General features: G+C 39.6%; 3 protein-coding genes and 1 long non-coding RNA gene across 8 annotated transcripts; 1 reads left to right on the top strand and 3 right to left on the bottom strand.

Annotated features, from left to right (window-relative positions):
- Window positions 1-37,713: 37,713 nt before the first annotated feature.
- Window positions 37,714-49,346, bottom strand: fgf24 (fibroblast growth factor 24). Of its 3 annotated transcripts, none has more exons than XM_078260077.1 (5): window positions 48,690-49,346; window positions 48,479-48,515; window positions 43,461-43,638; window positions 40,051-40,157; window positions 37,714-38,022 (listed from the first exon to the last, which is right to left on the bottom strand). In XM_078260077.1, exons 1-5 carry the CDS (start codon window positions 48,719-48,721, stop codon window positions 37,744-37,746), a joined length of 633 nt encoding a protein of 210 aa, XP_078116203.1. In that variant the 5' UTR covers window positions 48,722-49,346; the 3' UTR covers window positions 37,714-37,743. The 3 variants fall into 3 exon arrangements, with proteins under 3 accessions (XP_078116203.1, XP_078116204.1, XP_078116206.1); XM_078260078.1 differs by having other exon boundaries at window positions 43,470-43,638; XM_078260080.1 differs by lacking the exons at window positions 48,479-48,515; window positions 48,690-49,346 and adding an exon at window positions 43,723-45,144 and having other exon boundaries at window positions 43,461-43,688.
- Window positions 49,347-67,276: 17,930 nt separating this feature from the next.
- npm1b (nucleophosmin 1b) lies at window positions 67,277-87,066 on the bottom strand. The gene is made up of 11 exons (XM_078260076.1): window positions 86,970-87,066; window positions 86,576-86,658; window positions 85,563-85,682; window positions 85,118-85,211; window positions 83,799-83,890; window positions 82,945-83,003; window positions 82,680-82,752; window positions 75,587-75,685; window positions 70,620-70,715; window positions 70,454-70,528; window positions 67,277-69,245 (listed from the first exon to the last, which is right to left on the bottom strand). The coding sequence occupies exons 1-11, from the start codon at window positions 87,016-87,018 to the stop codon at window positions 69,192-69,194; spliced, it is 894 nt and encodes a 297-aa protein (XP_078116202.1). The 5' UTR covers window positions 87,019-87,066; the 3' UTR covers window positions 67,277-69,191.
- Window positions 87,067-93,082: 6,016 nt separating this feature from the next.
- Window positions 93,083-106,176, bottom strand: tlx2 (T cell leukemia homeobox 2). 3 transcript variants are annotated; one of them, XM_078260074.1, is made up of 5 exons: window positions 105,162-106,176; window positions 98,056-98,268; window positions 97,085-97,322; window positions 94,021-94,201; window positions 93,083-93,443 (listed from the first exon to the last, which is right to left on the bottom strand). In XM_078260074.1, the coding sequence occupies exons 1-5, from the start codon at window positions 105,667-105,669 to the stop codon at window positions 93,432-93,434; spliced, it is 1,152 nt and encodes a 383-aa protein (XP_078116200.1). In that variant the 5' UTR covers window positions 105,670-106,176; the 3' UTR covers window positions 93,083-93,431. The 3 variants fall into 3 exon arrangements, with proteins under 3 accessions (XP_078116200.1, XP_078116199.1, XP_078116201.1); XM_078260073.1 differs by lacking the exon at window positions 93,083-93,443 and having other exon boundaries at window positions 93,970-94,201; XM_078260075.1 differs by lacking the exons at window positions 93,083-93,443; window positions 98,056-98,268 and having other exon boundaries at window positions 93,970-94,201.
- A 7,929-nt stretch (window positions 106,177-114,105) lies between these two features.
- Window positions 114,106-117,557, top strand: LOC144524812 (uncharacterized). Its single transcript, XR_013502644.1, has 2 exons — window positions 114,106-114,730; window positions 115,712-117,557. It is a non-coding gene; the product is annotated as an uncharacterized LOC144524812 (long non-coding RNA).
- Window positions 117,558-144,179: the final 26,622 nt, after the last annotated feature.

Genomic DNA, 144,179 nt, shown 5'->3' with positions numbered 1-144,179 from the left:
TTTGTATGTTTGTTCAGTGTTGAGATGTGGAAACTGACATGTTCCTGTCTATCAACTGGCTGCAGTGGCTGCAGTGGCTGCACGACTGGCTGCACGATTTGCATCGGTGCAATGCACATGAAAAAGGAGCAGTCGATAATTGGGATGTTAGCATTAAACTGTAATGTGTCTGATCTAATCTGAAATACTCAAATTCGATCGTAATCTCTTTTTCCTTCTCTTTTTATGCTTTCTAGTTTGGGATGCATGCATTTTCCAGAATCTAAGACCGTTTACAGAGAAAATCGAAAGCATCAGTTGTTTCAGCAAATGCTCACTAACGAGTTATCTTTATGTTCAGGTGACAAAGACCTTTTGTTCGTCGGGAGCATAGAAGGAAGTAGTGTGACATTATAGTGCCAAAAAGTCCACTGAAATAGGAGGTCGTGTTGGGAGGTTCCTTGTCACGCAAGACCATGGTTCACTTTTGTTTTAAACTGACAGTAAAGGGCTCCTTAATCTTGAAAAAGCAGCAATCTAAACCTCAATCATGATCTTTCCATAACCCTAACCAAGTGGTTTTACTACTTACATGCACTTGGGTTACCTGTGGTTAATTTGGACATGGATAACATGTTGTGCAGTCCACATGGATACAGTTTCACCAGAGTTACATTATCACTTAAGATGTGCCATTAAGTTAGAGTAGTTAACCAAATATGCAGTTTTTGTATAGAGTCAAAATGTCCAACTGGAATTTGTTCAAGTTTTTTCTCTTTCTATCAGTTTGACTGTAACTAAGAAGTACAGTACATCAGGTGGTAAGCTAACCATTATACTATCCTTTCATAGAAGTCACAATTACCTTTTACCTTTGTGTCTTGTTGAAGTGTCTTTAAGCCCTGGGGGACTTGGATCTTTGCCACGTCATTCCCATCTCTTATCTGTCTCTGAGAGCAGAAATTCCATAAAAAACATCTTAAAAAGAACACGTTGTCTTAAATGCAACCATATAATCACAACATCCTGTGTTCAGATCTAGTCTCTGATCCTTGTTGCATGTCATCTGTGTCTCTTTAAATGATCAAATAAACTCTTTCCTTTATTTGATATAAAACTGTGTTCGTCACAGAATGATACAGAGATCAAAAGACATCTGATTTGAACCAAGCCTCTGACCTGGAGTCAGACTTAGCGTACCTATTGTCTGGTCGTATTCCTTCGCTTTAAGGCTTGGCCACAGATGGTAATTGTGGAGGTTTGGCGAGGACAACCAGTCCAGTGCACACATTTCCCAACTAATGGAGAATTTGTGAGTGAGAGCCTTTAATTTTCCGATTGGTGGGTGGATCAAAGATATGATATGATTAAAGAAGAACAAACGCACGCTGATCCATGTGAAATGAGTGGACAAGGGATTTTTTCAGAAGCATTACTTGTTTTGTTGTATGTACTCACCCTCTGTGAGGACTGGCTCATATTGAGACAAGTGAGATTATAACAAAAAGGGCTTTTCTCAATGGTTTTGAGTTATTGAAATGTATTTTAATCTATTTTTATATAAACATCATTGTATTCTGTTGTTAATAGAGCTAAAAAAAACATGATTCCTGAGACAGTGACAGCTATTTGGGTGTAATAAGATCATTAGGCAATTAACTAATGTTACATCAAGCTATCAGAAATACTGTAATTACTGTAGTTGCCAGTTTTTAGGCCAGTGGGTCTCCACCTTTTTGGCTTGTGAAACTAAAGTGAATTAATGCTTAATTGTGACAATCACAGATTATTGCGATAGTGTGGACATGATTGGTGAGCAGTTTAACCAAAGACTGATTTTTCTTTCTTACAGCCATAGTGCATAGTTTCTGTCTCCCCCATGAGGAATTCTACCGCTGTCCTGCCATACCATGCATATGTTTTTAGTTTTTTTATCAGTGAATATTGACATGCACTGTCACATGTGAATCTGCTCCTCAGAAAGTGAGCAGGACATCTTGTGATCCCACAAAATACTCACTTAAATGAAACTCACGCTACAGTTACTGTACTCATTTTTGTATGTGAGTTTCGAGTGAAATGTTGATGATGCCATGCGTATAAATCATAGTTCCCTGGTTTCATGCCTTATGATTAAGCATTTATCTCTGATTTCTAGCATTGGGTAGTTGGTCGTATTCCAAATTACGAGTCTTTACAGACAACAAGAATGATACATTAACTCATCCTTTATCACTAAACTTAAATCATGTTACATTCCTATTTAATAAGATCCATAATCAGCACTTCTGCTGCCAGAACTTTGATAAGACCAGCCAGTTCGCTGAGTAAATCTCCTCGACTGGGCGCTGAATCATCTGTAGGTGGTCTATTCATGTCAGCTCTTCACCAAGACTCATCTTCACTGGCATTTCTTTTTCATGGTGAATTCACTTGAGTCTGTGAAACACACAAACACACACATCCCACATATGTGGTGGTGCTGACCCAAGAAGACAAATCAGAAAAGCCTTGGGGCTCGGCCTGCCCGACCAAAGAGATGAGGTCATCCGACAGAACCAAATTTTCCCTCAAATTGCACCTCTGATCAGCGCGGTGTTTCCTGCAACAATTACACTGACCCCAAGTCCTCATTAGCAAATAGTGTGGAGGGGGGAAAAAAAAGACCACTTGGTTTGTGAAGAGCAGGATGTTTAGTTCAGAGAGAGTTTTTCTATCCCTTGTCTTTATCTCGCATCATGTCTTGAGGCTTCTTCTCAACATCCCCGTCTGATTAGTAAGTCTTGGGTTCTGCAACATGTGCTGGACGTCTGACGATGAGAGTGCTTACAGTAAAGTGGGGGTCATGGTGCCACATCCCTCACAAGAAGCCAGTTTGAGCTTTTGACAAATAGACTGATTCCAAAAAAGATTTCTGGCATTTAAAAAAAAAAAAACACCCACCATTAGGAATCGATTTGCAGACATGAAAGTCAAGCTTTTTTAAAGTAGTGCATTTAGGTTCTTAGCTATTTTGGGGTCTAAACTTCTAAGAGTTATACTTCTAATCGCCTACTGCATATTTCTTTCTTTCTTTCTTTCTTTCTTTCTTTCTTTCTTTCTTAGATTCCTTCAAAATTAGGGACTTGCTGAAATGTTACCTCATATTGCAATGAATCTACAACTCTGAAAACATGCTCTGAAAGCATCCAATTAGGAGGCTCGTATTTCTCCTTAACTTGGTGCGCATACACTCACACACAAAGACAAACACAAACACACACACATGCAGACTCTTTTAAAAGACAGTATGCACCTGGCATCTTGGAGGTCAGATACAGGACAACTACGCCATTGTGTGTTTCTTATCTTTAAGCCGAGTTGGTGCAAACCTTCATATCCACCACAGGATAAACTGTAATAACTTTGGTAATCCCTAAATTAAATTCTAGTGCTATCATCATCTTAACATTTCAATTTCATGCTGCCTTTTGGTGGCATTAATTAAAACAAAACAATATTTTCAGACAGAGAAATTAAGAATAATGTACAAAATTGCTTAAATCACAATATCCGTCAGTATTGTCATCTTAAAATAGTGATCACTCCGTTTTTGTCATACTGAAACAAAATTAATGAGCAAGTGTTACTACAGCCACGTCTTGTTTGCAGAAATATATGATTTTAGAGCTGACTACAAGGTGATTTGCTAAGATGGACAGTTTGGCGATGTAGGAACTTGATTCATCCCCAAAACACAGGGGCCCTCCAAGCTAGAGCTGGAAATTGTTATAATTCATCCGTGCTGCTCCAGGCCAAAAGCTCCCACTTGAGTCAGTATGATCTACGAGTGTCCATGAGCCCCAGACACATGTAAATGTACACCAAACTAATTGGTGCCGCAACAGTCAGGGGTTTTAAATCAACAGTTATATCACCTGTTGTTTCAAACAGGAGAAGGGAGAGAAGAAAAACACCTTCTGAGATTATTTTATGATTTATTTCAATTTCTCAGTTTTATATGTATTTGACTGTGTGCCCTGTTTGATCTTTGATCTGTGTTTTTCCAGGTATTTCAAAGTGGAGATATATACACCGTATTTTTAAGTCAATATCCTCTTGAATTATGAGCTTTTAAAAAGGTTATTGTAGAGTAGATGAAAGGAAAGACAATGATATACTCATGGCTTGTCCTTGCCCACTAGCCTGGATGCCAGCCAAACTTAGCCCACAACATTTGAGGTCGGGAAGTTCGGTCTGGACTTGATCCGTTGTGGAGCAACTATGCTCGAATCAGAGCTGTTTGGACCAATCAAATTGTCAGGGCGGGCTTTATACGATGATGGACAGATGATCAACAGTAACGTAATCAACCACGTCACCAAAGAGCGCTTGGGTTGTATTTGTTTACAGCATAGATGGCTTCCGCTGGAGAATTGAGATGTGTAGATTCCGTCTGTTATAGAAGATATCGACAGCGCATTCATTTTAAAAGAGGAACAGAGAACCGCGATCACGTATGTATACACTTTGCCACACACGTCCGCGCGACACGGAAACTGCCGCCTCTGCCTTTGCTCTGTGGAAGCCTGCCTTTAACTTGCAGCTTCTGTGACGTCTGTCTCCGTTGCTCTGATTGGTTGGAGGTCTATCCAATTGAGTGTAGAGGCATTTTCTTTCCTGGTTCGGTTGAAACACGCCCCATAATCACAGCCCAATGGAGCAGCATCAGACTCAGATTCTGACTAGAATTTGAGTATGATGAGGGCTAGCCTATGATATCAGGCTACTTACCCACAACAAAAACACAATTAATGTCTCCAAACAAATGTTTATATAGTTTTATTAATTCAAACTCCATAGCCGTGGGGGTGCATGAGGTTTTAGGTGGTTAAGAAAGACATTTTAAATAGCAACACAACAACAAAGACAAAAGCAATTGCTGGAAATGTTGTGGCTCTCAGCGTCGGATACCGAAGCAAAAATCACCCTTCTGTGTCTATATGGAACGCACCGGGCAGAGCAGCAGCTCGACCGTGGCGCTGTAAGATGATGTAGTATTAAGAGAGATAACGGTCGCGAGCAGTATGAAAGACCGAAATGCAGCGTAAGGAGGTTGGTTGGGGGGGTGGATAGGTCTAACAACACAGGACTGTCACCCAGGAGACCTAGTCTGGCTCCGCCCTCCTACATACTTCCGCTCAATTTTCATTTTCCTTCAGTACACCGTCTGGGATGCGGTCCAATCAGCGAACAGAGGGAGTGACTGAGAATGATGACGTTGAGGTCATGCGCTAGTTTGAGTTGTAGTTCCGTAATGGCGGCGGAGAAAGATGCGAGCGAAGCCATTCGGTCCGTTGTGGCAACGCTGCTGAATATCCAAAAGTTAAAGCCCGAGCAAGAACAATCTTTGCTGAGTTTTGTTGGTGGCCATGATGTTGTGGCCCTCCTCCCCACGGGGTTCGGGAAAAGTTTGATTTTCCAGCTCGCTCCGTTAGTGGTGAAGGAGATGGCTAAGGCTAACGCTAGCGATGCTAAGCCGATAGTTGTTGTCGTCTCCCCTCTTGTTAGCCTGGTCCTACCAGACAGTACATAGGAGGGTGGAGCCAGGCTACCAGAGTGGCTCTGGTCAGATCCAATAGTTTTAAACTTCAACAGAGTACCCGCCTTCAAGGACGTTAACACTTGTCATTAGAGAGTGGCCAGACTCTCTGTACAAATGAAATGTACGAGAGTCTGGTAGGACCAGGCTACAGGAGGCCTGGGTTTGTGTCCCGTTCTTGTCCCGTGTGTTAAAGAAATATATATTTTATAACCCCCACCCTCCTAAACTTAACTCTCCTATTCTTGTGCCACGGCTACCAGTATGCAGGGAAGGACTGTGATGCACATGCTCTATGAACACAATAACGCAGAAGCCTTATTGGGCAACTTTTATTGTATTGAATGAGGTGCCATATTTGAAGATAGCTTCTCTGAATACATCCACCGTTCTAACAAACACAAGACAGAATGGGAAATGTCTCAACCTGATAACTCTCCACCTCTTGTTGGTCTTCTCATTCTTCTACTCTTCTTTTTCCCGTCGTCAGCTGGTTCTTTTTATTCTTAACCACAGCAAATTTACTCTAACTCATAATTCAGAATCATTCATTGCAGCAACCCACCATCAAGCACTGATAAAACAGTTTTGACATTCAAAATATTTTGTCCTTCTCATTACTGCCTCATTGTTCGTCTCTTACAGCGTCATTGTATCAAAACTGTCCTCTGACAGAATTTGACCCAACAAAGTAAAAGCCTGTCAAACATAGTATGCTTTCATTTATCTTTACTGTGCAAACTTGACACCATACCTCAACTGTCATATAAAAAATGGGTGGGGATAGATTAAATATTTGACCTTTGCTAAAGAAAATATTAAAATATTTCTGTCTGTGGCTGTTATGCTCATCAGAGAAAAATAGAAACTCTCAGTTTGTTTGGATGACGTTGAATCTAATGTCCTCGCGGTGCTCTTTGATGTCAAAAGTTTGTGTTAGCGTGCAGAGACAGCTAATGCAGCCCATACCTGAACTTTACCTGAATGAAAAAACATGTTGGAGAAGTTGTCTGCACAGAAATGATCAATAAAGTATTATAAAAGGCAGACACTGACAAGGGATTGTAGACTGCATGAGCTCTGTGTTTAACTCAGCTGCTCTTAGTTGATATGCACAGTGAACTCTCAACTTTACCTTCATTCTCCACTTCAAAACACTGAGTCGCATATTGAGAAGAGATCCCTCAGTTAATCATCCTTAACTAAGTTAGCTCTTAGTTAAGGATAGTGGTGATGGCGCAGTGAATAAGACACACGCTTTTAGTGTGGGAGATATAGCAATTGTAAGTCACTTTTGATAAAAACGTCAGCTAAATGACATGTAATGTACTGTAATGTAACTAGAATCAGCATCATATATTGCAGTCTCACATTTCCAGACAACTATAAAGTTCTAGTTTACAAATGTTTTGTGACTTAACATTACTGCCAACTATTTTCCAAATCATACATTGATTTAGGATTTTTTTTTTTTTTTTTTGCTTCATCAGACATCATACGTTTGCATTCATTTCAATACAGTATGGACATAAATAAGTCTTGGAATGCAGTTTTTGCAAGGTTATGTTACTGCTCCATGATAATGCAGTGCAGTATGTCAAAACATTACTGTGCAAAAGCAGGAGCAATGACTCATTTTGTACTCAGGCCAAATACAAATAATATTGATAATTTTGGGGCAATTCAGACAATCTTTCCCCTCTTATAAAACCCCAAATCTGTTATTGCTGAAATAACCTGCTTACTAGCAGCATCAATATGGGTCAAATGGGTGTGGTATTTGCCAGTTGGCAACAACGTCGGAAACATTGTCATTTTTTCACATCTGCAAAGGCTAAAACATACATCCTGATCCCCAGCATGAACACATTTTCCTCATCTTCTTTGTCCTCCGTCTTGTCTTTAAGTAAGGGTGATGGAGATCCTCATTGGCTTATGTCAGTTACCATTTTGCAGTTTTTGGCCAGCCTAAAACAGGCCTTTCAAACCAAGTCTCTCCAAAAGTCAAGTCACACGCCAATATGTAGCCAGGATTTCATGCAGAAACACAACTATGAATGAGAATTATGATCTCACAGTTATTTCATGTCACTTACAAAGAAATAAAAGATAGACAAAGTAGTTAAAGTTTATTATGTCTGAGGCCCTGAACTCTTCTGTTACTCACTGTGTTTTTGTAAGCACTTCTCCTTGGTGAAATATACCTGGCTCCTACCAAACAAATGCTGGCAAATGTTTGACAATTCTCAGTAAGTTTTCTGTTCCTGCATTGCTTTTTGACAGTACAAATGTTCTCTGACACAAACAATACAAATTTCCAAATGAGTTGTCACAGTCAAATGCATATGCCATGTTTCAGTCAATCATCTTGTCCAACGTGTAACCTTACTCCTACGTGGCAAGCTGACACCACTTTTGCGTTCTTTCAAATTGTTTTATCCTTTTCTGTACAACTGACACATCAGTTGACTGGTACGCTGATCAGGTATCTTTGCACATGCTCATGCTTGCTCCCTGACACACGTTGAAGCCGACTTGCCAGCAGAGACAGTGGTGCTGTCACTGCAGACACCTGATTAAAAAATGTTGCAAATAGTTTGCAAGCAGATATGTGCTGGCTCGTTGGCAGAGTCGCAGGGCTTTTGTGGGTCAACAAGAGGCAACTGAATCCAGGGAGTGTGGAGACGCAGGGAGAGTGAAAGGCTTCCATGCAAAGGTAGACTGAGAAATGTGTGCACAAGAAAATATGTACACAAATACATGTGCGTGTCTGAGACATCTCATGATTCTTAACAGAAAAGGAGGATATTAAATGTCTTTATTGTATAAAGAAGAATTCCGCACTTTTATTCATTCATTTCAAACACTTTCTCATTATTTTTAATGACAGAGGGTAGGAACAAAAACACATTTTTGTATTATTACAAAAGGTTGAAATGCATGCTTTTGTAGGTGTACAGCAATACAATGTATTTTCTCGCTCCTTTCATTTAATACAAATGGAAACTGGTGATTGAGTGCTTTACTTGATTGATTCAGATTTTGAATTATGTATTTAATTAAATAATTTGGGGAAGTCTACTCGTTTTATTTCTTAGCTGTGTCCAGCTTTGTCTGTTACACAAATTAAATAGCTGACCCAACAATGTCATAATTAAATAAGTTAAGTAAGTTCTGTCTTCTAATTAAACGCTACAAGACGATGAAGAACTGTTTCCCAGCTCTGTTGTGACTACAGCCGCCCTGTTGTTCTCCGCTCAGATGGGGGAAGAAAATCAGTTGTCTGTTTTGGGGGAATCACACTCCTGCAACCTGGCAAAGCCAAACGAAGGGTAACGGTCTCGCGTCTCCATCGTCATCCCAGAGAACAAACATTTGTACAACGCCTGGGAAGATGATATCCAATGCCACCCAAGGACTTAACAAATGACTCAATAATTCTGAGCATCAAAGCCGCAGTGTGCAATGTGGCGTCTGACCTGCGAGGTCGCTGGACTCCATGACATCAGACCCAGTATCACGTCATGGTCAACCTCAGCCCCTGAGTGCTAATTAAAACCAGACAGAAGGATCATGGACAAAGCTCAGGGCATTACCATTCATCACTGAGCAGCTTAGTTTGTTTATTTGCAGATGTAGAAGAGAGAATAATAACAGATTGTGCAAATTAGAGGAAAGAAAACCCAAGGGATATACAAATTAACAAATAAAAAGGTGGGTAAACTTAGTGTAGGAGGTTTCACCGTCTGCTACATCCCAGTATCCCTTCCACAGTCTCCTCAGCTGATTACATTGCAGCGCTGCACTCCAGGCTCCTCTCTCATGTGACCCAGCGGTCCGTGAAGTGTCATCAACCTTTATGAGAAGAGAACAGAGGCCTAAAAGCTTGTACATAAAAGAGAGCATGTTTGCTTTGCTGCCTTTAAATGGACCCAGCACAGAGCAGTGGAGAGAAGAAGAAATGAAGGAAGAGAAATGGAGTAAAACAGATGCAACTGATTCGTGGAAGATCAACAATAAGCAACAAGTCCTCCCTGTGCTTTTAAACATGAATTAATGTAGATTCCAAGCGTATTTTAAGTCTGTCTGTGACGCCTCGACTCACCGGCGTGGTGGAATTTCGTAGGGGTGTGAGAATCTTGCTGTAATGGGCATTCCAGCGCAGCAACATTACCACTATTTCCCAACAATCAATCATGTCAGTGTGCTTCAGGGGGAGAAAGAGTAAAAAGAAGCTGAAGGAGTCTGTCTTCTGTGTAACGTGTTACTATAGGTGGTATTTAAAAAGAAAAACTGTTTATCTCATGTAAAGTAAGTTGTCAGTGATATCAATCTTTATAGATATGTATCGCTCCCCAGTTGCTTAAACTAAATGCTATTTAAGGCAAGTCTGAGAGGTGTAACCATGAAGGATAAATACATATTTTTACACAAGATAACCAGTCTAATACCTACAGTACACCCTTATACCCTAAGAAGTTATCTTAAGCTGTGTGACACACATAAATCAACGAGAGGGAGCATAACACTGCCAAGATTAGGAGTTTAACTCCTTCTGTGGCCACCCCTTTAAAAGAATGTACGCAACCATGGTGCTGCAGTGTGTTCTGGATCCAAAACTGCAAAGTAAAGCTTTTCTAAAGATAATGCCAGTGACGAGAACTAATAAAGGTTTGCAGAGAGCAGCAGTCTTCCTGTGTGACACGTCTATGTGACATAAAGGCTACTTTACTGTTTGTGTCATGCAGAAACCATCCTAAACTGTGACAACTATTACAGTTTTAAATGGATACAGATAGAGGACAATAAAAAGCATAACTTTGACTTTATGCATAACTTGCTTTTGATGACCACCACCCATTTGGACACACAATATGTACACACCCTCCTGTTGTATATCAGAGAATTGCTACACTATGAGCAGAGCTGAAAACGATATGAATTTTCCCCATGCTTAGATAAACATGTAGCAATGCCCTGTTTATATCATTTCTCCTGCTCATCATCATAACAGCCAGCCACTAATAATGTGTAATTTCATGTAATTTGCTGTAAATGACTTGCATGTTCAAAAAAGAAATTGCTCTATACCCTGCATTCAAAATCTGAAAACCAGTCACATGCAATACTTCCAACTGTTAACAGCCAGATTTTGTTTGTTAGTTCTTTTCATCCAGCTTATTTTTTTTTTATTATATTTTATCATTGCATATCATCTTATCTCGTTTTACTTCATGAAAGCCATTCATTTTTCATTTATTCATTTGTTTTTTGTCTATTTGGTGTTCTAATCTAAATCAGCTTAAGCAAAAGTACTATAGAAACATACGTAAGGGTTACTGCACTTGAGATATTTCTTCCTCCAAATTTCTTTTCTAAAAGCAGAACCGTCTGAGACCAGTGAGGATATGTCATGATCCCAACAAAGCAAATACACTAAACTAGGGAGGACGAAGCTACTCAGATGTTTTGGTGTGACCTATTTAGTTTTCTCCAGGAGGTTTCAATAAGGCGGAACATTATGCAACTCCTAAAAAGACTAACCTTCTGGCAGACTCCTTCTGTTGAAACAGATAATTACATGACAAACTTTCATTGACCCTTTGCTGTTTGAAAAAAAGATCATCATCTGTAAGTGTGTGTTTGAGGGCGGTTGCAGAGTGGAAGCATTGAGCTGCTGGGCAGCTCCTGACTATTTGACAGTGACACTGCACATATGCCCATTTTGACATCGCTGACGGCCGGCACATGTGCTCCACTTGCCGTCAGATCACGTTCGATCTAGACTTGGAAGGGAGGTGGATGATGTTGTGAAGCAAAACAAAAGGGCGTTCACTGCCGTGTTCCACACATTCTCAGCTAATCAGGAACTGCCCTGCTTGGAGACACAGTGTCCACTGAATAACACCATGCAGTAATAAGGTCACCAAATTAACTAAAGCTGGAATGAAGAAACTGAAGCCTTTTCTTATCCGTGACCAACAAGATTAGAGGGCTTCCACTCAACATACAGTTTGGGTCACTGGAGGAATCACTCAGGGGCCTTAGCTGTTGGACACAAAGAGGTTTTTGAAAATTTGCTCCAAAATTAAACCATGCCTGCTGGCGAATGTACGTCCATGCGTACATTATCCATGCACTTATCCTCACGTATGTTATTCATGTAAAAAATTACAAAATTAGTAGTTACGTCTTCACTACGCCCACGTGCGCATAGTGATGACCTAAGGTGGGTCGCTGGCCACTACTTTATGACGTCATGTACTGCCTACTGTCATTTTCTCCATCAAATACAATAAGAATACAATAGATTTTTTTTAGCATGCACCTATCCTCTTAGTTAGTTCATTTATATCATCCCTGGCACAAATAACACCCCTTAAATGCTATTGTCATGAAAGCACCTGGTACACAAAGTCACTCAACGATCTATGAAACTGTTTACATTTTTACATTGTGTGTGCATGTAGGTGGTTTACTTTGAAAGGACCAATTTGAGTTTAAGAGTGAAGAAACTTAAGAAAGCCCATCCTCGCTTCTTCATAGGTTTGTGATGATTTTAAAGGTGAACTGAGATCAGTTTTTATGGAAATCCAGAAATCTGAAACATGCAGTGTTCTTCGTACAGCAAAGAGCACAAAGAGCCAGTGAAAAGTCTTTGTGTCTGGTAATGGCTGTGAAATATGCAAAACAAGTCTGTGTCTTTTCCCAAAGCGAAGGCAGCCTTGTTTCTGAAAAGGTTCCATACATGAGGTAGCGAGGAGAATGCCACATAGGCTAAAAAGACGAACTGGGGAGAGGAGAGAATACACTTTCTCCCTTTCTCTCCTTGCTCAGTGATCTAGCACAGTGAACACAAAAGATACTGTTTGCCAGTGTGCCGAGGAATTCAACCAGTTACCTCAATGACAGAAATAATGCTTCCCATAGAAAACATGGGCCTGTAAACAACACAATGGATTAAAACTCAGGAAGATATGACTCAATGGAAAGTGAGATATGTAATTAGAAAAAAAGGAAGCAATAATAAAACTATAGACAAACCAACCACTTATGGATCTGACTAGGTACCATATGATTTAGCAAAATGAATGTCAAGGCATCACTTAAAATCTCATTACAATTACATGGTCAGTGTCTTAAACCTGATGCCCAGGAAATGTATGTTGACACTTTTCCTACAGTTTTTCACTGTTATCGTAATAACCATTTCACATACTCACATGATATTATGAAGGTATACCTCCAACTACATCTCTTTTTGCAAGAAGTCAGCATCAAATGTCACTCTCTTTGAGACCAAAACATCTACAAGTTCTCCCACCTAAACAGTTTTTCATTATATGAGCAATTGCAGTCAACCCAGCCCAGATTTCTTCCCTCAGGTCTTCAGGTCCTTTATGTCTGTTGAGAACCACCCGCAATCCATGATAAATCCTCAATGCTTTATGCTGCTTTTAGAGGGGCATAATTCTTGCAGACTGAGTTTTTTAAATATATTTTTTATCACCCAGTGTTTATCCTGCGAACACATCCCTTCTTGACAAATTTCACAAAGAAATATGGGATGACATATATCTTCATCAGAAAGAAATCTCTCTACAGCTTTGTGCCTTTTAACAGTACTTACCACTTAAACGGAATAAATCAGTCTGAGGAAAAAGAAGCACTTACAAATGAGAATTAAATGATCAGTCGGATAAGATCTGATGATGTGGTTTACAAGTACCACCGCATTCATAAAGTTCTTTTCTATCAACACAGTTTAGTGTTGCAGCACACACCTTGTCAAGGTTTGATGGGTGAGATTACGGGGTTTTAGTATAGATTTGGCTTGCTATGTTACAATGCATGTATTTCAACAAGGAAAAAAAATAAGAGATGAAGTGATTAGTTCTTAATGGCATTGAGAAACTAATATCAATGTTCAAATCACCATATTTTTTTGAGAATAGCTGACTTCAGGCTTTGAATACTTTCACAGATTGGATCTTGCCTATTTTAGAGACTATGAATAATGAAATTCATATAATGAATTTTTGCTTTCATCTACAAAAATAGATATGACATTTAAGAAATGCACTTCAGTTTATTTTGTTTTTCACCTGAAGCAACTGTCTCTCCTGTGTTTTATTTAGACCTGCATTCCAACTGGCCCACATTTAGAGGAAAGTTTATCATACCTGTCATTCTTTTAGAGTCATTTCCCTCCCTTATGAAGCCTAATAAGCTCAGTCACATTCTCAGGATGAGACCACACAGCTTTTTATACAACAGATAGTTGCAGCCAAGCCACCTGATTGGTCATTGATGCGTTCCAGCCGTGCCGGTAATCCCACAATGCACTGGCTAGATGTTATGAAAAATGGAAATGGTTTCGATACTAACTCATGTTAACGAGGGAGCTCGAAGACAATCCGTCTTGCTTCACACTGCTTCAGTCTCATATTTGTAATTTATTTACACTGACTGTTTTAAAGAAATGGTACGAAACCACGTCATTGTTGAACACAACATCATGTTAAAGAAGCCTCTCTTGGATTTTATTGCTATAATAAAGAATGTGTGCTTAACCTTCACTGGGACTTTCAGCACTCCGCTCAAATAGGCTTTTTCCACTGGACTATTTTGTTATCCTGTACACATGTTCTCCCTGCACAATATGTTTTCCTTTTTATTTATTTATTTTTGTTTCAGTGCACTTTATGTATAATAAAGTTCTTCTCTTTTGAGTTATTGTCTGTCAGGACCAGAGGCGAAAGTAGCATGTTGTTATTACCTCTGCAAAACCTCTTAGAGAGAGGCCAAGGTGGATGGATTTGACTCTGACATGGCAGACTGCTCGTTGCATCTTGTCTCCTACCAATGTCCAGTGTTGATTTTCTTCAATAAAGATGTTTTCCCTTAACCTAAAAAAGTTGTTTTAATGTCTAAACCTACCACTGAAACCATCATTTGTAACGGTTTTGGAAGGCACTGACAAACAATTTCATTCTGGGGTGCCTGGTCAAAAAACCCTTATGGTTAATTTAGGCTATGACATTTTAGAGGACTTGTTGGCAAAGTTATACTCATGTATCCCCGCAAGCAGGTTCAGTAAGTCACAAATAAGCCAATATATTTGCTTATCACGATTTCAGACACATTTTATTTAATTAGAGGAAGAAAACATAGCCACATATTAGAAAACAACAAGAAAACTATCCATACAAATAGACATCAGAGAAATACACTTGTTTACAAAATGGCCCCTCAAAAAGTGCTAAATTATCCTTATTTCTGAAATGGTATTTTATATTTACTAATAATTGAGTCCCCAAGTACTGGCCAATTTTACATTTGCAAAGTGATGTTAACTTTGTACAACACAGCCACCAAGATAGAGCCCAGTTCCTACACATCCACACATTAATGTTTTAATGCTTTCAGGGTATTTTTTCAAAATTGTACCATAAAACCAAAGGGCATTGGCCGGTGCCATTCTGTTCCAAACCATGCAGACTCAGCACAGGCAGCCCAGCTGTCTCCTAAAAATGACATTCCCATGCAACTAAACTGCATTCTCAATTACGTTCTGAGGAAAACACATTTTCTCTCCAATTCAACACGTCCCAGTACCAGCGACACGTTACAAACATACTTATTTTAACCCAAACCATCATCTTTTCTTAAAGTCTACCAAAGTGGTTTTGTTTCAATTCACAACATTAACCATGTGTTTAAAACTGAGACCAATTAACAACATGCGCCTGTCGCTGGTACAAGGATGTGTTGAGAAAATAAGTTTCCCTCAAAATTGATTGACAATTGCAGTTTAGTTGTTTGTTTAGGAGACAGGGCTGGCACAGGAGCAATTAGAAACACCATACAGTATGATTTATCAATCTCAGTTAAATACATAGTGGACTTAGATGTAATGATTATGTTATACAGATGGGCCTGGATTTAATGGCAGTTAAACATGACTTTTTCACAAACCAATCCAGCAACAGAAAGCTGAAGACCAGCTCAACAATGTGCCTTACATTTTAGATCACAGCATCCTGCTTATCAAAATATTTTGCACCGCCTCTTATCAAAATACCTCAGTAACCCTGGAATCAGTTAAAACATTTCGGATGCATTGAGTTTACCTGACAGCGTCCAAATCCATCCAAACAGATAAATATTCCAACATCACAGATTAGTGGGTGTTTTGTTAAACAAAGGCGGGTTTGATTCTGAGCAGAGCTCAGCACTCCACCTCAACTTGGCACCATCCGCCTGTAACAACGCTCCATGAGCGTGCCTGTCATTATTTTGGAGGGATGTTCTTGAGATTTTCATTAACGTCAAGCAGTTGTGGAAGAAGAATCAAGAAAATGTAGCAATACCACCATGTAAAAACAATTAAAAACAAAATGTAAACAATGTAAAAAGCAAGTATGCATTCAAAATGTGCTGGGAATTGTGTTTGCAGTAGTTGTTTTAGTAGTAGTGATGATTGTAGTTGTACTTCTACATCCTGTTGTTTCTGAGTCTGGCTCCCCTTTTTACTCCTGCCTGCTGAGACTTGCTGTACGGCAGGTACAGGCAGTACACTTGTACCATATTCATGATACTGTATGCTCAAATCTCTCTCATCCTATTTATTTTGTGTCTTACTTTTCCTCTGACATCCTCTCACATCTCTCCTCCTGTCACTTATTTAATCACAGATCAACACGCTGCTCTGCTGAATCAAATCATATCAAAATATCATCGCTGTCACCGGTCCTAGTGTTGTTAAGAGTGATGGCACTCTCGTCCGCACTCTTTGCATATTTTTGATGGAGCTTAGCCAAGTGAAGTAGCTATAGTCATATCACTTAACATTGTTTTTAGTCACCCATGCACTTGTAACTGCCACTCTGAATATGTAAAATATCAAGCACAGCACAGGAATGCAGTTTTAAAGATTGCGAGACACAAAATGGAGGACAAAAAGATTGAAAATCAAACCACACACATGAAGTTGCCAAGTATTTACCAGCCTAAACACCCGGCTGACATGCTCCTCCACACAGAAAAAGTACAAGTCACGACTACAAGTGCTATTAAAGTATCACATGGTGAACACAAGAGCTATGATTGGGTGGCTTGGACGGCTTTGTGATTTTTTCCTGTATGATTCCAATGCAAGTATTTGTTAATATGACAACACTGAGCAAGTTGAAAACTGTGATTCTCTCGTTTTGAGTTTTGTATTTTTTTATCTAGAAATGCCTTTACAAGTGGAAAGTACGGCCTGTAGGGAATTAAAAACGACAAGATTACTTAAGCCATTTAGTGATTGCATGGCTCAACATTTTTTTCTATAGTTTGTATTTTGGCACCTTGCACTACAAGACAATTATACCATCTCCTTGTGGCGACTGTCTCTTTATTATATGTATTGAACAGGAGAATACAAGCATGATCATTTTTAAAACAGCAACTGTTTCACAATGTGCTGTGGCTGCTGGAAAATATGTTTCTCTCTTGACGTAACTGAGAATGCAGTTTCGTTGTATCAAAATTAGGGCTGTCAAACGATACATTTTTTAATCGCGACTTAATCGCTGAATTTCTATAGTTAATCGCGATTAATCACATATTTTATCACATAATTAAAATTATATTATTTTGCTTTTCAGAACAGTTTTTAAGTACATATTAACAATCGAAAGCAATTCTTACCAGTGTATCTTGATTGGGAATCAAATGAATGCAAAGAAAGTTACTTTTTGAACTTGATTTTTAGATTTGTAATTATTTATTCACTGTAAAAAAAAAAGAAAAATGTGTGAATCTGTCATTATTGCACAATTCCTCCAAGTATCTAACCAAAAAACTAAAAATCCCTATCCTTACTAGAGTCAATATAGTGTTTAGTAACTCCTAAATAATGTTGATTACTCACTGACGTCCAGTGATCACCAGTTAATGAGACAGCGTTTGCAGCACCTTGCAGCAGTTCCAGTGTGGCTGCTTTCTCCGTGTGGTACAGGCTGTGTATGGTAAAACTACTGTCCCCCTCGATGGCAACGAGACAGGTCAGAACATGCCAACCGTAGTACGTCTTTAAGACCCGAGTCCTGGCAGGTCTGCAGTTAGTTGCCATTCGTTTCGCAAGAGCTGTAGTAATTTTTGGGGATTTGGTTTCATCCACAGGTCGGCAAGTAGCACTCTCCAAAATAGTGCTTTGCCTGAGTAGGTAGCATGCTAGCGGGTAGCAACACGTTAACTGTACTACTATGCTTAGCTCCGTAGGTGGTAGCTCAAGCTTGACGTGCTTCGGTGATATTTTAATTCGGCTTTACACAATGTGCATATGGCTTTCGACGTGTCTACGAGCCGTGAGGGAGTTTTAGAAAATAAAAAGCGCCATTCAGGATTTCATTGCTGCTGTCTTTCTCCATCATGCCTGCAGCCTGCAGCAGCAGGATGTGTTACGAGGAAGTGGCAGCTTGATGATAAGTAACGGTGCTGCAAAGGGTCAAAATAGTAGCCTGTTAGGCACGACACAAAGCCGAGTGAAGTGTAAAATAAATTAATAAATGGCGGCATGCGATTAATGCAATTTAAAAAAATTAATCGCATCGCGTCGGCCCTTAATCGCATCGCGATTAACACGTTAACGCTGACAGCCCTAATAAAAATGTAATCTTTTAAGAAAACAGGGTTGGAGTATGTGTATCTGTACTTGTATCAATCACACTGTAGGGACATACCAGTTTACACACATTGTGGGGGCTGAAGCCTGTGATAAAGCCAGAAAGCTCATTGTGAAAGAGGCGGTCTTGATTAATTATAACAGATACATTTTTTTCAAGTTCATAACATAAAAACAGCAAGAGATTTGTGCAATTTGCTAAGCACGCCAGATAAAAAAAGATCGAAGAGTAAAAAACATGGGTGGTCCCCTCGTTGATGTGCATCACATGCAAGTGTCTCAGAGTATGTGCGTATTGACAGATGCAAAAATCTTTCTGTGGATTGCCCTATCAAACTTTCACAGAATGAATGCAAGTCAATGCAATGTCCTTCAAAAGCCGCCTACACGTGATCCACGGTAAAACTGCTCTGCGCTGGCCGTTTCATTGTTTTCTTATGGGGAGAGTGGTGCAGAATTATTTCAACTTTGACCTTGTTGCCGCTGGCCTTTTAAGGCGCAACCAATTCCAGAACCTTCCTGAGCTGCACTTTGCCTCTCTGCTCTGCGCCTAACCTTGCGGTTTTGCCGCGGATCATGTGTAGGCGGCTTTAGTGACCATAACAATTGTGTGTGTTTGTGATTGAAGCATCTGAAGATTCCACAGATACTTACCTTTCACAAAAGAACTCTTGTTTGATTAAACAATGTATGATCAGCATGTACAAGGACCAGAAGGTTGAGTGTTTTCATTTGTGGTTACCTTATATCTGAACTACCTACAATTATTTGTCTCAGTACCTCTAACTGCAGACATATCTGGGTTTAATTCAGCTCAGTTTAGCTGAGGCCAGGTTTGGTTAAGTGGTTACCATGCTCCATTAACCCCACTGTCAGCGACCGAAGATCCATCCTAGCTCAAATCAAGGCCTCAGCTGGGCGGATCGCCCCGCCCACCATCCCGCTCGGTGACAGACCGATCATTGTCTCTCCACCTCTGCAGCAGCCAAGGATTCTTTGGGGATTGAATAAACGCAGGTGAGTTACTGCTTTGACAGGAGATGTGAAATATTCCTATATTGTATAAACATTGCATCACCCACCCTATAAGCTGTAACTGGCAATTGTCCACAAGTTATTAGATGGAGGAATCCAATGGTTTGTCTCTGGGGTCTCAGTGTTCCCCTTTGTGGCTCTTTAACGGAAAGCAAAGGACGAACTCCAATGGGACTTTTAGATTGATCTCTTAATGATTGTGGTAGTACAAAATGACTACATGTAGCAATACTTTCAAAAATGTGTGCTGAAGAAAATTGTTTATGAACTTACAAAAGTTGAACACACTGCTGTACTGTAACTTTATTGTGTTTTCCTCTAAATCAAATCAGTACGCTAACTTTAGTGGAACACATCATGCCAACACGTTCTATAAATTAAATGACAAGTTTTAGGTATTAGGTTTTAGTGACTTTAAATTGGATAAGCTTATCCTGAGCGATACCTGGGGGCAAGTGCTGAATGAGAACACCACTTCACTTCGAATGGAGCTTCATTGTCAGTAGACACTCAGCACCACAACTCTACTGGGGCTGATGACAGACCAATTTTATTATCATCTACAGGATAAGTTTTGTTTAAGACCAAGCCATTTTCTTTTATTACTTCTTGGCACTTTTAAAACATTCCACTTGTTTTGTCCTTCCTCCTTTCATCCATAAAAATCTGATAAAATAACCAGACCAAAACATTTTGGAAGCAACTAAATATCTTTCTTTTTTTGGTCACACAGTGTATGCCTCTTTATTTTGACATGTGTGGTGCACGCTTCAATGTAAACCAGACACTTCACATGCAAAGATCTGTGGGAAAAAGAAAGGGTCACAAATCTGTGAAGGCATTTATATTATATTTTCCCTCACCAGACAGAAGGAGTTGACACATGCACACATCTGCAGTGCTTTTCTGACACTATCAAGTGATACTTTTTAAACATTGTTATGGTTATGCTTATATTTATGCTTGAGAATCTGTGAGAAAGTATTTCAACATGCATTCTCAAGATAGGAGGATACATGTTACCATGATTTTATATTATGGATAAGATAGAGTAAAATGTACGAGTGACTTTAGTACATTGTCTTTCCATCCGTCTAAAGAAAATGTTGTTTTTTATAAAAAGTCAGTATTTCAGGATATCTCGGCCACATCGTCATCGCCATTTTTAATTCTATTGGAGGTTGTCAGCCTACATATCTATTAACAATAATTTCACACTACATGGAGTCATTTGATTCAGTGTTAAACTTTTAAATTCTTCTTCACTTCGACTGTTCATATAAGGATATATTATGAGAACTGGATACCAGACTACATGCATTTTTCACTGCCCAAAAGTATTAGTATCTACTTTCCTGCCCCTGTCTTGCGATGGCAGTCTACAGGGAAGATGCTGTTTTTGCACCAGGTTTTTGTGCAGTACCACAGTTAGTCACTGTGACAAACTGCAAGGCTCTCACCACTCTGTCTGCAGCTCCCTATACAGTATGTAATATAATTATGTTTTGAGTAATACATCCATGCTTAGTGTGCTATAAGCATTGTTGTTTTCCCGCAGTGCATTGTGGTCACTGCTAACTCCTATTGTTGCACTGTTGGTGAAGGTGTAGATAGCTACGTCATTTCTCCGATGCGCATGTAGTTGCCAGCCAGTAGTTGTTCAATTTGGGTCACATTATAGTAAGAAGCTGACTAAGAATCATTTCAAAGGGGCTTAAACATTTAGTCGACACCCCATGATAGTATAAAAAAAACACTGTGGTAGACAACTGTGATTTCAACTCTGAGATGACACATACACTGCATCAATTTCCACAGCAACTGTTTAATTTTTCTCCAAACAAAACTGGCAGGAAAATAATTTTAATTATTCTATAACCCTTGTTACAAGTTGGCTCCTTCTTACAAAAAAGAGACGCTCACACAAACGTCAATTAAAAGGGCTTTATTCAGCCAAACTACAAATTAATATAAACATCAAGGAAAACATGGAAATCAATATTAGTAGTGCCATTTGAAAGTAAAAGTCAAAATATAATGGATATAGGAAGTGCTGGAATGTCCCCGGGGTGGTGCATGGTGAAGAGAGAAAAGAGCATGGTCTGCAGCCATCTTAAATACAGGTGAGCTAGGTCATACAGGTGTGCCACATCTCCTCTGACAACCCTGGACTTGACTCCGCCTACAGCCACACACAAGTAAAAGGCACACACACACACACACACACACACACACACACACACACACACACACACACACCAAAACAGAACAGCAAAGAGAAAACCACAGGGTTGTCACACCATGTGACATTGTACAGATAGTGTTTTTAATAAAACTAACTGCAAAATTGCATCTGGATACACTCAGGAACTGAGTCAAATAATTACTTTTAAAAGCAAAGATCCTATTTATTACTATTTATTTCTACTGCAGTCATTCATCATTTTCCTCACAACTTGCTCAAATCATCCTGGACTGAGGCAGTCTGGTCTCCCATATATAACAGCTGATAGGTCAGCTGGAGCTGCTGTAATCTGATCATAGATAATATGTGGGATCATACATCACAGCTGTATGAAAACAGTCTCCTCCAACTTTTAGTACAACTGTGCAAACTAAAACCCTTTGACGGGTAATCCGTCACTATCTGTGCAACCTATACATGACAAAGCAACAACATGCCTTTGAATTGCTTGTTACGGGTGAAATACCAGCTTCAGGGGTGAGTTTTTCTCCACCTCTCGCAAAGCAATGAATCATAAAAATGTGACAAATATGGTTTGACATTGCTTTATGGGGCTGATTAATGAGTGTAGCTATAGTCATGGTGGAAAGTCCCACATAGACAGGTTTGGAGATTTCTGTTTAGCACTGGAGCAGTAAAGAAAAGCCTCTTCATGTGTGTCCTGGCGTTAAACACAGGTTGGCTGGGTGACATGCAAACAGGCTGTTCCCTTATGTGAACCTAAAAATTAACTTAAAAACTGTTCCTATAGCAGCAACAACATGCTCAATTAGTCATCTATATATTGACACTTCCAGTAGGCATACACTATTGTTTCGGAGCTTCACCACACAGAGAGGACCTGTTTTAACGCTCGGTGGATGTTTTACCGTTGAAGAGTTACAGCAGTTAAACATGAAATCATCATCTTCAACTATAAAAAGTCGCTGGTATTTCTGGAGTCGGCGCCTGTGATAGTAACCATGACTTCTTACAGAGCTGTTTGGAAACAACCTCTTCATATTGGCTAAACTCTCACTGGTTTATTTTATTTGTCACCTGTAGCAACATGTTCGTCTGTGTTTTATTTAGACATGCATTCCAACTGGACTACATTTAGTAAAAAGGTTTATCATACCTGTCATACTTTCAGAGCCATTTTCCTCCCGTATGAATCCTAATATGCTCAGTCAGACCACACAGACCACACAGCTTATTATGCAACATCCAACGGTAATTCTCACAATGCACCGGATCACTGTACTTTATCAAAAATTGAACTCAGTAACCAGCTTGCTGTGATAACTTTGAGCAACAACGTTTAAAAGTCAGAAGAAAATGTACAACTCTCCTGGAAAAACATTGCTGCATTAATGATTGCACCCATCAGTAAATAACACTTTCTTGGGGATTTAAAGCATGTGTTGTGTAATGTTCAGGAGTGTATTTAGTACTGTCAAAGCGTAGCTATTGAGTTGGAGGGTTACAATGAAGTCACGTAACAGCTGACATGCCAGCATCCATAAAAAACACAATTTATTTTTTAAACTCCTTGCCTGCAGGATGCAACCATGAGAAATATATATTCATACAAAATGAGTCACACATCAGTGAAGAAAGACTGACAAATAAACAAATGTATCCACAACAGCCATAGCAGGAGTACACCCTGGGTGGTGTGTAGGCCGATGTCAGGTCATATTGAAAACTTCTGTTGTAAAGGAAAATCTACTGCAATTTTTATTCTGATATTCTCATTTTTATTATTGAGGGGAAATTCACAAGGTCTTATGTACTGAGGAAATTCTGTGATCCTCATGGCCTTGTAACCTGTTCAAACGCTGCTGTATTTATTTCAAAAACTCCTGGATGTCAATAACAAAATAAGCATTCTTCTCATTCTTTTCTTTGTGGTTTTTATCCCACAGCTGCAAAATGGCTGTAATAACTCTTGTCCCATTACAACAGACTGTGTGATTTCAGCATTGTTTGGGAATTTCCCAAAGGAATCTTGCAGAATATTTTTAAGCCACAAGACTTTGGCTTTGGTAAAGGTAGAGACAATTTTTTCAGATGATTTAGCTGCTATAGTAATAAACACTGGCGTTCCTTTCTTTATCTCGCTATCTAATGTTTCACATAATCTGCCAAAATGAGCAAGGTGTTTTTTCTTAGGTTATGTATGATTATACACCAGAATATTTGTTACATATCTTGCCAGGACATTGTGCCCTTGACCCTTGCTCTCCGGACAGAAGTTACACTAAAGAATTTGGCTTATGTGTTCATGCACGCAAACTAAATGTTCAAAATGCTTATATTGAAGATTACTGCAAAACATTTAGTCATTACTTTTTAATTTCGCTCATGGCAACTAAAACACAGTAACGATATGATCAAGATAAGGGAACAAAAATCATTTGGATAACCAGTAAGATTTGAGTGATCTGTTGGAGCTTAGATGAGCAGCCTCAAGCTGTGCTGTCACAACCACATGCCCTCACTAATGAGGACTAACACAGGTGATGAATATCGTTAAAAGAAGACCAGGGTTCCATAATTAAGACATCACTGATCTAAATTTAAAATGGGTCTCAAGAAGGATTAATTGTTGTAGATAAAAACCTACACCTACACTGAATGTATATCCTTCTCAGGAAGCTGACTCAGCTGGTAAATACAGTCAGTTCTTGGCCTTTTTCATGGAAGATATTTTGACATGAAGAAACACACAGAGTCATCATTAGTGTTATTAGTAACACTTGTGCTTTTATAAATATTGTCTGTAAATGTTAAAAAGTAGACCCTCCCAAAAAAGAGATCCCTGATCATTAAATACTACACTGATGTAACAAAAGCAGCATTAACTGCTTTCTGTGGCCACTTGAGGGCAGCAGAACAAGCTGTAAACACAACACTGGCATATTATCACCTCATAAAGTTGTTGTGGCTAACTTGTTAGCAAACAGTCTTGGTAAAAATAGCCTTTTTGCACATCCGGCACTTTTCTTTGTAGCTCTTTTTGTCACCACCTAACTCCTGAGGGAAGGGAAATAGATACTAAATATCCCATTATGTTGTAGTTAGCCGCTAACTGTCTGTCTGCTGTTTGGTGCTGGGCAGCTAGCATACCGTTTTTTTGCTGAAAAAGGCGGTCAACTTCAGCTCAAATAAAAAATAAAAAGCTTGAAACCCAAAGTGGGGCTGCAACAAAGAAGACACCCATCTCCATCAGATGAGATGCTGTAGATTCATGCTAGTTTAGCCAAATAAAATCCTTGTTTCCTTGTATGGAGCCACCAAGTTACAGCAGCCAGTGTGCATAAAGTAATTGTACTTGATACACAGCAATATGCACATTTAGACAACACAGCATAAAAAAAAAAAAATTTTCTCAATTCTCAAACACCTTTTTACTCTGGACTGATCACAGTAGATAAATACCTCCTCTGTTGTATTGCTGACGTTCTTCATTCTCACCCTTGCAGGCTTCGTCCAGTCGTGGCGAAGAAGTGCCATTGGCAGTCATTGCTGTGATTGGTGGTGTTGATACGTTTCATTAAGAGGTAACTCTAGCTGCTCCTATCTCTGTTTCATCCTCACAGAGTCTCCGGCGAGCATGCTAGAAAACAAAGGCTGCAGGATACTTTGTGGGGTACACTTAGGACTGGTTCAGTTTACTGTAAACACACTGGCAGGGCCACAGCAGAGGTCACATATGAGTGTTTGGGTTTGGGTGTGGAGCTTTTGTCACGGTGCTTTCATAGAGTTAAGTTGCAGTTGGTGATGGAGGATGAAATGTATTCTTTAAAGTAATATATAATTTCTGATCTTATTTTTAGTATTTTGATATTTGAAAGAAATAGTGATATTTCTAGACTCGACTACTGGACTAGACTAAAATATTATTTGGATTATTTGGGAATTTCCCATTTGTATGAAGTATAGTACATGATTAGACTCTTGTGGAATCGTGTATATATACGATTTATTTATATATATATAAATATATATATATACATACATATAGAAGGACTAATGTCATTCTTTATTTTTCATCAGGGACAAGTTTCTTTGTTACTAATTTAACAATTTTGTAAAAAAAAAAAGAAATTGTTACTAAATTTTGACAATACGTATGGTCAAACACTTGTTTATGGCATCTCTTTTTTCTGATTCAATCTCATTGAATCTGTTTTATCAGATGCTGAAAGACATCTATCATAGTCAGAAAAACACAGGTGAAACTAATTCCTTAAAAAAAGTAGATGTCCCAATAGGCCATGACAGTGAGCCAACATGCACAATACAAGCACCCTGGAACTAGCTCACCTAAATGGAATGCGGTCATTTTAATGTCATCAATTACACCTGTGCTTTTCCTACTATGAAAGTTCAAAATGGCTGCTGTGAATAAGGTCTGTTGCTTCCAGCAGAAACTAAAAAGGCTAACTGCTGTGCTCTACTTTTTTACATTGGAAATGTGTCACTGTATACAGGAGCTGTGCACCTACACGTATAGTCAAGACAGAAGACAGAATTCAACATGCAAGTTTTGTGGCATTTGGAAATGTTGTCATAAAACAACAGTTGTAAAAACACTTGAAACTGTGTGTAAATATTGGTTTCAGATGTATGGTAGTAGTACAAATAGCAATAGGAGAAAAAATTGTTGTCAGCTATAAGTGACCTATCAGGGGAGGCAGGTTAATTGTTGGCTGACTAGTTAGCCGGTGGTCACCTCTGAGAAGATATATTTGGTGTTTGCCATTTGTCACCTTGATCCTCAGCCGTCGTTCCACAAACACTATGAGGTGCAGACTCTGATGAGGCGGTGTGTGTGTGTGTGTGTGTGTGTGTGTGTGTGTGTGTGTGTGTGTGTGTGTGTGTGTGTGTGTGTGTGTGTGTGTGTGTCTGTTTACACTTGTACCTTTTCCGACACAGAGGTCAACCAGTGAACTAGGTGCTGAGGGAACAATTTTTCACAGGCTTTGATTTGTCTGTGAGTAAGTTGGCAAGTATGCTTTCAAAGTCCAGTAGTCTGCGGTCCCAGCAGACCACCACAAAGGAGCTAATCCCCTCTATCACAGCCAGCGCAAACACATTAGCCACACAACATCAACACTGCAGTCAAGAGCCCCATTGACAAATCCTCCCTGCTTTCTCAATGAAATTCAGCCGAGGAGCCACGATGTTCCTTTCCCAGCAAATCAAGGAGCTCAAATTTTGTAATTCAAGATGCTGTGAAGAACGATTTAAGCTACAGTGTGCAGAAGTTTTATCTTAAACAAACAATAACTGAATACGATGCTTATATATCATCAGTCAGTGTGTGTTTTTGATGTTTAAACTCATCATGTGATTGAACTTAGCTTTCTGCTGGTATGACAAGACATAAGATCAAAACAGTAGATAAGACATGTTTAAAAAGGTTCTTTAAGGTTGTGTTGTGCGGTGTCACGTTTGCTGTCTGTCTGCTACCTCTGCTGGCCTCACAGTTGCAGGTTTGCACAGCCTAAGATGTTGTTTAAAAGCCGAACTTGACCGAGGAGGAGTTAGCAATACATTTCCTGCCTCAAGGTCAAAAGCCAAGTTTGTGCCTCCATATTTGTATATGTGTGGCGGAAGAGGAAGGACAGAAAAAGCTGTAAGAAACTGGTTCCTGTAACTTAACTCTTGGCAGCTAAAATTCATCCTACTATTGCAGGTCGAGCCACTGCTCATGCTCACTACAATCATCCTTTTCCTTGTATGACAGTAAACTCTTGGTAGACTTCCCCTCTGGCAGCCAATCACGTTTCAGTACTGCATGATGTCCTGCCTCTCTCTGTGACTGTGTTGGCACCACACCTAGCAATCAGGCCACTGAAAAGTGTCTGAAAAGAATTAGTGTCGAGCTCCTGAGAGGACGTCATCAGAGGCACAATAGGGAGTAGGCAGCGAGCCCTTGGGCCCCCTGTGGGGGTCGCCGGCTCCCGAGTGAGAGCCCTGTGGACTCCCAGCTGTTCCATGCAACATGCTGAACAGTAGGGGGTCACCCTGTGTTTGTTTAAAACTAACAGGAGTTCCATTAAAGCCCTGACTCCCCTCATTTAGGACTGCCATGGGGACACAAAGGACAGCCCTGGGAAGCGGCACGTTGCAAGGGACACCAATTATTGAGGCGAGGACACAGGCCAGCTTGTTCGTGCTCAGGGACATGTCAACTCGTTGGACGACCCCCTCCGTCAAACCCATTGACCAAAGCGCACAGAGAGGCATCTTAATTGGTGTTGGGCAAACAGATTTTGTCACAAAGTTGCAAAGGAAGCTAAGTAGCTGAATGTTCACATTGTCCAACCCCTGACCTGAGCTTCAGGGGCCGTTCCGAGACATCATTATGCTCCATTACTTTGAGTAATCGTCTCAGACTCGTCCTATACCGCAGCAGGGAATCCAGGACAGCAATTAAAAGCAATATTCTGGCAATAACAACAGCGTAAATAAAAAGTGAGCCCTTTTCTTTTTGTACAATGATATGATAGTGGCGAGGGGTAAGATTTGGCACAGGAAGTAGCATGGTGGGGTCTTTGAGCGGCACCATGTTGGGTTTTTTGACAATGTGGTCTCAGGCTTCTTCTTTGCTCCAACCTATCCCCCCTTCCTCCTCTTTAACTCCATCCCCTCACTGAATCCCCAGAGCCCCCGCAATTCCCTCGCTCTCTGCCTCTTTCAATCTGTTTTAAAAGGGATTCTGTGAGAGGGAATCACTTGACATCATTAGTTTTTGAGAGCGGACACCATGGCAGGGTTGCTTGTCTTGGCTCATGAAAACATATGTCAGATTAGCAGCAGAGACCCTGTGTTTCGACCTCAGTGAAAGGTCTACATGAGTGTGTTTTTTCTTCTTTTGCTCTTATTTCCTACTGTTCTTCCTCCTCTCTGTCTGACCCAGAGACCCCCAAATACTTCTTTGCATAGGTTTTGACCCGACTGAAGGACTAAATAGTCTGAGTTTGGCCTGTGGAATGATGCAGTTGTCTCTTCTTTGTCATCTTGCTGTAGGCAGGCCATGCTATGTGTGCTGTTTTCTATCTCTTTGACCTTTGTGCAAACTCGGGGCAAAAATCAAATGAAGGTCCCTGCCAACCTCTTCATGTTTACACCCCCTGTCCTATCCAAGTACCCACTAGAGTACAGTATGCAGCCTATCATATGTTGTTACATACATTGTAATGTGGTATTCATTTTAATACGTCGATTTACAGAGACAAAAAAGGAAGTAAGAAAAAAGCATTTTGACTCTGGTGTGGTCGTCAGTATATCGAGCCTGATCTCTTGACGTGTTCGAAATTGAACACAAACTCCATGCACAAAACCTGAAAGAAAAAAAAGTCGCTCCACTGTGATTACATAGTAGGAAACACACCTGAAAATGAAGTGAAAATAAAACGATTAAATGGATTGCAAGTTTATTAAATTGTGGTTGGTAAACTGGTTGATATGTTTTACCTCATGCAAAAATAATTTTAACATATCAACCTGTCTCATAATTTGACTAATATCACATCTCACCCTTAGCTTTACCGTGGCTGTTTTCATTAAACGTAATAATAAACATTTCAGGAGATGAAGAGCAGAACATGATCCGCCCAAGTTTTAGTATTGTTGCAAAATCCCATTTCTGGTAAATTGAACATGTTTAATGTTTGTTTTATATCCTGCATATGAGTTTATGCTCATTTTACAAAATGTCTCGCCTGTCTGTCAAGATTGAAAAACCTGTGTTCCACATTAAAGGTGAGCAATTGTGTTTAGTTTATAATCATCTGAAATACATAAAAATAGAAGCTTGTATTTTAAGAGGGAAGTTGACTATTTACTAGTTTTTTAACATCTTGCTACTTGTGTTCACCGTTTAAATATTTGACTACATAAGATGCTTTAAAGGACGTTGTAAATGTAACGATGGTATTAAAGATGTGAATGTATTAACTATAAAGGTGTGCTCAGACCTAACATGAAGCACATTTTTTGAGGAGCCCGATTACATACAAAGTCAATGCAAAGATGCAAATTCACTACGGTCATCGCAAATTTACGCATTACGCATCCACCGTGAAATGAGGGAAAAATTTGGGTGACGCTGTGTCGCGAAAGCCTATCAGCGTAGAGATTCTCCTGACGTCACAGAGAATCAGAAATGGAGGACCATCTAATTTACGCCTCGACTGTGGGCACACAGGGCTCTAGGACTCAACGTCAGTACTGTACAGAGACAGAACAACATGGAGAGGGCTTGGAGAAAAGTGAATGAAGGTGACTACATGCTAAGTTCTTAAATATGTATTTGTTACTTCATTCCAGCTATCGGTTGTACTTCACTTCGAACCAAGGTAGCACTAACGTCGTAGCGTAACTAATGTATTATTCAAGTTGGAAAATACTGAAATGGCTTTGCGTTTGGTCTGAACACACCTATACAGAAACCTTGATTCATCATTACCAGGCAGTTCTTTAATCATGATTTACATCCCTTTATTATGAAATGCCTTTTTCTGAGATAGCAGCCTGATAGGACACCTACGTGTCAGCCACGTTTATTTTGGCTCCTTCTGAAACGTATGTGGCAGTGGTGTAGTCTACGTGATACGCAGGTATACGCAGTATACCCACTAAGAAATCTCCATGATTTCCACATACCCACTTAAAAATGTGCAATGATACGCAAACAACATAGTTTTGTGACAGAACTTTCACTTCAGATATTTGTATTCACAAATACGGGGTCCAGTAATGTGACAGCAAACTAAACTAACACTGCAGAACATGCAGAGAGACTTTTCTCATCTTTTATCGACCCGCTGTTCGCTGAGCGCAGTGCGTAGTGTGTGCGTAGCGACCGGGCCCCAAATGCTCCGCCTACACTAACGCCAGTATCCTCCCTTCACTGCACATTTAAGACAAATATAAGTAACCTATTTTATTTTGTACTCGTTGCTTTGGGGTCAACTTTTGTGATCCCGGCTTAGGTCCCTGATGTGAAAGCCTCTTACTGCTTTATATTCCATTACATTTTTGATATGTTTTGAATGACATCTGTTTTCCTTCTCATAGGATAAATAAAGGTATTCCAACCATTAATTGATGCATAAAAGTGTATCAGAATGCAGGAAATAAAGTCTTGACGCTAAAAATAACCATGGGGGAGGACAAACAGACCACACATTTTGATGTGCCCCCCCAAAGGCCTATTCTGAGCGAGGGAAAAACAAACAAAAACTATATATATATAAATGTGTGTGTGGTATAGTATACCCACTACAATATATTAGACCAGTGGTTCCCAACCTGGGGTCCAGGGACCCCTCAGGGGGGTGGCAGAGATCAGAGGGGGTGCGCAAGTCTTTATCTGGTTTGAGATTGAGGTAAAAAAAAATATTTGCACGTTAAACAAATTATGATAATACACTAGAATATATAATGCATACAAAAGTCTGTATAAAAACTATGTATTTTTGTTCTCGCTTAAAGTTGTAGGCAGACTACTTAGTAGGCCAAACCTCCGGGACCTCTTAACCTGGGACCCTTTCTGTCATCAGGTCAGCTGCTAGCTGCTATCATCCTCGTTTTCCTGCTGTCATGGCATCACTATTTTATGAATGAAACATGGAGGAGAAACGTAAAAGTGCTGATAACTGCTCTGTATCAAAAAAGAAAGTAAGGCTCTATCTCGAGAGTTACCTCAACTTCGGTTTCAGAGGAGTGGGGGCTCAGCTTTTCTTAGACATAAGTAGGGGGGGCGCCAAGGAAAAAGGTTGGGAACCTGGGAAAGCTGTGAATGTATTTGTTTTACATTTTGCTTGTCTCTAATTGGTCTTGGTCTCTAATTTTTTTTCTCTTTATTTTGTATTCTATTTGAGCAGTTTTATGTTTTAGTCTTTTGTTTTAATTCCCTCATTGTGGTCGATTTAAAATTTAAAATTGCGTGATTGATCGATTTGGCAGCTCAATGGTATCGACAAATCTACAAATACCCATTTAAATCCTCTACCTCTCTCTTTCATTATTACACACACACACACACACACACACACACACACACACACACACACACACACACACACACACTACATCTTGTTTTCACTGTTCATCTGTTTGGTGCCACAAACAAAATCATTAAAAGTCCTGGTTTGAAAGATTCATAACAGCCTTGTGCTTATGATGGTAACCAATCAAAGATCACAGATTTAAGAAAATAAACAAACTAGCACAGTAACAAAGAGGGTGATGCAGTGTGAGGTGATGGGAAAGATAATGAGAAAGGCGAGGGCATAAAACTATTTATCAACAAATAGAATTATAGTGCACACATAGTGCTATCAGTCAACAAAAATAAAAACTAAGTTAGAGGCCAAATCAAACTAGGCTCTCCATACATCACTAACACATCTGAGCCAAATAGCATTTCTCAGCATTGTTTTAACGTATGTGGACCTCCTCTTGCTAAACTAACGTGATTTGCAAAAACTCCCCAAACCTACTCGCACTTGCTGCTTTGTTTTACGTAAGAGACCCCCTAAATCTGGCACTTATGCAGACTTAAACAAACCATAAAAAGTATTTTCAAATACATCCATCGATGAATTTGTCTTCCTACAAATGTAGCATCTCTTCACAAAAAACATTGTTGTGTCCTGATATTTCCATTACTGGAAAAAGGCATCACAACTTAAATATGTGGCCTTCATAGAATCAAGCAGCTCCTGCCCATTGGTGGGAAAGTGCTGATTAATTGTGTCGTAGCCCTGTGAGAAAGTACGCCCAGCGCAAAGCACTAATTATGGGCCCTGCCTGGCCGAGAGAAAAGGGGGCAAAACTCTCAACAAAGGCCCATCTCATATCTCAAGACAATGAGGAGCCAAAAGAATAGGAGAAAGGAGAAGTTAATGAGCTGTGTCACCTGGCATCTGTTGATGGGACAAGGCCTGACTGGTGTGTCTGTTTGTGTACATGAGAGAGAGAGAGAGAGAGAGAGAGAGAGAGAGAGAGAGAGAGAGAGAGAGAGAGAGAGAGAGAGACACAGAGAGAGAGATGACGTTTTTATGTATGTTTACATGAGGTTTCTGTGGTTCATCAGCAAGTTTGTTTTTTTTGTCCCCATCTTTGGTGCCATATGTGATCATTGTGTTTAAGCACTTAATATTTCAGAATAAAAGAGAAATTAAACTTTCTGAAAAGTTTCTGCTTGTCTTTTCTTTGTCTGTTCAGCCAGTGTCTGTGACTGCCCATAATAAACAAACAATTGTCAATGCTATTTGAAATCAAAAGCGCATCACTTTCTGTGCAACTGAGGTGCATCAAATGCATAAGTAGAAAGGTTTTTATATGTGACCAACATTTTTTCTCTCTTAATGCTTGTCACTTCTTAGTTGTGAAAGGTTTTCATCTAAAGGTGTTTGCAGAATTAAAAAATGTTCCTTTGCTGTAACTTCTGTTACTCCTACTGTAGTTCTGCATTACCAGACCTATCTCCACAGTGCTGCAGAGTACGGTCTGGCTCCTCCACACATACTGTACACTCCTGGATGGGAGAAAAAAACGGTCTGGGTTGTTTGCATTTCTTTAAACCAATCACAATCGTCTTGGGCTGCGCTAAGCTCCGGTCGCAGCGATGATGTATCTGCAAAATGTTCTTGGGAAGGAACTGTTCACACAATACAGTAACGCTGGGAAATTAGCTGGATACATGGTTAAACGTCATTTGCTCTTACCAGTGTATCGCCGTGTGTACTTCGTCCATAGCAATCCTCACCAATCGGTACCAAAACGTCCCAGTATAGAGAGTACAGAGTGTCATAAACATGTTCTTGGTAAATCTTTACAATCATTCCCCAAAAGAACCAAGCGGGCCTGCCTTGTTGCCCGATCCAAATTTTCTTCAAAACTTGCCATTTTCAGCGTGTAGCTTGCTAGCTCGAAGTTTGTTAATGTTTCCCGAAACACACAGAGTTTTGCAAGGCGAGCGACATCCGGCCGAAAATCCGGTGGCGGGGATTATCCAGTAAATAAACCGTCTTCCATCCAGACTACTGCCTCTGCCACTAATAACACTGATCTAACTGTCAGCTGTCATGCATGTGTGTAATTATGATAGGTAGATCACTGCAGATGCAAATTTCTGGTGAAATTCAAAGATAAACTTCCCAAGGTGAACACTTTTTATTCATGTGATCAGACACATTATAGATTGGGGGATTTTTAACCATTGGGTCTAAATAAAAACAACATTATCTTTTTTTACTATTTCACATTGAGTTGAAATAAGATGGAATAAGGCGGAGACACTAAACCTACTGCCCTTTATTTGGACCCTTTTACATAACTCGCTGGCCACATGTTGTTATGAGGAGAACACAGAAGAGGTCTGGCTTTCCAGAAACTGTATGTACAGTAAGCACATTTGTAATCCTGTAAAAACACAACTCAGCCATGTGTTCAAAAATACTTTGTGAAATCCACAAGGGAAACACTCAGTGATTCTCAGTCATAAAAGGCGACCAGTCAAATGTGGTTTAGCGTTTAGCATGAGTTAGAAGGGCGGTAGCAGCAATCCTGTTTTGACAGTAAATGACGTGCCGTGAAACTACATTTAATGGCACAAGGTATATTATAGCTATAACTCTGTTTTGTTTGGCGTTCGTCTTTTGTTTTTCACTGACCATGAGGGACAATTTCAGTAATATTCAGAGAGACAAAACTCGTTTCATGTCTCAAACAGAACAAATTTCTGTTGACAGGGCTGTTTGTTAAGTGTGTGGTTGCTGATCTCGAGGCCAAAGAACCACTTTTGGTCGTTCCACTGAAATTTGTATAACTTACAGAACCACAACGTTTCTCTCTACATTGACACTGCTTTCTGGTCATACTGTATCCATTGTGCAGTTTCAGTGTGCTGAGATTTTCTAATAATAGAATATAAACTACTTGGCAATGAAAGATTCCACCTCCTTTGAAAAGGGGCTGGGCTTTGCAAAAGGGAATTCTATGTTTCATTTTGAAGTTATTGGTCCAGTTCCAAGACCATCTAGCCTCCAATGATCAAAGGTTGAGTCAGAGAAAAGCCTAGCGGGAGGCTTATGCAAAATGTCGTCTCCTTATTGCGAATCGGCCGACACGTTGGAAACCTTCGGCGCTCGTTTAAATGTCAATATACCCCGATGCAGTTTGGCTGTGCTTGGTCAAGTTTGAAGTATGTGGTTAGAAAAAAAAGAAAAGCTTCTTGCTTGCATAAATAGAATTTGGAGGGTTTCGAAAGTCGCATTGATTAAATTCCTAGGCCAAAGCTGATTTGAACTCCCAGTCCTTCACAACACTTAATATCTGTACACTGATGCACAATACAACACTTGCAATTGGCAATTCATATGGGAGAAACAGTGCCTTGAAAGTATTTATTAATCATTTTAAATAGTCACCTTGTTACTAGAACACATGTAATACATATTCTTGTCTGTGATTGCTGCTTGTTGCAGGAAATCGTTTTTTCCCCTCTCAATAATACTATCATACTTACACAGAGGAGATACTAAGCAGTTGAAAGAGATGACAAGATGAACGGACATAAAACATTCCTGGAAATCCCACCCCGTACACCCCCCTCCCCCCCCAGACAAGCAGGATTTTCAGCAATGATCCATTATGTTAATGGAGAATTACTGGGTCACACATCAAGCACTATGTTTCCACCTTTAAAAGCAGGTCAGACGTCCAAAATCCCATGACGGAACGGGGGGACTTCTGGGTCTGTTGGAGGTAACTACCGGAGTGGAGGGGGCTGATAGCATCGCTAGGAATTTAAACAAAAGTATTTTTTTCTCCCTCAAAGCCGCCATCTTTCAGTCTGACGGTTACTGTAAACATCATTCCAGCACACTGCATTATAAGACATGCTACTCCACATTCCTTTAGCACTTTTAAAAGATGGAAAAATGTCTAAAATATTGCATGTTTACTGGTCTGGAGAACGGAGCATTTACATCAAAGGAAGTTGTGTTCAAAAGGTTAGCAAAGGTACATCTCCGATCATTTTCTTGAATCTCAACAAATAATATGAATTTTATCTTTTGGGTTGTGTTTTTATTTTTTTATTTTTGCCACTCACCACAGCTGAGTTGGGTTTATGATTCAACCTTTAATCCAATTCCATTAATACATGTGTATCTTACTTTTTGACACTGAAAAAAAGAACACATACAAAGATAAAACGTGACTTTCTTTGCCAAAAATACTTATTATAATTATGTTATGATATCGATGTTTAAAAAAAGCACCAACCCTGAACTCTTATTGCCCTCCGCAGTGCTATAAAAAGCCTTCAGGGATGTTGCAATAGGCCTTTCTCAATTTAAAAACCAATGACCTTAAAAGCAGTCCTCACACTTTGAGTTTGTATATAAAAATGCATACCTTGGCAGTATGCAGAGAAGGGAATGTACAATCACTACCTGCAGCATTTCTCTTTTAGGCAGCATAATATTCAACGTGCACATCATAAAATTTCAGTCTAAACCAGGACATAAAGGGGCTTTTACCATTATCTACAGTGCAATAAAGACATAAAATAGTTTTTAAATATAGTCATCATTTTATTAACAGAGGCCAAATAAAACTCATCACATTTTATTTACAAAGGGAGGCAATAAATATCTTAATAATAGTCATAAAATTATTTTTGCTTACATTTGTTTAAAAAAAAAAAATCATAAATGTGTCATGTTGTTAGTAGCAACTCATACAAAAACCTGCCAGCAGACAGGTAAATACATACTACTGGTAAAACGAGGCTGGAGTTTGTCGTCAGTGAGAGAAGCAATGATAGAAGCACAAACTTTTCCCTTTAAGTTACAGACACAAACTCTACCACATGTCGCTGAAAACGTTCCCATAATCCTGGACAAGCTGGTCAACTGGGTTTCTGAGGAGAACTCTTAAATTGTCCAATGTGGATTAAGGAAGTGATCAGGGGTGATCAGAGCTACAGTTTCCCTGTCTGTGGATCACAGGTGTGACAAAACAAGCACAGGGATAAGCTTTCCCCAAGACATCCAGTGAGAGTGAAAGGAGCGAAGATGAGCTCACAGTCAAAAGATGTTCTTTTGGACGAGAGAGAAAAAAACGGCGTCTACTGAAAGGTTTTTGAGATTAACTGAATACAGACAGTCATACTAGGTAAAGATAAACAAAAAGAACATGGAGGTAGTGGAAGTCTTCATCACCAGGCCCAAAAATATTAGCTAGCTCACACTCAAAGAATCAAGGCATCTTCTTCTGGAACAACTTAACACACGTGAGGAAGAGCGGTTAAAAAAAAAAAAAAGTGAATCCAAGGGGAGACAAGAGGGATTAACATCCGTCTCCCAAATGTGATGAAGTTGGAAGACTTGGTGGAATTATGAATCACATCATATTTTTTGTTTGTATTGTTTTCTTTTTAGGTGTTTAAACAAGACTAAAGCCACGGCTGGTGCCCGACTAGTCAAAGCATGTCGTGTTTTAGCTGAATCACAGGCTGCATGGAAATGTCAAGGAAATCACACACAGCACTCGGAGGGTTCAGCGCATTCCAGGAGCCACGAGTGGAGCTGAGGTTGAGAGACATATGGAAAAAAAAAAAAAAGAGAGAGAAAGAGAGAGCCCTGTAAAATATTGCACTCAAAGCTACAGTTATCCCGGCAGTACAGAGTCACCTGCGACTGCCACTTCTCTCCGTTTCATCTCCATGGTGTCTGATTCCAGTGGAAAGTATGGGATCCGCATTGTCAGGGGCAACACAAACAAAAACCGACAGGTATTCCAATAAATCTCTAGTTGGCTGATTTTTATAACATTGAGTCAGCTCGGTCTTCAGCCCCCATTGTCAAAAAAAAAAGAAAGTACGTCTTCAGCTTGCAGTTCAAACGTAGCTGAGGACGACAGCGACAGGAATTCTCTCAGAGGTCCTTTAGTTTATCCAGTATAAATAACATGACAGACACGTTAGCACAATGACATCAACCCAGAAGAATCCAAGAGTTAGGAAATAGTCATCCTGAAATACAAAAATAGAACATCTTTGACTTTTTTGTTCTTTTTGTCTGTCTTTCTTTTACAAAAGTGAAGTCTTTAAAGGTGATTTTTAAGACAAGAAGCTTGAGTTTTTAAGTTACAGTTTTGTTTCTCTCCCCCCCCCCCCCCCCCCCGAGGACAATTAGTGCTGTCAAATTGGTCCCATCAGTTCCTCTTGGGGTTGGGTTTTAATCGCCGAGCCCTTCGTGTCCGCTTAGTGACTGTGGTGAAACGAAACTCCTCCAGCGGGTCCGGCCTGCCCTTCGGCTGGCGCTTCATGAAGTGGACTTCCTGTTGCCTCTGCGTGGTCCGCGAGCCTTTCTTGGGCCGCCCCTTCCTGTTAAAGCCGAGGTACCATCCTTTGTACTTGGCCGACACAAGAGCTGTGTAGTTGTTCTCCAGGAATTCCTCGACAAAGACGCACTCCTGCTTCCTTCCATCGGGCTGAAAGAAGGGAAAAGGGGACATTAATGAAATATTAACATATCAGCATGAGCTGTTTTTCAACTAACATTCTGGATTTGCGTCAGTGTGTTTGGGATCAGCATGGTTGTTCTCTTCTGTTGGTGTTTTGTATTTTCCAGTTTGGTGTAAACTAAAATGGAAGGAGTCTCTTTCTGTCTGTACGTCAGTGCAGTGTCGAGTGCGAGATCATGAGATCTACGGGACATATTAGTATTATTATTATATTAGTAGTGCGTTATGTACACACGGTGTAGTACTAACTGTTACACCGCTGAACGGCATGCTGGGTACAGCTCACTCTTCGTGGCTCGCTACAGTCCAGTACATTCATAAACAGATTAAGAAAGAGAGATGTTTTCAGCGATGTAACTTTTGGAACGAACCCTTTTGTTTTAATGGTATAGTCTAAAAACCTGGCTATGTGTTGAGAACATGAATTGTACTTCACTGTGATTATGAGGCAAAGATTTAATTTTCACAAGTTTGCATTTGTTTACACTCTACTGCACTATTGTAATACAACTACATCCTCTCTAGTTGTGCCTTTTCATTCTTTTAGACGTACCACACATACATTACAGTAGTTGTAGTGGTTGTAAAGAAATGGTTTGACATTGTGGGTAATAGGTCTATTGCCAGGTTAGAGAAACTCCATATCAATTCCATGTCTGAGACGGTTAGCTTAGCCTGGTTTAGCATTAGGATTGCCTGTGTAGTTTCATAATTAACAGACGGGTAAAAGAGTGCGCTACCAATGTTCTCATCTAACTCTCAGCAAGAAAGTGAATTTCCCAAAACGTCAATTATTGCTTTAAGATTGCTATATATTCCTGAAAATGAATAAGATTTGGTTTCATATTTTTTCAAAAACATGCTGGTGTGGAGTCAAAGTGATTTAAATAAACACATGTTAAATACTGATTGAAATCTAGAGAATACTGCTCTGTATATGGTCACAGCATTCTATTTGCAATCAAAACCCTTAGATGTGCGATTCTACAACAGACTTTTATTTCGAAGAAAGTAGTTACACTGAAATCTGTTCACAGGCCTGTGGATTATCTGATGTAACAGAAAAACAGTGCTGCTGAACTTTGAAAATAGGGTGGTAGTAAATATCTCAATAGGCCCATTAATTCAACTATCTGCATGTCTTCATAGCAATAGGGGTCAGAAAATGTTTTTTTTTTTTAAATGTATTTATTTTTTTTAATTTGTGTGATAAGGAACTTCAAAAATCTTCCGTCCAATGCTTCTGTGATTTACAGTACAACTTATTTCTATTATTAAGCGAGCTGAAAGCTGCCAGCAATCAATAATTTAAATGTAATTTTATCCGATTGTTAAAATAATCCGTTGGTGGTTTAAAGAGGAAGTCAAAGAACATTTTTTAAACAAATGAGGCCCCAGCTACTAAAACAAAAAAAATGCATGTTTCTAACAGATGACCATGATGAGAGAAAGAAAACGTCTGTGAATTTCTGCAGCCCCACAGATGCTGACAGCATGAGTTATTAATGCGACAAAATCTCACGTGTGCCTCCACAGTGTACGTATTCAAATAATAACTTCTTTTCCATATTGCAGCGGTCGTCCGCAGAGTCACATGCAGTCATCCCCCGCCAGTGTGGCCACCTGGTGTGACTAAGTGATATAATTGCAATGGCATTCCTCCTAAGTGACCATTAGTCTCTCAATGCATTGTGGTGATTGCAGTCCGTAATTGACTGATCGAGTGTCAAAGGAGTAGGCAGATTACGTAATGGAAGAAGGGCTGTGAGTTATCAAAGGGGTTTTGTTAGGGTGTACAAAAACAGCAGGAGAAAGCAGATCTGAGGCTGCGTTCAATTGAGCCTGGATTAAGAGCTCCATCTGAAATATTCGTTTTGATATTAGAACGTGCCGATTTAATCTGGTCAGTGAAAGAAATATTGAGCTTCTACTGAAGGGTCAGTCGTTTTCCTTTTTTTATAATATTCCCAAAATGAAAACCAAAAATGTACTCACCCTTCCGACTATTTTGCCCTTTTCATTCATGCAAATGTAATGTTCGCTCTCTTTTCCTTTTATTCGAATGTGGCTCCCGAAGGTTTCTGTCTCGACAACAAGAAGAGCTGGAAAAGAAAAGAAAAAGAAGACTCTGTTAAGGGCAAGTATACGTCTTTCCACTCACATACACCCTTAAAGATTCCCATACATTTGAACATATGTTTATGTCACTTATGGTTAATAGTGTCTGGGCTCCTGTACTTTTTTTCAATTCTCAAGTCACAAATTTAAGACATAAAAATGATCTTATTTAATTTCCAGTCCTGTAAAGGAACCCTGTAGACTCTACAATCGAGGAGCTAACACAGAGCTTTATCAAGCACTGGGCCTCATAAAGAAAACTTAGATCTCTAGCCTACAATGTGCACGAAAGAAATTGTTTACAGTATTTTGGGGTTATTAAGTTGACATTTCATGAATACATTTTTCATCATATATACCACCACAAAGCAGTCAACCACCATTATTAGTTGTACCAGAGATTACATTCTCTTTAATCAAATCAAGGATTATAGGAAATAATTGATCTTAATAGCTGAAAATCGCAAACCAACTAAATTCTGTAAATGTGTGATTTTGGGCTGTATGTGTGTCGGATCAATTTATACTTGACACACGCTGCAAACATCGCATAAGCATCATTATTTCTGTGAATGTGGAAATGTGTGTGAATGTTTTTTTTGGACAAAGAATAAAAAAAAAAAAAGAGATGAATTATGGTCTCCAGAGCAAATACTTCTTTTAAAAAGGTATATTAAGTGTATAACTTTCTATACACAATGCCATATGTACCAAAGCAACAATGCCACCGCCACTTTAGCCTGACACAGCAGTAATCCACTTTCGAGACGCATCCCGGCGGCTCTTTTATCCCCCCCCCTCTCAAATGTTAACCCCTGCGAGGTCACCTTTGTCTCTGCTCGCCCCTCGACCAGCAAAGAGATCTGCCAAACATTTGTGGAGCGGTTATGTGCCCCTCAGGATTAGGTTTCAAGTTCCCTTTAGTCTGTGCTCACTCAATCAAAAAAGTTAAGATGATCCATTTGTTTAACACACAGAGCCATTCAGTAGCGCTCAAGGGAGCAGAGGAAGAATAGGGGAAGGGGATGGGACGGGCTCGAGGGCAGAAGTAACTCCCCTTCTCCTCCTCCCCCTCACCCTAAAATCCAACATTGGGAGGAAAATGGTAAGAAGGAAACTTGTCTCAAAGGTTAAACTTTAAAGTTATTCCTTGTCTTGGTTTGAGAGATGTGTGTTTGTATGTCTTATTTGGGAGCTAAAGAATATTTCTGGCTTTAAATCGCTGGAAAGATCAATCTGGACCTTTTTGGGGTCCTTGAGAAGGAAAATAAATCCTGGTTTGTACATGTAGTGGATGATGTTTAAAAAGATATTTCAGCTCTGCAAGTCAAATCAGGAGTCAGTTGACAACGCTTTGGCGTCTAACTCTTTTGCATTCAACCTCAGCTATGAAGCCTTAACCCAGAACATCAGATAAAACAATATTTTCCTCCCTACAGTAAGTTATCTTTGTCTGTGACCCCTGATGGCAAAGTAACAAAAATGGAGTAATTATATTTATCGGAACAGCATCCACAAGCAAATATCTTTGAGTCAGTGAGTGGTCACTGTGATGTTGTGTGTATTAACTCTGGATATTACTTTGAACAATTCTCAGGCTCAAGACTCCATTGGAAGCCATAGCTTCCATACAAAAGCGCAAAAATGAAAAATTGGACATAAATGTTTGAATATCGTATCAGTGTTTTAACATTAAATCCCACTTTCAGTGATTTCTTAACCAGAGCAATGTTTTCTTCCTTGGTGCAATAAACAATAAGGGGCCACAGGCATTTTTCTGACCTCAGCATGGGGTCACCTGTCAGAAAAGCTGACAACTCCTGGTTTATTTCCCACATTGCAGCATGCATCAGTTTAAAAGCCTTTGCAGTAACCCACCAACAGGCATCATTTATGACAAATTGTTCTGGAAAAGGATTGTTCTAGTCTCTTAAAAGTAATGAATATGCTACGCTAATACCTAAGAAGACTTATTACACCCGCACTTTGCCTGCTCTGATACAGGCTTAGCGGACATAAAGCTCTACATCAAAGCAATATATTTCTTCTGTGGTGGTTTGTGGCCCTCTGCAGTCACTGAGAGTGGATCAGAGCAAGGAGAGTATCTTCCTGAGCTTTATTAGTGAGTGCAAAGGAGTTCACAGGTGCCAGGTACTGCAGCTGGATGGGGAGGAGGAGGAAGAGGAGGAGGTGGGGGACAGGAGAAGGGGGGGGGGGAGAGGGGCGGAGGGTAGAATAGAATTGGCAAGGCCTCATGGGAAAAATTGGATCTGCTTCCACTCAAGCTCTAACAAGCAGTGAGGAAACTTTGCCTCGGCGCATCTGTGACTGAACACACTCACTCTGAGGCATTCAAGACCAGCAATTTTGGAGCTGTGAGTCAGCTGTTATGAGCAAAATATCTGCAGGAAAGCACAAAACAAGTCCTGTTGCCTTATGTTTGTGCCGCTGCATCAAAGAGCGCTTCACTGACCGTCAATTTACTCATCCGCCACATTTGTTTTGATTCGACATTATAAACAAGTCCACACAGAAAGCAAAGAGGATAGATTTAAGGTTGATAGGATCATATATGAATGTAAAGCTAAATCTGTCAAATGCCTTTTGTCATCTTTACATTTTCAAGTTAAGAAGAAGTACTTGCTGGACTGCTAGCCCATATCCAACAGGTATTGTGACAATGACCATTGCAAACCACTCTGTTGTTAGGAAAATGAAAGATTCTACATTTAGTTTGAATTTTGCCCTTTCAGGTTCAAGGAAAATACAGTTTTAAGATTTTCCCAATTTGCATTCCTCAATACAGTCACAATCCCACTACTCTTGAAAAACACCAACATTCTCTGATAAATTAAGAGACATTAAAGTCAAATAATGCCACATGATTGCATCCTACATGACGTTCAAAGCTCACAACCTAATACTTAAACCAACAGTAAAGAATATTTTGCAGAATGGCAAACAAGTACCACCAAGACTTGCTCTGGATACCCAAATTTTGCAGTAAACATCCATTGAAAAGGTCAGCAATTTAATAATGTTGCCAGCCAACCAAACCAGTAGTTGGTGGCTTACGAAAGTCACCATCGAACTAACTTGGCCAAGCCAAACACAGAGCATTGGAAACAATCTCCAAGCAATGGGTAGTAAACAGCCAAAGCTGCTGGAGGAGTGATAAAAAACCTCAAGAAGCAGCAACATCTGGCTGGTAGGTGGTGATGATTTCTCATCCTGTTAAAACAAACTAGCTAATGTGTCAGGTGAGATGCACAGGAGTTCTCCCATACCATACTTGCCCCCATCATCTCCGTTGGCGTTGACTTTCTTCCCCAAGATCTGGACGTGTTTCCCTGTAGTTCTGCTGTAGAGCTGATAGATCCGGACCTGCTTACGGCTCAGGTCGTCCGGGTTCCTTGTGTGGTTCTCAATGTAAAACCTGAAATCGGCAGAGGTCTGCTGGGATTCCTGCACAGAGGTGTGAGACAGGAGGAAACAGAGAGAGAGAGAGAGAGAGAGAGAGAGAGAGAGAGAGAGAGAGAGAGAGAGAGACAGAAGATGAAGAAACAAAAAGAGGGAAAGACAGACAGTGAGAGAGCGTCACAGCACAGGTGTTGATAGTAATGTGTGCTGTTGGTTTTATGGGCCTTGTGTCAAAAAAATTGTGCTTCAGGGGCTTAAAACTGAGACACCAACTGGGAAATTGTGGCTGCGGCATTTTAGTGTTTCTCTTCTCGCTTTCAACCGGCACAGTTTATATGTATTGCATTTACAAGCTGATAACTATGCTGCAAGATGTGGTAATGAAGTCACCGTTTGAGTAAAAAATCCAACAGAACAAGTGCAAAGCCTATAGTGCAACCTTCTGCTGCTTCTTATTGAGACAGCAGTATACTATGTGCCCCCGGCGATATTGAGAAACCTGTACTCCATTTCCACAAGCAAGCAAGCCACTAGCAATTATACACCTGAAGCATCCAGACCTGTTGCACTATCATCAAACAAATATCTGCCTGCAGGCAAAGTAGGGTCCATAAATTAGGAAATGCAGCAGGCGGAAGACAAGATGGCAAGAGGCACCTTAAACCACAAAAATACTCTTGTAGGAGGACTTTCTGATCAAATTTTCCAAATCCACATTTCAGAATTCACTAGCCGGCTGTTTACGAGTCACCTTAGAACTGACATAAAAAGAGAGGAAATCACAGACTTTGACAGCATGGCAGAAAAGCAACTGTCACCCAACATGTGGAAGAGCGAGAGGAAACGTATACTTTCAGAATCCCTGGAATCTCGCTTCACGCCAAGATCCCATTTCCCCAGCTGCATGGTGTGGTAATTGCACAGTAATGGCTTTTTATGTGGCTGTTCTCAGGTGGCTAATTATATACACATTACATACCCGGAGTCCGTGTTATTCTAACTTCAGTAAATTAATGACAAAGAGCAAACATGATCGGAAATTGTGGCCTCAGAAGAACAAATCTTAAACTCAGAGAGGAAAAATGAAAATCTTCTGAAAGTTGGAGAGGAAATCTTATCAAGGCGTTAAACATAGATTTGTGAACCAGGTGTCATACAAGTTGTGCCCCAATTCAGGCGCCTAATCCTTTACAGAACAATGTCCACAAAGACGGGTCCTTCAGGTTGGACCTACGCCACATCCAAACAAAACAACAAACTAAAACTGATGGTGAGTTTATACGTCAAGACAAGGACTTGGCCTTCAAATGCCCAATAGATTTTAAGATATATAATAAGGTAACATCTCTGGGCCACATTTGGACTTTGGGCTATTGAAATAGAAAGGTTGGCTCATTATGACATATTCAGTCTAGAAATGTGGACCTCGGAGGATCCAGCCCCTGAACTGGGACACGGCTTCTGTATCTTGACATTTAGGAAACACGCCCATAATGTTACTTTTGGCATCAGGCAGTGTTTCGAAAATGGGAGTCTGGATATCAAAATGCATTACCTTCTGATGTAACAAAGTTGTGGTGTTAATGTTGACTTCAAGGCATCAAAACACATGAACTACATACAATGTTGGGGCCGGTATCTCTTGGGAGTAGCAGATTATGCATTTCTCTGATGGATAATTATTTTTTTCTTAAAAGTACCAAAATGAGCTCTGTTGACTACTTTTTAAACCCCTTAGGTTCCAGTCCAGCCACTTTTTCTCGAGAGAGGTGACATTTACTCCAAGTAAGTATTCCAACATGCAACACAGCCTGCATGAAACAGTTTAGCCATGGCAACAATGCAATACATTGTCCTCTAATAAATGTTGTTTTAACACAGTCAACACAACATCACAAAGAAAAATTAATCAAGACCATTCATTTCTGGAGCCTTAAAAATTAAACCCTATCCTATATAGTCAACCAATTCCTTAATTAACTCAACCAGGAACCAAAAGATTTGCAGTTTTCTGCATGATAAGCCAATGCAACCTATTCAATTCAAAACAGGGATTTGTCATTTTTAACACACCTGTGTGAGATGCTTAGTACAATACATGTCTGTGTTACCTTCAATAAACACATATGACAAAATGGAGATTGGAGACCAAGTAACTACAACAACAATGGAGCCAATTACTCGCAGCAGCTTTCATATTTGATGCTCTTAACAGTTGGTGTCTGGTAGGTGTTCACAAGGGAAACTCTGGAAAATGATTAATTTGAGAGCCGAGCAGTTAGCATTAGCAGCGGCAGGCACAATGGCTGAACAAACAAAGACAAAAGTGGCACCTACGGGACTTCTGATCCAAGGAAAAAGACCACTCAAATTGACTAACAAGTGATCTCTGCACTTCACAAAATACAAAGTTTGGAACCAAAAATGTTAGTAAAAAAAGAAAGAAGCTGGATTACCATTAAACACACGCTGGTTTAAAATTAAACATTCATGCAGCAGCAAAGTGTACATCCAGAACTACACACAAAATGATGCAACCATTTCAAAAGCTAAACGCGACTGTTGTCAGCTTTCTCTCAAAATTAACCTCAAAGCTGACGAGGAAGAAGAAAAAAAACGAACACACAACAAAACGTGGCCTAACTAGGCTGCTAAGGGATTTATCCCAAATCTCCCCCCATCTCTAAACAAACATAAAGGTGTGTTTGGTAGACAGTTGCATTTTGCGTCAAGGGGAAAGGCAAGCCTAAGCACATGGCTGAGGTGAACACTAGCGACAACAGCTTTTTATCACGCTGTCTCCTTTCTTCAAAGACACAGCATGAAAACGGATATGGTTGGAACTTCAGAAGTCTGGCACTCATCTTCACCCAGGAAGCTTAGTTGTCGCATCCATCTAAGATACACCTTGCTATCTGCTTGACACACACAGACAGGGTCTCACACACACAAACGGGGAAAGACACACTCTCACATGTTGGCAGTGCATTCAAAGTTTACTTCCAACTGTGGTTGCTTCTGTTGTCTTTCCTCATGAAATCACAACCACATCATGACATGTAAGAGCCATAAGCTGTACGCAGCAGTGCTGAGAAGAAGAATGGGCCAACGACATGGAGAGTTGATGTTAAAGGAGGGCATTAAAGGGCTATTCCTGCATTTTTTTTTTGTTTGATCATTATCCTGAAAGCACTCAGAGAGCCACAATGCATTCCCTTTATTTGCCTTTACCTTATCTGACTTTTTCCTAAACCAAAGAAAACATCATTAAACCAGCAATAAACATAAAACATCATTCCTCAGGGCACCTCATACGTCTGTTGAGACACATTCTGCATGAAGTTCATCCTCTCTTACTTGTGAGGAGTGGTCAGTCGACACTATAGCTTTGTTTGTGCCAGCTCTGTTGGAATAATCAGAGCACATAGACTTATGTAACATTGCAGTTTCTAGTTTTGGGGGTTTCAGGGTTTTATATTTTCTTTCTGAGAAATTCCTGTCCTGGATCAGAAAATTTACTTCAGGAGTTCGTCCTGCTATTTTGTCCCTGAGAGCTATACTGGCTCGCCGACCAGGACAAGGTGTTCCTAGCAGCACTAAATGAAAAAAACAAGAGAATTGTGTAACCAATAAAATGTATTTTATATAGTTTACAAACAAACTTTCCCCCCAGCAGGGTTGTATTTGAGCCAAAGGGTCAAATGTTGACTCCCCATCTTGATTCAGTTTCCTCTGACTTAAATATAAATCCTTTTTGTAATCTGTTAAAGATATAATTACAGATAAAACTACAATCAAAATGTTGCCAATTTATGGGTGAGAAAATGCATTCCAGAAGTGGGTGAGAGATAAAAACCTAACCTGCTCTTTTTTTTCTTCTTTTTATTTTTTATTTTTATTATTATTTTTTTTTTTAATCCTTCAATTCTGTTTTAATATTTAAGATCATAGCACTGAGAGATTAATTTAAAACAACAGCACGTGGATAATTAGGATCAAAAACGTCATAGCAATAAAGTGATCAGATAGCTTTACGAGTGGAGGAGCGTGCTCTCCGCATCTTATCTGAATCACAGCGCGCAATTAGGTGAGTGGGTGCCTGCAAATCATTACTGTTCAAAGTGAGACGGGACTAATAAAAACTGAGGCAACAAGCGCCAAACGAGCCCATCTGTTCAAAGAACAACTTTTAACCCCAGGGATCAAAATATTTATTGCACGATTCTGTTGTAAAATACTGAAACTGCTACTTGAGCCCCAGATTAAAAACAACTGGTTTAAAATATTATTATTTTTGTGTTGCCAGATTGATACTGATTGGACATATTAGATTAGTCCGGGGACAGAACAGCTGATACGTATCAGATGAGAGTTTCCCCAAGTGCCGATTTCCCTCTGATATTTCTTTACCACTACAGGGGGTTATAGTCTTTTTGCTTTAGTCATTGTATTGGGACTATATAGCGATAACTGCATGTGTATCTCGCGATGGTGCTGCTATAATAACAATGCAAATAACTTTACAGTGCGCCATACTGAGTTTGGTTACTTTTTCACACATTTATGGTACTTGTATCATTGTGTATCACTAAAATATAGTTATAATCTCATATCTCTTCAGTTAATGTATTATCCACCCCCCCTTTTTTTTTTTTTGCAATATCCTTTTTGATTTTATTATTTATTTTACGCATATTAAATGCTTTCCTTTTAAACGCGCATGCCGTTTTTTCTCTCTTCAGGACCGTAATTAATATTAATGAATAGTAATTTAATATACGCGTTTGTAGAATATAAATTAAAAATAATCATTATTTATATTAAAAAGATGCACAGTGACATGCAAACACACACAAAAAGGAGATGAACGAGGGAGTAAACATACCTGTAGCTGGAAATAGAGTACCAGAAAATGTAAACACCTATGTGGAGAGAGAAGGGAGGAGGGGAGTGAATCACACAGGCAATTACATAAGGAATAAACGCAGCCTAACCTGGATGAAAGCAATGCGCAAATATGAAGCTTTTAGCGACTTCTATTGGTAAGAATGCATGACCTTCTGTAGAAAATACAAACGGAGATGTGGAACACTTACAGGTATATGAACCTCGAAGGCAGCACAGACATCTTGACTCGCAGAAATACACCTGCTTCCAAAGATTTAGAGCCACAGGAAAGGTTGGCGAAATCGCCCCCCTCTCTATTGCTTTCGCTTCCCTGTACGTCCTTTACGCACACAACTCCGGGGGTAAGTAGGAGATTGAATCCCAATGTAAGGATAGATCACTAGAGAGCAGCAACAGAGTCACGGAGTACAACATTAGATGTTTCCTTGTTGGGGGGGGGGGGGGGGATTATCCAGAAGATTATTTTTTAACTCAGTCTCCTCCGCTCCCCGAAATCCCGCAACGTCTCCCTAAATCGGTGCCAAGAGTGGAACGGATTCAGAATTGAACCTCTCCACAAAAAAAATCCCCTCGCTCAAAAAAAATATCCTTTGAGTTTTGCACACCTATAGCCAAGTTTCCCCACAATCCCAATCCTGTTGCTCCAGAGATCACAGGCTCCTCAACTCCGTCCGTACCTGCGGGGGATTTCTACACCTTGCATGGGTCATTTTATTCTACCAAGTGCTACGGCGGAAAAGGGAAAAGTGGTGAATGATAAAACGCCCGTACACCAACAAAACAACACGCTAAAAGTGAGCAAACAAACGTATCCAGGCATACAAAAAAAGTTATGTTTAAAAAAAAAACAAGTAGTGTGGAAATCGCGGCGGCAGCAGCAGCGGATCCCTGGAGAGGTTTGTGGTCTGATGATGGCGCAGCAGTGCCTGTCAGTGGTGTTTGTGCGTCTGCGGCTTGAGATTTGGGCACAGAGAGGCTTTTTTGTTGTTGGTGGGTGGAAACATGTCAGCGGTTTGCACCTGATAGGGTAATCTTGGAGAGACCATCAGCTTGGAGAGGGTTTTTTTCTCCCTCTCGGTGGGCAAAGCGCTGCGCAGAGGAAAACAAGAAGTACATTTACGGTATTTAAAATTATTAATAGGCCTACAATATTTTGTAAATTTAGGAAATCATTTAATTGGTATTCGGATATGGACAAATATAACATGATTTAAAAGAGCTACGTTTAATTAGAAGCATGGGATAATATGATTTTTTTTTGTGCTTATTTATATGAGTTTTATTAGACCAAGTTTTCATTTAGGCTATCTTAACTTTGACGTCAAACCACATTTTCATTTGCGGTTTTTATTACGTTAAGGCCTATACAATAATAGTGCATACATTATTGTTGTTATTACATTGTTACCGTCAGTGGAAAATAAACAGATTTCCTTTGTGCTACAGAAACTGCTTCTCTCTCGGTTATTCGTGCTTTTTAACCTGCTGCTGGTTTGTGGATTGGCCTCGGCTCTCCCAGACAGCATTCAAATGCAGGTTGTTGTCGACCTCGATTTTTTTCAATAATGTGCTATAACTTATCCCGCATTTAAATGAAAGAGAGGTGTGAATGTGTTTACGAGCTGGCAGCAGTAAAGTGAGCCCACATTCCCTGCTGCCATTAAAAAAAAAACAAAAAAAAAAACCTTTGTGGTTCGCCTTTATTGTCCCATTAAAACTGGATCCTCGGCATTCCTGCTCCATTGATATTCAAAATGAATCTAAATGATTACATACAAAACTTCCCATGTTGGGGATTTCAAAGGGCCTCCTGTTGGGAGTTTAATGGGGAATGAAAAAGAATGGTTAACTCCAGCTGCTGATCAACATTAGGCAAACAGACCGCAAAATAAACAAAAATCAGTTATTTATCTGGAAAAATACGAATTTATGGCGTGTATCTAAGTGTTTGTGATTTATAATGATGTGTTAAATCATGTGTGTTGTGTGCAAGAACAAATGTGGATAAAGTGGATTGATGTGGGTTTACCCTGTGATGCATGGCTGTCTAAGCTTGATCCTGTCAACCACAGTGCTCTTTAATAATCCCTGTAACACAACTCATGTATAATGTCATGTAAAGCATGACTAATTTAGCCTTGTCTGCCTAAGGGAGGGAAATCACAGTAAAAATGGGCAAATAGTAATTATAGAGGAAGATCATTTGATAATTTCTTTACAAATACAAGGCTTTGGTTCCGTTTGATCAAATAAGGCTTACATTAGCTGCTGCTCACCACCGATAAAGATTTCTCTGAAAGTTCAAAATAAAAGCACCTGACAACTGATTTAAAGAAGGCAGGATGATAAACAGCAATTACCACGCTGACTGTGATAGAGCCAGCATTGTGGAGTCACTCATCGCCTCTTAAGCACGTTTGTGACAAACTTCTCGGAGCATGACTGTAAATCCACAACTGAGGGAAGAGAGTGCAGCAGCAGGCTTGATGTGGCCACCTGTGAGTCACAAGAAGAAGAAAAAGTATCTTTGCGTGAGGCAAAAGGGAAGATCCCAGGACGTTTATCGTTTATTAGTCTTAAGAGTATGAGGAAAATAAGTAATGGCTACAAGCCGCATTTTAGAAGGTTCAGCCATGCACTTGTCTGGACAACCAGTCATGTTCACAGCTGGCCCATCAGGAGTCAGATTTATTCTAGAAATGTAAACTAACATGTGGCACAAAAGGAAGCAGAGTGGACAAGGAAACATTGTTCTGCCCTACCTACTCATAATCTGACAAACTGACAAAAAGGGACCCAGAGATAACAACTTGAGCAATTGTTGCATGTGGAGAACAAAGTGATATGAGGACTAATAGGTGCCAGGTATATGTACAATATACCTCATATGTATCTGACACAATGCTTGAAGGGTTGGTTCACACAATTTATAAAAAAAAAAATGTTTTACTTGTCCAGTTGTTTTAAGTATACAATATACAAGTTGTTCCAGTTGTTGACTGTGAATTATCCAGACTGAGTGGGACTCTGTTTTGGCTTTTATGGCTGTGTTGGCTCAAAAAAAAAAAAAAAAATGAATCTGTCAACGCTTTAAGCACCACAAAGTAAATGCCATTTACCACAGTGCCACTGTAATGGTGTGGTGGCTAAAATCAAAACTATCTGCATGGCAAGATGCTGTTTTTTAATTGGGGTGAACTGACCCTTTAAAAAGGATAGACTTCAGATGTGGATTGAAAACCACATTTTCACACCATCAGTCAAAAGAGTTGGTGCTTCTGACAAATTGCCTGCTGACACTATATGAAAAAGTAAAAAAATTAAATAAAATAAAATGGCAAGAATCAATCAAATGCAGTATGCTGCTGGTCGAGCATAACAAGAGTTGAGCTTTATGAATGGGGAGAGCTGTTTCACAGTCCAGTTTCTGAGGCTCGGAGGAGGGAGGGTGGGTGGGGGGGCCAGCCACTCAAGAATTGGGATAAGGTTACCCACAGAGATTAGCTGACAAGAGTGAGGGAGTGAGAAAAACAAGCAAGTTAAAGGTCTTAGTTTACCTGGCTTGCTGTGTTTGGCAGCCAATGAAAGTGCTTTCAAACCACAGATTCAAATGGGGCCTGGAATGAGACTCTGCAGCCACATTTGCCAATCCTATTTCCATTTTGATGAAAACAAATTGAACTTTTAAGTCAAGAGCTGCAAAGTGGCGAATGATGTTATTTCGACGACTCTCAGATTCCTTTCAAGTCTTTGAATTTGAACCTTGCTGCGTCCTCATGCAGCTATGCGTGTCTGTCCGCAGCGACGGGACTGTGGGAATGTCACAGAGGATATCTCATTGAAACTAAAGGAGGAGGCATCCGAAGGCGGGCGAGCGCTCAGCGGTTCAAAGGGCCCTAGCAGGCATTTAGGGCTTGACAAAAGAACTTGGCAGATCAGTAAGTGAAGCCCAATGTACTACATTAGTGTCAGGACCCCCTCCGCGTCCCTCCCACTTTGCACTTTCATCTCTGACACGGACATATTGACTTAAAGGAAAGGAGGGGTGCCAGGGCCGCCAAGAAGGGGTGGGTAGTTGTGGTGTGTGTTGGGGTGGCGGGTGTATGTGCCCTATTCAATTCTCAAGGTGAGGCGATTGATGCAGAGTTGTGACCACTGACTCATATAAGCCACCCAGAAGCCTTTTTTCTAACTAGAAGTCACAGGCCGACAAGCGTGTGAGACCTAAACAGGACGGCCCTCTTCCTCTCATCTCACTGAAATCAGCCTCACCCCATTATGCTGACCCAACCCCCGCCTCTCCAAACACACACACACATTCACATCCCTTTTCACACTGTGGGCCATGCCCTTCTGCAGGCTACTGAAGTCCAACGGCTAACATGGGTTTGGGTCGTAACGGGGTCGCGACACCTTGACATTGTGGAGGGTGACAGAGAGAGGAGCCAGAGGAGGGAGGGTGCAGCTACAGCCAGCTACCTCAGAGACCTTTCAAGTATTACCTGAAGGAGAGGGTGGAGAAAAAAAAGCGGGAAGTGTTTTAGTAATTTGTCCCCCGTCACACGCTGTTTGCATGGAGTCATTAAGGGCCATTTAGGTTTTGCCTTGAAGGGAAGAGGCCAGAGAATTTGGGTGCGGGCGCTCTTTGGGGGAGAGGCCGTGGGAGTGAAGGGTGAAAATTAAAGCGTCGCTCTTCAACAAATCATCTCTGAGCACCGCGGTACATGCAGAACATATTAATGTTTCCATTGACTTCAGTCCTCTGACATTAATGATGATTTGCTCCATCTCATCCAGCAGGGAGTCTAGCGTTGTTGCTCTCTTGTTGCTAGTTGCTAACACGTGAAATAACTTTATGTGACTACATGCATTTTAAAGACCTTACTAAACTATTCTTCCTTGGATGAATTCTTTGGCCGTTGCTCAATACAAAGAAACTGCCAAAATGTGTCACAGTGCTACAATTGAATAACAATCAGCCAACAGACCCCGTGTGTTCTAAGGTTTTGGCCCATGGTTGACAGATAAATGTCAAGTCCCTTGGATGAGGAGAGGTAATCAAAAAGTCCTGTTACTCAGACTTTTGCTGTACAATATGAGTGCCTTAATGACATAATAAGCCTTCATAGCTGGGTGGACTGGTGGTGAAAGTTTGGCAAGTAAAATGATGTAAGTGTTCATTGTCAGCTCTTTAAAAACATTTTCCTCCCTAAATTGAACGGCCCCATAATTGTTTTCTTGGATTGCCATAATTACCAACTTAAGGGGCTGGTTGTTTGTAAAGTGGCATAAAATTGCTATAATACTCACAAACTGGCCAGAAGGTTTGACTCAATGTGTGATTATTTGACAATTATTAAAAACACCTAGCTGCCCTGCTGTGTTTTAATGTATCTGCAACCCTTGATGAATGGCAGTTTTTAGATCTCATTAATAGCACAAAGGCCAACAGTAAATTAAAAATCATCTTAAAAACAGCTTTGAAAAGGTGACGCTTTAGAATCAAAAGGATGTTGAAGCCCACCAAGAGTGTGACCTGGACTCACCCACATTATTTGATGAGGACTTTGATTTTAAGTCATTACCTTCATGTTAAGGGTGAGAAGTACTAAGTGAGTGTTCAAAGCCGAAACCTGTCAGGCTAATGTTTATCTGATTACTGTGCTGTCTGAAAAGCACTTCCTCAGGTGCAACTGGTCTTTTGTGCGCTTGTTGTGGCAACACACAAGATCGGTCTCATCTTGTGTAACTATCCAATTCAGGAACTTTTTATTGATAACACTGTAATTTTGAAAATTGTGGGAGAGATGTCTGCATTTTTTAAAAAAAGAATGTATCATGCCATCTATTAATTCATTATTAATTTTTTTTTTTTTGGAATAGATCCCATCATTCTCCCTTTTTGTTAAAGTCAAAACTCGCTTTGTATTAAAAAAAAAATAAAAAATCAGAATCAGCTTTATTGGCCAGGTTTGTGTAGACACACAAGGAATTTGACTCCGGTAATCTTCATTGCAACCATATTTCAGGCTAAGGTGTGTTTTTAAAAATAGATTCAGCAACTTTGCACATTGGTGGCCCAAAATTGGCAACATGAGGCAATTTGATTTGAAAAATGACAAAGGGAAATGACAGAAAAATCCAGTTTTCTGAGACAGTTCTGATATGGCTCCTAATTAATCACTTCCCTGTTTGCCGAAAAAGTGTCCAAACCTGAGAACACAGCCTCATTATTTGGCATCTCATTTTACTGCTGGCCCAGTTTTTGTTTAAGGCTAACGTGCTGCTTTATTGTTGCTTTAATTATAATATACATTTTAGATGAAATTAAGGACCTAGGTTTCTGTTTTGCAGAGCATCTGGACAGAGTGACAACCCAAATCCAGAGGAATACAAGAGGTCAGTTAGTCCCCTCTAAAACTCCTGATGCTCTCCCTTACAACTTAAGTTCAACAATAAGTCGCACTGGAGTGCAGCTGCTGCCCACAACTCCTCTTTTCCCAGTCACGGAAGGTCCCACAGCAGTTGGAGTCGAGTCCCTCCTTGAGCTGTCTCTGCTCTGGTAAGCTAGCCTGAACCTGCAGTTCCACTCATCCTAATCGCTGAGCCCAATCCATTCCCCTGTCTAGCACCTCTTCAGAGGCCGCTCGCCCCTTTGTTCTGACAATACACAAACGACCATTCAAATGGAAGGACTCTGTAATCAGTGAAATACTAGCCTGTGGGCTTTGTAGAACAGAAAATAGGGAGGGAGAGAGAGCGCAACATAGAAAGAGAAAAGAGAGAGAGAGCGAGCGAGAGAGAAAATCCATCCATGACCAATCAACTCTAACTACCTGTCTGGCTTTTTAGCTGCAGATGTTATTTGGAAAAGAGGGGGAAAATGTGCCCGTTCCAGATGTACAAAGGGAAGGCAGGCTGGTACCTCCACCCACCGAGAAAACGGCTGGACGCTTCCACACCCATCCAGCTTTCGATATGGCTGATGTTTTTGCTCTTGCCTTCCTTCAAAGAAATATGTGATGCATTGCGTCACCTTACACTAAATTTAGACAGTATGAAAGATCAAATAAAATATGATTGACGCAGTCTCACCGTCAAATCATGCTGAGATCTTACCGGATCATTTGGTGCTGAACTTCATCTTTGAATGCTTCTGGATCATTTATGCAGGTAAACAAGAATATAAATATTGATAAAAATAAATTGGTTTATAGTGGGTATAATCCATCTATGGAAAATACAAGGCTCATTAAAAAGGATGTGTAAGAAATTCAGGGTGATGTCATTTAATGTAAAAACCCTGAAACATTGCTTCCTATTTGGATCAGAGGTCTTAAGAACACATATACAAAGTTTGCTGTATATTGTTTGTGTGCTTTGCTTTACGCCTTGAGCTGCTGCTCTCATCCAGAGCTACTTAAATTAAGTGCAACAGTAGAACCAGCTTTAAGTAATGCATTACGATGCAATTGATGGAAAAATAAGCTGCGTATTGCCTGAAATACTGAGCGTCTTACAGCATACTGATAGCATGAATATGTTAAGTGTAAGAGGATTGTGGCTCTGAACCAGGATGGATCAGTTTACTCTGTTGTATTTGTGTATTTGGTTCATTTAGTTTCACCCTGCACTACAATAAACAAGCCAGGGCCTGTAAACAAAACTCACATGGGTCAATCATAGGTGGTTTGGAAACCTGTAAGGTAATAGGGTGCTGTCGCCTGCAAGGTAACAGGTTTGTGTTTAAATTGCCTTTCATTTTCAAATCAATATTTCTAAAATCCATTTACCTTGATATTGAGAACATGGTGATCATTTAAGAATATCCCTGTTATCACTTTCCAAAAAGAATTGAACATGATTGCTAAGTTTCGGCCCTGACAGTGTTAATGCATTAAACTGTCAAAGAACCTTTCACCCAAGAGCCAGTTGTCATAGTGGCACACCAAGGCCCACGGTTGTGCCTTCTACCAGTTTTTCAACCCATCCAACACCCACACCTGACATGGTTGGTGAGCCTATACAGGGTAGCAACCCCTTTTTTATTTTATTTGGGCTTAATATGATCTGACTCTCCAAACCCTGACTCCAGAAAGCGGCCCAGGTTTCACTATTCAGAGTTTCACACTTAGCTTGAGAACAGCTATAGCTTCTCAGGACAATGGGATCATGGTTAGTTTTTAATAATGGCATTCTTGGAAAAAAGGTTGGTACATAACCAGTAATAAGTGTTACTGTTGGGATGTAAGAGGAAAGAAAGTTTTTGTAGGTGACAAAATGTAGAAAGTGTTCTTGCAGGGTACTAGGTGCAACATGGCTCCTTATTACTGAACCGTTTTGGATTAAAGGGTGAAATCAAAGATTCTATGTCATTTTTTTGGACAAGAAAGTGGGCAAAAATCTTACAGTTCAATTGGGTAGGGGATGGATTCACAAGATAACTAATTCATTATTATTATTTCCAAATCCTAAGAGGCTCTTGTGTCTTTAACTTTTACTGTTATATGTATATATAACATTATATATGAGTTATTTTAGCTTTAAGTGATCAGAGTGGACCTTAAAAGATTTCCATTAAGGGCCTTTCTAAATTCCTGTTAAAGGGTTTAAATTAAAATTATTTATGCCATGGGATGGTTTAATTAATATATTTAAAGTCGAGTGTTTTAGAGCATGGGATATTAAAACAGTGACTAGGTCATTGTGATGGTTACCAAACCAAATAACATTGAGTCATATAAAATTTGGAATCTTACTGGACATTTTTAGAATACCAGTTTATCTTCTAAGAAAGCTAAGCTGCATAACGCCATTATTACTCTTAGTCTTTTGCACTCAACCCATTCGGCCTTTTTTCTGATGCAACAGTTACTTTGTATGTATATTTCTGTTTTTCTGTATTTATTGTTTATTTTATATTAATGTTTAATATGTTTATGTATGCACCTTTCACCAAGGCAAATTCCACATAAGTGTACTTATTGTGGCAATAAAACCTTTTCTGATTCTGATTCATAGTTCAACCGTTACTGAACAGGTAACATAAATTCCAACATATTTTTTTCAGTATATATATATCCAGACAGCTGTTGTCTCAGCCACTATTTAGTCAAACGGCAAATAAAAAAATAAAGGTACTTTTCCAAAATCACCATGTATGTATAATCTTAGAGAGATGAAAATGTGGGAGATGAGACCACAGCAGAACGTGTAGGTGAGTTCTCTTTAGCAATGCCTGAGCCCTACCTCCCCCAGATCTGAGCCTTACTCTCAGAAGCCTCTCCTCTGTCAGGGGAAAAAAGCTCTGCGTTTGTGGGCAGAGGAATGCAGCTCACATCTTTGCCATAGCAGCCGTAGAGGTAATGCGCTCGCATGTTGGCGCTTGTCGAGGTGAGTGCACCTCCCTCTTCTGTATTAATAACCGCATGTCCTATTGCTGTACCAACTGGGCTATGTTTTACTGGGCCATAGTTTTTTTTTTGCTTACGGGAAGACAGATGATGAACTCCCCCACCTCTTCCTCTAATTTACTCAACTACTTCCCCTGATGTCTGTTTCGCTGAAGTGTTCCCAATCCCTAAATGAACAACCCTCGCACATCCCCACCCTGTCATCCCCCACATATTCTCAATGCCAAAAGACGCAGACTTCAGCAAAAAAAAGAAACTGAAACATGAAATTGAACAACAGAGTGCAAGGACTTAATTTAGGACTGAAATAGTTAAAAATAGCTGTTTAATATTCACAGTATTCACGATAATGCCACAGAGTTCACAAATCCTGACAGGAAAAGAGTTGCCTGCTTTTTTTGTGCAGAAAAAATGTTTACATAAGCGCATCATTCATGACAATTGACTTATACATAGAAGGAATTGTTATTAAGATAGTCAACTGTCAAAATGTTGCCGTGAAAGAGAAAATCACTGGTGATGACAATGATGGCTTCCTTTCCGTCTAATATAAACATACCAGCATGATCACTTTTTCCCCTGAGGGCAAAGTCATTGTTCCATTTTGAAAGCTCTCTGTGAATGCTTGAAATGTTCCCTTGATATTTTTTCTCTCTGCTAGTTTATTTGCTTGTATCCAGGTGATGTGCCAACCTGTCACATCAAGCACAAACAGCCTTATTTCCTCAGAGCAAAGGTCAAAACAATTGTCATGGGAGGGATGGGCGTGTGCATGTGGGGGTGGTAAAGGGAAAGGGGGGGGGGATGATAGACCACACTCAGTTTTAGGTTGACGTGTTACAAACTACCCGAGGAAACAGACATTGTTGACAACATGCTCACTCAAACATGCCTGTCACCGAGATTTTGACATTTTGGCAGACATTTTCTGAGAGATCTGTGATTTTTTGTGATTTATTCTTTATCAGAATAAATCACAAATTGTGCCTGCATAGGAAATGATTTGATCCCTTTAACATAGACTGTGTTTTGTCGTGTATATTAAATTAAATTGTTTGTTTGAGGACACTAAGAGGCTAATCTCCATCTTACTCCTCTCGTACTTTGTCCATCTGTCCAAATCACATTATGTCACAGACGCACTACGTAGCTGAGAGAGGGTAATTACGTCCAGAAATTCAATCAAGTTATCTTTTACTGTCACTTGGGGCCGCCAAAGTGCAGATCTGACAGTGCAGCTTTAAAAAAAGAATGCCTCTTTTTCAACACATCTGCATGTCCCATTTTGGAGGACAAATACTGAGCTGCTTTCCAACTTCACTCTTAATAACACTTATCACCAGTTACAGTGCTGACCACATGTATTATTATTATATAGTATTAACACGTGTTAACAACACCTGTTGTCGTTAAGTAAGTCTTTTCAAACACAGATGTGTTTAAAATCACACATCCCTTTGGGTCATGAGAAAAAAAGAGGGCGGAAATGTACATGCCTGCAGAGACATGACCTTACATTTCTTTCCACCAGAGATGATTATGAAAATATTGTCCTCAATTAGATGTCCTGCAGGTAAACCCTAGAAAGACAATTTGACTGATGCTACATGATTTCATTGAACTTTTGCAAAACTTCTAAAGTAGTAAAACACCTAACAAAAAAGGCTCACACTAAAATAGATAAAACAACAAATAGCTATATAAGGTGACATCAATTAATAACTACAGTAGGTTTAGTTGCCATCCACCAGTGCTTTTAGCTATCAAAACTGGAGTTGTTCAAAAAATGCAGGCTGCGGCATTGCGAGCGGGGTGATATAGTCAGTCTGACAGTAGTGTTAGCAGTCCCCGAAGGCAGTTTAAAGAACAGTGTAGGATGAGGTTGCATAATCTGAGCCTCAGACTAATGGAAAAGAGTGCCTGGTCTTTTAGACAGATCTACTGACACTTCCAAGACGTCTATAGAGAAGCATGTGAAGTAATACTTTTGGCAGCAACACAGGTGATTGTATCACATTGAAATTTGTATCTTAATTGATACTAGTTGCTACAAGCCGTACTAACAAAAGGAGGTGATGAAGGGGTGACATATGTCTGAATGTTAATTTGAGAGTTTGTTTCAAGCACATGTGAAGATGTTAACAATCCTGAAATGAGCCCTGTGGAGTTTTTGACCACTTGTAGTGCTATAGGCACGGTTTACACTTTGGTTTTAAAATTCGTCTCGGTGATAAAGTGGACAGACGAGACACTTTGCCGTTCACACCTGTGTCTATCATGCGTTTCCAGCTGACCACTTGTTTTCAGATTACGTTACTGCATATGTCACTTTGGCTAGAAGGTCAAAGGGCCCCGCCCACAATTATTACGTCCACACTCTTGCCAGTTCATCAACGGTTGTGTCGGTACAGCTGGAGATATCACTGCTGTCAGCACAATCCCAACACATTTCCTTTCATAGGGCAAAATGATGGACGGTCACACAACACTTGTCGTAAAATAGGCAAGTGAGAGAGCGTTGGCGTGTTGTCACCAAAACAACTACCCAACCTGCATTGGTGGCATGTTTTCCAGTTACGTCCTTGTCGGGGACACATTAGGGTGCATTAGCGTTTATGCTACAAAAGAAATGTGATCAAATGCGTCCCAGATTACTTCGGCAAGTGGTTTGAGTGATCGGATCACAATACGTCTTGGTGTTTGTTAAATCTTGTATTTAGCGCTTTCCGCTTGTGATCCGATCACCCAAGACGCATTTTAAAAGCAGGTGTAAAGTTTTTATGAGTGAGTCTGCATTTTGTCGTTGGTTTCACACTATTCTGTTGATCAACAGTTGGTGGCTGTAACATGCCAATAAATGAAGCAATGCACAAACAAAGGTAGTGTTGGAGAAGACAAACCGGCAAACATGGTTGTAAACAATAAAATACATTATAGAAATTGGCTTTGCAAATGTTTTATGTGGAAGGAAATCCATTCAATATGTTTGCTAGACGTCAAGGAGACACAAAATGCATTTTAGTGAGAAACGCTTAATGTAAACATTACTTTTATGAGTTTATAAGAAACCTTCACAGGGCAGCTTCAATTTGAAATGGCAGACAGTTACACCTACAAACAGAGTTTGATCATCATTACTGGAGTTCAACCAGAATCCTATATTACCATAAAAGGCCCAAAAACATCCGGGTAGACATAATATATTTGGCTAAGTCAGTATTTACATTTTCATATTTTCAGTGTTTCGCAAATAATTCTGTCATGGCTCATTGACCAGGTGAATCCAGGTGAAGGCTGTAACATGTTATTGCTTTCATTAATTAAATCCACTACAACCATCATGCAGAGACTGGAAACTGAGAAAAAGTGTAAGACACAAGAAATAAATGGTGTAAAACAGTGCAAGTGAATTGGCAAGGCAAAAAAAAACGAGGGATGGACTGTGTAGAAACACAATTTTTCTATCCTCATCCATTTTGCATCATAGTAACATTTCTGCAATAACATTTTAAGTAAAACTTCTCTAGAAGCAGGTTATCATGTTTTGTTCTCATTTTGTATTTTAGTTTATTTAGAGGTTTTGTCAGATTAGGATATACTATTAGTCGCTTGTATAACATGACGATCTTGTTTATATGACATTCTTTGAAAAGTGCCAGGAAGTGTTTTAGGAACAATAAAAAGGTTCTTTGTTTGTTCGGTTTTTTGCTACCTTTACAACAGTTTGTTTGAATGTACAAAAACAACTTCTACATGTAATCAACTGTATCTTGCATTTCACTAAGAGCGGTGAAAACGTTGTGGTGGTATTTGTGTGTGTATGTGTCTGATTTTGATCATGTCTGACAATGACCGCAACATACCTGGAAGCTTTCACGTTTTAATTTAAAAAAGATCACACACAAATTATGTTTTGTTTGTTCCTGCTAAAGTGCCCCTGAACAGTACAAATGATTCACTATGGATGAAAGAGAATTCCCCCCCCACACACACAAACACTTTTAATAAGGCAGATGGCTGAACAAGGTGGTTTTATACAGCATAAACTGCCCCTCCTGTGTTTCACTCACACATTCATAGGGGGCAAAAAACAGTCAGAAACACACGCCTGTTCTTCTAAGAATCCTCTTAGAGAGAGCGCGGACACACACACACACACACACACACACACACACACACACACACACACACACACAGCGTGTCCCTATCTTTGTGGGGACCCGTCATTGACATAATGCATTCCCTAGCCCCTAACCTTAACCATTACAACTACATGCCTAAACTTAACCCTTACCCTAACCTAATTCTAACCCTAAAACCAAGTCTTAACCCTCAAACAGCCCTTTGAAGTTGTGGGGTCCAGCATTTTGGCCCCACAAAGCTATCCGGACCCCACAAGAATACTGTATTCCCGGTTTTTGGACCCCACGAATATAGTTAAACAAGAACACACACACACACACACACACACACACACACAGGAGGAAGAGATCGTCATCGGAGAGCAGCATCTATGACTGAGAACAGGCTGTCCTGTCCCATATCGTGTGACTGCTGGATTAAAGAAAAGGGCGATATTTCCCTAATGGCCTAATGTTGTGTTTGGCTGCTAGACGCAGGGTAGGGATACCTGCAGTCTCACGAGTACAACACACCTGCCTTGTCCCTGTGTGGTTTTACTGTTATGCTGAGACATGAACACTAACAGAATAAGGAGTATCATTAAAGGGTCAGTTCACCTAAATTACAAAAGAAACATATATTCTCACGTACCTCGAGTAGCATCTTGCCATGCAGACTTATTTGCTCAACTGGAATAAAACCCTGCAAGTGTCAATACAAGTATTTTCTCTTTACTAAAGGTACACCGGGCACCTATTGGCCTACCATTATTTATATATTAATGTGTGTGTGCACTTTGGGATTTTGATTGTGTGTGTGTCAATACCTCCAGGCTGGTTCAGTCAAACCCTGGACTGGAATTCAAGTCAACCACAACGGGGGGATTTCCACGTGCCTCTCAGCCGTCTTGTTTGGAACATAAAATTGTGCGTCATCCCGTGGCTGCATCCGCCTCACTTCCTCGTGGCTAGGGGGCAAAAACTGTTCAGCTGGCAGTGAAGTAATGCCTGACTCACACTACAGGTAAAAGCTTAATTAATTTATATAATTATGAAGTCTCGCTTTGAACTTAACGTCTGGACTTTAGTGCCATCCAGTGGTGACATCAAGGACGGGTGGTTATTACAATTAAAGGAAAGGTTAACATTTTCTTAAAGTAATTCTCAAAACAGTACTCGCATGCTAATGTGAACATTGAAAGCACTGCTGGTTGCTTTAAATTGTTTCTTCTTAAAGCAACTTCTATGTTAGAGACGAGGGACAAAATCCAGTTCTATTTCAGTGAAATAACCTGAAGCTAATATGAGGTTCAGCAATTTGAGTCAATCAAATCAAGTACGTATTTTGGTCTTTTCATTACGATAAAACTTTTGTGTTACTATGCACCAATACCACTTTTTTAAGATCAAGTACAAGTACTTACATTTGGGGACTTGCGGATACCGAGTACCGATACAAGTACTTAATAATCCCTCTGGGGTCCGAGGGTGTTTTCAGACACACAGATGATTTTGGCCTTTTCTGATATTGTTGTCAATTAGAACAAAGCAGTATTTTCAAAGTACCAGGGCTAGTGTCAATCAAATAAATCATATAATTCCTAATATTAAAATACTGAGTCAAGTTTAGAAAGAATGAAGAACGCAAAGTCCGATGATGTCATTAACGTGCATATTAAGTACCCATGTGGATTTACCGATCCAAAGGAGAGGATGGTTTGTTTACGCCAGCAGCATTTCACACGATTTTGATTTGGTTTCATCTTGTTTGTGAAAAAAAAAAAAAATAAATCACACAAACGGGGTAATTTGTGCCAAAATCGCCATTTACAGAGCAGCACTGTAGTTGTTAAAACAGCGCTGTGTAGAAACCGCATGCAGACAGAGCAGATTGAAATATCGCTTTCTTCATGTTTATGCCCGTTAAGCTGATGAGAGACATTGGGCTAACACCGCTACTCATAAATATTAGTGAAGTTTACGGGCAGCAGGCTGCTGATGTGGTTTTTCACAAGGCAGCTTTGGAAACGCGGTTTCTGTGATGTGGTGACGGCTGGGAATCTCTTGCCTCCAGTACACTGAGAAGACGTCGAAACCCAGTTTTATTAACGACTGACAATGGCTGGTCGTCAAGTGCAATCATGCATAGTTATTTTTTACAGCCAAAAACCTCTAAACGGCTGGCATTGCTCCTCTTCCGTCGCCTATACCTGCTTGATGGAGAAGTTATTGTCACATTGCTATGAGGTGGTATCGGCTGTGGTAGTATCGGAGTAATTTTATGACAACAAGTACGTGCGCACGGCATCTGACCGATACCCGATACTGGCATCGGTATCGGTGCATCCCAATGTGTTACTATCCCTGCGTACCAGGTCAGCAAGCAATCACTGGACCCCATTCACCAATAAAAAGTGTTCTTTGAGATAGGTCCTAAGAAAAGTCTACGTCAGATTCATGATGTGTTCTTAAACAGCAGAATCCCATTGTCCTCGTAAATTCAAAGCATGTGAAAGTTGATCCTAATATGCATAGGTAAACACACCGCCAATCCACATAGAAGGGCATGAGACTGCAGGGCTGTGTGCACACAGTAAAGAAAAGTTGAGAGAATTAAGTCAACGATGCCCAAGTGAAAGTCTAAAGAGGGTTGGGCACTGGACTCCAAAGTAAACAAACACTTTAATAGTTCTGAATTAGAGGTACTTCTGATGAAAGTGAACACCAAACAAGCTGGCATATTTAGGAGCATCTCATTCTCTGCAAACAGATCTACATGGTGCTAGAAGATGCGGCCCCTCCTCAGGGCACGATTTGCAACATTCTTGCAGCAGCAGCGCTACTGTGCGAGCAGGCCTAGGGTGCAGAAATATGCCTACTTTTGGCCTATAAATAGCTTGATCAATCATCACTAATTATTGGATGGCATGGTTCCCAATTAACATTAACTGGTATAAATTGAATTGTTAGTGTTGTTTATTTTAAAATACCATAATTCTTTGTAAAATAATTATTAGAAAATGGTATAATTGATAAAAAAGTATACAACTGTAGAATTAAATAAAATGCAACAAATAATCATTTTGCACAAACACAGCACTCAAATGTGCGCAAGGGTGCTCCTGAGTGTGCATTGATGTTCGTACCTAAGAACAAACCCAAATAAGAAAACATTGGCAAATGTCAGAATCTTAGTGAAAACTGCAGTCAAATAGCTGACAAACTGCTAAACACCAGTGGTTAACTCATGCAACTAGGATACTCAAAACTACTCATTTCACAACATAGACCAATGGTGAACAAATACCAAGTATGGCAAATCTACCTTAACAGTCCATGTAGCGATGAGCGACCTAATCAGTCTGCTAATGAGAGCAATCATTGAAGTTCATGCCTGACTTCTAGTACTTAGGACATGGTGGCTTTTCATCGATCTAATGATCTCTAATATTGATCAATAACCTCCTGACCAACAACTATACTGAGTGAGCCTCCAAGTTGCAGATAACCAAGCAGCATGTCAACTCACATTGGTCATGTTTGTCCCTCTGAGCTGCACCTGTAGTCCACTCTTCAAAGTAGAGTAGATTGTATCTTCCATTGTCTCAAGAATACAGGTTAGCTGTTGTTGATGATCCACCTCTTATCAAAAGAGGAAAAATAAAAATGGATTTAGTTACCCAAACCCTGACCAAGACAAGGCAAACATACTTATTCATCTATTATCATTTCACTAATCCATTTGTTCTGGACATATTTTTAAATGTTGAATTCACAGGTAATGTCTTCCAGTGGTGTGCATGAATCAAATTTTTCAGAGGACTAATATTTTGCCCTGGTTTAACAGTAAAAAAAACTAAAAACTTCAAAATGTGTGACTCAAAAACAGCTAGGATTCACTTTATTCAGGTAAATGTTACAGGGAGATTTAAATAAATCGATCAATATGTTGATCTCATCAAACCATGAATGAATGAATGAATATCCAATACCAGCAGTCATGCATAAACTAATCAATAAAGTTTGACTAAATGGACAAAATGCAATTTTGTTCCAACACGTTGAGTCAGCCAAGACATCATCTACTTATATCAATAGTACAGTGTATTACAATTAAGTTTGCATTGACATACACAGTAAATCCGTGCAAGCCTTGTTTCTTGTCAATTGAAATTGAAATTGAAGATGTCTCTCACCACATGCTTTTTCACAGTAGGTACTTCAGGTCACAGATACAAGGCAATATTATGGATAAAGAAAATACTACATAATAAATCATAGAAAAGTCTCTGAATTACTTTACTCTGATACAATGGTAGATGCTTACTACTACTACTCATAATCCAAAAAACATTTATAATGCTGCTCTAAACTTGATGTTTTATCATGCTAATAGCATTGTAAGCCATATTTCAATCACATTGTGCCCTAAACCTACATCAGGTTATCGTCGAAGATCACAATGTCTCTTTTTTCCCCACTTGAACATAGTAAGGGACTGGCTTTGAAATGACAATCAAAGGTTGGACAACTTAAAGATGACAAACAGCAGGGCTAAAATAAAAACAAGACAGTATTTCAAACATTTAAAAGGGGGTTAAACACTCAATATAAAACATTTCTATACCAAACTAGAACACAACATTTCAAATCAAGATCACGACAACACCTCCAAGCTGCAAAATTAGCTATTAGCAAGGGCGGATTAAGCATACACTTAACAATATAAAAAACGCAAGAGATGTATTCACAGAAAAAGAGTAGATTAAATTTGATACAAGTATTACAAATCATTAATGAACAACTGCCATGAAATCATAGGCAACCAAAACTAAAATCATAGGAATTGCAATCTGCTTCTACTGAAACCTCACTACAAAGAGGACACTACAGAGGTAAATTATCCGGGCAACTTTAATGACCTAAATTAGTTGAAGAAGTAAAGTTTACAGCTAAGGAATTTCACAACAGGAGGGTAAAACCAAGCAATTTAATTAGTTAAAGCTGGTATCTAACTGCCAACATTTGGCTCTTAAAAGGCATTATACAGGATCGTAAACACATAAGCACAGAGCGATTGTATGCTTATTGTCATCAGAGCACTGATATACAAGAGTGCAAACAATTATGGGGTTGAGTTCTTTATGGGGTTTCTGTAAAGGTGACGTGATGTTACTCTAATGATATTTTCTGATATATACCTCATGATTATGTTGTTATAAATAAGATAACCAGTGTTCATAGTTTTGTAACCAGTTTTTAGTGCATTAGAGTACATAGAAATACACGGCAAACATTGTAAATACCACGTCGTAAATATAGTCCTGGAGATAGTTAGCCTTGTTTTCAACTTTTTCTACATCATGTATATAAATTACTTTAAAGAAAAACATTTTGGTCAGGGCACCTGTGTTGGTTTTATAGAGCTCATAATACTCGAGAATGTTTTGTGTACTGCTCTTATGATCATTTTTTGCTACAGATTTTGCAATCACTGTAAGGAAAACCCTCTCAGGTTATCACAGATGTTCATAGGATTGACATAAATTCACACTCCAAAAAAATGCCATCTGAAATAGTTAGTCAGCAGGTTTGCAATAAAGGCAGGTTCTACAAGTTTAGATAACATAACCATAACTGCAAATGTATTGAAAGCATATATATATATATAAGAAAAAAAAGAATGACTGCTCTCATACAGAAATGTCAGGTGCGTTCCTGGTAAAAACACTGGATGAAACATTTCTTGTGTACTCAGATTAACTGGCAACGATACGCAACGGTCACAAGGTTGCAACTGCACTTGGATCTTACAGTTTCTAGATTGTATTCTTTTTTCTACTATTCAAGTGAAACGTTTTAAAAACAGTTGAAAATGTTCACTGCAGGAAACAAAAAAATAATGTTTGGTGTTGTTGGGCAAGTTTAAAAACAAATGACTGTATGTTCAGCTGAAGTAGATGCTATGACCAAACTGACTGACACAATTAAAAAATAAAATCTCATATTGACTTACTCTGACAAATTCCTGTACAATATGTATTGAGCAATTATGCCAGACAAATTTATAGTACAATCTGTAAGCGTGTTTCGCAAGCTAAAAAAAATGCCTCATAAAGCCAGAGCCTAAAATAACAAAACTAGTCATTGTCCCCCTGTATCAGCTGTCAGCCTTATACTGTTTAAATTCACACAAAATGGGACTTTGATTCATCTCAATTTACAGTAAAGATATTTAAAGGCACATTCTGCAATATCTCCTATTGCATTGTTGAATTAACAAGGACCCACAGTGTCATGGATGCTAAGAACTGAAACCAGGCTCAGCCAATATCATCAAAAAGCAGAGCTATAGCACCAGCAGTTTGCAACAGGTGCCGACTATACGTGAAGAAAGTCAGATCTAGGCATGCCTCTCACCTTCTTCAGGCAAGGACAGGAATAGCTTCTGTAATTCGACAGTTACACCTCCTGCAGTTGCTTTCATTTTTATAGCTGCTGTTCAAGGATTTATATTTTACATCAAAGAGCCCTCGTCGGTAAGATTGGAAAATGTTTGTTTTTTAACTACTCCTTGTGGTAAAAAAGATACTATTAAAAAAAAAAAGGTAGGACAGAGGGGCCACATACCAATATTAGCAATGAATAACTTGACTAGGTTCTGTCTGGTCTGCCTTGGCTCTGAATACTTGAATTATGTTGTTGCCAATTTACATATGTTATTTATAGGGACCATAAAAATCTGCAGGTGCAACATTTATTGCCTGCAGGTGGCGCAAGTGTTAAAATTGCAGCAGCTATTTCTTTCCTGCAACAAAGACATCTGCAGGTCCTAATTGGTGGTGCTATTACTTTCTTTCCCTATAGGTGGTGCAGATTGGCATGCAATGAAGTGGACAGCTTGTCTGCTGAACGTAAATGAGCGAGTTTGTGAGTGAAATACGAACTAGCTCCAGAAGGTGCTTCGGATCTAAAAACCCGATGACACCCGAGTCATTAATGGCTTTACCCATTTTCAGCACTCAGTCCTTCTGTTCACTCCAAGTCATAGTTAGCAATGATGACATAATAAGGCCAAGTAGGAAATCTCGCTGACTGTGCTTTTAAATGTCTCGTAGGATGCAAAACATACAAATGTTACAAAGTACAAGGTTTGTTACTTCTTCTCAATCTTCAGTGTTTGTACAAAGCTCCAAAGATCCTTGACCACCTGAGGAAGGTACGGAAAGGGGAGAGAGAGATAACAACACAACAGAAGAAACAAAGAAACAGAAATTATAAATCTCACGAATGAAGCGATATACAGCATTAGACATATGACTCACTTTTACTACAACATGCTTTTGTGCGTCTCGCCTGTGGGAACGCTGAGTTTAGATGGGGCTGTAGGGGAATGACGACGGGTTGGGTGGGGGCAACAGTACATACCAGAGTATATGACTAGGTGCTCCAGGTCTGACAGATCTCAGCCTTGGCTGATGAAACCAAAGCACTTCCACAGATGTTTCTACACACTGGGATCAACAAGCTCTCCCCGATTCAACTCCACCCCCACACTTTTCCTTGTCCACCCAGCCCTCGTGCCGGTCTAAAGAGATTTCACCTGCTCTCATAACTGTCCAGTTAACATTTTAACGGCAATGCAATCACAAATGAATGTTCAAATAGCCCTTTTCAAGTGGCCGCCTTCTTACAGATGCTTTGATACAGAAAAGACAGTTTTTCTTTCTGACACACTGCCTAGAAACATTTAGTCTGTGGTGAAAATCTAAAGGGGTTTGGGTGAATAATTCCTGCTCTGCAAAACAATGTGCAGGGGCTGTTTTTCTTCTGAAATGACAAGCAGCATTAGAAAAGATTTAAGTACTGCATTTAGAAAAACCCTCTTTTGGGGTGGTCAAAGGCCTTGAATGTGAAAGAGACTGGTACCATCCACATACCACCAGTCCCTTCATTAAGGCTACAAAAGACACACACTCCAGTAAATCACTGAGAAAGAGTTTGCCTTGGCAGGTGTACTCCCATTCCATCTCAAAGACACAAAATGAATATAATTCAAAGAGAACACACTGCTGGAGAGACGTTTGAGGCATAATGGACAGTGTATGAGGACAGTGTGAGGAACAATAATGCATTCCTGGGTATCTCTCATGGCAAAAAGCTCTTAAAGCTTGAAATAAAGGTTGATATAAATGTGCCCGTGGCTACAAACCAAACAACTCTGTTAACTGTTTATGAGAATAAATGGGTAGATCAAAAAAGCAAAAAAGCTGGGAAATTGATATAAATTGCACATATGATGTAAGAGCAAAAAATGTAACAAAGACCAATCTCAGATGCCTCGTAATCAGGGCTCTCAAACCCACGTGCAATCAATAAATATGTAGATAATACATCAAATGACTCATGATTACTTACATTTTTGTCTGAGATTTTAAAAGAACTCTTCACGAAATTCTCGAACTTCTGCTCTGTCTTGGGTAGTGGTTTTCCCTGATGAAAAAGGCCATTAACTCATCATCTTAACTGTGCGTCAGATATTCAATTAAGAGTAATAATTTGCAAAAGAGGATGACAGCCTTACCTCCTTGGCTGCCGTTGACAACTTCTTCTTAATCTCAGTCAGAGGGGGAGATTTAGACGGGCCAGCCTGGGGTTTGTCTTTTCCTAGGACAGGTGTCTTGAAAAAGACATCAACTAGATAAGAAACACTGATTGATATGTAATATAGAGAGAGATTTATAGAGATGTAGATAAAAAAGATAACTTCATATTAGGCCACAATATTTCTTCTTTTACTCAGGTTCAGCTTTTGCTATAACCGTTTAGTTCTGTGTTCTCATTTGAACTCAACACAAAACTGCTAACTTATTAGTGATGAATCCATTTGCTGACCAACAGGCCAGTGTGGACTACAGCCCTATCATGACCCATTTTCTCTGGGTCTGTGTTTACAGACTTGGCGTAGGCAACCAGCTGGAAGAAGATAAAAGCACTAGAAAAAGGACAAAAAATAGCTCAATTACACCATCTTTTTTTTTTTAAACAAATACATCAGGTACAAATTACTTTTTTATTGTTTGCAAGCAGGAGAGGGCAAGCCCTGACTCTCCAATGAGTATTAGAAATTGTTTGTCAAATGTGTTTTTACCTTGATATCAACTAAAGGAAATAAAAACAAAGTGCAATGACTGTTCTTTTCAATTAAGGTTATGCCGACATTAAAATAATGACTTCCACAAGAAAAGATTACACTTTTTTTTCTGTTCACCATTTATGTATGGTCAAGACTAAAACACAAATACAGTCACAAGCAACCCGTCTATTTTCATTTGTGGTGACATTATAGGTGCTATCTCAACACATGAAGAGTGCCCTGTGTTTGTGAAGAAGAGAGCACCATGAGCATTGAACTAGCGGGCCCACAGGTGTGTTCAGACCTGGGCAGTTGAGGCCCTGGAGGTCCTCGATTACGAAGTGTCTGAATGTGACACGACAACACACACGCCATTCGCCGTGACTGCATGTTACACAAGCCACAAAGCTTGCCCCTACATGTAAAGCCAGTGTGGAATTCTGTGAAATTGCAGGGTTTCATTGATAGCCAGACACATTTTAAAGGAGGGAGGAGCCCTGCATGAAGCAACTCTTTACCATGAGAGTCAAAAAACAAACAAACAGCAAAACCTCATGAGCAAATGATTCGCCAGTAATTGATTTTCTTTTTGGTTGATGATTGTTTCTACTTCAGAACAATATATTATTCTACACTGCAGTTAAGCAGCTCAGTGGGTGGAGAATGGCACAGATCATTTCAGGATAAAGGTATCTATTCCTACTGGAAACGGCACGCATTGTAAGTAAGTTTGGTATAATTCTTTTGTTTCAGATTCTAACAATTTTGATTTAGATCTCTACGTACTGGTTCAAATTACTGTCATATTATCTTTATTTGAGTCAGAAACTAGACCAAAATATGTTGAAAGCAAAAACTTCGGGTTACACTTTACTACATAAGACTGACATGACACCGTCATGAACGTGTCATAAACATTATAAACAAGTCATAAACATTTATGACATAAAGCTTCTTTTAGTAAGTGTCATTGAGTTTTTGTCATGATAAGTTATGGTTAGAGTTAGGGTTCATGTGTCATGACTGTGTCATGACACTGTCATGAACACATGACAGTGTCATGTCACTCTAATGTAATTCAAGTAAAGTGTTACCAAACTGTTTATTTTCAGCAGATGTAGGCTGCCATAAACACTGATTTGTCATAAATGTAAGATGGAGGATTAAGCGCAGTATCTCAGGAACTGATGAGTGTAATTGAAAAGCAGGATTTCTTAACAACTTTCCACTTCTTACATTGGTTGCATTTACTGCTTACATTTGGAACTGGTTGTTTAGATAAAAGAAATCAACAAATGGCATGTGTTACTACTTGATACTTTAAGCACCTTCAGGCTTTGAAAACCAGGGCTTGAAATGGTTAAAAACAGGTGGAATGATCTCTCTAGTTTGAAAAAATGCAGTCATTTGTCCCTGTCCCAGAGAGATCTGCATTTTATAGCGCAGATCAAAAGGCATAAAATGAAGACAACCTTGAATCACACATACCGCACTTTGGGAAACAAAGAGCACATATGCTGCTGGCTTCTGGCCAGACAAATGTACTACATATTTATTATTTATGGGAAGCTCTCTACTTCCAAGGGACAGCTGTGGACCTGAAACAGCTGATAAACACACAACGCCAGCAAGCTTTTTCATCTGGACCAGACACTGATTACAGATGCCACGAGACACGGAACTTAATCACAAGCACGCTATCATTTGATACAGTGTCTCGTCTTCAATCCATTGCAAACACATGGTGTGACACCTTTGCTCATCAGGTCTGTCCAGCGATGGTAATGGTCATTGGAATGAGAGCTTTGTAACTACAATTGCCAGTTTTAAATCAAACCTGAAGACGCATTTTTACTCTCTTGCTTTTAACTCCCTTTAATTCCTTTTTTTTGTCAGAGCAATGGACTTTTTATTTTTTTTTGTATTTGCAAATTTTGTTCCATTGGTGTTTTATACTATGTTACATTATTTGATTTTACCTTTGCCTAACTACATTCATGGAATCTTGCACACTTGATTATGTATATTTAAGGCATACTGTTTCTGCCTTCCCTGCTCGACCTGTAAAGCACTTTGGGTCAACTGTTGTTCGTTTAAATGTGCTATACAAATTAAATGACTTGACTTTGGAGGCCCTCTGGGAAAATGTCAGGTCACAACTGTGACTTTAATCTATTGACTTGTAAATGTAAGTAAAAGGTCTTTTGGACATTTTTCATGCACGACAGATCCAGTCATTAGGGCCATAGTTACTGTAGAAGCCAACATCCTTACACTCACGGGAAAAGTAAATAAGCACTAACAAGATAGGCACCTGCTGTTAACACATGTCAATCAGTCACTAAAACAATGACTCACACCCTTTTGGGATAAGCCTGATTGAAGTGGTATATACTTTACGACTGTGACGTGAACTTGAAGGCATCAACTTCTTCAAAGCCATCAATCAAAAGACCCCAGCTGCAAGATAAAGTTACTTCAAATCAGCATATCTCGAGTTAGCTGGTTCTCATGCCGAGCCTGTTACGCAAGAAGTTGCAGCGACATGCCGGGCTGTGAGAGGTGAGAACTGCGGTACTGGCAACAGATCTGACAAGCCAATCTAATGACCAGTCACCTGCATTTAGTAAAGAAAAAACAGACATCCACGCCCGCTTCCTCACTCCTCAGGGGCATCTGGAAGCGCAAGCTGCGCCAGACATCAAACGCTGGTAATGAGAGCAATTGGGAGAAGGTGTGTCCAGGAAGTGAGGGGTGTGAAGAGGTTGTAGAGAAGGAACAGTTGTTGTGTACAAGTGGAGAGGGGATGGGGGCAGTTGAAGCACCACGGGCCACAAATTTAAACTGGCGGGATGGTTTCGGGGGTTCAGTTGCCCATCGGCTAATCCCCCAGTGCATTTCAAGAGCCACTGTGTTATGTCCGGACAACGGCCACTACAGAATTAGCTGCACTCTTCCACACACACACACACACACACACACACCAATAACGCTGGCCCTGGGGGGGAGGGGGGGCGGCGGACAGCTTTCTCGCCACAGGAATTTAGCAATCCAGTGGCTTAGTGTTTAACATGATAAAAAAATGACAGAGCTTTCTATCAAGACGTCAGACAAGAAATTACTTTTTTTCTTTTCTTTTTTTTTTAACGTGTGCTGGGTGTGTGAATGTGTGAGATGGTGTGCCTTTATCATATGTTTTACCATACAATGAGCCAGCATTTGCATGCCAACACATAATGCCTTATCTGAACAGAATTCTGTCCAAGTCATTTTTATCAAAGTAACATGCCTTGTGATATTTGTAAACTTTCAGAGGAGGTTGCCAATTTGTATTCCCTGATGTGTAAGTATGCTACAGGGAGTTGGGGGGCATCAAAGGTGGCTGCAACTCAAGATGGCGGGGTCAGGCCAAGGGGTCACAGGTTTAAACCCTGCCCCAGGAAACCTGTATAGAGGTCAGGTGTGTTTGCTTAAAGAGAGGCAGAGTTCAAGCTGTGGGGTTTGAGAGGCGGCTGTCCAGGACATTCCATCCAAGAAATTAACTATCAGGTTGAGCTAATTGCAATGTGCATTTATGACATTCCTTGGCTGTGGAACAGGAAGGCTCTCCAAGTATTTCTCTCTTTCCTTTTTGGCATGTTTTAATTGTGAAACCCTTGGTCATAGACAGCTTGTGTCTTTTCAGGCACAGGTTTGAGCAAAAGGAATTTAGCAGGTTTTTGTCTCTTATAAGTGCACTGCATTCTGTAATGCATTTTTCTTACAGGCCTTATCAGGTTTTCAAGTACGACATTTTACATTTGCTGCTTTATTGTGGAGATTTAAGTCATTTTTTGCTATGTTGTGACACGTATCTACCTACCAAAGTTGCATCACATGACAGTAGATAAATGCATACTTCTTTGTCTGTTCTTCTTTAAAACTGATTTTCATTATCTACCATTCTTTTGCATACTTTTGAGAGTGACATGTCTTTGATAAGGAATAGAGTTGCTGACTTTGACAAGAGAGACTGCAGACCTAATTAATGATAATAATAAGATAATGTCTGGTATTCAGCACAAATCTAGCTATATCATTTCCAAACTAATTTTAAAATATGAACAAACAAAAAATAAACAGGACTAGGATGGGGGGGGTAAAAGGGACATTTTACAGGGAGGGGTGCAATATGGATACAATATAGACTTGTTGGTTTTCTGTGCAGCTAAATAAAATATTTATTTAAATCTGAAAAAAAAATAATAATAAAAAAAAAGAACTGTCCCACTTCATTGCACCTTTTAAACCTGTGTTGCCCGTCCAATAAACAGTGCTGAAACATCTGGTTTTTAGTTAGTTGAACCTAACAGCGGAGCCTTTTCTACATAAATTACCACAAGTAAAGCTGAGCAGGTGATCCAGCCTTTTCCTACCTTCATCTGTGGTTTGACCGCTGATCCTGATGGTTTTCCTGCGGGGCAGTTTTGTTTAACCGGAGTCTTGTTGGGCTTCTTTGCTGAAAGCTCTGGGCTCTGAGAAAGCAAGGAAAAACAACCAAACTGTATAAATAAGACATCTCCAGTAAGACATCCCTATGTTTTTAGGAAAGAGCTGAATTAATTAGTCTGCTTTACAGAAATGCTCATAAAGCATGTAAATATTGATATGTAAAAACAGAAAATGGCACAACTCTCCGTCTTTGTATTTAAAGCTCAGAAAATATATACTAAATGACAGTAAATCATAGTAAACAACTATGAGATGACAGCAGGGGCACCATACTGAAGTTAAAATCAGCTGTGTACTGTATGTAATTAACACTTCATGAAAAAGTACCCTGACTAACTTTGTAGTAACTGAATGAAAAACTGCAGCACTGCTACAAAAGGTTTAGTCGTTGGCCAATTACCAAAGCTAACAGGCCCCTATATACTGTGTATACATTTACCATATTATCCCTGTTGGTTAGTTTCAAACTGCGACAGTGATTCCTTTTTGTCAATGCGTGACTTTCAGACTGTTCCTCTTGATGTTATGTTGGATATTAAAATAACTTTGCCTCTGTGGGGCTCTGGTAGTTGGGTCATGTTGTTTTGAAAACTCCCATTGCCAAGCCTCTTTTATAGCTGACAAATCATAATTGGCTTGTAAAATAATGTGAACCACATTTTTTTAGAAGTGCTTGCAATTGCGGTTACTTTTCTTCTTCTTCGTCTTTTGCCATGAAGTCTTACGTTATTTCTCTTCACTTAGACTATTATAAACTTGATGTGTAGACTATTGTTAAAAGCATTTTAACACATGAAGACAAAAACATTGACATTCCGCAACACAGAAACAAAAGTATGACAGCGTAATGTCATTCTGGGGTGGCTGTGGATCAGTGGTAGAGCGGGTCGGCCCTCAACCACACGATTGGTAGATCGATCCCAGGTCCACATGTCAAAGTGTCCTTGAGCGAGACACTGAACCCCAAGTTGCACCCCGGACGCTGTATGTGGCTGTCCACCGCTCCTAATGTTTAGCATGGGTTAAATGCAGAGATTTCACTACATTGTACTGTATGATTGTATGTGAATAATAAAGTTTCTTATTCTAAAAGCTAAAGGAGGAGTGGCAGTCCTAATGTTCAGAATTATAAATGTATTCTGATTAAGTATCTCAGTAAAAAGGTTTGGGTAGAAAAAACATTACTGCAACTAAACCTGATTTGATATGTAATCACAACTGAAATCACCTCCAAGCACCAGCGCTTTATGAAATTACATGGGAGGCACTAGACATACTTGGCAATTTGTCACTGATCAGATACTTAGTAACCCAATAACTTGTCATTGTTCTTCTCCACACTGGAGGCCTTCCTGTCAGGTTTCCATTGCTCTCAAGTCACCTGTGTAATTACCTTGTAATAGCCGAGGCAAGTACCTGCATTTCCTGAGCACCAACCCTTTCTTTGGAATGGGCTAGAAGTGTAATTGCCTGTGTTGACATAACTGCTACAAGGCAATTACACATGTTATTTCCTAAAGCTACGCCTGGCAATACAAGAAGCTGTAAGGCTGTTACAGTGTGGTGTGTGTATGTATGTATGTATGTATGTATATATATATATATATATATATATATATATATATATATATAGATATAGATATATATATATCTATCTATCTATATATCTATCTATCTATCTATCTATCTATCTGAGGGATATTATTCTACAAAGGACAGAAATCATTCAAGTGGAGAAAAATTGTGCTTTATTTTAATCCTTCATAGATGCACCTCAGTGTATGTTAAAGAGTTTTACACAAGATGATTTCCTTCTCTCCTTTCACCAATGGCTTAAATCACTCTGTTTCCACCACCAAGTGTAGTAGTAAAAGACTAGAAAGTGTAGACTTTGTTTGAGTCAATTTATGGTATGTGACAAGAAAAGATCAGCGATATTGTGTTGTTCATGTGGTTTTTGGATAGAGAAATTAGAATGGAGAGGGTTAGAAGTGGAAAGATTTGCCAAAAAGGTTAGAAACCTGTCACTGCTGTAGTGAGGATCCGCTTATTCGACTCGTTTAAAGCCCCTGAAACCCGACGGCGGCAAAAAAGGCAGTCGGACTGATCAGTCGGCTCCCCGAGGTCCAAAAAGTGCCTTGGAACACACCGAAGCGACGCAGTTTTCGAAAACAATGAAAACCGGAAATGACAACGCGTCACGTGGGTCTGGCTTCTCCAGCCGATAGTAATGGTGGCTTGTTCGAAATACGATCTCGTATTTTACGAAAATAGTTCACTGAAACGCGTTTCTGAAAACATTTTAAGCGAGAAATAGGCCATACAGTTGCTGAATCTGTCTTCATTTCAAATCAACAAGGGTCAGTTTAAAAGTTTGGTGTTCGTCACTCATCCCGCTCGTTATTTCCGGGTTAGCACTGGAGTGAGTCAACTGGCCACACTCCGACCAAGCATGTCAGGTCGGCCAAAATGAAGGCCGACAGCTCCTCTGAGGGACAACGGCACAGAACACACCGAACAGACTCGAGTCACTGACTTCGCCAGACAGTCCGGTGTGTCAGGGCCAAAACACATAACCACATTGAAACACTTAGCAAATAAACTGTTTCAGTCTCTCACTCTCTCTCTCATTATCCCACTTGATGCCATTGTCTTGTTCTTTGTTTGACTACTTGGAAGTCAGCTACATGACTGTTTGCAATCTCCATGAATGCTGTACACAAGACGTAGCAGCCTCAAGACTTGTGTTGGAGCAGTCTGAGATGTTCAACACCTCAAACCATGATGTCTTTATCCAGTTTTTGACTGAAAAGAGTCTTCTTAAATACAACTTAACTCAGCTATTTATTTTTCTTAACACTGGCTGTGTTATGGTCTCAAAGCCAACACTGGCACTGCAAGGCTGCTCTGTTGCCAAAATTATGATAATTGTCTCAATTAATGATGTAGGATTGATTTGTCATGGCAATGCTGTCAAACTGCAATTCAAACATCGACCACATGTAGACCATATGCCTCAGGATGTTATTTTGTAACACACATCTAATAAATAATAAATTATGCAACTCTAATAAACGTGTTTGCTCATCACAAAGGGCAGGAAACATCAAAATCATTCAGGAAAAAACATCAACACAGGCACACTTTCAGCTGAACCTAAGGGGGCTCTCACACCTGCCTCATTCAGTTACATCGGTTAAATCGCACTAGAGTTCATTTTCCCCCTTGTTGCGGTTCGTTTGAACAGGTGTGAATGCAGCAATCGCACTTGGATGCGCACTAAAAGCGGACCAAACAATAGGGTTGCACAATATTGACAAAATGTGATATTGCGATATTATGAATATTGTGATATCGATATTAACTTCGATATTTTTTAAAAGTATGTAAAATTACAAAAGTTATGGGAAAACGCATCAAAATAGATTCATAACAAATACAACACAAGGTGTATTTCAACTGACTGTCATATTGGACTGGTACAACATGAATAAATAAATAACGACCATGTCTACAGAACAGGACATGTTTTACTGGTTGTACAGTATAAAATAAATAAAGAAAGAAAGAGAACAGGACAACTCTTCTTTCGCTTCTCTGATTCGTTCCGTTTTGTTGTCTCTATCTATTTCTTCACTCAGAATGTCACTCTCTCGAAATATGCACACACGTGGTACGCTACATAGTGCTTGTCATGTAGTGGACCCGTGCGCTGACGTGCACTAACATGTGCAAGTGGCACGGTAACTGGCCAATGAAACATGATCATTACAGCATTTCTAGCGGGCTCTAAATCAAACACAACTAAGCCACACAGCCAACGGACGGGACGCAGCGCTCCACAAAATAAAAAAAATATTGCACACTTTCCATATAATAATGCGCAATGTGATATCGCGATAACGATATTGAGTCGATATATCATGCACCCCTAACAAACAAGCGGACCGAGACCTCCTTGATGAGGTGGTCTCGGTACGCTTTCAATCGAACTCTGGTGCGGTTCGTTTGTGGTGTCTGACCAAGCATCCGATGCCAAAACTATCCATACACAATGCTATGGACACATTCAGGTTGGTACTTAAAACAGTAATGAAGTTTAATTCAACAACAAAAAAAGGTTATAAAAACTTATATTGACATATTGCTAAATAAGTCGTCAAAAAAATAGTAATTGTTTCAAGCCCTACTTTCTAGAGTTGTGTGCTTTCATTAGTAAAGAACAAGACAGGATAACAAGGAATATAAAGAGAAGAAGGGTGAAGACAAAGATTAAAGGTCATGGAGGGGAGGGGTATGGGGAGACGGAGGTGGAGGTATTAGAGGAGAAGACAACAGAATAAATCAACAGGTGACAGAAATGCTCAGCTGTCATCTGACCCTGAGGCAAGGATCGGCGCTCACGTCGCAGGTATGCGCATCTGCCCTGCTTTGATCTTTGCCTGGCACAGATTGCACTTGGATAGCACGTTAAAAAAAAGAAAAGAAAAAGAGAGACAAGAAATCACAAACAGACACAGAGGTAAAAATGAGGCAGATACACACATGCACCCACACACTTGCAAATGATTGTGGTAACACGCAAAACAAGTGTTCAAAGGCAACGGCCAGGTGCAAAGCTGAAATGGCATGAGACGATAAAAAGGAGCATTCATATTAACAGTGGGATGACAGAGGGACAAAGATATGCAGTGTTACAGAAAAATGAGGGAAGATGTTTCCCATAACTGGTGTGTGTGTGTGTGTGTGTGTATACTGTAAATGTATTGTTGATGTTTGTTGATGCAGAATGTGTGCATTTTTTTAAGCAAGTATGCATGTGTACTTAAATATTTCACAGTAAGCGTACATGGCTACAGTGTGTACTGTATATACCTTTGAGTGTGCGTGTGTGTGTGTGTGTGTGTGTGTGTGTGTGTGTGTGTGTGTGTGTGTCTACGTATAGGATAACACATGCCGCCTTGTTGGTGAGACGGTGAGAATTCAAGTAGATTACAGAGGAGAAATCCAATCATTACGCCACACAGACCCTGTGTTTTACTCATGGAAAACAGGTGGGCACATGAGCGAACAGGATGAAAAAGTTCCATGTTTTGTCCCATACAAAGAGGTGGACGGTCAGTGAGTGCAAGAATGGGAAGGGCCTTCTGAAATGAAATGCTACTATAGGATACAGTGTGGGAGTTTACATGAAGTGGTAAAAACAAAAAGGGGAGTGGGCAGACAGCAGCAACACAGAGAAATTCCTTTTCACACAAAAAAACTGAGGGCAAGCCCTTGGCTACTCTGACACCTGGTGGACAACAGGGGACAGGAAACACTGCAAATAAATGTCATCTACTGTACAAATTAAAGTTTGGTTAGGCATAGGTTTGGGCGGTAATACGGTATACCGCTGGGTCTAAAAATAGCAACGGTATCAGTTTCAATACCGTCAATAAAAATAAAATGCAATGCACTTATATAGGAGACAAGGATTAAATATTAAATTGTGGTGACCCACAAGTAAGACTGAAAGAGACATTCACCAAGGTACTGTACCTTTAAGGGAGAGGTGTTATGATATACGAGTTCCGGGTTAATGGCTGAATTATGTCAAACGACGACGGTGGTGAAAATGCTGCTAGCGGCGCGGCTAACGTCGGTGCTATCTACGTAGCCACCATCAAGTTACCGGACTTTTGGCAGCACAACCCACGGCCGTGGTTTCAGCACATCGAGGCCCAGTTCCAGCTGAGAGGAATAACACAGGACGTTACAAAGTATTTCCATGTGGTATCGGCCTTAGATGCCTCAACAACAGCCAGGGCTATGGCTATGGTTAGAGGCTCCTCCGGCTAACGGCAAGTACGACGCACTCAAAACATTCCTGTTGGAACTCTTTGAACTGTTGGAGCTGGAGAAAGCAGACCGCCTGCTGTACCTGAACGGCCTTGGCGACAGCAAGCCGTCCGAGTTAATGGAGAGGACGCTGGCTGTGCTGGGCGCAACGGATCCCTCATTCCTCTTCGCCCACATTTTCCTGCGGCAGCTTCCAGCACCCGTGTGCACCGCACTGGCCTGCTCCCCCCTCTCTTCCTCCAGAGACTATCGGGCACTGGCTGTGGAGGCAGACAGGATTTTCCTCGCCAACCGGCAGCAGCACACGTCTGCCCCGCTTGCACTCCACAAAATATAATTTATGTAATTATGTGTGGTTATCATCACGTGACAGTGTGGAGGAGAAAGTAGTTTTTTGTAAGTTGTTGTTATGGTATTATTGTTTCAGTATTAGTGTTTGGTATTCAGTTTCTGAACGGTGCACAAGCCAACAGTTTGGTGACGCCGTCTGAGCCTTATGGCATAATTATTAATTAGTCATGGTAATACCGTATACCGCGGTAAAATAGGGAGGTGGTTTGACGGTATCAAAATTTGGATACCGCCCAACCCTAGTTAGGCATTTAGTTTGAACAGTGATGGAAGTGATACAATTAAAACAATCCAAAATTGTATGTATGTATATATGTATATATATATATATATATATATATATATATATATATATATATATATATATATATATATATATATATATATAATGTACCCTGGCATAAAAGTATACATCAATACTCCAATATCCAGCTGATTATTACAAACTGCATGTTTTGAAACTATCAGATATTTGTATGAACCCTAACTGCGGTTTACTTTTTTCAAAGTCCGACCCTGTGGGCCCCCTTGGACAAACCTAATACAACTGCATCTACCAGACAATTTATTTTTCTCTATAGATTTCTACTCTGATATCTAGGTGTTTATTTGCAATGGGCATCAGAATGAGATAATGATATCCTTGGAAAGTGTAAGTCACTTTGAATTTAAAAAATATATATGTGTATCATGCCTGTGTGGCCCCCTGGGGAGGTGCCCCTAAAGCATCTTGCAGCTACTGTCATGTTTTTCGCAGGTACAATCAAAGTTACACGTTTTCAACATTATTTATAAAAAGGAACAAGTAAAAAAGACCAGGCTTACTTTTTTGAGATCTTTTCCGACAATCTTCTGGGGCTTCACACCATTTTCTTCACTGTCGTCATCTTCGTCGTCACTGCAAAAAGGAGGAAGAGAAAAACCGTTAACTCAGGTAAAAACCAATACAACACACATGCTAGAAAAGCAATTTAGTGAATAAAATGATTCCTTATATTATGTGTCCATTTGACTAAACATTGAGCCAGACACATGGTGTTTTTAGCATTCACAGTGAAAAAAATCAGCATTAAAAAAAACCCCAACATACTCTTCATCATCCTCATCGCTGTCGTCTTCATCGTCGTCAGAATCCATCTTTAGTTTTTTCTACAATGAACATGAATCATGTTTTTGTCAGAAACACTATTAGAGCTTTGCAGAGTAGTTTAGAGTTGTCATTTCTGTTTGGGTATTAGCATTAGATGACAAAATAACAATATAGCATTGTTTCAATATTAACTTTTTTCACTCAATGTGGCAACATGCTTGGTTTCCTGTATGTTTCTTTAGCAGGTGTGCAGCAAGCAAATGAGCACCACTGCTACAGAGAAGTCTTAATGCCGTAATTTAAAAAGTTCCCTTGGCCTTTGGAATTAAAATAGCCCCACATCATCACATACCGTTCACCATACCTAGAGACTGACATGGGGTACTTTCCATGAAATCATCTCTCAATGCAAATCAAACCAGCTATTAGGCTAACTGAAATAAAACCATGCCAATCTCTAGGTATGGTGAAGGGTATGTGATGATGTGGTGCTATTTTAATTCCAAAGGCCAAGGGAACTTTATCAGGATGCATAGTATCCTGGATCCATGAAATAACTGGCCTTTAAAAATACAAATCTGCCTGCCTCTATGGGAATTTAACATAGGGGTGTACTGACTTATGCCCCCTGTATTTTAAGGAAGAACATTTATTTATTTACGATACATTATTCATTCAAAGAAAATTGGTGTCCTTAAAGGTTGGATTTTTCCTCCTTTTTTTAATTAAGGCATTAAGATCAATTTCCAAAAGATGATTTTTTTTTATTCCTCTTTTTAGTCAACTTTAGCATGGGTGTGCTAATTTCTGCACATGACTGTATGAAGCTTCAATGAACACACTGAGGTAGCTACCAATGGAGGCTTTTTCCCCGACAACAGGCTTGCAGGCCGCTTCACTGGCGATGTGTTGTTCTCCTCTTCTTCATCCTCTGAATCCTTCACACCTACAAAGCAACATACAGGTTACTGGCACTGCACAGTGATGCATTCAGTTTAGTTTGGATGTACCTGAACAGCCCCTTGTATAGACTGTTAAACATTATTAGAAACAGAGAGTGATATTTGTCATTAGTGACTACGTTTACATGCACATAATATTCCGTTTTTTGCCCTTATTCCGAAAAAGACAATATTCCGTCAGTGAATATCGTCACAATATATTCTGTGAATATAATACAAATATTCCCGTTTACATGCAGCTGTGCAAAATACAATTTTTTCTAAGTTTACCAGCGGTGGAGGACTTGTTGGACCGTGCGAACACAGCATCCCTCTTTCATTCCTTCAACCAGCTTTTTGAAAAGGTCGGCGTAGCGATGTGTGCGCATATCCAAAAACCTGTTGATATCAAAGTCTTTGATGATGTTTAAAAGTTGCTGTTTCTCCTTCTTATCAGGTCTGCAGCCTTGCAAACTGTTGGCTGGTTGGTTTGTTTACATCAACCAAGGCAACGCACAGAGCTGACCGTAAACAGTAAACAGGCATGAGGCCGTAAATTGGGCGTAAACTGCGGTAAAAATCCTGATTGAGACGCATATTCCAAATGTGCTGTATACATGTCCAAAGAATGCCTCTAAAACCCGAATAATACCGGAATATTCCACGTCTTAATTGGAAAATGCTATATTCAGAAAAAGGCCTTATTCGGAATGTCCAACCGGAATATGCTGTTTACATGACTTGTATCAAATTCGGAATATTGTACTATTCGGATTAATAGTGGAATATTGGTGTGCATGTAAACATACTCAATGAATCAGTGAAATGCTAATTCTAACAATTAGAACATCTATCTTTAGCTCCTTATTAATCACTGCAGTAGTATAAGAAGCAAAGCCATTTGTAAATCATTGTTTGTGATTAGTCATAGTAAAAAGAGTAGATCTGTTTTTCTACTTGAAAATGTCTTTCCCAGTTATTTGTTTGTCCCACCAAAAAAGAAGCAAGAAGAGACGAAATAATGAACACATTATAATTTCGGGGTCTATAAAACGACGCTCCATCAACTTCACTGTCCTTCTGACTGACACGCTGGAGTGTGGAGTAGGTAAGGACTTCATTTTAAAGATGTGGTGAACTGTTACCTGAGTCATATTTTGTACGTGTGTGTCTGTAATTCTAGAAGAAGAAAAGGCAGTAGCAGCACCTGTCACTGTTTCCTTAATACTCACTAACAAAATGCTGCCCGCTGATGTGAACTGGTCCAGAGCCTGACTGGAGACGGAAGGTAACTGGAGGTGTGATCTCAAATCCACCTAAACTCATCTGGACAAGAAAAATAACAATTACAACAAAATAAGCAATTTTATCATTGCTAATACAATTATGCATCCTTTCAACTGGATGTAGAATTTGCATTTACATTCTACACTACTGGTTTCTGTATGCTCCACAGTATAAATGAGCTGTCCTTTTTAAGTTTTTGTCATTTCATTAAGCATGAAAGAGGCTGAAAAGCTATTTTACATTTACTATTACTCATTTAAAAAAGATAACTCGCAACTAGGCATTATAAACTATACATATCACCTAATAGATGTGCCTTTTCTTTACTTATATACCTGAGAAAACCCTTTAATTCATCACAAAATGCTATCAGCTATGGCGTTCACTCACAGAAGGCAGGACGGACGGTTTCAGGACAGCCAGTGGCACTTTGGTCGTCTTTCCATCATAAGTGAGGCCTTCGACTTCCACCATGTGGAACTTATCCTCAGCCTCAGCTCCCAGACACACCTGTAAAAGCAGCGCAGCTGACTCCATACAACTCAGCATCATCTCCATGTCTTTGCATCATCAGGCTAACGTTGCTCCTGAAACCCTTTGACCTGATGCACCATGAATAAAGCAGGTTTTCAACTGACGACCTTATGTTTCTTTTTCAATCAAATTTTATTTAGATTTAGATTATTGCCTCCAGTAAGGGTCTAAATTTCTTCATTACCCGGTAAATGCCAGTTGAATACTACAGTTCCAGTTTGACAACGCTTGATTAATATTGATCTCATTACTTGATTTAAACTTTAACTAGTTAAACTATTACCTGTCATTTCAGTAAAGGTATCAAACATTTTTGGGGTACAGCTGTTGAAATTAGAGCCAAGACTTTTAGGATCTAATTTTAGGGTTGAAAGGTTTCTTGCTTTTCTCTGGTTCACATTTGAACAAATCCTTTGACTAAGGCAAACAAATACATGAAAAACTTTCATTTGGTCTCTGATCATTTGTGATTGGTGATCTCCATTATTTGATAGCTTGGTTTATAAATGGCTTTTTTCTGTTTTTACAAATGAACTCTTCAGAACTGGACTGAATGTAAATCTTAGGAACATAACACATGAAAATAAAGTACAAAGGATAATGTTTTTATCCCTACTTTTGTTGAGCAGCTACACTGAGGTTTGCCTAGCTAAATTGTGACCTCCTCACTGCGTACGTGACGTTACTGGTGTTACGTTAAGTTCTGGCTACACTTAACGTATAATTTCAATAACGCAGCTCACGTTTTCAACGTTTAAACAAATTGCTACTTCATACATCTAACCCTCGTGTTCTTTCCCTTTGAAACATACCCGTTATTCAGTGATTCTACGTTAAAATGGAAAGTCAATAAAACGTGTCTTCCTTACTGCTTTGAGTGACAGCTGTTGTTCCGTATCATCGTCGTCTACGTCAACTTTGAACTCCTGTTTGTCCGATTTGAGGGTACAACCTGAGGAAAACGATACACGCAACGTGTAACTAAGCTTATGTTTGCACTTATATTGAACAAAATACACAAATGCATACAATAGTTTGAGATACGGGGGTTTACTCTTTGCTATAGCTGCTGTATATCCATGCCTTCCTTCGGCTAGCTAACAAAAGAGCTGAATTGGCGCCAGTAGGGGCAGGCAGCTATTTAACGTTAGCTATCTTCTTCCAGCTAAAAATGTTAAATGGCTATTTGTGCCTGATAACATGGCCGTAAAACTGATTGTGCGACCGAATTTCTTTTAGGTTTGCCAGAATAGGAGAGCTCACCAAACAAGTACATTTGTGGTCTGCTCAAATCTGTGATATCGTCCTCCATCTTTGAAGTGGGTGGTTACACTGCCGTAAACGGTGTGACGGACACATCGCCGAGCCTATGGGGAAGCAGAACGTGACTGGCCTTAAAAACACGTGAGCCAATAGAATTAAAGACTGGGTGGGACAAATGAAACTGAATGTTCTAATGATTGAACGCTAGATGGAGCTCTCGTTATATAGAAAGAGGTAATCCTTTAAGTAAATAGCCTACTATAAACAAAAATGTGAAAAATAATAACGACTTAATAATATAATTAATAAATACAAGTTAGAGGTTATGAATCATATTTCAACAGAAGCTATAAGAGTATTATTTTTATTATTATTATTTATTATTTATACATGGTCGTTAGACAGCCTACAATATGTACTCAAAGAAATGAGCAAGGAAACAGACAAAATGGCAGCAGAGAAGGCAAATACTGTTGACGTTTGATTATCAGGTAATTAAGTGTAAGTTGTTCTTTGCACGACCTCCAATTTTCTGAATATCTGCGGGGTATTTATACAGTAGTGTGTATCTTTCTAATTCGTAATGGCTTCCTCTATTAAGCTTCACACCTTTTATTAAGATTGGGATATTCTCCATTATGCCTATCACTTAAAGAGCTCTTTGGACTAAATAAAAGAGGACTTTGGTCAGTTATATTAAAAGTGTAGCCCAGGGGGCAGTTGCAGCCTTTGATAATAAAACGGAAAGCCATTGAAGTCTCAGATATTACATAGAAGAGAAATTAACCTATGGAACTTTCCAAACTGCACACAAAATAATTGTATCAATGGTTTGTTTTGGGGGGATAAACAAGCTTTAAGTGTATTAACACATTCCTCTTTTTGGTTTGTTGATTTCAATTATAAACATATATTTTAAGTAGTCAAATATAAATCAGATTATTAATCATATATGTTGCTCAAAGACCAAGGCTGTTACACATTTCAAAGCCCATCAGTTATATCATTTATGTATTGTATAAAAGCACTATAGATTTTTTTTCTCCATTTTTGATACTAGATTTCTTGTCTTGCTCTTAATATTAGAGCAGTATAACCCTCTGGTGATGATTCACTGTTTTGCTCAAAGGAACTGCAGGCAGGTTCTTATATTTGCAGGGGCTTCAATTAAGGCCATTCGGTAGTTGGACAGTCTACTTACCCACTGCGTACTGCAGGCTTCCAACCTTCCAGTTCAGCACTTTTTGTGATCACTGTCACCGTGATTCTTTAAGTGCTTGACTTTATTTAATTTCTGTTGCAAGAGAAAACATCTCAGAGCGCAGACACAGGCATCTAAAACAAAATGCCTGAAATCTAATTGTGAAGCAGCAGCTGAATAATGCTTAATGCTAAATGTTTTTCTAATCTTAATGAATGCCTTAGAGTGTGTCAATAGCCGGCCCGTATTGAGCAGGTGTTGAGTCACTGATCCACAGTACCAGTATTACCTAAAAGGAATGAGTTGTCTTCATGCATGCCTGAAAGCTTGAGAAAGCTTTAATGTGCCACCGACTGCCAGGACACGTCTGCAGATCCGTTGTCATGGCAGATATGATATTGTTGTCCATGTCAACACATTTACTTTGCACTTTAGTACAGATTCCTGAAGGTGTAAAGATACAATCATTTTAGTTTTTTTTATATTTACTTGATATTACATTGACTAGTCATCGTCCATCACCACAGAGTCTGTTTCGGTATACATTTCTATATGCTTTATCATCAGAACAAAATGACTCATTATTATTGCCACTTATTTTACATTACTGTTTCAAGGAAGATGGTGACAACGGTGTACTTTTTGTCCCTGCATTTACTCTTGTATGCACACATGCATATGTGGAACTGGTTGTGGATGTATGTAAGAGTGGCTACGGGCATATGTGTGTGCACATACCCTTGACTGAAAAAATGTGTGAGAGAGAATCATGAAAGCATGTCATGTCAGCAGGTAGAGTTAGTCTCTGTCATGCTGTCAGACTGCAGAAAGAGTTGTTCATTTTTCACTTGACTCAGCTGCAAGTGACTCACTGCTCCAGGATGTTCCTGCTACAGCAGCAACAGATTGTTAATAATCATCATATTAAACCGTATATCCAGAATATGATGACTTACAGTACAAACCCATATGAATATAGTTTATTTTCTTTCCCTCTAGTAATTGGTCTTACATACTTGATATGTTTGTAGATTTCTTCTTTTGTAAAGGCATTGCTAAAGGAGAGGACTGATTTTTCCAGGCAGTTTCAGACCAATTGTAGTCTTATTGATAAAAAAAAAAAAAATGGAATTAGAGGAAGGCACATGACATCATAAAATATAATATTTGTTTCCTGAGCAATAATACATTCAAAGACAAAACTAAATAGTATAGGACCATTACATCTATCACTGAAGCATTGTGGTTCTACGGCATTACTAATGTTGGGTGATCAATGAAAATATTCAAGAACAAATGGCTGTGGGGAAATCAGTTTTGAAATGCCCATGATGTCAAATGTTTTCATTTTACCAAGCTGATGTTAGTCTGGTTCACCAGAGTTAAAACTGTTGATATTAGGTGTAATTCATTTTTCACATCTAGCGGAACAAAAATATTTTCATTTGTTCCCACAACTAGTTTCACCCACATGGAAAAACCTGTTTATGAATATGTATTGCAAGAACACTTCATATTTGACCAAAATGTACAGCTCATTAAACATCAAAACGGAGGCCAATATTATAGAATTAGAGAAGATTTAGAGCTAACAAGACAAATACTTGTTCCTCTCCAGCAGAATTCCTCTGCAATATGCAGTCGTTGTTTTCCAAGTAACTCAAACTAACGGGCCGTGGCAGCATTTTAAAGTCAACAACCATAAAAGCCTATTGTCAACAAGGCCTCACATGTCAACACATTAGCAGTGATCTAACAGAGTTTGGCAGTCTGTTGCTTCTCTAGTACAGCAGCTGTCAGGGCCTGAAAATGGTTGTTGAGACTGTGGACTAATATTATTACATCTGATATCAATATCAAAATAATAATTTCAATATCACACTTGCTCGTATTAGTCATGTGTTGTACAACTATTGAGGTGCTGCAGAACATTTTGACAATCAAGCCATATCAACATGTTAAATACACCAGAGCCTCCGTAAACTACAACTAATCTTCATTTCTACAGTCCTATTCTTAAATTATTTGCTTTGTATGAAGTAATGTATGTAATGCTTTGTATGAAAAAAATGTGTCACTAAAACAGATACAATACTGAAAGTACTTGTTGTCTGGATTAGGTTATGGGACTATGTTCTTTCAAGTATGCATTAGGATGGGCCTTTTCTTCTGGTTTTACATGCATATCATACAGTATATAAACACTCTTTCCTATAGAAGAGAGATCTTCAACAGAGGGTCGGGGACCACTAGGGGGGTCCTCAGAGTCAGTGCATGGGGGCCTCCAAATTATTGTTAATTTTTGAAAGTTTTTTCAAAAATGTAAATGTCTTAACATAAATCCAACATATTATTAGCTAATATTAATCACAACTGTAGCTAAGGTAGTCACTAAGGCCATCCACAGATGCAGTTCATCCTAAGGATTCCCTGTGCCACAGGTATGTTTAACATTTAAACCTGATATATAAAATCATGCCAACAATTATTAGGCAATTTGAATAGCTTAGAATTCTATGCAAAAAAGGTATGTATAAAGGCGCCGCCCTACAAGTTAGTGTAGGGTTTGTTTAATATGCAACTTCACTTCATACAATATATGTAGGGTGTCCCTGATCCATCTTTTTTTTTCAGTTAAGGGGTCCTTGGCGTAAAAAAACATTGAAGACCCCTGCTATAGAAGTCTCAGTAATAGTTATGGTTACAGTTTAAAGTCGTAATATATGTGTTAGATAATCTGTGAAAATGCAGCAAATTACAAATTATCGAACACGTTCGTTGTTGTTACCTGATAGCTGAGTATTGGATTGTCTGAATAAACTGTATAATGTTTCAATTCCATATAAAATATGACACTTTCTGGAGGTCTGCCAGCATGTCAATCAGCTTCTCTTCATGAATCAAACATGACTGATCGTTGAAGTCACAACAGCTGCCTGATAATGACTTAAATGTTGACTGAGTATCTCAAGAATGGAAACAACTGATGGGAGCCGAAGGAGCGTGATACAGAGAACAACACAGCGTATGGTGCCCCTGTTCAAAACAGAGTGTTTGATAGGAAGTTTGATATACCCAGAGCCTCTCTTGTTCAGCTTGTGTGGTGACATTTTATTGGATAAGGACCGGGCTCTTTGGCAGCGTGAGAGAGCGGGGGTGAGAAAAAGGAACGACAGAGCCATGACAAGAGAGGAGAAAAAATATCTTTAAGCACCTGTAGTAAAACACAATGCACAGTTTTGAAAACAATAAAGGAAGGAATTTTTCTAAAATGGGCCAAGTCACGTCTTCAAGGCATCCGAGACAGAGAGATGAAAGCAGAAGGGAGCAGAGGAAATGGGGGTAGAGGAGGCGTCACCTGGAGAACTGCCTGCTATTGACAGGATCCCAACCAGGCAAGACGCCCTGAAAACTGACTAAACATAGGTGCTGTGTTTGAGAGAAAGCGGAGGGTTGTTGGGGGTGGCTGCAGTTGCAGACAGCTGTTTCGAACCAGATCATCAACCTGCTCTGAGCAACAACTTGGAGCAGCCAGATGCTGTTGATATCGCAACAAAAGGCACAAGATGTTTACCCTGGAGTTTGCAAAGCTAAATATGTCATAAAGGTGATATTAGGTGGTATTTGTCAGCAGGATGCATGGCCAAGATTAACAAGAGGCTCACATTAAGCTCACAGTCCAATGGAATCTAGTGATTTGCTGTTGAGCCGAGAAGGTGGGCATAGCAAGGGCCATTTCCTTTGACGTTCATGCTGGTGGAGGCTCATTTACGAGCAAGAAACCTGAATGATGTGTTTACTGTGCTTCCAGAGCGTCGTTTTTGTTATGACTTAAGTGATAAGCATTTTCATGATAGGGTGGATATGGTGATAACAAATGTTTACGGCTGTCTGGTGTCTATGTGGCCGTGATTCAAGACAACAATTGAAAGCCAATACCAAAAATGGTGTGGGGAGCGAACATCTCATAAAAAAATGTGGGTTTTGAAAAGATAAGGCTGAGTTCACTTAGTTTACATTGTCCCAAAGCATCTACTCATATTTGCTGTAAAAAAAAGAAAGAAAGAAACTCCTATGCCAACTATAGAGCATCAACCTGAATACAGAACAACATAGATATGATGATAAAGTTAGTCAGGTACAGGTATTTGAGGGATTGTTTGACGGCAGAGATTTCCATTCCTCTTGTAGGTGTCAAGTGATTAGCTGGAAGAACAGCGGAATGCACCACTCGGGAACGCGGGAGCTTCTCATTTACCATGACTGATCATCTGACTGATGCAAAAGTTGGTTTTCACACTATGCAGGAATGAAGGCAGCAAAGGGCTTTTTTCAGGAAGGAATTCAGAACCTTGAAAGCTTGAGCCCTGTGCTGACTGTGTGCAAACTCCAACAGGAAAAGTAGAAAGGTGAGGGACAACCTTGACAAGGGACACAAACTTGAAACACACCATCCTTTGTGGAAAATCACTAGAATAAAACAAAAACATAAATAAAAACCAGGAATTCAAATGTCCCCTTGGCAGCAGCACGTGCATTTTCTCCTGTACTCTCATTCTAATCTGAGCTGGCATCATTTTTCAAACCTTTATTTATCCAGGGAGGGTTTTGCTGAGCACGCTTGCTGTTTTTCAGCAGCGCCCTCCTTCACATTCACACCTGGGAGCTGTAGTCATCAGTTTTTATGGATAAAAAAAGGAATTGTGCTGTCCTTCTGATACAATGTAGCGGTATCTTACCTTTGGGTGGTTTGAAACTTTAATGTGTAATCATAGCTAAATCCCATGAGGCTAACTAGCTCCCTAAAATCATAAAGTATTATTGCGGGGTTTTCATAATGGTGACAAACAACAAACAGGCAGTGAGTGAAAGAACCCAACCAGAGACAAAGAGAGGGAAGGAGAACAGAGAGTGTTTGTCATCTTTTCAAAAAGTCACAATATCATTTAATATAAAACACCTTTAAATTGAACATAATAATGAGGAATTCGTCATCAGGAGTTCCACCAATCCACCTCAATGGCAGCTGACTTCAATGGTACCTCCGAGTGCACACAGAAAAGGGTTGAAACATGCATTTACTACATTGTACAAAGTCAAAAGCGAAAAACAGGAGGTCTTTTTTTGCCATTATTGGCAGAGAGTCTCTGCTGCCTCGTGAGGGATCCAGAGGCAAAAGAGGGAACAGTCTTGATAGTTGGGCATGTACAGAGGTGTCCATTTGTTTCCTGGCACTTATGGATAAAGTGCCCTCCTCTCTTTTAGACCGTCAGCTAAAGGGAAAGCGGAAACTTGGTTTAAGGCAGAAAAATGACTCAACATACTTTAGATATTTATGATAACAGTTGCTTAACTTTGACAAACAGCGGTGTGGCTCCTGTGCTGTGAAGTCTGCACAGTGTTTTGTAGTTCTTGGCAGTAACAGATAGCTGTGTCTCTCTACACACGCTTCCCAATGTTGCTGGTAACGATCAATGAGTGAGGAAGCACAATGTCCATGTAATTTCCTTTTTTTTGTTTTTTTCCAAAGCAAGCATTATTCTCCCATAACTATGACAATCCCATAATGGTGCTGCGTTTTTGAACATCAGACATGTCAGAAACAGACTGAAGAGATTCTTCTCTTTTGTCCATTCACACTGATGACACTTTGATAAAGATCATCACCTTCGTCCCTCCCTCTGTCTGTCTCTCCCTCCCTCTCTTTTACACACACTCTCTCATATACACACATGCACACACGCACGCACGTACGTACACACACACACACACACACACACACACACACACACACACACACACACACACTCACGCTCACACTACAGATGCCACGGAGGTGACGGAGGTCACCTTATTGTCGTCTGCCCAGGGCTGCAGGTTCTGCAGGGCGTACAGGGAGGAGTTGTGCAGGCAGAGCGGGTCTGGCTGCAGAGGCTGGCTCAACGTCTTCTGGAAAGCTTCCTGCTGAAGCTGCAGCATCAGTCGGTTGGCCTGCTGCCTCTCAGCCTCTCTCTCCTCCGCAGTCTGTCTCCTGGGTGGATGGGGGAGACCAAAGGGGAACAGAGGAAGATATAAGACATATAATGTTCATTTTTATGTACACAAGATGTATTAATGCCGCGTACCACAGTATTGCTATGTTTGTCTTATATCCTCATAAAGAAATAATATAACTTTCTTTTTTTAAATAGACAGGATAATTTATATTTAAGCAGTGGTTCCCAACCTGGGGGTCCGGCCCCCACAGGGGACGCAAGTGTGGTGACCTAAAGGTCAGAGAAGCAAGCTTGGGACCGGGAGGTTCAATCCCCAGACCGGCAGGATAAAATCTGGGTGGGGAAAGTGAAAGAGCAGTGCTTGTCCCTCCCTCATTACCACCACTGAGGTGCCCTTGAGCAAGGCCCTTAACCCCAACCGCTCCAGTGGAGCTGCTCAGTGGCCAGCAGATCAGACTGTGGTTGTACTGGGCAGCTTCCAGGTATGAATTGTGAGATAATAAATGTTTCATATATTTTAGATTTTCCTTATTTTTTCCCTTTTTTCTTGTATATTACTGGATCATTTTACCTCTTCAAGCCTAAAAAATACTTCAATTTTTTAATAAATAATATTATTTAGAGTATAGATTTTTTTTGGGAGCTTGTCAAGGCTATCAATGTGTGCAGTCAAAAAAACACGGAAGGTCAAAACAATAAAGAAATCAAGAAAGAAAGCAGCACAGTTATACGTGTCTCACGAAATTTGCAAATGAAACCTGTTCATTTGCAAACTGGCTGCTTTTACTGTATGTTTATTCAACACCTGTGCCAGTTATCTGAGCTTCAGGCTAAATGTCAGCTGATCAGGATGAGTGACAGGTGTTGGTGAGGGGACGTGACGTGGAGGAGGAGATACAGGACACTTTCTGCCTCAAGGTGAAATGTTAATCTGTTTTCTTTTTCAGAACAGCATCTGTTACAGTAACAGTAACATACATCCTGTATATTGTGTCCATCGTTGCTGATACCAACAAATGTTACTGTAACATAATGCTGGTTTTGAAAAGTAGCAGATGGGTGTTTTCCTGAAAACGGTGCGGGCTTTTCATGGTAAAGTTGCAGTTTTTAAGTTGGAAAGTATCCAGAGAGACTCACTCACACCAGGTGTACTTTTAGTGCTCGGCATACTTTGCGTCTGCAAGAATATATAATTAAACAAAGTGAGCTGAGAAAATAAATGCAGGAACAGAGTTCATTAAGAATTTGTGAATCTTTAACAAGCTCCAAATGTATTGATTGAGAGTGGATAAAAAAAAGCTTTTCTTCATAATTTGTTGCTTCTCCTGAGTTAGTTTCCTTTACATTGAAATCAATTTTCCTGACAGATGTTTGTACTGTAATTAGGACATTTATTCCTCTGTTTGTGTTTGTGTGTGCTAATCAGCCAAGAACTCTGAACGGTCCTTATCAGCAACACAGATTAAGCTACAATATTACAAGGCTATTTTGAAATGATGGTGATGTTATTAATAATACAAACCATGACAAACAAATTTGCCGTCAGCATAAACTACAAAATACAAATGGCAGGTAGAAATCGCAGGTGGAAACCTCTAAAACACTCTTTCATGCACACCAACCTCCATCCATTAGCCACACATTATTGTTAACAGCATTATCATAATCTGATTCCCTGGCTGTTGATTTGATCATCCTCTTGTTACTAGCGTAGTCGTCACGCAAAGACATCCCTCATGCTCATCCAGGTGCACACTACAGGGAAATAGCATAAATCTCAGCAAAACTAGGAAATCAGAAAAACAAGTTAAGCCTATTCCCTTGTTCCGTATGACATGCCATTTAGTCTTGGATTTAGTTCGGTGGTTTTATTTCAAGCAAAATTCCTATTTATTACATATTTAGTGAAAAAGATGGCTTGGTCTTTTACTGCTACAGGATGTGATTGTTAGAATTCTTTCCAATAAATGCAACATTTTAAAAAGGATCATCAATCCAAATTTCGTTTAGAACAAATAAGCCAATAAACTAAGTCATAAATATTAACAAGCCCCCAAAAAGTTATTAAGTTTTAAGTGTATTCTATGTGTATTAAATTCAAAACTCATTCTAAAAAGCTTTTAGGATCGTTTAAACATTAAAACCCTAAAAGGTCATTTAGCTGTTTGTAATATGCTTATGAAGTATGTGTCCTGTCCCTTTAACTATGGGCAGGGCTTCATAATGTGATTTCCTACTCATTTACTTCCAAATGGCTATAAACAACAGTTAGAAATGAAGTGAATGAGTGTGTGTGTGTGTGTGTGTGTGTGTGTGTGTGTGTGTGTGTGTGTGTGTGTGTGTGTGTGTGTGTGTGTGTGTGTGTGTGTGTTTTCTGTCTATAGACTTGGCAGTCAATTCCTCCTGTGAGTGTTTCAGTATTGCTTTGGACAGCAGGTTTCTAAAAGGCCTTTCAGGAGGCTCACGAGTAATTGTGCTTGGTCAAGTGAACTGGCCTCGACTGGCAGCTAAGCTAAGCAAAATAGGTGTTGTGTTGTATGACGCCTCGAATGCTTCAGCTGCGGGACATTTTACTCGTGTTTAAAGTAAAACACTGGTAAGCATTTTGGACCCAAGAGCAAAACACAGACACATTCAGTGCTGTCGATTTATGGCACAAGAAAGATTGGATGAAGGAGTGGCTCTTCTGAGTGAACATCCTGCCCTCATAAAGACAAACGGCTTCTGAAAAATCCACCACGGCCTCTTTGTTATGCTTAAGTAGATCACGAGGGGCGGAAGATATGAGCAAAATATGGCACATAGACGAGAGACTTATGATGCTTTCGTTTCCCTATTCTTTACTTTCACACCAGTAAAGGAGATTGAATTGCATTAGATAACTCTCTAAGTGAAGGAGCACCCCGCTGAAATCTTACCGCCATTTTGTCCGTCTGTTCTGAAACCAGGTCTTGACTTGTGCATCTGTCATCTTCAGGGCCTTGGCCAAGGTGGCGCGCTCAGCCGACGCCAGGTACTTCTGCCGATGGAAACGTTTCTCCAGTTCGCAGATCTGCACTCGGCTGAAGGAGGTGCGAGGCTTTTTCCTCTTGGGCGGCGTCCGGTTCTGGTAAGGGTGGCCGATACGACGGGTCACGGAGAAGGGTGAGAGGGAAGCTGAAAAAGGCCCAGAAATGAATTTTAACCAATTGGTGGATTGCTTTGAACATCATGCATGTCAGCTTTAAAAACGTCCATGTTAGCATTAGCAATGATGAGGTTATTTTAGTTGTTTTGAGGTGTTTGGGCTATAAGGGTTCAAGATTAATATCCGTTATATCCATTTCTAAACTTGATCTGTGCTTCTGAAATATAAACTTATTTCCCTTGAGGTTTTGTTTGTCTACGTTCATGAAACACAATTTGTTTTTTCCAGTCCTTGGTTAGATAGAATTATTGTCCATTTTGTCTTAACTCTGGAAAAGCCAGTGTTGTTTGGGGAGTCTAAGAGAAGGCCCAGAAGCTGTCAAGAAGATCAAGAAGATAAATGCAATTACAGCTAATATTCCCCTGCCAGATTTTGAAAACCAAACAGCACACTGGTTTGCACAGAAAGGAAGTCCAAGAAGAAAGCACAAAAAGGCATTTAGAAAGCTCAGGCTGCATCAGTTCCAAAAACAATTCATGAAAATATATTGCTTAAAACTGGCAAAAAAATGGGTCTCCAACAGTTAAATAATAGCAAAAAGACCAGTACAAATCAAGATTTAAACTACGACTTCATTTTCACAGACAAAGACAAAAAAAGTTCAATATGTAAATCGCACTCGAGGGATGCAATTAAAAATCAGCTGTGACACAGATGGGTGAGGTAGGGAAGGTGGTTGGTTGGGGGGAGGGGGTGACTCACCTTGGCAAGCCCCCTTTGGAAAAGGATAGTCTGCTAGAAGGCCATTGCCGTCTCGCAGGTGAGCGAGCTCGGGGTAATAGCATTTGGCTAATGTCTCCATAGTGCTCCAGACAGGGACCCTGCCGATGTCTCCCTTGGGGAGAGGACAGAGGGACCCGGCAGGCCCTGGCCCCCCTGTGGCCTCTCCAGCTCGGCTCTCCTCTGCCTGCTCCCCTAAAGGAAAGGGTGACACAGTGAGGTCCCACATCTGGAGCACAGCAGCAGCAGCCGCTGTGCGGGCGCCAATGCATAGCAGCTAATCACATGAAGGAAGTCTGAATGATGAACAGAGTCTACTTTAATGTCATTTACTGCTAGTCTCTTAATGTTAGCATTTAGAAAGGTTCATGCTCCAAAATTACATATCTTATATATCATTTTAGAAAAATATGTTACAACTAGCAGGGTTACACACATACTGGTCAGCCAATCAGAATCAATTGGCAATGTGATGTCAATGAAGGTTAAATTATGATTTAATAACTGCTATCATAATAATAACAACCTACATAAAACAACTAGCAATCTAACTATTATTCACAGTCCTTCAATCTAGCACAGTACAATTTTGGACAGTAACATCTTTGTATATTGTTTTAAGAATGTTTGCCATCAGACCAATGAGATTCAAATATATTCATTTTTTGCACAAAACATCTTCCATACTAAACATTAAGCATTTGTCATTAAGACTCCTAACAACAATATTACAGGATTGGTCATGCAAAAGTATACAAATTCATACATATAGTCATTTTTTTGCAGAATAGAATGCCTGTATTCTTAAGAAATTGATGTTGAATTTGATGTAATGATTATTGATTATTCTTTTAAACAAATTACATATATATATATATATATATATATATATATATATATATATATATATATATATATATATATGTATTAACCTGACTTGTTTTGTGTCTTTCCAACTGCTTTGTCATTGTATCTCTTGAAAAATAGGAATTGCACCCTGCCACTGTATGAGCCATTGTGTTTTTCTTCTATCTGTGCTTCACTGCCTGGTGGTTCAATTTCACATATCACTGTATCTGGGTATTAATAACAACTTATCTCCTGCATCATAAAATATCTATGAATCCTGTCTATTTTGTCAGCCATGGGTAAACAGAAGATCGACAAATGTAATGAGATCGTTTTTGGCCATAGATCCACTCCCTAGCCACATTCTCATTTTGAGACAGAATGGAAATCATCGACAGAATTAAAAAAACAAACAGTTTCTGTCTCTCTCTCTCTCTCTCTCTCTCTCTCTCTCTCTCTCTCTCTCTCTCTCTCTGTCTGTATCTCTGTGTCATTCCTCCCCAGCAAGCTGTTTTGTCTCCTGTCTTACAGGGTGTTCATTTGTTTTTGTTTTGTCAGAGAAGCTCACCAGAAGCCAAAATGAATATGAAAACATGTGCATAGGTGTCCCCCGAGGGCCACGTGCTGCTGCTCGCAGAGTTTCAGAGACCTGAAAAATTCATTTGCCACACAGACGATGACAATTTGAACGGAAAATGGAACATGAAGCTATTATGCGCTCGGCAGTCGTTTCCAGGGAGCTGCCGACGTCCCCTGATGGTGCTGAACACGAGTGGCAAATTGAGGCGTACGCAAGCAAATGATTTGTAAATAAAGACAAATGGCTGCAATGTGCTGTTACAGTAGGTCACATGAAGTTAACATTACCTGAGTGTACATTAGCAATGCAAATGTGGTGCCTGAAATGAAAACTCACTACTTTGTACTGTGTTTGGTACTGGATTCATAGCGTCCATGCATGTCTTCTTTTTCTTCCTCTCATTATTATTTTTAATCTCCTATGGTAATATGCCTATAATATTATTATCAGGTTTCACATTATGTGTCGCTCTGGTACTCAATAATAGTAACAATGGTAATGCTATCCCTCTAATATTCATTTCGGGACTTGGACAAGCATATGTGGTATTTAATCATGACTTTATAGTTTCCCATGATGTATCTGATAGTTCTATACGGTCCTCACAGCAGACTGTAGCACCTCTGTGGCCCTTAATAGTGAGTTTATAGTCGACCTTATTGCACTTCATGGTATATTTTTAAATCTCATATGATTCCCAGTCTTAGTTCTATGGTGACCTTTCCATGGTGTTTCAAATATGTACATTCAAACATTGCAATTGGGCCTTTTTCTTGGCGTCTTGTTGCCCAAAACTATGTGCAGCCTTACGGGTCACATGCTGAGAGCGAACAGGCCTGTTGTTGCTCCCAGCGGCTGGTCTGGCTAAATAATATACTGCATTAGATGGCTATTTCAGGCCATCTGTGAGCTAACTAATGGCCCAGGCACGTACAAGCACGTTCAGAGGCAACCCAAGTGGAACTTAACATGCAGCAGGAGCCTTCAAACCTGCCAACTGCAGAAAAGCTTTGCCTCACAGCGGGAAAAATGCTGAGAAATATACGATACAGTGATGCTATGGGTACTGCATCAGTCAAGTTTGATATTTTTAGTCTGACGGTAGACCAATCAGGAATCAGATATGCCTTCAGATGTATCCATTGTTACTGTAAGCTATTTAGAGAGGACAAGAAATGCTGTAAAGTGTGAGCTTGTAGCTGGTTTTAATAAACCAACATCAAATTAAAAGACTGCCCCTGCCTAACTGCCTCAGTCCCAATGAAATTACATGAATTAACATATCCCATAATATTCCTGAATTCTTATTGCATTTAAATGTGTTCATTGTGTCTTTATATTACATATAAAGTAGGCTACATATTATTATTATTATAGCCAATATAATATACATAGGCTATTATTATTATTATTATTATTATTATTATTTATGGGCTATAATAACATTATTACATAAAAGGCGCAAGGCAATATGAAAAATCTCTCAAAATGCAATGAGACCAAAACAAAGTCTACATGTAGGCCTACATATTAAAGACAGCTAATTGTAGCTCATGGAGCACGGCTGTCGTTTTCTATGACACAATATTGCTGTAGAGATTCAAAATCCCACGAGACAAAACGTGATTGTGGTAAAAAAAAAAATGCAAATTGTTACATTTAACCTTTTCTGAATCCTTTACAATCCAAAGTTAGTTGGGTATTTTGACTATGAGAAGAACAATTAGCCAGCAGCATTGTCTTGAGCTGCCTGGAACACAGTCCAACTGTTACTGCAGCGTTTGTGTCAAGGTGGAAAAACCTTGATTCAGAGAGGAGGTAGGCCTACTTTGCCACTGAACCACATCCGACCATTTATTATTATCAGAAAGAGAGAAAATATTGTTCCCATAAGTAAATAAAAGATAGAAAAACAAACAAATTGCAAAACGATTTGACTTTTTCTTTCTTCTTCAAATGAAGAAAAGGAAATGGGTGAGAATACTAAAGCTGCTGCCTGGGTAATACAATTTAGCATAAGCATATCAAAAATGAAATGCTACCATGGAGGATATGTTTCCCATAATAAAACCACCTATACTTAATAACACTTCTCGGTGACAGCGCCTCCCTTCCCCACTGCGGATATTACCTCTGTAGCAATCTAATAAATATATCCGTGAAGGATTCTAAAGGGGATATTGAAATATAACATGAACATACATTGCTATTTATTACACTATACGGGACAAGAGGAAGGGACACTGTCTTCTGTCACACCGAGAACCAGGACAACGTGGAAACACCGAGGACAGGAGCGGAGATAAAGTCATATTGTTCTGCTCTGCTGCCATTAACACCCAGAAAGAGATTTACTGCAGAGAAAAAAAGGGGTTTAATTATGTTTTTTATCGGTGCTACGTGGCCTATAGAGCCACAGATGCTGTATTATGGCTCTGTTTATTGGCAAGACGCTCAAACGGTGCGCATTATTTTCTATTCTTTTTCCTACTATTATCATTATAATAATTAGAACAGTGTGGGCTATTTGATTTGATTATTGGATTAGTGTTTGACCATTGTATATTTGCTCGTATGAATTTACACTGTCCACATTATGACTTTATAATTGGACAGGATATATTGTGCTGTATACAACTTTGAGAACATGTGAGCCAATTGATTACAACTGTTACTGATTCAATTAGCTAATTATAGCCTATTTTCTTTTTACAACAGATATGCTACTATTTTTTTGTTGCGTTTTTTGTTTTACATTTTTTTGTTTGTTTGTTTTCTGTTCGTTGCCGGGCGTTGACCAGGTTTTAAACAGGCTTAAATAAAAACAAATGTTAAATCAAGTAAAATCCGGTCACATTTTTTTTTTTTTACCAGAATGGCCCAATAGCCTAATAATAATAATAATAATAATAATAATAATAATAATAATAATAATAAATAATAATAATTAGAAATTATAATATATAATAATATAAAAATTAGAATAGTAAGAAAAATATGCCTAATGAAAATAGAATAATTTGCCCAGAAGCCCTTGAGTAAATATAGAGAGGAGTTGGTTATCAACATAAGCCCACTGGTGAATGAACAGCTCTTATTTTTAGAGTCGGATGAAATGATTCCTCTAACGCCCCGAAGCTTAATCCTTTGCGTCAGTCTGATACAATTTCTCGTGATTTATAACGTAAATTTAGGCCACAAGGACGCGCGGTGAAAAAACGAGAGACGTCCATTGTGCAATTTAACAGGTTTCGTTTACATCCCATGCGCAAAGCTCGCATGGCTGCCAGAGCTGGAAGCATTTGGCAAAATGGTTAGCTGTTTAAAGCTGCACGGGGCCGTTTTTCTCCTCCGGTTTCAACTTGAAACGCCAGAGAGAAAAAAACAAGAAACAGAGAGAGAGAGAGAGAGAGAGAGAGAGAGAGAGAGAGAGAGAGAGAGAGATTTGAAATGATATGTGCCCACCAGGACAGATGATAGTCCGTTTGATTTACAGCATTTATAGGAAACAGAGCAGGCAAACTCTCTCTCTCTCTCTCTCTCTCTCTCTCTCTCTCTCTCTCTCTCTCTCTCTCTCTCTCTCTCTCTCTCTCTCTCTGTGTGTGTGTGTGTGTGTGTGTGTGTGTGTGTGTGTGTGTGTGTGAGAGAGAGAGAGAGAGAGAGAGAGAGAGAGAGAGAGAGAGAGAGAGAGTGTGTGTGTGTGTGTGTGTGTGTGTGTGTGTGTGTGTGTGTGTGTGTGTGTGTGCGTGTAGCTGCTGCTGATCTTTGGCTGATCAATACAGTGGAAAGATATAAGCTGCGAAATAATTACAGCGACACAAAGCTGAGAGAAATTAAACGAGAGGCCCTCGGTGACTATGAGTAGAATTGATAAGCCTATTTACACTGTATCTTTTTGCAGTTGACATATCGTTCCCCAGTATTTAATAATTAATCAGGTAGAAAGAACGGAATAGTGAATATTTAATGGGTGGAGAGGTGGGGGTGCGCAAATCCATGATGTTCTTCATTTTCATCTTCATAAGGATGAGGTCATGAGAAACAGACCAGTGGAACCAACCTCTCCTAAAACTAAATTAATAAAGAGATAATAATATAAAGTCTGAATACCAGAAAACGTAATCCTTCCCTTAAAAAAGGGAATTGTTCTTTCAAATTGTATCTGGCATGTTATATATCTCTTTTTTTTCATTATAATTTACTTTTACAAAGACAAAAAGAATGGCTAATTTAACATGTGGCCGAGGGAAGCAGATCATTAGCAGTTTGGCTAACACTGCTACATTAGTTCTGTTGATCAGTGTGCATTGTCCTTGCCAAAACAAACAATAGGTAGCCTAATGGAAGCCTCTCTTTGACTTAAATAGAAAACGGGATTATTAGTTTTTACATATAAAATACAAAAGCATACGAATAATAGGCTAAGAGCGCATGAAATGTTGCAAGTATGACTATTTGAAGCTAAAACAAAACGTTAGCATGTCATGTGGAAGCAAATAATAAACTAATACCTATTAATGTTAAATATGTTTGATTGTTTATGTATGCACCATTCACCATAAGTGTAATTTATTGTGGCAATCAAACCTTTTCTAATTATGTAACGCAGACGATTTGCACTGACAACTAAAAAGAAAAAGCTTGTAAAAAGAAAAAGAAAATTATCTTAGTTTTTTAATTCATGTTTATTGTAAGGAAGAAATTATTTGGGCTATTTGTCATGTTTTTGTCTTTAGCATATATAAAATAAAATATATTTAGTTAAAAAATAAACTCAAAATGTATCTACAGTCTACAAAGCCGTGATATTGCTGCGTCATGGCATGTATTAATTGCAGCAGGGCAAAGGGAAATCAACTTTTAGAACCAAATGAGGGTGAGGTGTTTAAGAGTATAATGTGAATATGCTGATTTTTTTTTAAGAGTTACACATTATTGAGGCATTGCATTTAATTTGCCTAATATGTATCTGTAGGCCTATAGTATAAAGAGGCAAACATTGTGAATGTATAAAACTAATACTAGCCTGATAATAATAACAATAAATGTGCAAACTGTTATTATCCACTGTTAGATTTTAACCTGCCATATGTTATTACTATTATGACTCATCTTCCTGCTTTCTCAATTGGCTCGCATGCGGAAAAAAAAGAAAAATCATTCATCCCCATGTGAAGACGGGGAACGTCGTTATCCGTCATCCGCTGTAAATGGAGAGTGATGGTCCAATACTGATTCATCAGCATGTCCATGTCAATTTCTCCTCTCGTTTATCAGGCTGCCCTTCCAGCATAATAAAACTGAGTCTGTGTGTGCATATACGATTCGTTATAGATTACAACCTAACGATGAAATCAGCTCCCCTCTGCCGAGCTATTAGCCCCAGTTTATCCGGCACATTTCATAGTCCAGGGCCAGTTTTACACATACATGTCAGAAGATTCACAACTCACACCTGTAATGCCGTGAGGAAAATATACAATAAATACAACTACACTGCGCCGGGGTCTTTGGGCTCATTTATGACGGTGTGGAAAGCAGGTGGAGGTGCATAAAGCTACTCTGTAAATCAAATCATCTTTTGGCCTATACCTGTTTTATAATGGGAAACACAAATCAGACTACAGGTATTGCGGGATTACAAGGAAACTCTATTTACCTGTCAATTTGTCCTTTGCAAACCTCCTACTGCTCTCCATCCACGGGAAGGTGAAGTTTGCCGCATTCCCCATCCCCATCCCGGGTACCGAGGCGATGCCGGGTCCGATGCATGGCGGGTGCGCAGAAGGGGGCGGATGAGGTGCAGCAGCGGCGGGCGGCGGCGGAGGCGGCATGGGTCTGTGGGCCGGCACCCTGATCACCCCTCCGGCGCCGCCCGAGTTCACGTTAACGTTCATGTTCATGTTCATACTGACGTTCATGTTCATGTTGACGTTGTAGGAGCCGGCCAGACCCGCCGCCATGGAGCAGGCCGGGTTGTAGACGCTGTTGTACCCGTTGCTGTAGACGTTGGGGGCCAGCGCGTAATCCGGGTCGCCGGTCCGGTTGGGCAGCATGCAGCCGCTGGACTGGTCCGAGCTGTTGAGGATCTGGTCGATCCCGAAGCTGATGGGCTCATGCTGCTGCTGGTGCGTCTGGTTCACCTCCTCGATCCCGGTGTGCTCCATAGTTTATTTTGCCGATGATGTATTTGTCAGTATATTATTTTTAATCAGTTCTCGGATGTATTTTTGGCATATGATAATTCACTCCTTGGGAAATGAAACGTTTATATGTGCGCTGCAGTGTTGGGCTGTTTTTGGTTTTCTCAAGCATCAACACAGGCCTGTTCTACTCCCAGGAAACCAGTAACGTGTCCAGCGCTTTCCAAAATCTTGCCATTATTTCTGTCCAGCATTGGGATCGGGTGTTCCCTAAATTAAATGCCTATCCATCGGGCTAAGAAAGAGCGTATCCATCTTTAACAGCGTGTTCTTTCCCAGTGAACTAGACACACTGCAGCCTAACAACAACAACAACAACAACAACAACAACAACAACAACAACAAAACAGCTGAAGATGGTTATCCTGAGTACTTACAGACAAAAATCCGTGATTTTGGGGGGATAGTCAGTTCTCTGGAGAGGCTTGATGCGCTTTGTTCGCCTACTCTGGCAGAGACGATCCATACACAGAGGGCATGATAGGATACCCAAGCTCCTCGCATCAAAATAAAGCCATTGACAAAACAAACCAAACCCAAAGAGGCGAAGACGAAGCGCTGACTTCGCAGGCGTGGATATTAATTGGAGGTAAGAGCGAAAGATGGCTCTGTTGTGTTGAATGGAGAAGTGCGTTTCAGCAGGTGAGACAACCCTCTGCGTAAAAGCTGCCATTCGGCCAAACCTCGCCTCCCTCCCTCACTTACTCTCTCCCTCCCACCCTTACTCCCTCCTCCTCTGTAGGGCAATTGTTTGGCTCGGATGTCTTAAAGAAGCCGCAGCTTTCTGCAGCTTTACTGGCATTAAAAGGGAGGCTGTGTGCCTTTTAGTGGTGCTGAAGATTTGGTCAAGCGGTTTCTAAACATTTTCCCGTCTACGCGTCAAAAATTCTGAATAAGGTCAATCTTACGGAGTTTGGTCTAATGGTCAATATATTATTTTTTAGTTTAACATTTACATTAACAACAATATACTACTTCTCTCCTCATGCCAGAAAAGATATATTTGTAGGCTATTTTAGGCTATTTATTAATTGTTGAATATTTATTGTGTCTTTATGAATCTGTCACTGTAAATGCTTAGTTCATTTTGATATTTTTGTGTAGCCTACATCTTTTCTCTGAGACTCTTCCTAATAGCTTTGCTCTTTTGTGTTATTTGATTAAACAGTTTCTTATATGTAATCCCAAAGTGATGCAATGAATCATAGCCTTAACATTTAGGCCCTTTTTTGGGAACTCTGCCACCTGAGAAGAACCCTGCTGCTGCTTCTATCTATCTATCTATCTATCTATCTATCTATCTATCTATCTATCTATCTATCTATCTATCTATCTATCTATCTATCTATCTATCTATCTTCTCTTTTGGGTCTGCATGTTGTTTCCTATATGCTATAGGCGATATAATATCGCTTACGGTTGGTTTACATTTCATTACTTTGTGATAATGTACGTTGGAATGAGCCTATCAGTGCCTTTAAATCAGGCCTGTAGTCTGCACACTTCCCGTCAATATCAGTGTATTTATGGCTTCATTGTGTGCAACAGATTATTGCTTCAGTGGCTTTCTCGCTTTCTCTCCCACCCATAAATCTGGTCCACTATATTGTTGTATCTTGTAGGACACAGTGTACTGATGTAACAATAAGGGGATACCATTCAGACCCATTCTGCAGCATGATCTGCAACTTGCCATTTCGTTTTATATTCGCTCCGTGTTCACTGATCCCAATATTGGTGGTTCCTAAACTGGTGTTCCGGGAAACTCTAGGGGTCCTCGGACGAGTTACGAGATATATATATATATATATAGATAGATAGATAGATAGATGAATAGATATATTAGATAGATGGATTAGATAGCAGCTGAAGTTACATCATGAAGCCAAATGTGTTGCTGATTTGCACAAATTATTTAACCTTTCTCCGCCCGAAGCGACGACGCGGATCGCCAGGGTCTCAATTCAATAAAAATGAAAAATTGCTCACAATAAAAGCGCGACACGGGGAAAAACGAATTTAATATATCACCGTTTTATTACGCACTTATTTCACTTACTGTGCGAATAAAGATATCTCTCAACTGCACAAGGTGGCTAGAGGGAAGCATAAAAATCAATTGTGTGAATTCAAGGCCATATCAATAACGTTGCGGGGACGAGAACAGTGCGAGTGTAGCTGCTATTAGGCCTGTTTATATTTGCGCGTTACAATAAAATGAATTGGGACGGGAGGATGCACTGAGCCGCTGATCAGCTTACTGACAAGGTAATTGGCCGTTTATGCAAAACCGGGGAGATCTATGGGCCGGAAGGCGGAAAATAATGTTTGAGAGCATCTTTCAGACACATCTCTCTCCCTGCTGGTGATGTCAGCAGCACGGCTGTGATGTCTGATTGGGCGCCACCTTTAGTGCCACAAACTAAGTTATACAGCGACACCAACACAGGGGTCCCCAAACCACGCCTGTCATATCAATACATTCTATTGAAGTTCAGCTGGCTCCTATTCCGTTACACTGTATTTTTGAATTAATGTTATGTTTTTCTAATTATGTTTAGCTCTTTAAACCATGTATTGCCTTCATTTTACACGTTTCTCTTGTTTTACTGTGCAGGTTGGATGCCATGTGCATGTTACTGTTATAATATGACTTTTATTCCAATTTTCCTTGTCGTTAGGCCCATATATTCAGGCCTACTGCAGCTGGATTTGAATACTAGCATGCTGTTAATTTTGTACACTTTTTAGGATTAATCTGGCTTGTTTTATTATTTGCATGCAGGGGGTTCCCAAAACATTTCCATTTCAGAGAAGACCCACAAGTGTTCACATGTTAGGCCATTTGATGGCTGCCTTTATTAATGGAAGATTGGTGATGATTTTTGTTAAGTTTATAAGTTTTAGCAAGTAGCCTACACTCAAGACTTTCCCCTATACATTCTTTAACCATGCCAACATTTGGTCTGTGAGAACAGTGTAATTATCTTTAGTAGGTACACTCTTCCCTGATATTCTGCAGGTTTATGATACTAATTTGTAACTGTGACAGCAGTAAAAGTAGACTAATATATCTTCCTTGTGCCAACTCAACCTTAATGTGAAAGACCTCACATTTATCAAGCCAAAGACAAACTAGTTTTTGTTATTATTATTTTTTTTAATTCATTTGTTGCTTTGATGTCGGTTATTTATTAGATTTGACCAAATTAAGAAACTTGATCGTAGACCAATAAGAGACAAATATATATATATATATATATATATATATATATATATATATATATATATATATATATATACTGTATATAATATTTTTGTCACAGATATATACTGAGGATTTGAAATCTTTGTTGGACGGTATTTGATTTTTATTATATTTTCTAAAAACCCATGTGATTTTTTGGTAGAAACTGAAAATAATCCTTATAACTCACATGTTGAGAAGCAGGACATGCTAAACCCCTATAACTAAAACCTTTCCATTAAGTCATCACATCCTGTTCATATGGCAGTGCCCCGCGTGAGGCTCTTTGCCTGCATGTTGAACACAATGATAAAACTCTAAACCTTGAATCATCAGGAGCAATATCACAGTTCTCTTTATTGAGCCTGACAACCAGAGCTTACCCAACGAGACACCAAGTGTCGTGTTTCATTATTCTCAACGACTCAGGCCATTCACTGTGATTAGTTCCCACGAGCTACTGTTATAATGAAGCATGAGGGAATTAAAATGATTTAAAAAAGTTATCTGATTTCTAATGTGCAGTTTGGGACTCTTCAGACTGATATGTCACCTTTAACTCTCTTAAACGTCTCATCATAGGATCTGTTTTCAGTTTACAATTGGATTTCTACACACGTCTAAGCAGAACAAAATACTTACTAAATGATTCTGTGTTTTCATTAAAGCAACAAAGGAACCACTCTTATTCAACCATTGAAAAAAAGTCTTTCTTTTACATTTTTGGTAAATGTCTTCTTTTGATCACCAGACAGAGTTCAAAAAGAACATTCAGCAAAATAATGTTCAGCCTAAATGTATTTAAACATCATTTAAACCCAACCGTACGCATCTTTCTCCATTTCTTAGATCTGACATGTCATTGCGCAAAGAGAAACACCGTTTCTGAATATGATGAGATTTGTTTGTATGAACTGCTCATGCTCCCTGTTTTCTCTAAATGCTTGTTGAAGTATCTTCATTTGGATACTTCTGCTCTATTATTATACATCTCTCTATCTGCTGCTGCAATGACTCAGTTTTCCCATCAGGATCATTACAATTTTATCTAATAAGCTAAAGCTGCAAAACATAAGGCATTTACTTTATTGCTATTTTTTAAAATAAAGATCCCTGACTTATTATGGGCTGCCACTAAAACTAGTTATGAAATAGGCCATTACGAGGTCTACCTATAGCTTTTAAATGCAAACGTGACATGATGCTGTGAAGGATTGCAATCAGCAATTCTACTAATGCAATAAAACCCCATTGCCAATTAAGGTATACCCTCTCAAACACACACAGACACACACACACACACACACACACACACACACACACACACACACACACACACACACACAAACACACCCTCTCCCTCTCTCTCAATATGAAAGCCCCTCGCTGACTTTGCCCAAAGGCGTTGTCTATGGTTGCCGGCTGTGCGTGATGAATCGTTATCTCCAGGCTATGCTGCTCGTCTGGGTAATAAAGTACCAGCAAAGCGGAGACAAAAGGAATTTGTCACAGTTGCCTCCCCGATATATTAGCAACCTACCGGTTGGTTTAGCTTTCCTTTGGGGGACCAGGGGCCTACACACCAAATTAAAAATAGAACAAAAAAATAGGAAGCAAAAAAAGGGAAAGGGTCTCCAGAAATGTTATAGATTAGAAGCAGCAAAAAGGGGCAGCAAACGGAAATACTCTAGTTAACTACAATTACCTTAAAATTGCACTTAAGTACTTGAGTAAATACACTGTTCAAGTGCTTTACAGTATTATAGTTATGAAGACGATTAAGCCTGTTATGCTGTTGCTGATGTTGTTAATATTGTTAGATGTTGTGTTGTGTCATTAGATTGTGTAAAGCCTGTTTGTTATTGGTCATTGGGGTTTTTTCCACAGTTCATCATGGAAGACGCTTCCTTGGTGTTCACTAATTATTTCTGTAAAGAGAAATGGTGAGGGGAAACACACTTGCACACAAGTATTTATTTCCTATTGATGTGGACAATGATGTGATGATGCAACAATGCTGTTCGTGATAAATAAATCAACCTGTTTTCAGTGAAATGAATGTTAATATTTTTGCATTTTTCACTTTAAAAACCATGTGGTTGCAAAAAAGATTTGGCCTGGATATGCTCACTGATAAACAAAACAAAACACAAAACACAAAGAGAACCAACTGACATTTAATCCAGAAATGATTGATGTGTACGTATGCATGGTTAAACTCCTTCACTCCTTTACATGCTGTCAGCTGGTTGTATCTAAAGTCTTGTCCAAATTTTGTGTAGAAAAAGCAAAAGGCACTTCCAGAGAGTAGGGGCATCTGATAATGGATGTCTAGCCGCTAAATTGTCTGATAACGGATGCATTTAAACTGACAGCTGAAATAATCCCAGACCTGGGGAGGGAGAAGAAACTGCCTATGCAACCAAGGATGTCGGAGATTAGTGTGACGAAGCCTGTCATCCTCCTCCCTCCTCCCTCCCAGGCCCTGTTTGGCTCTCTGCTGCTATTAGCTTGAATTTCAGAATTCACACCCAGAAAAAAAAAACAGGCTTCAATGGTTCAGGGAAGGGGACTTGTTCGACTTTTAAACGCTAGAAAACATGAAATAAGATAGAGCTGGCCAATATATCGATATTATATCGATATTGTGATATGAGACTAGATATCGTCTTAGATTTTGGATGTCGTAATATTGTAATACGGCATAAGTGTTGTCTTTTCCTGGTTTTAAAGGCTGCATTACAGTAAATTGCCTTCACCCACTTAGTCATTATATCCACATTACTGATGATTATCAAAAATCTCATTGTGTCAATATTTTGTGAAAGCACCAATAGTCAACACTACAATATCGTTGCGGTATCGATATCGATGTATTTTGTCAAAAATATCGTGATATTTGATTTTCTCCATATCGCCCAGCCCTAAAATAAGAAAGCTAATGTGGTTCCCAAATACTTCTCTTTACTTTATTTACTCGTTTATTTATCCTTTAACATTCTGGCTGGTCAGGGTCGTAGACTGGATGTTAGTAATACTGTAGTAATACCCATATTTTATTTGTTCACTTAACTGTTGAATTAATGGTTTAGTTATGTCATCTGAAAAGTTTATCAACCAATCAATATGAAGGTCTACATGCTAAATGATTAAAAGAAAATTTGCCCATGTGACGTGAAACTTACTCCTTATTGTTGAAATGCCCATGATTCCGAGAGAAAATACCAAGGACATAACCTCAGTATCCCCAATGATAGCTACATCCTTGAGTCTATTACCAAGCATTCTTATAACAACATCATATAATAATGTGATTTTTGTTTAGCATGAACATGTCCATCTCCACAACAAGTCGTCCAAGCCATACGATAATATAGCTTGTGTATTTCTACCCTCTAATACTACCCACGGACCATTATATAAATTAGCGCCCCTAGCAGTGGCGAGAAATACGACCCACAGGAGTGTTTTCCATCCTCATATCTAAACCATATAATGTAGCGTCGTTAACATTGTGAAACGGTCAACACTGGGTTAGGTTTAGGCACCCAAACTACTTAGTTAGGTTTACAGAAAGATTGTGGTATGGGTTGGACGCTACTTCACTTCCGGTTAGGACATGAATCCAAGTATCCTGGATGAAAGTCCTGTGTTGGTTTAATCCATCCACCACCCCGACCTTCCTCCTTATACAGAATTTGGCGTTCTCACACTTCTTCACCTAACTTTCTGATTTGCTCCTGGCCACCAGAGGGTGCTGCCACTATGAACGTAAATATGAGTCGCAATCGCTGCTTGAATAGATGACTTATGTGGGCATTTTTTGGGGGGAGGACAGTCCCTTGAATTCTCGACAAGCTTAAACTACCTATGTCATAGAACCATGGTAGTATAATCACTACCAAGGTAATCTCGCATTGCCAGACCTTCCTCCACCAGCGCTGCGGAGGAGGGTCTGGCTAGTCCACACAGCAATCCGGGATGGGAGAAAAACATGCTCTTGTTTATTGACATTTCTTTAAACCAATCACAATCATCGTGGGCGGCAATAAGTTCTGCAAGGAGCTGCTGCAAAATAGCCTCGGCAAGGAACTTGTTTTGGTGGAACGTGTACGTTCAAAAGTTGTTTTACTCGTGCGAGAGAAATCTCCGATTAGACAGATAGTCTAGCTAGCTGTTTGGATTTACCCTGCAGAGATTTGAGGAGCAGTTAACCGATAGTCCTCATGAATCTATCGAAGTTTAAAATTTCAACACAAAGAAAGCGGAAGGTAACAGACATGGGGAAGAAACTTGTTTTGGTGGAACGTGTACGTTCAAAGGTTGTTTAAGTCGTGCGACAGAAAACTCAGATTGGTTATTGTAAACAGACATAAGTAAATCTCTTGCGGCACAACAATACACCCATACATTTATTCTCAAAGACTTCTACAACTCTGATGAGGGCGGAGTAACCAAAGACATTTGAGGAAAATAAACATATGAGAGAAGACTCCTGTGTATTTCATTGGTGTTGAGCATGTCTTGTGTCTCAACAACTTTGCACCTTTGCATGTTATTATAACAGTCAGGTCATTTAAGGTCCATTTGGTGGTTCTGAACATTTGATAACAAAGTAGAAATTTGGACTTATTTATACAACAGACTTGTTTGACTCCATGTAGACTCTGGAGTTTGGGCTTTCAGGCGTTAACCAAAAGCTGTCACCAAAACCATACTAACCTTAAAGTAACTGAATCTGAAATTAATGTCAAAAAATGGACACAATCACATAAACAGGCGTGGTGGCATTTTAGACAAAAATATCAAAATATAGTGTTTTCTTTTTTTATAGTGGATGATAGAATGTTTTGTAACTTCTTACTACTAGTGTCTTGTTATGGCATAACATAACTAAACCACTTATTCAGATGTGAAAATAATTTCTTTCAACACTAAAATTCAACATAACAACATTACCCATTATTACTGCTCATTGTAAACATCCAATACATATTGTAGAGCGCCTTAACCTTGACCTAGTTTATGTTGTTGCAACATGTGGTGCATTCACTTTTGTTTTCACTTCCAAAAAATATATATTAAGATATGTTGTAAGCCTAGTAGCTTATTTACAACCTTTCTGACAATCTGCTTGCACTGATGGACTCTGATGTCACCACATCCCTAATATTCAAGAAACAAGTTAAACATAGTATACACCACGCCCCCTTTCAGTGAGGGCCATAAATGTGTATAAGCTAAAATATAATTTAAAGAAAGACAAGAAAATGTGACTCTCCTTTAATTGAACATGCTACACAGCTTCTTCATGCTTCCAACCTAAAGAACCACTGTTTATTCTGCAGCCTGTGAAACCTCTTTTCTTGAGAGTGTACAACAACCGGAGTTCTGTGATGGAAGAATCATCACCTTATTGCAGCCCTCCAGGATCGTTTTTTTTCTCAGAGTGCCAGGTTGTGGTACACAAGCCCGTAAAGAACCATTCTGCATCGTGGAACCCTTTTTATTGAGAGTGTAGAATTACATTATTCTGCATTTGGAGGGTTCAGTCCTTGACTCTTCGCCTCCCTCAGGGGAAAACCTGGCGCCTCCTGCCCGGATCAGACGACTCGAAACTGGACGGAGTGGAAAGGAGGAGACGAGAGAGAGAGAGAGAGAGACTGAAAACAGTGAAAAAAGAGAGGAGAAATCGCTGAAATGCAGGCTTGGAACTGATGGAGGGATGTCATGTTGCTGCACCGAGCGTTACAGCCAGGCCACGTAAAAGACAAATAGGTAGCCTCATTTTTTTTGTTTTGTAAAAATATTGATTTGATGATAATGTTGATTATTATAATCATTATTATTATTATTATTATTATTGATAATAATATCGTTATTATTATGGTTATTATTACCGTTGCTGTTGTTATTATTATTGTTGTTATTCAGACTTAATCCACCTATAGGTAAAAATATAAATAGTGTTTCATCGCTAACTTTTCCCCTTGTGAGTTCAGTCTTTTTTATTTTGGGAGGGGGGGGGGGAATCGACGCAAAAAGGTAAAATAAAACCCGTCATTTCATTACTCGACGCCAGATTTCTCGACTTTATCTTTTTCCACTTTTCCTTTTAAATGCAAACCGATTCATTTTGCTCTTCCCAGCTGTTTGCCTCAGATACACCTATCGATTAGACATCAGTTAGATTCCTAGCCAGGGCTTTATTGAGTAAGTTGGTGAACCTTAAAGTGAATTACAGGAACTGCTCTGCCCCTCCGGTGAACTATTTAGTTGAATCTAATTTACTTTGATAAAGACCATCTATTTTATTTACTCGGATCGCCATTTTCATCGGGGCTTTATTGTGAGACTGTGAGGGCAGAGATTGTAGAGGATTTTCAGAGGAGAGGAGATTGAGATAACTGATTCATTTAGCTTCTTCTGTAGAATTAAACTGGCGACTGTCAATGGAATATAATTTCTTGGTTAGAAATACACATTATTGTTATTGTTATGATTATCATCATCATTATTATTATTATTATTATTAGAATTGTTCTTATTACAATCATTGGTCTTATTATAATTGTTATTATTATCCCTAAAATTAGCAGATAGGTCTCTGAATTCTAACTAATTTAGCAACAGATGCTAAGTCAGTTATGTCTGCAATAAAGCCATTCATGTTTTTTCTTCATTCATGCTTTAACCAATCAATAACTTCAACACACTAGCATTTATAGATTTTAATATGCATTTCTATTTCGTCTGCAGGAGTCACGAATCACGACAAGCAACCATCTCGTCCAGAGCTGCTCAACTGCTGCAAGATGCATCACTGCAAAGAAAATGTTGATTATTTTGGGGTAATCGGGAACGTCAGACTAATCCTGCTTTTTATAATACATCTAAATATACTGTAGGTCGACCAATGAAATAGGCTAGGGCATTTTCTGTCTCCCACAATCATAAAATTAATATGCAATGGGATAATGCGTATTTTGGCATGCATGTTTTGAAATAGCCTACAATTCAATCCTTTGATTTAGTCTAATGCAGCCGCTGATGGCAAACGATTTGGTAATCATCATATTATGATATGTATAATCACGTTTTTTTCATTTATATATAGAAATATTTATTCACTCTCAGCACCAATGTTGTGCAAACTGCTATGATACATATATATATACACACACACACACACACACACACACACACACACACGCACACACAGTAGGCTAAATATTGGCATAAACCTGTGACAAAATCTCTACAGGACAAATAAAAAGTAAAATTGTCTCTACAGTCTGTTCATGCTCCTCTCCGTCCCTGACTCCACAGTCTGCTCAGAGAGCCTGCTGTACACATGCGTCGTATTTAAGTGTAATTGGCCGTATCATTGGCTTTGTCTTGTTTACAAAGCGGGCAACAGGAGCGGTAATTTAATTTCCTCTGCCGCATTGAAGAGCCACCAGCCGCCTGTCAGGCCGAGCTCAGCCTCCCCAACCCCGGGCAGCGGGCAGCAGACTGGCCCGGGGCGATTCTGGAGAGGGAGGAAGAGGGAGGAGGGGGACATCTGCCTGCAAACAAAAGTGTATAGGCCTATGAATTATATCCTGGGATGTAATGGAGGGTAAACTCTCTCCAGTCTCTATGGTTTAGCTGACACAGCTATACATCTATAACTGAATAGTATTTCTTCATATGTAGGCTAATCATTACTAAAGAGGGACATTATAGAAAAATGGCTTCTTTTAGTATATAGTGTACTTAATGAATGTATATTTGTTTAGTTTTATCCCTCATCAGCATCATATTATGTCCATTGATTCATGTTATGTGTAGTTTTGTGTTCAGTTGTGTTATGTTTGAAAAAAAAATGCTGACACACATTTATTTACCCATATTTTTTGGACCACTTTTATTTATTTTGTTATTGCTTTTGTTACTTACTCTTGTAGACTTTTTTTTTTTTTAAGATTTTGTTTTTGGTATTTTCCTCATACATTATCGATTTAATTAGTTTCAGCAACACTCTTAATTCTATTAAGATCTATTTCATCCTATTGGAGGAGGAAAAAAAACACAAATAAATCTGAATATAGCTTGGTGATGTTTGAATCGGATGTTATTTAGGTAATAATGATATATTGATACCTCATACATTTTATTCTCCTTTAAGGGCCAAGAGACTTGCAATGTTAAATTCATATGTCATATTCATGTAGCCACATTTTATGAGGGAGCATCAAATCATCACAGGGATATAAAGTCTGTGAAGATGGAGTGATTGACTGAGTGAAAAACTGGTGATTTTCTAAAATACAGGAAATTAGGAGTTATTTTTTTAATGATGATCACCAACTAGAGTTGATCACCCTTTTCATTAACACAGAATGGTAATGGCAATGCATTATTCCTCGAGTTGCCCAATCTGAGGATCTCAAGTGGAGAAGAAGAAGAACAACAACAACAACAACAAGTTAAAGACATGATAACAGCCGCCTTTTTAAGATCAAAACCATCCGAATCCAAAACTCAACATCACGAAATATGCTGTTTTTGTTTGAGTTATTTTCATTCTTTGATTGGAAAAATTAAAACAACTTTTTTTTAATAGACTGGCTTTTTGTTTATATTCCAGAAATCAAATAATACGTTTAAGTTTAAATTTGCAACATGAAGGAAAGATAGGCTTTTGTAAATGAACTCTTTGTTGGCATTGTACACATCTGTGGAAGAATGAAACATGTACTGTGCTGTGTGTGTGTGTGTGTGTGTGTGTGTGTGTGTGTGTGTGTGTGTGTGTGTGTGTGTGTGTTTACCAGAGCATGGAGAGAGAGAGAGAGAGAGAGAGAGAGAGAGAGAGAGAGAGAGAGAGAGAGAGAGAGAGAGAGAGAGAGAGAGAGAGAGAGAGAGAGAGAGAGAGAGAGAGAGAGAGAGAGAGAGAGAGAGAGAGAGAGAGAGAGAGAGAGAGAGAGAGAGAGAGATGGCACATTAGGCCTGAGGGTGAATCATTATTAGAGAGCCTGGCTTCCCTCCCTCCCTCGCTCCCTCTACCAGGCTCTCTCCATCCAATCACAGGGGGCGGTCGAAGGACAAACAGCCGACCGTTGTACAGCAGCTTCCGTACTGGGCAGTGCAGTTCCTGCTCTCTAATTACGCCATGATACAATGCAATATTCCTCTGCAAACATTCCCACATAAATTTAACTCACAACCCATTAAAGACTCAGTGGGTGAGATCATTTACATTACCGTGTCCCAGTACAGTACAGCACGATGCCGGCGTTTACAACGCTGCCAAATGTGCCAAGTCCCCCCGGTTGAACGGCAACCTGGTAGGCATTAACTCAACATAATGTCTTACAAATTAAAGTATTGCTGGGGCTACCACCGCGGCGTCAGATAAATGTGCACTATTAGGAGGCCTCAAGCTGTGCGCAAAACAATTGATTGCTTGTTTGTGTTTTCATATGGCGTCCGCGAACATGCAGAGTGATGGATGAGAGCCTGCTATCTGAAGTTGCTGTTAGTGGATTGCTGTGTTTTTTTCGCTTCCTCTAATAGGAGAGTTGGTCAGTCCACACACACACACACACACACACACACACACACACACACACACACACACACACACACACAAAAATAAACACACAATTTATATTTTCTTTAGGAAGACTGAGAGGGAGAGAGTGCAAAGGGGGCTGATGGGAGTTGAATCCGGGCCAATAAGGGCAGATGTAATTACAGAGCCAGCAAGGTGTTAACTGCAGTAATGTTCACACCGCATGACTTCATGTTTAGTTTCTATTTGCGGCTTGTGTCACATTTTATTTTTATTTTGTTGTTCGTTCATAGTTATTTTATGGATGTGACCTGTTTCTGATGTCTGTCAATGTCAAAAAGAAACCCAGCAAAGTAACAACAAAAGGTGTCACATCAGTTTTTGTATCAAACACATTTCATTAATTTTATATATTTAAAGTATGAGCCAGTGCGACCAAACTGAGTGATCTCCCCGATTACAGCTACTGTACTGTAAATAAAGCTATTTGGCTTTCTTTGCATTGCCATGACTCATTGTCCAACATGCTAACACTGGCTCAGTGAAGCTTTGCTGAGTGCAAAAGTTATGACATTTCTCTTGTGAAAAACTTGATCAATTCAGAGTGTTACACTCCACATTAATTAACATAACATATTTAATATATTGGCCACACTTTTAACATAGGGGTGATTCTATTAAGCTTTCTGCTGTTCACGATTTGAAGGAACTGGATACTTTCCATACCCTGACGTCGTCATACTCAGATTCTAGTCAGAATCTGAGTCTGATGCTGCTCCATTGGGCTGTGATTATGGATTATGGTTTCAACCGAACCAGGAAAGAAAATGCCTCTGCACTCAATTGGATAGACCTCCAACCAATCAGAGCAACGGAGACAGACGTCACAGAAGCTGCAAGTTAAAGGCAGGCTTCGACAGAGCAAAGGCAGAGGCGGCAGTTTCCGTGTCACGCGGACGGGTGTGGCAAGTGTATACATACGTGATCGCGGTTCTCTGTTCCTCTTTTAAAATGAATGCGCTGTCGATATCTTCTATAACAGACACGATGGCAGCCATCTTTGTTGTAAAGAAATTCAACCCAAGTGCTCTTTGGTGACGTGGTTGATTACGTTACTGTTGATCATCTGTCCATCGTCGTATAAAGCCCGCCCTGACAATTTGATTGGTCCGAACAGCTCTGGTTCGAGCATAGTTGCTCCACAACGGATCAAGTCCAGATCGAACTTCCCGACCTCAAATGTTGTGGGCCGGGCTAAGTGCGGCTGGCATTCAGGCTACACTTTCCACAGACAACAACATAAACGTGGCACAGTTTTATCCAAAACGACTTCCAAGGAGAATGCCGGTAGGAGTTCAGTGCAAACGACAACAGGTCCTTTGCTACATGACGAACAAGGTCATTTGTCATTACCGTCTGTGGAAAAAAACCTTTAGGTATAAAATGTACTGTATGTGTTTCTGCATTGTCATAATGACAACTGGCCCTGGCCTTCTCCCACTCTGCCAAGCTTTTCAGGAGGTTCAGACTGTCTAGTCGTAAAGATAATAGGACCTTGGGGTGTCTCAATTTCTGGTATGAGGAGCCATGCACGACTCCATGTTTGACCTAGTTTTGTTGGGTATACCTAGACTGTTGGAAAGATTGTTTGTCAAACAAACTCCATGCCACCACTGTTATGTGGGGTCTGTTGCCTGGTACCAGTATTGCTTGTGAATACAGTCATTTTTAAAACAACAGAGACTAATACAAGTTTTCTTTTTATTCACCAAAATAGAGACTGACCTGAAAGCACAGTTTTATTTCTCACCTTCCAAACAGTCAAGTATCTCTAACCTAAGTTACAATCTAAATAGTCTCGCATTGCCAGACCTTCCTTCACAGTGCTGCGGAGGAGGGTCCGGCTAGTCCACACAGCATTCTGGGATGGGAGAAAAACGTGCTCTGGTTTATCAGCATTTCTTTAAACCAATCACAATCGTCATGGGCGGCGCTGGGCAGGCCCCGTGTTGCTGCAAAATAGCCTTGTGAAGGAATTTGTTTTGGTGTACATTCAAAGGTTGTTTTAGTTGTGCAACAGAAAACTCAGATTGGATAGATAGTCTAGCTAGCTGTCTGGATTTCCCTTGCAGAGATCTGAGGAGCAGTTAACCATAGTCCTCATAAATCCACTGGAGTTTAAAATTCCAACACAAGGAAAGCGCAAGGTACCAGACATCCGGCCGAAAAGAGTGAAATCTGGCAGAATTTCCGGCGGCAACGGCGCAATCCCAGAAGTGGAACATCGTGGATATAGACTACAATCTAAACGATCTCCCTTTTGTTCTCTGTGGTGGCACCTATGGCGATAAGCAGTATTTGCAGGTGGGATTTTCCTTTCCAGAGATCTAAACAGTTTCGCCTGTGTGACATCAGTCAGTTGGCAGTTGAAGAGCAAGTGCGTTGTGTCTGTATTTCTCAGTATGGCTGTGTTCAGAAGATTGTGTCTTTTCGACTTTCGTGCGTAGAAACTCAAGTGAAGATGATTACCTCTTCTGAAGAGTCCATTATGTTTTTTTAATCCTTCCTGTCCTCCTTGGCTACTAGCAACTACGTGGAGGAGGGGTGGGGGCTGTGCATGATCACAGAAGGCTTGTATCATGTGGACGCGCCAACATCTTTGTTGTCATTACTTAGAATTCCTCATGGGGGTGACAGAAACTACGCACTATAGCTTTAACAGACATTTATTTAAATGAAAATCTTGGAGATTATTACTTTAACCAAGTGTTTTAGTTGCCTCGCCCTAACCAAATCTTAACCATAGTTTATTTGCCATAACCACAAGTTTTCTTTAACTTTAACCAGCAACCATGAATTGCCATTGATGGACACTGTTGAAAGTGAGAATTTAAAAAACAATGGCAATAAATATATTCCAGGGTGTTGCAGAATCATCCAGTATTGGCGTTCTTGTCCAGAAAAACAACCCATGAGTGCTTTCTGATTGGGTGCCACTATCAGGAGTTTATCATGCTCAGAAAGTCCTCACATCTATAACCAATAGGTGAAAACAATATATGAAATGGCTCAAGGTTAGGAAAAGATTGTGGTCATGGTTAAAAGAAACCAACGTCGACGGTTGGAGATGGTATGAAAGCAGACATTTTTAGTATCGAAGTTAGACATTTTGTTTGGCAAAACATCCCCCCCCCCACCCCTTCTGAAGAGGTTTTCCTGTTCTAGAACAACAGCTCTCGCTTCTGCCTTTGCTTCTGACAGACAACAACAATATTTGCATGAATGCAAAAGGTCACTTGACCGGAAAACTCTGCTCCTTTTCTGGTGATGACAATCCCACAAAAGATTATATAAAACCTTTGACATTTTGGTTACAGGACAGTCACTGCTCTTATGGGCTGATATCATGAGAAGGATCTGTGTTGTTACTTTGAATCTGTGATCTACTAATGAATACCTGCCTCGAACTGTAATCATCCACTTAAACCATTTGGATTCACCTGCTCAAACATGTAATCTGATTATGCTCTTTTCCATTGGACTGCACTGTATTTAACTAGTTCAGTTTTAAGATAACTTATTGAATACATTAGGTAATCTGACCATTGTTTTTTGTTATCAACTACAGCAATGCTTTTAATTTGAAAGTATGAGGTTTAGAAACAGGCAATCAAAAACCCGTGACAATTATGACTTTTAAATTGTAATATGTTTTAACATTAAAGGACTCGAGAAACTTTTGCTTTCATTATTCATCACACAAGCTGTCTCATATTCCAAATGGTGAATATCTCATTTTGGCTTAATATTAATAAATTGACTGAAATGTTGTATGTGCACCTGTCTCTCCTTCAATCTGTAATGGCGGGTCTGCTTTTTTCTCCATTGCAGTTATTTTTTCTCTCGTCAGATAATCTTTTCAATTTCATAACCTTGCAACGAGGATGTTTGTTCTTGAATTGACATCAAATTTGTTGTGGCCTTTAACATACATTTGACCAACAAACAAACCAAAGATGTTTTCTTTACTGCCCATTTCAACAGAAAATTGATTTATTATCGCCCTCATATGCTTTCAAGCTAAGAAGAAGTACATTAAATCTTTCATCATATTTTTTGTATTCCACTCTGGATAAGAGAACAAGCTTAATGTATGGAGAGAGCAAATCACAGCACAAAAGCACCTTCTTCCACACAGAGTCATTACTGTAATCAGAAAGCTACTGCTGAGCATCCAGGTGAGAGAGCGAGCCGGGTGTCTGTGAGGATTTCGCTGCATTAATTGATATTTAGCTCGATCAGTCTCATAGGTGCTGATTGCAGGTGCAGCGGCAGAAATGATGAGAATGCCCTCCCATTGCTCTTCCCCATTACTCACTTCTGCCACAACCCACCCTCCAACCCTCTGCCCACCCCTCACACACCTCTGCAGTAAATTAAAAAAATGGGGAAACTATGACATCCTGTTTGTGGTCATCATTAGGCCCTCAACCACTAATATGAACAAAAATCTATTATGTTTTGATGAAAAATGTGTTTTTCATGCTTTTTACTCGCGCAACAGCAACTTCTCTCAAATCAGTAGTTTTGTAGTTCTTACTATCTCTTAGAAATAAGAATAGACGGAATGTGTACCGTGAAGGTTGATATCAGCTTAAAATCACAAGTAAGTTCAATTTTGCAACACTGCTGCAACAGCATCCTGATCAGAGAAAAGCATGTTGGGGAAAACAAAAAGGAAGATGATGTGTAAAAGGTTGCAGGTTTTTTATGCACTAGATGCTGAGTCTCCCGCTGTAAACTGTGTGTTTTATCTTGGGGATGTGAGTAGCCAAGAAGAGGCCTGGCTTGCAACGCCAGCCAAGGCAGCTAATTACATTTTCCATCTCGACAAGAATGGAGGATTCCTTCCTATGTTATTAATCATAATGAGTGGAATATAATAAGCTACCATACATCATGCCGTTGACAGTCGTAGTTTGCCATTTGCAAGCCCAAGCATTCTTCTTCTTTTAATGGCCATAAACTGAATTAATGTACACTAAGTTCAATGCCCTTAATCAATTATGGACAAGATTTAAGGCCTTTTAGCCTCAACCTCATAGTTTTTGGATAGATATCAAGAACGTTACTGCACAGGATCCATCACAAGTTGTTTATATGTTGTGCATGCATCAGTGTGTATATTTGAAACTGTATGCGAAATACAGTTTGCTCATATGCAACTATTTTGCACATAACACATTTTGGCCATGATACCTTTTTTTATAATATAAAATAATAAACATTTTTTTTATTAATAGGCTACTTATTTGAAAAATGCAAACTATTTTTATACTTTGCATAAAAAGATGAGAAAAAGGTTTACGGTTGCTAAATGTTCACTGTCAATGTTTTTCATTTATAATATCCAGCCATGTAAAACTAAAGCATGATTAAGGCATTTATGATAAAGGCAGCATTAATTATATTTTTCATATGTACATTGAATTATATAGCATTTATCTATTGTGAAATGAGTTTCTTGCAGTCAAAAACAACTTTATCACCCAACTCTACAACTCCACAGAGCTTTTTGGCCTCTTTCAGCTCATGTTTTGGTTTTACAGCACATTTACTGTAGGGTTCAGTCTCAAGGCTCTCATCAACGCTGTTTAAAGCAACAGCAGGCAGCTACTCCGCTTAACACCGATGGTAAACAAAGTTAGTGACCTCTGAAGAAAGTTAAACATATAAGTTCATAAATTGTGGTGTTGTTTACTTATGTTGCCAGGCCACTGTCTGTCTAATCTGATTAAACCACATCCACACATGTTGAACTCTAATAAGTTACACCAAAGAATGTTTCTCTCTTAACTTAAAGAAGTTTTCACAGGTTGTGGGAAATGTGCTGATTTGCTTTCTTGCTGAGCATTAGATGAGAAGATAGATACCACTCTCTTGTCTGTACTGTCAATGTGTAACTAGAGTTAGCAGATAGTTAGCTTAGCTTGTCTTAGCCTAGCATAAAGACTGGAAACAGAGGGAAACAGCTAGCTCTTTCATAGGTCAAGAAAATACTTAACTCTCTGCAAAAAAGCAATTAAAATGTTTCCCAAAATGTCAAACTATGTAAAATATTTAAACATTATGTTAAGCTGTTCCTTATTTAGTCATGCATAGTCTGATATTATACTCACTTTGTAGGCTACTCTCACCCTCACTTTTCCACTGCACTATATGACCTGCATGTCCCGTATTGGCTCTGAATGTTGCCAGTAGGCCTAAGCATAAGTCACTATTACAAATTCATTTGTAGGAAATATCTGTGTGCATGCATGTTGACTTGTGTCTGCAAACATGTTTTTGTCTCAGATATGGTGTTGAAGGTGACAGTGAACTGCAAAAAGAAAGCCATATTTCTTCTTCCGTTGTCAACCCTGACATTTCAGAATCAACTAGGGGAAACCGATTCTATCACTGTGTTTAATAATGGCACGGAAAATGAAAAGATCCTGAAGGTAGCTTTACCTCATGAACGGCTATCTGGAGAGAGAAACAGCATTGCAATGTAATTTATAGTGACTGAGCTCGCAGCCTCTAGGCTTCTCCTTCGAAAGGAAAAAAATCTCAAAAACTAACAAATAGGAAATAAAGGCATTTCTCCTCTTAATCCTCCTCACCTCAAGGGTGAAAGACACAGGTTAAAGACTTCACAGCGATACACAAGCGAGATACGGTCCGAGTCAGTCTGGTCAGTATTTCGATAACTTCATCAATCCTGGAAAATCCAATCAGATAGAGTCCAACTCCAAGCTGCTGTTGCCCTCTGGGAGGCTGAGAGAGACATTCATTTTGGCGAGGAGGGCACACAATCTCCCTTTTGTAATTAAGAGTACCCAAATAAACTGTGTGTTACCCCTGAAGTGGAACAGTTAGAAACAAATAAAAGGCTAATGAAGAAATGATTGCTCTTTTACAGGAAGAGTGAAGAGAAGGAATCTTAAGGCAGTGAGCTGCTTGCATGCAGCACTCCAAACTAGCTTTGCTTGTAGTTGAAATCATTTGAAAACAAATGAGGACGGGTGCGTACATGTACGTGTGCGTGTGATTGTGTGTTATTCAAGAGCCTAGTTGACTGAAATAAGATGATGAGCATGCATCTATGTGTCTGTGGAAATGGAAAGGTGGACTAATGCCGTGTTTTCACTGTATGGTACAGCTCTGCTCGACCCGACTCACTTTTTTTGGTAGGCCTACCAGTACTTTCTTGTTTTCCACTGTGGATAGCACCACCTCAGTGTAAGCAAGATTCATAGCTGATCATCATAGCGATGTTGTGTGAAACTGCCGTGACATCATCTTCAATTTGACACCCGCTGAATCCCTTCATCGGCAGCCAAAAAGAGGAACATCTGCACGCAGGTTTGTGCAGGATGTCCCATGTCGCGCTAGTGACCATTCTCTGCGACCAACCTTCTAGTATCAGCTCAGCTTGCTTGGAAACTCTACAGAGGCAGCCTATTCTCATGAACCATTCATTAAAAAAACTACGAAAAGTTAAGCACTGTAATTTGTAAGCATTCCACTTACTTTTTTTTTTCTGTATTCACTACATTGACAGCTGCTGTATAATAACGCGTCCGCGTAGGGGGGTGGTCGGGGTGGATAGATGGGCGTTAACATACAGGACCTTCAAGCCAGAGAGCGGAGTTCGCTTCCCGAGGTAAACTAAAGCCTTTCACCCAGGAAATGTGTGTTCCTTAAGAGTGTTTTAATCCAAATCATGATCTTTTTCCTAATCTTAACTTTCACTGCTGCTCGCAGTGCTTTGTACCTGGCTCAAAGGCACCTATTTTTCGGGTAACTGAACCACCAACTACTGCTGATACAATGGAGGTCTGTAGCCGGCGGTCTCCTAATTCGTAGGGTATCATACGTTTTGGTGTGCCTACATTTTCTTCGATATCATACGGACCCGTTCATGAGAATGCATTGACCGAGGTGGTACCAATAAAGTACGAGGTACCAGTTACTATCCACAACTTCTGCTAATGTAAAACCAAATAAGAGCGGGTTCGAGCAGAGTTGAGCTGAGCTGTACCATGCAGTGGAAAACGGGGAATAGCAGCTGACAGGACGCAAACTGTGATAGTATATGTTGAAGTTGATCTCATAGTTGGGCTTTGTACGCCCGCTATCCACCCTGATCTTCAAATACAGTAATGCCATGTTACTTCTGCTAGACTGTGTAATGCTGTTAAAAAGCTCCAAAAACCTCTACATTCATATTTACTATCTAATATTATATATATTTTTTAATTTTGTGATATTTATACTGTGTATGTAGGTTGTAAATGTTCTACACTTGTATATACATACAACATTCAGTAGTTGTTCTAGCATTTCTTTTATCTTTGCTATCTTATTTTATTTCATCTTATGTTTTATCTTATTTATTATTTGAAGTATATTTCTTGTATTTTTGGTTTGTGTGTGAGTGTGTGTATGTCCTTGGTAACTCGCTACTTTCTGCTTGTAACAGAGTAATTTCCCAATTTGGAATTAATAAAGTCCATCTATCTATCTATCTATCTATCTATCTATCTATCTATCTATCTATCTATCTATCTATCTATCTATCTGTCTGTCTGTCTGTCTGTCTATCTATCTATCTATCTATCTATCTATCTATCTATCTATCTATCTATCTATCTATCTATCTGTCTGTCTGTCTGTCTGTCTGTCTATCTATCTATCTGTCTATCTATCTACATTTGAACTTAGATTCATTTTGCATTCCTATCCACGACATATGTTGTTTTAAATGTTTAAACAAATGACTAAGATAACAACAGAGAAGAGTTCAATGCATTTAACATTCATTTGTTTAATTGACATTTGGCATTTGACACTGATATCAGAAGAGGTTCTGATTTAACACATATTACCCCCACAGCCCTATACATCTTTTATTATAATACTAATGAACTTTGACTTTAGTAAACATTTTAATGCAGCAATTTTACCTGAAATTGAGCAATGTTTTATTGGGTATTTGTAACTTTTTAAAGGATCTAACAACTTCTTCCACCACTGTCTGTTTCTACTTGTGTGCTGAGTTTTGAATCACTTGAACATGTTAAGCATCCATGAGCTTCTCATAATTATAATGTTTCTCAGTGTCTCTGTTACCCTATATTTCTTTAAGTGTGAGCAGTGTTTACTTTTCTTGGCAGATAACTGACGGCAGATCAAGACGCTGAGCCATTTGCGATGAAAGGTTTTGACTGCAGAGTTAAAAGTTTGTGAATTCCAAAGTACAACTATGTCTCCAGTTACAAAGCGAGGTCAATCCACTTGCGGTGACTAGATTTTAGTGGTAAGGGCGCCATAGGTGGATGAAAACACAGCCACAGCAGACATGTCAGCTATTTCAAGATTTCAGCTGTCTCGCCATGTCTCAACATTTAAAGATCCATTTTTTTTGGGGGGGAGAGCCCTGAGATGATGAAATTTGTTAATGAAAAACTTGATCGCCCGTGGAAAGTGTGGCACATACCTTTACACAGAGCTGTTGCAGAGGCTTGTTGGGGCTATTGGTGTATCAGCGCTCATCTGAAATGTGATCTTCCACATCTGCGTCTTTCCGCCGCGGCCAAATTCCTGGCTACTGTAACTAAGGGGATTGTTTTGTTCCACTGCAGTGCAACTTTGACTCTCCTTTGACTGTCCACCCATAAAAGTGTCAGGATTGAAATATCTGGATTAAGAATGAGTGAAGCGGCTGCCATATTCAACAGCTTGTGTGAAACGTCTCTGTCGTCGGGAGCACGGCCGTCCAGCAGGAGGAAAATGCATTAGTCCTAACAGATTGCAGTTCTTCAGAAACCCGATATAGTGCTTTTATTAAGAAGGACACAAGTTAATTTATGTCGGAGCTTAAAATGGGCCTGTTGCTGCTTCTTATGTTAATGATGAAGCAGGTGTTGTGGAGTTAAACCTCAGAACAACAACTGGCTCTGTCTCATGGTTGTGTCTGAATCCAAATGTTTTCATTTTTTAAAGATGATTAGCAGTTTTTAAAGTTAATATCAGTCGCAGCAATGATGTTTTATTGGAACAAACCCTGAGGATCTTTAGAAAAACAAACACAAGAACATGCATGCACAAGTTTTCACTGCTGACAAGAGTTACTGAAGAGGTTCAGAGAAGGAAATCATACACAAACGTTACACAGCAGCAGAGTCAGAAAAAGGTGCGTGACACTGTTGAACTTTGCATGGCGTGTCCGTGCATGAAGAGGGCCTCTGCTAATATCCACACATTCCCATCTGCCATTGTCTTGGCAAAGTAGACGCCTGAAGATCACAGCTTGGGAAAAAAAACAGCAGTCTTATATCTCCCTCCCTCTCCCTCAGTCACAACCAGTGAACGACACACTGACTCAAGGAATGAACACTTCAACTAAAGTCTGAAAAGAGGCATCTGGATAGCATCTCCTGCCTGGATCCTCTGAACTCTCGAGCCTCTTGAAACGTTTTGTCGCCATGCTGTCCAGGCTGTGCCATTTTCATTCCAGTGCAGTCGCTCTGCTCTTCCACCTGTCATCTGCACTCCGAGCTCCCTGAGGCCGACCTGCTGACAGCTTCTGAACGTGAGGGGAGTCACAATAGCAGCAGCGCCGGGGGAGAAGTGTATTGATGTAGCCTACATACTGTATTTAGCTGTCATTATGTACCTCTGCTGATGGAGTGCTCAATATTCCTTCACAATTAAAACTAACCTTTGCGGGGACTAATCTTTCTGCAAGTTACAGAAGGGAACAGAATTTTATTAAGTAAAATATCAATAATAGTTCAAGCTTAAGCCCCAGATGTCAGCGAGAGGTAACAGCTTGAGAAATTAGAGGCTTAATCACCAGGAGCACTGCAGCAAATCTTTTGACTTTTTCTGTTAGAAGCTCTACATTAAATTGGAATAAAAAAGCAAATATTATACAAACTCTTTACTCCACTACAGTTATTTGACAGCTCTGGTTATTTAGCAGAATTATGTTTTACAAACCAAACATATAGGCTAATCGGCTGACTAATTAGATAAGATAAGATATGATATAATTAATTGTGATTGATTAAATGGTATACAAAGTAGTTCAAATTAGCTCCACCTCAATCAACTCTAACTCGAATACCTGATAATACTCCACTCACTGGGGGCTTTTTCTCTCCAGAACTTTAACACAAGTACATTTCACTGATAAGACTTCTGTTCTTATACTTAAGTAAGATGGTGACTTTTTTTTTTTTACATTGTGCAAGTTGCCTTGGATAGAATTATTCAAAATAATAATAATAATACTTTTTCAATTCTTGGTTTATAAAATTCAAACAACCCAGGTTATTTTTCTTCTTTTTTCTCCATATTCCAGATTTTGTAGCCCAGGTCTTGTGGGCACTATGAGCACTTGTGCACTGCTGGAGACAGTTTGTATTTCACTCTTAAATTTCAATTTGTATCTTGCTGTTTCCTCCAGTGCCCATACTTGATGCTATAATTACATTTGGGCAACGGGGTCCACAGTATTTCAATTAGTAAGAATGGGGCACGTTTCACTGTTGCAGCCCCACTTTGTGCTTCAGGCTGACATGAAATCATCGATGTCATGTGATCACGTGATAATGGCCAACCAAGCAGGACACCCACCTGGGTGTAATTCTACAGAAAAATATTGCCTTGTTAAAGTACTACAGCAGCGAAATTTACCTTGGTGCAAAACTTTAGTAATGAAGAAACTGCATTACATGGCAGTCTTATTCCAAATGTTCCATGTAGGAATAATTAGAAATAGAATAAGCAAAAAATTAATGTCTGTCTCTCTGCAGGTGACAGTAAATTATCTTTGCCATGGTTCCTCAGTGAAAACACAACATATAAAAGAAGAACAATTAGACACAAAACAACTACATAAAACATCTGTTTAAGCTCTTTCAAAATCATCACACAGCATGTAAACCTACAGGGGTCAAACATAAATTTTAGAATCTCATAAGAGTATATTCGACACAAAATACACAGGACAAGATTTGCAGTCATTAACATTTGCCTCAATCAACAGGGAAATAAGTTTGACCAGTTGCAGTTTTGCTCCTTTCATATAGCCTCAATACAGATGTCTTGGTTTCCACAGGATGTCTTCTTCACAGCGGGTGAGAACACCCTCAGCCACCATTGCCGAAGATGTAATATACGGGGCTCAAACTATTGATGTCGACCCATAATAATCCCGAGACAAAGCTAAGAGTGTTTGGAGAAACACAATTACTACCACCATTGCTTTACTTTCAATAAAGCTGTCCTGGATTCATTCATCAGCTTATCTCGGATGTTCTGCTTGAGTTGCATTACCCTCACCTAGACAGATGCTGAGGGGAGATCAGGTTAATGGCCATTAATGGTGAAGTTGGTAATACTGATGAAACCTCTGATCATTTGTGATAAAGCAGAGGACTGTTGCTCGAACTTTTCATGGCAATGACAATGTAACAGCTGTGTCAGAATGTGATGGAAATCTGAAATTTGGTTTTTCACAGCTGTACTGAATTGTGAATGATTATGAAACATACATTACAAAACATTATACTCTTTCGCAAATGATATTCACTTTCATTGCTCTGGGTTGCAGCTTGCTACCTGCCTAACTATACCAATGAAGTATTTTTAAACCAGAGCTGTCACACACACGTGACCTGAACATATGTTAGTGTTAAATTACTTTCATAATGCAAATTGTATGCTTTAGCAAATTGCAATTTATCAAGGATGTTACCAGGACATTTTTCATTCAGCTCGCTAAATTGCAGAACAAAGTTGTTATTTCTGCTTTTAAAATTGCTTTAAAGTTGGGCAAGTACAAAACGTTGGTTTGGTTGATTGGGAATCATTTGGAAACAATTCTCTTCAAACAAGTTTACTTACAATATAGAAGTGGTTATTTTATGGAGTTTATGTTGTTTATCTCGTATATTCAATCATTATCTATATATACAGTATATATACTGTATATATATATACATTTATATTATAGTTTTGAGAGTCTGTTAAGTTTATATAGTTTATGAGTCAATATATATTTTTGACATGTTTACCAAACAGTATTTAACTGTAAACTAACTGGTAGTTAAAGTGAATTTACATAAGTCAGTTTAGTCTGCTGTGATTGTTTTCCCATTCTCACACTCTCCCCTCTTAACACATGTTTATAGTCCTGATTGGCTAATCTGAAGAATCTAGATAAGAGGAAAAGCAATACTCATGGGAGGAAGTACCCTTATGAGACCAGAGAGCCATGCAGCCAGCATCCTCCCACTCTTACATCTCCAACTTCTGCAGAAATCAAAACTGAGAGGAGATAGGGGCCAGAGGAAGGCATGTTGAGTTGCACATTTGACTTATGACTTGCCCTAATCGTGCAATCCACTTCGTGAAGGATGGTGGTTAATGGGGTGTGGACGGTAGTTTCTCACTAAGTGCCATCATTCATACATTTCAAGCCTCAGTAGCTTCGCTTCAACTGTCAGAAATGAAATGCTTAATTGAAAAAAAGCTCCACAGTCCTCAACAGAGGATGGACAACGATTGGTTTTCCCAGCCCACAGAAAAGGTTCTAGGCAGCTATGACACCTAAAATATGTACATTAGAAATGAAATGTATTCCTCAATTTACGTCATTTTAAGACACTCAGGATAAAAGTGTCTGCTAAGAGCCTAAACTGTAAAATGCCAATCAATGTTTCAGTTGGACTGAATGGTTGACAAAATGGCATCAAAGTAAGAATGCCTAGTCAGCAAAGCCTCCCTGAATAAATAAAGGCTGAATATAAAAAATAGCAAACAGGATTTCTATGGGCTGAAATATGTGCCACCAGAAACTGAATTTGAAAAATGTAGATTTGAATTTGAATTGCTAAACTTGAATAATTGCATTGAAAAACTGAATTTGAATCACATCATTTGAAATTGTATTGTTTCATTTCAATCATTGCATTGAAAAACTGAATCTGAATAGTATCATTTGAAATTGAAGTTATTCGTTTGGAACTGAAGTCAAATAAAAGGTGATCCTCACTGAAAATTCAACCCTCTGTATATCTTCACATTCAGCTCTCACCATTCAGTTACAAGTTACTGTGACAGACATGAAGGATGAAGGAAGAGCAATCGAGTGCAGATACACAGGACTCCTCTTCGGCCAATCAGCACCTACGTTTTGGAGCACTGTGCTGATTTTTGGAGCATGTTTTGGAGCATGTGAATGGAACAGGCTAGCAAGTGCACGTCATTGCATGCTTGCATCATTGAAAATGTTTCGCCTTCACTTCCGCACTGCATTTCAAAACACTGGACGAAATGGATGTGGAACTGTGAACTGTGCTGTTCAATGTTTTAGTTGAGATGGAGAAGGTGAATCAGCATCAGTCACAAGGAGTCCTGTGTATCTGCGCCACTGAACTATCTATCGATCTGCGTTCGATTGCTCTTTCTTCATTCCTTTGTTGAATGCATGACTAATGTTGTCACTCCTCAACACAAAGGCCAGTACAAAATGCATTAAAGTGACAAACAGTAATTCAGTGCTTCAAGTGCCTAAATCCATCTGCACACATTCATCTAGAAATAAATAAAAGTGCTGAAACCAATTCAAAGGAGTTGTGAGACAGAGCTTATGATTACACTAAACGTAATAATCCTGTGCTTTGTCATACAGGTCGAGAAACTAGAAAACACCAAACATTTTCAAACGTATTGTAAAAAAAAAAGAAAAAAAAGAAAAAAAAAGAAAGTAGCCTGTTAAAAAGATTTTTTTGTATAACTGTACAAACAATGACATGATTGTCACAAGAAAAACAACTATTAATTTGACATTTGTTTGCCCGCCAGCAACAGCAAGCTTGCACTTAAACCTGTATGATACATGATTATCTTTAATATAACCAAATTGTCCTCCCTCAGTTACCTCCCATCGCTCAGCGCCCAACCTCCATTCATTGAAACAACAACCAACTAACTTTGTTTTTGTCAACGTCAGCAACATGAGTGCCATACCAATTGCATCCAATCAGTTTAATTCGCACTGGGCTGTGGCGGCGGACTCATGCTGATAGTGGCCTGCTGTTTAAAATGAACTCTGAATCTCTTCCTTCTTTTGTACTCCTCCATAAGCTAAAGAGCTCTGCTGCTGAAGAAATGTGCTGCAAGAAATATGTCTCAACAAATCATACAACTCTTTACTTCTTATGAGATTCTTACTGTTGTAATCAGACAGTGTGTTGGACAGTTGTGTTGTATTAGCAAAGAAATCTGTCTTTTTTTATTTATACTTAAAAAACTATATTGATAGCTTGAAATAAAGCAGCAGTTGATTTCACATCACGTCAAGCGTCACCTTACCTCACCTTCATGACAGATTATTTCCCAAAGAAAATAATAAAGACTGATTAAATGATTTTGAATTTGTTTAATTCCAAAAGCAAATGAAAGAAGGAAAACTGTTAAAATGTAAAAAAGAAAAGAAAAGATTATATATTTTTTGCACTGGATATGTTGCATATTCGAAACAAGCTTCCAATTTTTTGCAGTGTGTTTGATGCCGCACAGTTGCTGCCTAAGCAGGCAGATCCTCTAATGAACCAGCGGGTATCAGCAGATGTGGGTCTATAACTTAATTTCCCCCCTCAGCTATAGAGCAGATCCTATGGCGTGTAAGTGGTCTTGATGGATGAGCACCCTCAGCTCATCATACCCCCACCATCAGCACCAACCCCCAGCATCCAGCATCCTTCAGCGCTGTCTTTACTGTAACAAAATATCCACATTTTAAATGCTTTCTTAGGGGCGCCTGGTAAGCTCACCTGGTTGAGTGTGCGCCTCATATACAGAGGCAGGTTGGCAGGTTTAATTTCACCCTGTGCCCCTTTGCTGCATATCATTCCCCCTCTTTCTCCCCCTTTCCTATCTTCAGCTTTCGTATCCTAAATGGGCCTAAACATCTTTAAAAATGCTTTCTTACTCAATTTTAAAGTGTGTCATTCATGATCTTTGCAAGGCCTTGATTCAAGATGCACGATTGTTTATCTTCATTCTTGTACAATTGAGGACAAACTAGAATTCCAGCATCCGGATTTCCATTGGATGCGGAATGTCTGCGGACCGGCTCCGCTGCGGAACGGCTTTGTGCTCCGCCGTCCGTCAATACCCACCAGGTCTGGATTTGTTGCGGCACGGCTGCGGCCATGACTGACAGCTGTAGTCACGAGGACCCACAATATCTCGTGAACTCACGTTGAATAGAACCACAAAACAGTTTGTTTCCATCCAGAGGAGTATAGGGGAAACAACTCTGAGGAGGACTGCGGACCGCCGGAGCTGGGACACAGTCGGAACGCAGCCGTTCCGCAGTCAGTGGAAATACACACATTTACTTTAAAGGAAACCTAATGACTCCGCTGACGTACCGGAGCGGATTCGCAGCCGTTACGCATCCAGTGGAAATTGCTGGTTACAAGGCTAAGCTAACCTGGGCTCGTATTACAAAGAAACACAGCTATTTAAGGCTAACCTAGCACATAACATAAATGGTATTGTTTCCTCTCCCTGTGTGATGCATTTAATGTTACAGTGAGTCCTAAACTGGCCTGGATGAGTATATACTTCCCTACTTAAGAGGGGCTGTGCTGTGTTAAACTGACTCACACAGCCGCTGTTTTAATTCACGCTCCGGAGCCTGGCCTGCTAGCTTCGGTCTCTCCTGCTGTCAGGAGGCCACGTTCCGCATTCACTGCTCGGCGTCCTCTCCTCTGTCTCCCTCCGGAAACAGTCTCAATCTGAACTCCTCTCACACACCCAGGGGTGTAGCACAAAATTCTGGGCCCTGTAGAAAGGCATTTTCTATGGGCCCCTCCCCACGCGTCCACAGCTATTCATTCTAGCACTTTTTGGGCCCTCCTCACATGAGGGCCCTAGGTACTCAGTCCCCTTTTTCCCTTCAGTCCGACGCCCCTGCACACACCTGCAATGGCTGGGTCAGATCAACAGATCAACAGATCAAACACGCCCCCCTCATGTGTCATTTGTCAGTCTGACCCTCTCATCAGGCTAACTACACACACTATTAGCTCACACAGACTACAATGTAACAGGTAGGCAAACACTGTCTGTTCATAACACGAAAGCTCCAGAAACGATTAGTAAGTGAACCATCTACGTTTCATGCCTAACTTACAATATAAGTTAACATGGACAAGATGTGCTAAGGATAAAATCATAAGAGCTACTGAGCTTGCATGTCAACAGATCCAGTCCATGTGATACAGTTGAAAGCATTGGCTCTAGTTGTTCTGCAAGACTGATTCACCATGAATTGTTGGTAAATAATAACTCATTTTAATCCAAAAACATGGCCAACCAAGGTCCATCTCCGAGCTGCTCAGATCTGATAATGGATGACCAGATCACTCAAGCAGAAAATGTGTGATATATAGAAGAGTTTAACAGTTTAACAGCTCAAGTGAAACAAGACTGTTTCTCTCGTTTTAGTGAATCATCTGCTTGATAAAAGATCCCCAACCACAAGCATTTGTCTTTCTTGTTGCTGCTTGTGAGAATACGAGGGAAAGGTATAACTAATCTTTCTTATGGACACATCATCATCACAGAGTGGCATGTCTGTATTTCGTCACTGAAACACTTTCTTGACGTATTCTGTTGTTTTTATAAAAGCATCTCTTCCACAATCCGTCTTTATTCAACCAAAGAGCAGACAGAAAAAGTTAGCATCGTGCATGTGAACATAGTGGAGAATATAGCAGCTAAAAAGCCACATACTTCCCTCAGGAGTTGGAGGAGACCAAAAGAGAGCTAAAAGCTGAAAGTGAATTTTGGACTCACATTCATCAGGTGAACACAAACATGACTCCAAATAAATGCCAATATTGCCGTTGCTCTGTTTCTGCTGGATGTGTTAATAGGGTTTGCTAACACACATCACCAAATCAACTGTACAGTATAGGGTGATAAATATGTCAAGTCATGTCATGTGTGTACCTCCTGTTGCACTGCTCTAAGTGGCCTACTGCTGGATGTGTTTATGTGTAAGTGATGATGTGATGCATTTAGTCATTTTACAAGTTAAATCCTTAAACAGATAACATCATTCAAATGTGTAATTTAGCATGACGGCCTGCATTGTAAACGTAGCCTAATAGGTGGCAGAGAGACCAACTAAACACAAACCCACACACACACACACACACACACACACACACACACACACACACACACACACACACACACACACACACACACGTCTTCTCAACATATCCTCTGTCCCTCTCAAGGGCAGGGAGCTGTGGTTGCTGCTGGAGGGCCGAGGGGACCATGTGGCGAGGCGTCCATATGGGGTAACCTGAGTAAACGCAGGGTAAGCCCACCGTGCGTCGGTGCACTCTGTTGTTTCAACAGACATGTTTTCCCAAAGCAAGAAAAAGTACACTAAGAAGGGTGCCTTAAGTCACGGCTCAGTTCACTGAGCCATCTCGCTTCAGGAATCTGATCTCACTCACTTAAAGACTGCGGTTTCCCTCAGCTGCACTGCTTAAACCCCTGTCTTGGTATAGATTTTTACTTTAACTTTAAATGTTAAATTAAGAAAGAAATTTAGTTGAAAGTGGGAATTAAGTTTACTAATTTGCACAAATGTCTCTCTTTATAAAAACCAATTTCTACAGCCACTACACACTTTAATGTAGTTTGAGCTGTCTCTGTTCTTTTATTTTTCCCTCCTTTCAATTCACCTGCGGATGCAGTCGCAATCAAAAATGCTAATTACCCAAGTGGCTTAATCAACATTAGAATAATTACGCCATTAGAATACGAGCACGCTGTGATGAATATGGGTTGGTAAACTCCTGTAAAACATGTGCTGTATATTAACATCAGGATGCAAAGATGGTTCCCCAACCAACAAAACAGGTGATTGATTGAGTCTGAAAAAGAAAATACGGAAGAAGCAAAGCAGAGGCTGAATTCCTTTAGTGTGAAGCAATAGAAAGCATACTTCATCTGTTTGCTACATTCCCTTTATCAGGTGTTGTTCTCTTTTGTGCTCCTCATGTCTCTCATGACCCCAAAGTTGCATTGATTTTTTACCTGGACAAGCCGGAGACATTTCGAATCAGAGCGATAGTGACTTTAAAATGCTTTGTTGTTGCAGTTGTAACAGAGTATTTTTAAAGTGTGGTATTAGTACTTTCACTTAAACGGACGCTATGTAGTTTTGGCAATTTCTTTGCTGTTTTCCCACTTTTTGCTCGCAGGTTTCTCTATAGAGCTCCCCCTACAGCTTCAGAATAGATATTTGGCAACACTTTGTAAAAACTCGCTCGGTCAGTCTGCCGTTTCCTCTTTCTCTGTTCCTCTGACAATTCTTTCCAAGCTTTCTGCTTCTTTTTTGCCAGCTCATCCATGACGATAGTGTGAAAAACTCCATTGCTACCTTGTTCTTATAGCTAGCCGGTTCCTGTATGTGTGCAGTGCCTAAAGCAATTTTTTACATCACGCGATACTTCCTGACGCTGAGGTCGCTGGCTTGCCGGGCAAAAGTTTCAAGGGTGTTTTTTCCGCTCACAGGCACTAGGGGGAAGCGAGGCGACCACCATTCACCTGAAGAAATGAAATGAAAGAATGAAAGAATGAAAAAAGTCACATAACCATTCCAATGACTCCGAAGCTGTTCAGCTAAGGTAAATTAAGCTAAAAAAAAACTCAATAGTTCCCCTTTAAGTAATAGATCCGAATACTTCTTCCACCACTGCTGAATTCATTCAAAACTGAACCAGAAATGAAAAGTGAACTAATTTGAGCTGTAGATCGTAAAATCGGTTTTCTCAACAGTATTACCCTTGGAATTTCTTGTCGAAATACATCTTTGTAGTCGTGGTTAACTTCACCTCAGAAGATTTTATATAGGCAGCCGACTTTTTAGCAGACATTTCAAATACTTCAACCAGGAGAGTTTAACGTAGAAGCCGTGCTCCAACTGTAAGTCACGTGACATTGTCTATGGAAAAAGTAATTGGACTTTTTACTTAGGAAATAGTTCCTCCCACTACAGTTTAGGAGATAGAACTTTTTTCAAATTCTGGGGCCATTAATGCATAAAGGTAAAATAAAATTAAATCAAAATGTATGTCTAATGAAAATAAAGTTTCATGTAAATAACTCATTTTTGACAAAAAATGAGTCTAACAGAACCTTCTAAAATCGTGTTTTATGAAAAGTTTCAACAGACAATTTGTATTAGTTTTGTATTAGTTTATCAAAGAAACTGAAAATGACCTCCAAATTACACAATTAATGGGAAGTCTACTTCTTTGTTGTTTGCAAAAGAAGCTAAAAGAATTGATTTCCAATTGAATGAGAGCCGGGCTGAGCCACTCAGCCCAATATTTAAGTGAGTGGTGAATAAGTGGTATTTAAGGACTGTTTTGCTGACGTTTTGACCTTAAGTGTCTCATTTTGGAGACGAGGAGGGAAGTGTTTTTTTAGGGGGGGGGGGGAAGCTGAGTCAATATTGAGACACACACGAGTCAATTAATGCCGTAAAGTGTCTTTTCTCCTCTTTCTCTGTTCTTCCTGAGTGACAGACTGAACTCTAAACACCATCTGCTAAAAAAAGTCTCCCTAAACTTGACCCCGCCGCCCCAAGGGGTTGGCTGACCTCTGCCGCCAGATCCTGCTCGCCAGACCATCCAGAAAACAGAAACCTGGACGTTTGTCAACTTGACATGGTGTGAGGATTCGATGAATTATAACCTGCGTTAAGCACCATCCAAACAAAAGCAGCAGGAATACAGCGGGTGAAGGGGGAAATCATTAACAGCCCATAAATCTGCCAGAGAGGTCCACAAGTGTTCTGTCTTTGCTGCTATTTAAGATGACGGACATGAGGGCTAGACAGCATGTTACCCAGAATGCATTCCACACAGGCGTCTGAGTAAGGTGCACTTGCACTGACTCGTAGTTGATTATGCAGGATCTGTTTTTCATCCTTTCTCACAGTCTGAGACAATGTCTGAGATGCCCAACGGCCGTAGACCAGCTTTTAATTATACAGGGAAATGTTTTATATTTCTTTACAGGAAAATAATTCATTGTGTCTTCCATATTGTTTTAGAAAAGGCGAGGATGACACGATACTCATTAAATGTACAAATATTTGCATTTTTCGCTCCTCTGGGGGACATGTGGGGCGGCGGGTTTTATATAAACATTAATAACATTTGTTTTTATTACTTCTGTTGATGAGAAATGAGGGTTAAGATGCATTTCACACAAAATCTGTGTTTACTGAATTTGCCCTCATGAAGTTTGAATAAAGTTCAAATCTCTTTAAAAGTTTCTAGAGCCACAAAGAGGAATATTGTTGTTTTCTTGTCATCACTGTTTTAATAATTAGAAAAGTATCCTTACACCTTGGAATAACTTTGACTTAAGTTTAACAATACTACTGAAAATATCTCTTTCCATCCCCGGTGAAAAAAGCATGAGGATGAATAAAGGTAGGTACTGGTGCTGTACGTCTGAATCCATTCATCATAAGATATTTAATCTAAAAAATATATCAAAATCTGCCTTAAAAATCCAACCAGTGTAGCAAACTTCTTTTTAATGTTAATATTACAGAGGACATGGTGGTAGCTACAACCTGAGTGCCATTGTACCCAGTAGTGAACAGACATCTACACTCGGCCAATAAAAAAACATTTAGGTGCCTATATTAAAATGTTGGTTAACCTAGACATCTAAAAAACATTTTGTTCAGATTTAACCCATACCCCTTAACATGTGTTTTGACCTGAAAAAAGAAATGCTTACTTGTGAGTACATTTGACGAGTTAGAGATCTACTACAGATTTGTTGCAGATGAGTTAGGTATCTATCTGGACCTACGATACTCTGGACAATAGATAACATGCTGCAGCTATTGATCTCTGCTGGTATTTTAAGTTTTGGGTGAGGGGCGCTCTATCAGGTTTCCAGGCACAACTGCTCAGTCTGCCTGCTAGCCACCCCATCTTTAGAGCCCCCTTATGTTCCCAGAGCTGGTCAGCGGAGGGGGCTCCTGGGGGTTGCATGTTAAAGCTGGCTGGAGAGAGTAAAGATAGATCCCAAAGTTAAATCAGAAATAGCTATGCCCTTAACAGTCTGGAGGCATCAAATGAAGTTGTTTGCATTTGACGACCATTTAAGTTTGGTAATATTCTACATATCAAGATATGTCTTACAATGTTTCTACCCCAAACCCATTATTTCTAACCCCTATGCCCTCTGCCTTCTATGAACAAATATTTCCTTACAAATAACTATAGAGTTAATGAATTTTAAAGAAGTTTTGACTAAGTCACAGCTTTAGATTCTGTGTAAAGCGTATGTAAAACTGAATGCTTTTGCATTGTATCCTGCCCTGACATCCAGTTTCAGACACAATCACATTCAAGACAATGGGTAGAAAAGATACGATGGCTAATTTGAACCCACCATATCAGCCACCATTATCACAGTAAGAGACAGAGACCCTGGCAGCGTTGCTGATTAACAAATACTGTGGTGTTATTTAAGAAATTGCTCATTTGGCAAATGCTCATGTCGTCTGAAACCTAAATGCTCATTTTCATCGATGCGTTTCATGGGATTTGTTTTTTAATTTAAACAGACAAAAGAAAACCAGAAAAACAGACATATAATGAGACACATAATCATTGACATAACTGTTCAACAGTACAGTTGAGCCTCACATTCAACCTTGATAGACACATCCCTCAAAACAAAAACACACGACTCACAAGGGAAATAAGCAACAGTGAGCCTAATGATGGAAACAACTTAATGTGGCAGCAACATTGCCCAGACTTCTCCCCGACAGCGCAGTTTGGCATGGTGTGCATGCGTAATGTCCATTTGGGACGGACAAGCTAATTTAGCGTGAACTACACCGTGCGGCCCTAATGATCACCAAGCTGCCGAAGTCTCCCCCTATCACAATCATACTGTGGTCCAGTCACAGCGCAGGCATAGCTGCAAAGGTAGAAATCATTTGAAACTGAAGCTGAGGTTTGGAATACGACCTTTCACAGTTAACACATGGCAAGCTGACAGGAATTATGTGGACGAATAAGTGTCCTGACGTCAATGAGACACCTGTGGGGCGATTCAAACTCACTGGGTCCTGCTTTATTTTGAAGACATGCATACCCACATGTACACAACTGTTGACCAAACTCGGGGTAGAACTTCTTAAAACCCTAAATCCGGCCAACAAGGTTGACAGACATGACAAAAACAAAGATGAACGTCAACCAGCAGTCGGTGAGAATAATCGTTGTCACATCAATTAAACCACATGACAGGATATTGATAGACAAACAGTGACTCCTCCAAAACGAGCACTTTGCTAAGGTGCTGTAACTGATCGTGTGAATGATGAACCCCCGGACTGGAGTTTTGGCTGGCCGTGGTGGTGTGTCTCCAAAAGTCTTCCCCAGGGAAACATCATCCCCACCTCGTGCCACTGTCCTTCTCGGTAACGCTATATCCACATCAGCTAGGCTGGCCCCATTGATTTAGCACTTAGCTCCATCGTCCCATATGAACAGTTATCATTTTTGGCTGGGGGCCAGGGTCCAGGCGTCAAAGTGACCAATCAATGATCCGAACTTTGGAAAAGGGGGTGGCAGAGTTTCAGATGAGGTGTAGATTACAGGAAATATGGTATCATACTGAACTGCGTATATGTATGAGGGGACATACAAAAAGGTAATACGGATGACTGGCATATTAGTCACATTGATGTTGTTAAGAACAGAAAACAAAGTTTTCTAGAAGTAAAACAGATACATCAGGTTGTACTCAATGTCAGCTCTAGTTGGAGATGAAAAAACAGACACTTCAAGTAATTAAGTTAGTACAATCGATTTGACTACAACTTGTTCAACTTGCTATGTAAGTATTACTTTGCAAATGTAAAGGTAAACATGATTGAGTTCAACCTGCAAATTCTTTCAGACTATTCATAGAAAACATCCGTGGTAATAAGAGGGTACATTCTCATTTTCTGGATCATAAACTGCATCTAAAATATACTTTTTGTTTTACCTCCAGTGCCACTATAAATGGCTCGTGTTCCACAATACCTATGCATGGTAACTACAGTATGGTTAAAGTTAGGAAAAGTTCCTTCCATCCTTATCCTTAGATCCTTATAAGTTGAAATAAATGATTGCATTTGAGTTGTGAGCATGCAGCCCATTCTTCTTTTATTTTTTTAAAGCTATAGGGAAAGATCATGGTTAGGGCAAATGAACTGGTTGAGGTTTTGCAGGTAAAATGTTTGGTTAGGTTTTGGGAAAGATCACAGTAACGGTTAATAAAAAGGAAAACGTTAATTGCAGGTCCATGACGAGAATGCAAACTCCGGTCTCCTGAATAAAAGTCTGATACATTACATGCCCACCCACCACCTATTCCTCCACACCCTTACGTTCCACCTCGCTACATAAAGGAGACGCGTGTAAATCGTCCGATATGGACGTACTTCTTAGGATACTGGGCTGTTTTTCCTCCATGTAAACTGTAAAGTGGTACAAATCAGTAGCTATCATCTGTAGACTTGTATCATACCCTACACCTACTGTATGCTGTATCACATATGAAAAACACTAACTGACTCACAGCAGTGTCTGCACTTAATTCAACAAATGTGTGTCAGGTGTATTTGAAGGGCCAATGAATAAAGTGCAGACTCTTCCAGTGAGTCGGGTAGTGTTGCAGTTCTTTTTTTTTACATTTAACTTGAGCACCTAGTTGATTGGTGAAGTACTGACAGTCCACTTTTGTATAAGCATGCACAATTATGCGGAAAGCCTGTTTTACTTCATCATGACTCCCTTGTCACGGCAACAGTTGAGAAGCTGCTTTCAAACAATCAGACAACTTTCTCTTTTCCATCAAGAGAGTTTGGGTTGCAATCCTAATTTCTGGACAGTCTGTTTAAGCACTCTCTTGGGACTGCAGGGCAGCATGGCTAGCAGATGGGAAGTTTTGCTTGATGATCATCTGCATGACATTTGAGATCTGACCACTTTCACAGGGGCCACAGTTTGTCTTCATGTTTTCGTGTCTGAGTTACTGACTCGGACTGTTTGAGCTCTGAGATTTCACTAAAACTGAGCCAACCTGCAACAAAACTCACTCTTAACAAGTAATGAAAAGCATGAAATTGGTTCAATTAATGGCAATTGTAATTTTGTACCAGGCGACTTCCCAGTTCAGCCAGAATTTCCATTCATAATGGATGATTCTACAGCAAACTATTTACGTCCAATGCCAACGTTCAGTGCCAATGCCGTTGGCATTGCAAAGTTGTGTAGGTTAAGGTGGTAGTGCTAGTATTTGTGAACATTTCTACAGATCAAGAATAATTGTTTTTTTTCCCCCACACTCTTGATCTAACCTTAAACAGGTCTTTTAGTTGCTTGACCATATCTCCATTTGCCTTTACCACAGTCTTTTCCTAAACTTAACCACCCAGCAGTTCCCATGTGCAAATATCATAGAAATAAATCATTTTTATAATCT

This window comes from Sander vitreus, chromosome 10 (genome assembly GCF_031162955.1).
Source record: "Sander vitreus isolate 19-12246 chromosome 10, sanVit1, whole genome shotgun sequence".
Lineage (NCBI taxonomy): Eukaryota > Metazoa > Chordata > Actinopteri > Perciformes > Percidae > Sander > Sander vitreus.
This window is presented reverse-complemented; position numbering and strand designations above follow the sequence as displayed.

Excerpts from the sequence above, each read along its gene's own strand:
- npm1b (XM_078260076.1), bottom strand. The coding sequence starts at position 87,018 with ATGGAGGACGATATCACAGATTTGAGCAGACCACAAATGTACTTGTTT. Across the intron at positions 83,891-85,117 it reads CAGCGGGCAGCATTTTGTTA|GTGTGAAGGATTCAGAGGAT; the intron begins GTGAGTATTAAG and ends GTTGCTTTGTAG. Across the intron at positions 70,716-75,586 it reads CGGTCAAACCACAGATGAAG|ACACCTGTCCTAGGAAAAGA; the intron begins GTAGGAAAAGGC and ends GTCTTTTTCAAG.
- tlx2 (XM_078260073.1), bottom strand. The coding sequence starts at position 105,669 with ATGGAGCACACCGGGATCGAGGAGGTGAACCAGACGCACCAGCAGCAG. Across the intron at positions 98,269-105,161 it reads TGCAAAGGACAAATTGACAG|GGGAGCAGGCAGAGGAGAGC; the intron begins GTAAATAGAGTT and ends CCTTTCCTTTAG. Across the intron at positions 94,202-97,084 it reads AACAGACGGACAAAATGGCG|GAGACAGACTGCGGAGGAGA; the intron begins GTAAGATTTCAG and ends CCATCCACCCAG.
- fgf24 (XM_078260080.1), bottom strand. The coding sequence starts at position 43,888 with ATGCCGCAGCCACAATTTCCCAGTTGGTGTCTCAGTTTTAAGCCCCTG. Across the intron at positions 40,158-43,460 it reads AGATGATGGGGGCAAGTATG|CTCTTCTTGTTGTCGAGACA; the intron begins GTATGGGAGAAC and ends TTTCTTTTCCAG. Across the intron at positions 38,023-40,050 it reads AGGGCAAAATAGTCGGAAGG|CCCGATGGAAGGAAGCAGGA; the intron begins GTGAGTACATTT and ends CCCTTCTTTCAG.